Consider the following 144,179-nt stretch of genomic DNA (forward strand, 5'->3'; position numbering starts at 1 on the left):
ATCCTTCTTCTTATATGATAGAGAACAGGCATCCCAGAGCCTGGTCACTTTTCCACTTTTTCCAGAAGCACTGACAGGGTATGGAGAAAGAGAAAGACTCATTTCAAAGAAAATAATGTACTTCCCAGAGCCTGGTAAGCTGCACATCATTCTCCATAGAGACCATTGCCTCAGACAGGTATGTTAACTTGCTGTGTTCTGCTTATGTTATTATTATTATTAATCTTGAAACTTTGGTTTCATCTCTGGTAGATGATTATGTTTTGACTTCTAGTTTGACTTCTAGTTTTCTATATGATTAGGATGTTGAGCAGTTGCCAAATTTCCTACCAGAGATGTCTGAACAGTAGTGGTAGATTAAATAATCTCTACAAACCACATTTCTATACAGGCTCTTAAAGCACATTAGGATTTTTTGGCATGAAAAGCAATTGTAAACTGCAGTTATGATTGTCATCCAGCACTTAGGTGTTATTGTAACAGAATGAAGAAGAAAGAAAGGTTATATAACGATTACTGACATGATTATATGATGTGTTGACCTTTGCTAACTAGCACAGTTTCTTTTTCAAGTATGAAGGTACAGAAATAATATCTGACTCAAGATTTAGAAGATTTCATTTTCATCCTCTAGAGGTACTAGCTTGTATTACTTATTTACATTTATCATTAATAAGGACCCAGAAGCATAGCAAGTGAGAAAGTAGTATCCCACAAGATATTCTGGAATTTCAAAGAGTGCTTTTTTCCTCAATTACAATGAAAATCTCAGTTAGACTAGAAATGCTAATCTAATTTATTTTGGAATGCTAAACAATTTTACTTTAATAATACTGAAGCAGAATATTATATTGAATCAAATGTCTGAAGAACATTATGTAAAGAACATGAAACCTTGTAAATTAAAGATAATAATAACAAAATTGATAAATTAAAAAAATTATATTGAATGCTTCCAACTTTTCAAAACATAAGGTTTTAATACGACAGAATCAAAGCAAAAGGTGAAACAAGAATCAATTTTATACTTTTCTCTCAAGGGAATGAAAACTGGCCCCATCTTATTTTAATGCAGCATTTCTGAATGTGAAACAGCTTTTGACCACGTATTAATTCTTAAGAAAACAGGTACATCAGAATCAGTCTTTGCTTGGTTCCTTCAGTCTAAGTAACAGTGAATGACTGTCTGCAAAGCATTTCTGTTGGCCGGTCTTAATTGCAGTAGAAGAGACACCTCTCCATCAAATTCCTGCAGGCTGTGTGCCAGGGACAGAAGCTCTGCTTGGCTTAGATGCAGGTCTAAAGGGATGTAGCATTTAAGCTGTTTTCTTATCCTTAGGTCTTCACTTATACAGAGTTACTGCTATGCAAAACCAGAGTGTGAAATTACAATTGGTGTGGTGCTGCACAGAACTCTACACTAAGGAAGAAAAAGGAGATGTTTGTGTGGCCTTGTCTGGTCCTGTGTTTTGGAAACATGAGCACCACAGAGAGTGCTATTAGTAGAATGAGAGTATGGAATAATGAGTAAGAGTGCAGATACATTTCCTTGTCAGTAAACCCAGCCTTCAGCTGGGTACTCCAAACTACCTCCTTGTGTAGACATTTTTATGAGCAATCAGAATGGTAGCTTACTTAGAAATGTGCTTTCTAAGCTGTTTGGCTCTCAAAGCTATTTTGAAAGCTTAATGTCTTTGAAGATAGGTTGAAGTGCTTCAGTCATATTTGTGGCATTAATAAACTTCTCACAGAGAGTGATTGTAGAATGGCATGTGTACAAACCCATAATAACTTCCTAACTTGTGCAGCCCTCTTCTTAGACCTAATTCCCTCAGCTCAGGGTTGACACAGGGCCACTGGCAATGTTATCGTTTGGTTTAACATGCCATCCCTCTGCCAATCTCAAGAAAGACTAGCATCAAGCAGCTGCCACCAGCAGCTGTGGACATTCAGCACCTCTGAAAATTAGCTGCAGGGTATCTTAAGTCTGGTATTCCAAAAGCGGTGAATCATAAATTAGAAGCTGCAGTTGCAAACACAACTGTGGTTCTTGAATTTTTCATAAGAACTACTAGAATTAAAGCCTTACAGAGGACAAAAATAAGTGAGAAAAATCAAAAGACTTGCTGTACCCACTTGAAAAGGAGCATCTATATGAATGATACTCACTCTAATTGTTTCAAGCAACATCTTAAAAGCAATGTTGATAATTTTGAAATAATAAAAAAGATTAGTAAATTATCCATTAAAGTGAAGCCACACTGCAAGGTTGACAGCTAGTGTGGTACCACACTAAACAACAAAATGAACAAATTTGTTGGTTAAAACAACGAACAGTTGGTTGATAAACCTGCTGGGGACTTGGCAAGAAAAGCTGAACATCAGTAGAAGTTAAATTGGGATGGAAATACCTGAAGAAAAAAAAAGAATGCAGGAAACTAAGATTTGAAATGCCTCATTTACTATATTTCATTTTACAGTTTCTTACCTGATATCCTACATGCTTATCACATTTTACAGCAAAGATATCTGATTCTACTCAATAACATAAAACACTTCAGTTTAAACAAAGAATGAAACATAGCCCCATTTCTGAATTTATATTGGTTCTATAATGTGGTGTCAGATATCACAAAGAGTATTGCTAGAGTCATATCACCTATCACAATCTATGCCATACAAGTTGTAAAACAACATATCCAGGTCTAGGAAACCCTCTTGCCTCTAATCAAGCTTGATAAATAGGAAGTCCTTAAGCTGCTGGTGTCAGTGAGATAATACCCAGATCAGTTCATGTCACAGAGCTGTCTGAAAGATCCCTGACTCTTCTGCTAAAGATTTCATGGATGGAACCACATTTCTGGTTTACTTTGGACTGGTTTTGGATTTAATCTCCTCATTCCCTACACCCAGCAAACTTTTACGTCATGGACGAGTCTGAGAGTATTCAAAGGGGATTTCTTTTGGAGGAAACTAAACCATTACACATGCTCCAGTCATGCTTCAGATGCGATGGGCTCAGTGCATGAGGCCAGACCAGAAGTAATTTGAAGCTCTCTGAAGTGCAGTTCATGCAGATACCAGTTCCTAAGCACCAGCTGTTTGTGTCTAAAAATCTTCTTTTGCTGGCCTGCATTACTTGGTAAAGCAGACATAGCTTGTCTGTGCATCTGCATTGCTGCCTGGACACTGCCCCTGGGCCAGGCTGCCTATAATTCCTGTACTGTGGAGGTAACATCAAGACCCTTCTAAGACTTGTTTGCTTCTATGGGCTTTGCAGAGGATAAAGTGAGTTTACAACAGCCTTCCCCTGAGCAAGGAAATCTGGGGTCCAAAAAGGCAGTAGACTTGAGACTGAGAGTCTTTATCTGGCTTCACGTGGTCTTGCAGTGAGTTTTTAGGACCCACATGTCCACTGGAGTTGTAGCAAGAGAGTAACAGTGATTGCTGTTTGGCTGGTGCATAGTCCAAAAGAGGTAAAAACATAATATGATGTTAATCGCGTGTGCCTTTTACAGGATGCGCAACAACATGGACTTTGGGGTGGGAGGACTTTTTGGAGTGAATTATTTGGGTTAAAATGGACCTTCCCAGAATTATTCTCTCAGCTTCTTCCTTTTCTGTCTTTTTCTCAGAAAAAGAGTTCTCCATTGACTCGTGGAGTTCTGTTGTCCCAAAAAGGCTAGAGGTCTCTATTTTCTTTTAATGTATTTGTCAAACCTCACCAGTGCTAATAAATATCCATATGGGGTTTAAAAAAAATCCATATGGTATTCCTATAACAGAATCAGCATGTGTAATCCACAGAAAGCATCCACCCAGTGGCTTAAAAAGGCAGCCAGTTCTCAAAAAAGATAATATAATTGGCTCTATGGTCCTATGGAGGGAAATACTGGTGATTTCTCCTCTCTGGGTTCTGTCTGAAGGCACTTCTCATGCCTGACACAAGGAAGAAGGAGCTTCACACTTCACACTCCGGTGTTAGAGGTGTGCAAAGCCTCTACAGGTGCCTGGCCAGTGGAGATGATGATTGTGGCAATTGTGTGCAGAGTCACTGCATCTGCTGAACTGCCTTGAATATGCTCTGTTCATTTTGTGATTCCTGCTAGCAAAGAGACTTCTCTAGAGGTTTTTCTTATATGCTGTTATTGCATCTTTCTGGGATCTACTCTACCTACGAACCATTGCTGACCAGTGCAGAAGTTGTGAGGGCTGGATGAGAAAAGTGCCTTTTAAGAATTGACTGTTGCACTATTTGTGTTCCTACAGCCCATACATCAGTAGTGCATATTTAAAACATGGTGGTGGTCTCTTCCTGGTGCCTGTGAATTCTGAGGAATGTGAATTACTGATCTATTTTGGTTATTTTATTTCTTTTAGAACATTAGGTCTTGTTTTCCTTGTTTTTTTCTTGGTTGCGTTAACAGATTACACCTCCTCCTTAGCAGCCCATTAATATCGATATTTTCATGTTTATTCTCATATCTCACTTACTGTCAAAAAATAGTAGTTAGCAGTACACTTCATTTAGTGCAATGTATGAAACTAATACTATCTCAGAATAAATAAATTATGCCGCTCATGCATGATATAAAATTTAGAAAGGAATCAGATGCTAGAAAGAAATGAAAGAAAGGAAAGAAAGGAAAGGAAAAAAAAAGAAAAAAGAGAAGAAAGAATTGCCATGGACACCCAGAAGCCAGATTGATGCAAATTGTTGTAAGCTTCATTGGAACAAAAGGGGAAAAAAAATCAGTTCTCATAAATAATACTCCTTCTCCTTGCATGTTGATATTGTTTAGATGAGTGTTTATATGACTATTTGACTGGATGCTGGCGTCTTTCATTGCTTTAGAAAGAGAAGTTTGTACACACGCTGAAGAAGAACAGAAGACAAAAAAAATATATATTCCTTATAGGAATATGAGGGCCTCTGCTAGTACTCTCTCTGCCCAAGGAAAATGTAACCAAATGTATGAGAAAAAATGTCCAGTGTTTGCAGGCCTTTTTTCTCCATTTCCCACAGAATTAGAGAACAGTGGGTTAGGAAGGAACTAAAAAGGTCAGACTGTGAAATTTGCAGGCAAAAATATTTGTTGGACCCTTCAAAAGGGAACTAAAAATAAGGGAATAGCTTAAAAACAAAACTACTCATGAATGATTTGGAAAAAAATTAAATATTCCTCACAGTTGTAAGTGTTCTCTGTGCTTTGCACTGGTAACTCAGGGCAGGATGCACCAAAGCCCTGACCACTGCAAATCAGTCTTACACCAGTGCTTGTCCCTTTCTTTTTTTTGCAGAGGAGGGTAGCTCAGTAAAGCAAGAAATATGTGTGGACAACATATTTCATTGTGTTTAACTAATTCAGTTATTTCCAAGACAGTACAGTGCAGTACTTACTGATACATGACAGGCAGAAATTCCTTTCACTTTCAGCCATCACAAAACTAAATATTCTTTTTTCGCTTTTTGGCATCATAACAGAAAATGACACGATACTAATATTATTCTCCTAATTTTGCATTGAGTATGCATGAACAGGTAGAGTAAGCTGTAAATCCTCTTCAACCTAAAAAGATCTTTTTCAAATTTCTTATTGGGAACTTCTACTTGTAACATTTTTTTGCTCATAAAAAATGGTAGCAAAACCATCACATCATACATATATGTTTGATATTGTTTTATTTTGGAATTCACAATAAGTGAGACTCTCAAAAGCAATCTGTGATGATCTCATTCATGTCTTACTGGCATTGCATGTCTGCAAGGACATGCCACTTTGGAAAAAATCCACCACAGAATCACTTAAGCTGTATTTCTACATGACAGTAAATCTAATTTTAAGGAGCACTGTAGAGAAACAAAACACCGCAGCCACATGAAATAAAGCACTGAAGCTGTACAATATCTCCCTGTCAGTTCAAGTTGTTAAAAAATACTAAAGGAGAACCTTTGTTTTATCAGGATTTAGGTCAGAAAGGCATCATTTGTTTGTTTATAGCTGGGATAAAGATGAAATGCAGCTCAAGATATAAGTGTTGGTGGTTCTGTATGGCAATAGGAACATGTCAGAGTCCTTGGATTTAGTCCTATGAGAATATGGGCTCATAGCTGGATGTGTATGTGTGGTAGGGGTCTGTAGGAGCAATGGAGAGCTTTACCTCTCCGCAGCAAGAACAAAGACATCCCTGTATTCAAAGGAGTGTATCAGGTTCACCTATTATTTCACCTGTCAAAAAGAGGGAACTCTCAGTAGGTTTATGGTAGCGTGACATGGGTGAAGGAGTGCCTTTTTTCTGATTTAATTTTGGGTCAAAACAGAAGAATCACACTGTGACTCCAGTGCTGTGTTACTGTCGATGCTCAGGGCATCTTTATAATTTAATCTACTTTACTGGCTGCAAAAAGATCACCTAATGCAGTAGAATCATGCCAACTATCAAAAAATAACCTGAGTAGTCAGTGAGCTGGAGTATGATCTGCTCCGTTTGTCAAATTTGTGGAGTTAGGGCACTTGCTTGCATTCCCTCTGCCTAGATCCATTGTCATAAATTTGGATTGCGTGTCAATTACTGCAATTTATGACTACCCATCTCTCCATTCTGAATATGTATGTGATTTTAATTTAAGGCTTCCTTACTGTACAATATTTATTATCAGTTCTCTATTTTAGCCAGCATGGAGATAACTGCTATTTTACACTCTTCTAATGTCTTCTCTTTTCAAGGTCATCAGTTTTGCGACATCGCTGAAAATGAACTAGGACGTATGGTTCAGTTTAATCAAATTTCATGCTCTGTTGCCTCCTTCTTATGGCCTCTGTGCTAATTGATCAAGTTTTCAATTAAAGTCCTCCATCTTTGTTTTAATTCTTTGTTAAGGTTTTTATTCCATTACATGGTTTCATGAGATCTAACTTGTTACAAGTGCAAACTGTCTCTGCTTTTCCAACTGTCTAGTTACAATAATTCAGCCATATAGTTACAATTTAGCTATATAGTTCATCTCATTTCCCCTTTCTTATTATTAAAACCCTCAGTGGACTAGCTTAATCTGTTGGATTTAGACTTAAAATCCAAAAATTTGATTCACTTGTCAAGGCGAGATTAGTTTACCTCATGAATTCTCATGGCTAAAAATCGCTCTGTATCTCAGCAGTTTCAAGCCATCTTTCTTAGCCACAATTAAGAAAATTGCTGTTCCTAAAGAAATATTGAAATGACTCTCACTAATAAATGGGGGCATGTCAGGCATGTGCAGAAAACACTCCCTTATAGAGAGGTTTTCTAAACAAGCAGTGATTCTGGTTTCATTCCTTTATTGTTTTTGTATGGATCAAGAAAATGTTGATACTGTAAATGTATATTGCTACACGAGGTTGTTTACTCATTCTTTAGTTCATAACTCTTTGTTTCAGCCTCTGAGTACTACTACATCAGATGTTTTTTGAAATCCACTAACAGGTTCATTTTTAAAAATCAAATAATCTTTTGAATCAAATGTTTTTTGAAAGGCCAAAGAAAATGTGCTTGCAGAATCCATATAAGTACAACCTTTTTTCAGGGAAACTTTGTTCAATTAGGGACAGTTCAATTTAAGTTATGGACTTCTAACTTAAGTTCTGATTCTTTCAATTCTGATGAAAATATAGACCAGATCATTCTCTGAAAAGACTATGATAACTGTCAGCAGTCTTAAAAGGTTTATGGTTTACGCTCTTTGTGGTATGAAAAAATCTCACTTTACAATAATCTTCAAATAAAGTGTGAAAGTCTATAAAACATTTTACATGCTTCTGTTTAAGATGCAAAATCAGGTTTGCTTTCAACCTCAGCTATCTGAATGTTAAAACAGAGCTAATGTGTTGATAAGACTGAGTGTAGCAGACCAATTCCAGAGTCACTGTGCTCGTACATTTTTGTATGCTGTTTTAGTATAAAGTCCTGTAGTTCTTGAACACTTCCTCTCATGTTATTTTGAAGAGATGTGTTGTGGTTTAACCCATCCAACAACCAAGTACCACACCACCCCTCACTCACTCCCCTACTCACAGGGTCAGGAGAGAACTGGAAGCGTAAAAGTGGAAAAACACATGGGTTGAGATAAAGACAGCTTCATAGGGAAAGCAAAAGCTGTTCACAAGCAAAGCAAAGCAAGGAATTCATTCACCACTTCCCATGGGCAGGCAGGTGTGCAGCCATCCCCAGGGAAGCTGGGCTCCATCAGTGTAATGGTGAGCAAACGCTATGGCTCCAAACGTCTCCCTTCCTATCTTCCCCCAGCTTTCTATGTTGATCATGATGCCATTTGGTGTGGGATATCCCTTGGGTCAGCTGGGATCTGCTGTCCTGGCTGTGTGCCTCTTGTGCAGCCCCAGCCCACTCACTGGTGAGGTGGTGTGAGCAGCAGAAGAGGCCTTCACTCTGTGCAAGCAGCAGTAACAACAACATCTGCATTATCAACAGTGTTTTCGGCACAAATCCAAAACACAGCCCCATACCAGTTATTGTGAAGCAAGTTAACCCTACCCCAGCCAAAACCAGCACAGCATGCTGCAAAGTTCTGTGGTTTGGAAATCTTCTTGTCCTTTCATGTTGACTATTCAGGCAGTCACCAAGAGAAAACCTGATGTGTCGGGAGTACTTGAGTCTTGGGAGTCAGGTAGAATTAGGTAAAACCCTGCTTCTACTGCAGGGGGTGCCAACATTTCTGCTGATTCAACATAGTCAGTATAGTCTTTCCACCCAAGAGGAAATAATTCATAGATGTTGGTATCATCTGTGGCATCAAATTCTCCTTGGGATCCACTGGGTTTCTTTGGGCAAGCCCACTGACCACAATGAATAACAGAAGTATCAATATCAGCAGAAATACTTCTGTTTGTAGAGGTTCTCCTCAGCCCTCTTCAGAGGCATTTTTTTAAAGGATGGTAAGATTCTTCTAGTGTGTAGCTGGTTTTCAACAGTAGTCAGCTATTGAATGCTTGAGGAAGACAAGGCAAGTATGCAGTGATGCCTCCCTGGCATATTGTCCTTGCTTCCAGCAATCTGTAGTTTAACAAATTCCTTGGTTATAAACATAACTTTTGGGTTTACCATCCCTGGTGGAATAATTTCCATTAATTGGCCCTGTTGCTTTTTGAACTGGTAATAATAAACATTATTTAGAACAATCTTGGGCAAGAAATTTCTCAGTTTAATTGTGCTGCTTGAAAAAGTGTCTTCTTTTGTTTGTTTTCAGCCTGTCACCTGATAATGTTATTTTTTGCCCCTATTTCTTGCACTGTGAAAAATCAAATAATCTCCTAATGATCTTCTCAATGTTATTGACATTTCCATTAATTTGTGTCACATCTACCCTTGGTTCTCTGTTTTCTCTTCAAAAGAGTCTTAATCTAGTTATTTCTACTTTGTACATTATTCTTGTCTATGTGATACCTTCATCTGAATGTTTTCTCACCCTCATACAGCCTTTCCGACCAGAAAGTCAGAACTGCGGGTAGTGTTGAGCTATGGGCACACCATGGGTTTGTAAAAAGAAATAATTACATTTGCAGCCTGATTCTCTATTTCTTTCCAAGCATCCCCAGTGTTTTTCTTGGGCCAACTGAGGTTTTTATGGAATCAGCTGCTGTAACTGGGAGTTCTCATTCTGGACACAGGGCAGACAGTTTAGAGCCTGTCCTTGAACACATCAGGTGAAATTGTGTCTCCTGGTGCATCACTGCATATTTACTGACACTGCATTTTGGCTTCCATGTTATTCTCCACTATTGTGCTTTATTTCTGTGTGTTTTTACAGCATCCTTTCCTTTCCACTCTTCTGAATAATTGAGCATTAAAAAATTTGTCCTCTCACTCTTCCCTCCTTTTCTTTTTTCAGCATTTTTGTAAATATTTTTTAAAAGCCCTTTAAGAGGAAGCTTGTTGAAAGCTTTTTGAAAGTCCTTTCACTATGTGGTGAAAAGCCTTTGAAAAGGCTTTGTACTGTCCATGCACAATTCCTACAAGTGGAATTACCTCAAATGGGCAAATGCTTTTGCCTGAATGTCTCTGCCCTTCACTTCTCCTCCTCAGAACAACAGGTCAATAATGCCCCTCTTTTGCAAGTTATTTTAGGGGTTTGGGGAGTAAAGATCATACAAGTGTTAGCCATTAGTATTTTCTAATCTAGCTATTTCAGTAATGACTTACATGCTGAATGCTTGAAGGGAGCCATAGGAAGAACACAAGCTGTTCTTTAATTGCATCTGGCAGCCATAATAACTAATAATTGTAAAGCAAACGTTGTCTACATTTGAAGTATGCAACTACTACAGCGAAAGAAGATTATAACGTCTCTTTGCTTTTAAAAATCCCTCAAAGCCGTTATGTTCTTTAATAAGCATGTTCTGGAGTGTATTTTCTTATGCAAGTGGGCAATTCAAGAACTGCAGAGATGAATACACAGAATTATACATTTAAATCAAGATTAAAATAAATTCAAAGAAAATTGAAATTATTACTAAACTTAATAAAGCAAATTCCTGTATCCTTCCCATGGTTATTCAACACTGCTTAGCTTGCAAGAAGAAGAGTAAAAAAATCCATTCCCCATCCTAACAAATAAAGATGGCAGCAATAAACCTCTTTAATTGAATGTTTGATTATTTTAAGAAAACCTGCTTGTTTTTTAAAATGTATGCTCTGCTCTCTCTTGACATGGTGAGCCACAACACGTAATAAATTTTAAACCACTCTTGTCTGCGAATGCACAGAATCAATTTAAATAGCATTTGCTTGCATTGGATTGTTTTAAGAGGACAGTAGCTCAGCAAGTAGGAAACTTTCTGAGCCTCCACTTGCTCTCTGCTGAATGCTAGGCCAAACTGAGCTGAAACTGATCTGGTTTTCTCATCCCAACCCAAGTAAAATAGGAAGTTCAGGTATTTCAGCAGGAGATTTGGAACCAGCCTGCCATGTGAGTTGTAACCTGGAGGGTGCTCCCCAGCACCCCTTATCTACCAGACAGAGTAGAGACAGTGTGGGTTGTTTTCAGACCCACCTTATTTCTTCACCCAGTCACATGTAAGCTGGAAAGTGCTCTATGAGAGCCATCCACCCTACAAATCATAAACAAGTCTCTCTTTGAGTCTTCTTTGGCAACCATTAGCATCAATATCACTTCTTCTGCAGACAGAGCTTGGACAAACTCCTATTTCCTTCTTAGTTTCACCTTTAACTCTGCTATCACTCTGCATTCTGTGTATTCTAGAACAGTAGGCACTGTTCTCTGATCATGGTAAACCCAACATGCACAGATGAATTGACCTTTTGCTAGAAAACTGGAATTTATTTATTCCTTCCCCTTTTCATTGTGCGTGCTTCTCTTACCCCCCGAGATTCCTACCTTCCTTGCAAAAGAATAACAGAGAGATAATGATTAACCTTTCAGTGCCCTGGTGGTCTTTAAGAGTTTGATTGACCATGGCCAGAGTGCAGTGCCTGCAAGTCTTAGATGACACAGAATGCAGAGTTGTAACAGCAAGTACCTTTCACACTAGTGACTTTGTATGTGGACAGGAAATCACATTGGGTTTAGGGTTAATACTCTTATTTAACCTAATAAGCACATTTGCCACAGGCTACCCTATGTTATCTATTTATGGTGACTCTTTTAAGCCAATTTGTCACTAGTAAACTAGCAGAAGAAACCATGATTCTTCTTAACAGCTGAAGAATGCACTTGTCATCTCTATTTCAGAAGCTGCTGTGGGAAACAGCCTCATAGCTGTTTCTTCTTCAATCCAGCTGGCTTCTGCTAAGCTGATGGTTGCTGTATTAAAAGACAAAAAATGCTATTCTTAAATTTAGGTTTTATTGAATTTAATAATTCTATTTTTAAAGCTGTACTTCAGTTAATGGTCCAAACAGATCAATATTTATAACCGGAGTTGTGCAAATGAAATATATTAATAAGTAAAACATATACACTTGTACTTTCACATAAAACTTAATTAATCTGATGTGATTTGTAGACATTTTAATTGGAATTATTAGCTAAGGAAAATAAAGTGTTTTCCTCTCCCTGAAAACAAGGAGAAATTCTGGTTATTTCCAAAGAACAGATACCAGATTCTGATTTAGTAGTGTTTTTTCATAAATTAATTAAGCTCAATTTCTTCAGGCAGTGCCTTCAATTTAAAGAAATGAAAGACCAGTGGCATACCTTTAGGACACAGTAGCAGTGAAGCTGGTCCTTCTGCTAAGGGTTGCAGAGAGTCAGCTGAAGGTACAGTAACTCACTTTCAAAAGCAACATCTTGTGCTGTGCCTGAGAAAATAAGCCTAACCACTCAATAGACAGAATTAGCTGACCCTTGGTTCTGGAGTTAGCTGAGTCAACACCAGCTCTGCATCCTTTGCATGGTGCTCTTCCAAGATGTGTGAAAACTAATCTAGAGCAAAATTTCCCTTGATGTGTTTGTGTAGTTACCCTCTCCATTATGTCAAGGTCTTCCATAGACTTGATAAAACTGTCAGTAGACTTTGAAGTCTAAAATAAATGCATATGTCATAGGCATTTCCTTTTTCACGTGTAAGTGGAGACTGTTCTTACTCTTTTGGTTAGGCAGACAAGAGTAGATTTCTGTCACCTTTTTATTCCTTCTTTATTTTGACTCCTGGAACAAATCTGTCTGATCTGTGGGCTGCTTTATTTAGAACAGTGATATCTGGATCCCAGATGCATTCCTTGCTGTCCCAGACTGTCAGAGTTCTCTCTGTATCTTGGGAAAGAGAATTCAGGGACACACAGTGTCAGGTCATCAACCCTGGCTTTATACAGTCAGAAAATCTCCTATCAAGTGTAAAGTGTGCCAGGGATGAGGATCTGATCCCATAAAAAGGATAGGAATAAAATATCTCTATTCTATAGAACCAGAATTGTTAGATCAAGAATGTGATAGTAGTAGCTGCCATGTTGTACCTGTCTTTATATACTAGGTGGTCAAAACAGATATTTTTCTAAATCACAAGTACAGGTGTTTTGATGGAGAGATGTAATTTCTTCCTAAACGTTTCACATGCTGTTTGGTCCGTGTTAAGTTGCTTACACACACACACAAAATAAAATTAATTCTCAACAATAGTTGTCAGCAAGACAATCCCTCCCTTTTCACCTGTGCTCAAAACTTGTTATTAAAAATGGTTGAACTGCTAATGAAGATGAAACAAACCTCTGAGACATTTTTGAGAATACATTTGTCAAGTAGAATTTTATGAATTTCGTTTCATGAAGGAGTATGCAGGGACTTGCTGCTGTAACAAAAAATGAAAAGTACCCATTCTTGTCTCATGTCCATAGATTATTAATGCCCCCTATGCAAAAAGGAATATGGACACCACTCCTTCCCCCCTTGTTTTCCTATAGCAATAAAGCAGTGAAATCTGAGTAACTAATTAAGTTTTAGATTTCCCATGCAGGAAAAATCCCTTCTCAAATTCACTCTCAACTCAAATTCATTTCTGAAAAAGCCATGTCTGGGATGCTGGTAGAAAGCTGGACACTTTAAGGCTTTTTGCAGTTTTGAATGGTGCAGCTGGTGTTGTCAATTCAGTTTAGACAGTTTTAAAATACCTGAGAATCCCTGGGGGAAGTTGTTTTGCAGTTCAGTAGGCTTGGCAGGGGTGGTAGTCCTGTCCAGGTTGCCGAATTCGTTTTGCTTACTCATGGGAAAAGTGATGCCCATGTGTTAAGAGTAGCACTTGATTTAAACTTAAAGAGAGTAGATTTAGATTAGATAATAGGAAGAAATTCTTTACTGTGAGGGTGGTGAGGCACTGGCACAGGTTGTCCAGAGAAGCTCTAGATGCCCTATCCCTGGGAATGCTCAAGGTTGGCTGGCATTTTGAGCAACCTGCTTTAGTGAAACCTGTCCCTGCTCATTGGAAGGGCATTGGAACTAAGTAGCCTTTAAAGCCCCTTTAAATCCAAATCATTCTATGATTTTTCTCATCAATGGCTAGATAAATAATAGTTACAGACCAAACTCTGCAAAGAACTTCTCCTCATGTCAAGCTTTGTCTCTAGGACCATCAGCCCTATGCATTCTGCTCTGTGATTTGTATCCATTTCTCAGTCTGAACACAGGAACCAAAATGTCTGTTCTTGAAATCTTGCAGTTTTCAAGATTTCATTTTCAGCTCTTATGTTCACTTCAGGAAAGCCTGACTCTGCTGTCTCTACTTTTAATTCTTTCTTTCCATTGTACTTAGGTCCAGAGAGAAATTGGTGGCATCTGTGGATTTTGGTGTGACTGACTCAGATGGCAAACGGGACAGAGAGGAATGGCATCTGTGTGGTTGGTCCTTCATGACTGTAACTACTTGTTCCTAGAAATGAGGAACAGGTGCAAGAAATCAAGAGGCGTCCAAGAGTCAAAGTCTCCCTGTTCAGTGCAGATTTCTGTGGGAAGTTTGCAGAGACCTGCAATGAACTGCTCTGTGCCTGGCTGTCTGTCTTCTGGGATTTTTCAGCTACCCAATGACTTGGGAATCTGACTGTGTGGCAAAATTTAGCTTCAGAAATTGAGCTTTTGTAGTTTTGCTTAAGTTTCCACCTTTTCTGGTTGCATAGTACCTGATCTTAGTGTAACCCAGTGCTGTATTATCTTTCCCAGCCTACACTCTGACAGCTTTTAAAAGAGGCGTGAATTTTCTCTGTTATCTCTGTGGGATGTGTAATGCCCTACACCTAAAATTCAGCTTACTAACTATTATGCTCCTGCTCACTTCAGCTAATGGAGACAGCTAATAAGGTTCTTTTACTGTATGTTCCCAGAATATGTTACATAGCCTGTGTTAAAGTCTTTGCATAATTGTTTGATGCATTAACAGGTCCTAGAAGAGTGGGAGTGAAAGAACAGGTTAGGAATTTCAGCTTATTTAACAAGCTGTTTTTACCTTGCCTGACAAAGGAGGTAGAAGAAGAGCCTATATCACAACTCTTTCCTGAAGATCAAGCCACCTACCTTGTTCTGGTTTGATTAGTCTGATCCAATGTTTCCATTTCTGGCTCCCAAAATTGATTTACTTATTTTCCATGTGATTTTGCAACACAATGGTGATAGAAAATAGATTGTGCTGAAATCCTGAAGTAAACACTCAATTTCTAAGTAAAATCAAGATAAGAGAAGGCAACTAATTAGAGACACTTTCTAAGAACCTTTGTTGAAGACACCACAGATGTCACTGTTGCACAGGACCTTCTCACAGAATTTAAGTCCAAAGACAGGGAGACCCCAACTACATTTCCCATATTGTAAAAACCTGCAGGTTTGTGTTGCCATATGAGACACTGGTCTTCACTTGGACACCCTCAGGTGTGGTAATAAATAATACCATGAAACTATACAATAATGAAATCATGGTTACTGCTGCCCAGGAGTGTGTGCACTCTTGTTGCTACAACCAACACAAATCACAGCAAAATTTATGCCTCTCTAATCTAGTTATACTTGGTGTTAACACTGGGAAAATCTCAGGACCCCACAGACATTTTACAAGAGGAGGAAGGCCCAGTTTTCTATTTTCATATCTGTTTTTCCTAGAGATACTCCACCCAAGAATCAATTGGGTTTTAAGTGGCATAGGTTACAATGTTACCACATAAGTTGCAGTACAGTTTTCTGAGATGTGAAGATGTGTACTTTCTTTTTATTTCGAACAGATTTCCTTTTTATGCAAGGAATTCTCAGACACCCAGACTGAGAAAAAAAGGTTGGAGTATATTATCTACACCTACCAGGAATTCGTTACTTCCAGTCAGTGTTAAGAGCTGAAAAAATAAGTCTTCAGACCTCGCCTGACTCTGCTGCAGCTGACTGGTAGCCTAAGTAAATGAAGTGATTTCACTTCAGGAGATCTTAGAAGATTTGGTTTCATCACCAATGTAAAGATTTCTGAGGGTATGTAGAACTCATATTCTTTTTACATCACCTCTGATCATAACTGCTTTCCAGGAGAATGAGATTTTGTATTTTACTGTGTTACTTAAATCATTATTTGGATGACTGAGAAGGCAAAGGATGACTTTGCTGCTGTCTTTTCTTGCTCAGAAATTCCCTTTGTAATCGGCTGCTTGCTCTCATTGACTGTAATGGAAGGAAAACAGCCCTTGACACAGAAAGGATTAATGGGAAAGGTCAGGTGAATGAATAGATCTCTGGAGCAGAAGCTGGGTTTGAGGAACAGGATAAAGCAAGCTACAAAGCCAGGAGAAGGTGAGCATCCCAAGTGGGATTTGGCATCAGCCTGGAGGCTGATGTTGCCCTGTTTCAGTGTTCCAGGCAATGCATGGTTATTTGGGCAAAGGAAAGAGACCCCACCAAATCCTGCTGTTGGTAGAGAGACCTTTTGAGTCAAAGGTCTGAGAGATGGTTCTCTATCTTAAAGGGAAGGACTCAGAGCACTGTGGCTTCATCTCATTCCTATAGTTCTTTCCAGATCCTAAAAAGCTAGTGAACATTTTCTACCCAGACTGAGCATCCTCAGGGTAGGGAACTGAGCGACTCAGCCATGTATCAACTTGCAATGTGTATATCCCTGCAATACAAGTCAAGAGGCATTTGCTTCCTGTGCCATAAAAGACCAAGGAAACATATCATTATTATTACTATTAGTTTTATTGTTTTAGGCTTGTATTGGGGCACTGTGAATTTTGTTGTTTTTTTTTTTTTTTTTAAGAAGGAACTGGCAAAGATTAAGTGATCTAATAATTTGTAATAATAGCACTGCATTTGTGGGTACTGCAGGGTGTTATATTATGGCTTTTGGGACCATGCATGCATTTTATAGGGGAATAAGTAAATAATCATTTGTGACTTCAAAAGTGTAACAGTCTGCAGCAGGGAAGGACAGAGAAATGAATGTTGATTCAGAAGGGAACTGCTGTTCCAATTTGCCATAATTTTAACAAGAAGAGATCTGTTGAGTGCTTATAGGAGAGCAATGTGTAGTTAGTACTTCAAGTTAAGTACTGGCTTGACTTTTTTCCTCTTTATTCTTGGATCCATTTATGAGCAATCTGCAGAAATAATGAGAAATTATTGAAAGTTTTCCAAATTTCAGACCTTTTTTAAGGTGATAAGAAGGAGCTGTACATTTTAATACCTTTATATCTTTCTTCACTTTTCAAATCTGTGTGAACTTCCCTATACAATTCACCTCTGAACTTACACTGTAAAATCTGATTTATTACTAAAAATTATGGCCAGCTGGATATTGATTTACTCACACCAAATGATAATATATGCTAAGAGCAGTCCCTTAGGGCATACTTGTACAGTCAAATGCAACTTAGATTTTCAAAGTCTGGACTTATAGCAATAAAATGGGTTAATTTGAAAGGCTTTCTAGAACTTAGTAATTATTCATATCCCCTATTTTTATGAAAACTAGCTTGAATTATTCCTAATGAAAATATTGTAACTTTTGTTGGATATGAGAACTTGCTATTTACTTTGGATGTTAAAAAAGATTGTAAATATTCTACCTCTCTTTCTGAGACATAATAATTCACAAGAATAGTCAGTGATACTGCTCACAAAGGGGAGCTGAAGTCTCTTCTGGCCTTTAATAATTATAGGTCATATTGTGGCCCTAGCTGTAAAACAGATCTTCTCACTTCAGGAGGTACACTGCTGACCGCTGGTGTGAAATTCAGCCTCCAGCTGGCATAGTTAGCTGTGTAAGAAGTGAGTACAGTTATAAAATTCTTCTAAGCGATTTTTGTGGCTTTTTCTAGGCATGGAAGGCCCAACCTTCCCTGTCATGCAGGGAATTTCTGGAGTTCCAGGATGAGTGCCAGTCTAGATTCTTTGGCCCCAAAATTGTTCCCAAGGCAGCCAGAAAATCACAGCTTAATCTACAAAAATTATATCATCATGTTTCTAGTTCACACTAACAAGTCCGTCACTGAAGTTAATAACACAGATTGAGTAGCAAAATCAGTACTCAGCTGTAGCAAGTTTTCTTCTCAGGAAAGAACCAAATTATATTGAGGTGTGGTAGAAAACACATTGCACCACTTCCCATTGTTACAGCCATGCTGCGTCACCTGCGGTGCAGCCGGGGGAGTTCTGCACATGGAATGTACAGCAAGACCACCCCTCAACCACATCCTACCTTTCAGGGTAAAAACACAGTCACAGAATGGTTGGGTCATCCAGTTCCAACTGGATCATCCAGTTCCAACCCCCCTACCATGGGCAGGGACACATTCCACTCTACCAGGGCTGCCTTCCACTAGACCAGGTCTCTTCCATCAGAGACCCATCCAGCCTGGCCTTGAACACTTCCAGGGATGGGGCATTCACAGCTTCTCTGGGCAACCTCGCCACCCTCACAGCAAAGAATTTCTTCTGAATACATGAGCTGGTGGAAAACCAGCACAGCAAAGATCCTCTCATGTCAAGGTAAAGACTGGGGAGGGTGAGGTGCTCTCAGAGTATGCCTGCCTTTGAGACCTAGAGAAAACTGCTGTCCTTCTGAACACTTGTAGGCTGAGTGCTCTGAAGAACATGTGCAGTCAGCCTGCCCTAGAGAGACAGGCCATCTAGAGAGGGATGTGGGCCAGTCTGCATTACTTGGCTGGGGATCCATGCACTGCTGTCTGAGGGGGTACTTTTAGCAGTGTGGGTGCAGCCTTTGGCAGTCCCCTGATGCTAGATTCCATGTGTATGGAAGGTGTGCTAGCAAAAGTTCTTATCAGCACCATGGAAAACCACTCTAGTTTGGAGAAAAACTATTAACAATTGAGCAGATACCAGGACTGTCTAGCACTGGTGGCCCTGTGTGGTTTATATTTAGTTGCTTTACTGGTGCCTCACTGTAGAGTTTATCTGCATTTTCAAGAGTACGTTGGCATTTTGTGGACAAAGATTAGTGCACTGCATGGTTGCACTTGCACATGTCCTTCCCTCTTGAGAATTCCTTGTGGGATGTTAATTTTCCACTTCTAAAATGTTATGTCACCTTTTAAGAGAGAAGTATTATACAGGAACTGGTGGATACAGCTTCCAGGTGATGCATTTATCATTTTAGAGTGTAGAGAGCGAGGGCAATATTGTTGAAAGGGCCAGATACAAGCCACTGAACAAGAAAATAGCAGTGGCACTTCCAGGGGGGTAGACATACCAGAAATAAAAAGATTTTGTGGCATCTCATACACAGAACTGAGAGTCCTAGACATTAGCTAACTCCAGAGCCCATGGCTCTATCTAGATGTCCAAAGCACAAGGGAGTCAGTGGAAATGGATATCACAAAGCAAGAGACAAATGGCCAAACTCGATGCTTCTGTATACTCTGACTCAATAATTTCACTCACAGTAGGGGAAATATTCCTGCCAGTATTATTAGTAGCAATATTTAACTCAAACTTTGGAAAGCAATGCTAGTCTTTGACACAGTAAACATTCTGTTTTCTGTTTACCTTCTTCATGTTAATGTTTTAAAGTTTATACTGTAGTAAATAATACAATAGCATATTTTTATTAGATTGAGGAGACACTTTTACATTCAGTTATTATCTGTTTAGGCATTGGTAAATGGGCTGTTCTCAGAGATGCTGATCTTTGGATATCCATTTTCTCTCCAAATGCACATTCCAAACCATGTAACAATTCCCTTCTTTGAATCTTGCTTTTTCAGCCTTTTTCACCCCTTTTTTTTTTAACAGAAGATTTTATTTGTATCCTCAGTTTTCCAGTGTGTTTTTGTTGGGCATGGTATGCATGGATATTTTATTAATGTTCAGAAGCAGCATTTTTTATGATTCCTTATGATTCTTTCTCCCTCCCCTCATAACACAGATCTGATTTAGTGGAAGGTAATATATAGGAAAATTTTTAGTGGCTTATGTGATCAGTAGAGAGCTAGCACAGAGCCTTCCAGAAACTCTTGGCAGGACCCTGAGATGATCATCACAGACGAGTGGCTGATTGCAGAGCTGAATCAATCTGTGATTACATTACAATATAAGGGCCAGTTTCTGCAACTCCTTATTCATGCAGGCAATTCTAATGGAAGCAAAGCTAAGAAGGAGAAGAAAGCTGAAATCATCAAAATCCTTTCAAGCAGAAAAAACATCCTGTGGAGTGAAGGGGTTAATGCCTTGAAGACTGCCTTTTCCCCACACTTTCCATCAGATGCATACAATGTGAAATGAAGAGAATAAATTTAATAGTTGCTAATGGCTTAAGCAAAAGAAACCTCTATAAGGCCTTGCCCCAAAAATACTGAAGGTGTTGCTGACTCATTCTGCAATTCAGGGGATGTTTCTTCAAGTAATCTATTTAACTTTGAAAGACAAGTGAAAAGTTCCTTAACCGGAAGTTGCTGGTACAGAGAGATATTTTAAGGCATATTGATCTGAAGCATTTATTTGAAAAAAATTTGTATTCTGATGTATTTTTAATGCCATAGAAAGTATAACTGCAATTAACACATTTATATCATTACCTCTAGCGCAGCTTAAAACTATGGAAATGTGACATGATGGGTATAAAAGGCGGAGGAATACATGATTAAAATGTAGTCACAAGAAAACACAGTGGGTTGGGTAACATGCCTCCAACATTGCTTATTTTGTTTTTGAGAAAAACATTTAAAAATCCACACTTAAACTGTGTTTTTAATAAAGCCTGTCCCTATGTAAATCATTTAAGCTTATGCATATCTTGAAAGCTCTGGTCAAGTCACACTGATATAAATAGAAAAGGTGTATCCAAACCCATCAGAAAGAAAACAAATATGGACTGATGTAAAGTCCACTGATACCTGGAGGGGTGTATTTAGAGCATTTGCTAAAATGGGATCATTCATTTGTTCATTCCACAGCTCTCTAATGTATTCCTAAACAAGGGCAGGGCAGTATTCAGGTGAGAAAAAAAATACAGGGGATGCAGTCTATGCCCTACCTGATATTTCACAGGGATTGGAAAAAGTTTTTGAAGTACCTTCCAGCAGGAGAAGTATCTGTCATTTTCCCCCAGTTTCTTGGTCCTATATTTTGGACAGTCTTATTTCCCTCCAGGATGTCTACATTTCTGGAGACTGTCTCCAGGCGCCTCTAACTGCTACCACCAGCCAGCTCCACACGGGGGTTTAAAGGAGAAATTTCAGGATCGTCTTTAGGACCCATGACAAGTACTGAATAATCATGAGATGGAAGGAGGGTGTAGGAAGAGCAAGTTAGTTTTAAATTTCTACTTTTTTTTTTTTTATGTATAGAATCTGCATATACAAGTGTGGAAACGTTAAATTTCAGCTGTTAATGATGTTTTTTCACTTATCCAGCACATTGCAGAGTTGCCCTGAGTGCGCTGAAGAGTGTGGCTCTCAGTCTTTCCAATGACCTTTCATTTGAGAAGCAGGTAAGAATTCCCACTGGACACTGGTCCAAGGGTGCAGAAGGGATGTGTGTATTCAGGGATTTGTGCAATAAACATACCTAAGCCTGCATGTGTTCTCAGTATTGGTCCTGCGAACTCTTATTGAAAACAATATGAACCTTCCAGTCTGCTTTTAGAAGAGGCTTTAAAGCAGACTTTTGAACATGCACGTACTGAAGGAGCACAACAACAGGAAATTCAAGGGTTCAGAGCTACGGTATAGATAACAGGTTTTTTGGACCAGAGTACAAGGAGTTAAACAGCAGTGGCACACTTCAAGTAGTTTCACACTGGAATGTTGCAAGTCCTGTTGTTTGTCTCAAGGTCTTGCATACAGAGAAGTTATGAGCTGCAGTCTGATTCAAAGCTATACAAGTTAGCTATGGTTTGGCAGCCTCAGGACTATGTTTACACACTATTTTGCATTTCTGTTCAAATAAGTTCTCCTGAAGTTTTAGGCTTTCCTGCAAAGCTACAGCAAAAGTGTTGATATATTTTCCATAGGCTTCATCACTCTATGGGAGAACCAGCTATGCAACCTGTCTAGTGTGAAGGGAATTCTGTCATGAATTGGAAAGGAAGAACAGAAAAATGTCACAGAAACAGTCTGTCCTTTGGGCTAGTAGAATTTTATGTCACTGGCCAGAAATAGGGGGATATTCAAGCTAAGATGACTTAGTGCTGTGCTTGATAAAATGTAATAATCCTGACTGAGGAAACTCACACAAATATTAATAAAAATGGAAAACTCTGAAATCAAGGCATTTGCAGGTGAGTGGGGAGGCTTCATTTTCCTTCCCACAATTTTACCGTCCTTCATTGCTGAGGCCCAAATGACCACAGATGGATACATGGATATGTGGATAAATGACTATTATCACAGCAATTGGCTTTATCTGTCCTGTGCAAATGGTAGGAGGAAAATTAATACAGAAACAACAACTGGGTGAAAGCCACTTTAACAACAGCCATTCTTCATGACGTGCTGCATCCTAAGCTGCTTTTTACTAAATGTTTACACTTGTGTATCACTTGTGTATCACTGAGAGACATTCATGTCTACTGTATGATTTAGTCAACTCCTGCAGCTGAAGCACCACAAAGCACCCTGAACTCTGCCATGCAAAAGCTGATGGATTCTCAGTGCAGGTTCATTGCTCAAGACCCCTTCCATTCTCCAAAAGACACCCACCCTGAAGCCCCTCAGAGCACCTGGAGCTCCTGATGTTTCTTGATTTCACCTTTGGGGAAAAAACAAAAAGGATGTACAGTTGAATACTGCACTGGAAAGAGAGAGTTGTGTGAGAAAAGTATGCTCCTAAATGTTTGGAAAGACAGAAATTACCTCCTTTTTTTTTGTGAGCTCTGTGCAACAAATTCAGTCCAGGAATTAGTTACCTGAATCACCTCTTCCTTCTAACTAACGTAAAAAACACTGTCACACTTAACTAATGTTTCATTTTTGTTTGTAAATGTCATATTGGATACTTAATTAGGCCAATAATTATCCACACATTAGTGTGAACTTTTTGAAGTATAATGGTAACTTGTTAAATGTATAATTATTACTGCTGATAATTAGTAACCTTTTTTTAATGTGCATCAGTAGTCCTGCAGAAAATATGTTTGCAGTGCTGAATGGTGAAATTCAGGGGAATTTACATCTCACAAAACCTTGACCTTCCTCAGTTAGAATTTTCCATGTCTTGGATATACAGTTATACTCTACACTTCTAAGAAGCTGCAATTTTGAATTTCCTGCTAACTCAATACCTTTCTGTTGTTTTTGAAACAGGAAAATTGCATCCTTTGTGTCATTATTATGAAATAATTTAACTCTCTTTTGATGCAACTAGTTCTGTGTGAAATCCTTGCTTTTTTTTCCTTTGGAAGTTCAAATAGCAGGCATTTGATTCCACAGCTGAAATTCTCTGTGAGGATGTTTATTTTTAAGGATCTGAGCTTGATGCATATTTTCCATTTCGCTCTAGAACTTTGAATGGCAAAATACTAAAGAAAACTTGAAGATTAAATATTAATTCCTGCTGAACACTTTAGAAGCACTTCCCTAGCCTGACCTATTCATTTTATTACTGTACAAGACTGTGTTGCACATAAATTTTTATGTGTGTGTGTGTCCATATATATAGGAGGGTATCCATCTACATATGCTCTCTATATATACAATTTATATGCCCATTAAGTACAGAACCATATGTTTTACAATACTATGGCTTCACTAGTATTCAGTAGAAGTTAAATGTTTCAGAAGCTGAGGTACATCATGCAATTGTAACTGCGGTCCTTCACCTATTGCAGTCTTTAACAGGGTGATCATGCATTACTTCTCAAATAATGCATCCACGTGTTTTAAACCTAGAAAATTTTCCAGTCTCTCTGTGAGGAGCTTATCTTACATGATTCGAAGTCAGTGAAAGCATTCTTACCAACAGGATGCAGAACTCCACTCCTTAAGCCAGTCCATCCTCTGCGCAAAGACAACTTTAAGGCAGTACTTCAAACCCCAAATAGACAAACTTTCCCTTCATTACTTCACAGGAATAGTAGTATTTACCTGAGTTTTATTTTGAACCATTTATTCTTTTTTTAATAAAAATTATTTATGAAATCTTTTCCTCAGACTCCTGCTAAATTCCTTTCTGATGATACAGAAGACTCCTATATCTACTCATCTTTAGTCATACTAGGGGGTCATAGTAAAAAAAATTACTATCCAATTTATAGAGGAAACTAAGTTTTTTTGATTTTTTTTTTGACAAACTTTCTAAGGACAGTTTTGATTTTAATTTTTCAAAAAGCACAACTGCAAGTTTTTCTAAATAGAAATATTTTATTGGGTTGACTTACCTTAGTCCTTAGTAGAAGTTATAATTGAACCCTTTTACATACATAATTCTCTTTTCTGGGATTATCTTCACAGATGTAATCTTACTCATATTGTATTTTCGTATTGTCTTCCATTTCACCTAAGGACAACATCTAGCGTGCCAAAACCTGAGTATCCAGCTAGAGAGGTCCCAAAACTTGAAGTTACCTAGATTCAAGAAATAGTTTGGACCCTTAGAAAATTATAAACACCGATTATAAATTTTGGATAAAGCTTCAAATTTGGATTGCTTATTTGAATGAAATATAAAGGACCTTAGAGGTGGCATCTAGATACAGTTGTTCCCTAACCAAGTTGCAAAGCAGATGAAAGGAAATAAAACCAAAAGAGAATGATTAAGAAGAGCAATGAAAAGCTAAATAGTTCCCTGCTGTATTAGAGTGGCAATAACTTTTGTCACTTTGATTTGCAGCTTTGTAAATTGGGAATATCATGGCTGTTTCTGATGTTTACACACACTGAAAAGATAATTAAAATTGTCTACATGCTAAGTATTTCAGCTATACGTGGTATTTTAATGGCAATATCTATGCATATCAAAGCAGCGTAAAAACACAACTTTTTCATACTTCATCTGGGCAAAGAAAGGATGTTTTCTTCAGTCTTCCATAACCCATTCTCTTTCCTCTGCTTTGAGTGTATGAACTTGGAAGAGCTGTACCTGGAGCCATGATGGAATAATAAATACTCTATGCAACCTTTGGGCTGTATTTCCCTCCTGGTTTTTTTGCTTTTCATAAGGGTGTCATGGTTTGACACTGGCCGAACTCCAGGCACCCATGAAAGCTGCTCACTCACCCTCCCCTGCCACAGCTGGGCAGAGGAGAGAAAAAGGAATGAAAGCTTCATGAGTTGAGATAAGGACTGGGAGAAAACATGCCAAGGGCAAAACAGGCTCAGCTTAAAGGTACAAACTGAATTTATTACTAACAGAATAATGAGAAGTAAAATAAGCCCTTAAAACACCTTCTTCCTCCCAGCCTCTCCCTCCTTCCCACCAACAGCTCAGGGAGACAGGACATGGGGGCTTGGGCAGTTCATCACCGAGATTTCCTTCCACTGCTCCGGGAGAGGAGTCTTCCCGTGTGAGGCCGTGGGGTCCCTCCCAGGGGAGGCAGCTCTCTGTGAACTTCCCCTGCATGGGTCCACTCTCAGGAGCAGCAGTCTTCCCAAAACTGCTCGAACGTGGCTTCTCCCCAGAGGCACACAGCCCTCCCAAAACTGCTGCGCTGTGGCTCTCTTTCCACGGGGTGCAGTCCTCCAAGGACAGGCTGCTCCAGCCTGGAAGCAGGGGCCCCCTCTCTCCAGCGGGTGTTCCACTGGATCACAGCCTCCTCCAGGCATCCACCCGCTCCGGCACGGGCACCTCCCCCACGGGCTGTGGGTGGATCTCTGCATCCCCCGTGGATCCCCATGGGCTGCAGGAGCACAGCTGCTTCACCATGGTCATTACCACGGCCTGCAGAGGAATCTCGGCTCTGGCGCCTGGAGCACCTGCTGCCTCTCCTTCTCCACTGACCTTGGTGTCGCCATGTTGTTTCCCATATATATTCTCACCTCCTCCTCTTCTCTGGCTAGGAAAAAACTGTGCCCACTTTGTTTTGATTTTTTTCTTCAATCTGTCATCACAGAGGCATTACCAACCTCTCTCATTGGCCCAGCTTTGGCCAGTGGCATGTCCATCTTCAGAGCCATCAAGGATTGGCTCTGCTGGACATGGTGGAAGCTTCTGCCAGCTTCTCACAGAAGGCACCCCTGTGCCCCCACCACTACAAAAAACCAGGCCATGCAAAACCAGCACAAAGGGTGATACATAAGGAAAGTGATAGTAGAACTTCTTTTTAAGTCTTTCAGCCTTGCCTGTTCTTCGGCTGGCTGGCTCCTCTGGAAGGTATTGTGCTTTAGGAGATTACTGCTTATGCAAACTTGGCTGGAAGCAGAGCGCTCTATCACCATGCTGAGCTCAAGTAATATGCTGCCTCTTAGTAAACCTTGCTAATTTGAGTTCAGCACTGTGCTAACTTTAATTAAATGGCTTCTAATTCAGAGCTGGTTCATGCTTTGGCTTCTATCCCCATTCATGGGAAGAGTCAAATTTGTCTGCCCATAGTGATATGACAAATCCCCGCAGTTATTACTGAGTTCTTTACTGAGTTGGTTCAACTTGGCACTGTGACTGTAGTGGCCTGCTTGCTAGGATCAGTGTGAATGTTTATTTTCCATCAGATGTTCAGGGAGTCAGGGAGTCAGGAGTACATTAAAATAGCTCATCCTTTATTCAGAAACATAAAGGGAAATATTTTATCTGTTCCACTTTCTACCTCCAGAAGTTACCAAAACAGCAAGACAAACTTTCTGATTAAATAATATAAACATAGGAGAAGAACAGCCAACAGTGTCATAAAGTTAATATGAATATATTTTTATTTGGGCTGGAAATGAAATAATTTTCCTTTTTTTTCCCTTCAATTATAATTTCTGCTTTGAAAAAATGATGAGAGCAATCGACATCTGCCAAAAGCAAATGATGTGTCAGTTTACCATAAATTCCTTGTCAATTCTGGGCAAGTGTAAAAATGCTAAATGTAACATTAATTGATCATTTTAACATACCAGAATTGCTAAATTGCTCCATACAATGAAAATTCTCATTTTTGCCATGTTTGAGTATCCTTTTCTAGTGCAACTACTTTACCACTGTTCAATGACCATGCAAGGAAATTAATTTCATATTCTTTCTCCATTACTGCAAATTATTTTAATTATTTCTGCAAAAGGTAACTGACACAATCATCAGAGGTTAGCAGATAATTTGGGAATGTTTATTTTGCCAATTTATCCATTCTTGAAACATCAATATTAAATTATTTTATTTTTTGTTACAAGTACATATAGAACAGCTGTAGTGAATGTGAGTGTTTTCTAGGAGAACCTGTGACCTCAGGGTTCATGAGTTAATACATTTGTTCTGGCTACCAAAGCTTAACTGAATATTAGTGCAACCTTTCAAATACTATAATCTGAAGGCTTTTGTAAAAACAATATTTTTGTATTGTACCACAGAACTGCATTTATGTAATGAGAAAGCATAATGTGCTCAAAATATTGAAGTTCTTGGCCTCCTGCTGAGCATTTGATATTGAAATATACTTAGTTATAGACTTTGAAATTGATGCCCCTTTTCATTCTGGGTTGAATTTGCACCTTTACTACAGTATTTTCACTTTGCATCTCTGCACATAATTATTGTGAGACTGATTCAACAGGGGAAAAATAAAGAGAGACAGAGTTCTGCCTGAACATCAGATAGTGTTACTTTAATAAAACTTGAAAGTTTGAAGGACTAAAACAATAAACACTGCAAAATGCCCAAACCAGGAATTCAGGCAGTCATTTTTTGGATCCTTTATTACCCTTGCAGTATTTGGAGCAGAATTTCTGTAAAGTGAGGTGTAAGTGTAAAAGACAGCAAACTTTTGGCCTCTGTGATCTGTCCTGCAGCAGAGTAAGGAATCCTGTACTAAGCATCCATCACCTGTAGCCTCCAAGCACTTAAGTGCTGACATGGACACTTGAATAAGGAAATGCAGCAAGGGTGTAAGAAAGACTTATATCTTCCTAATCCTAAACTCAGTATCAATTTCTCCCTATGTATTCACTCTGCTGAGGACTCTTAATTAGCTCCCAAGGCAAATGGACTCAGGAAGGTGACTGTCTCTTTTCATTCTGTGCTGAATCATCACTGTCATAAGCAGCTACAATCTTTTTGCTCTGTGAATGTGAGTATATTTTTAATGCTCATGTCAGTGCTGAAGTGCCCTCAAAACATTATTATATTGCTTTGGCATAATGAGCATCTCAAGGAGACATTCACAAGCTGAGCAGATCCTTAGTCCATTGGAAAGTGTTGCAGTATAAGCATGTTGAGGACATAGCATTTTAGCAACACTGAAATTTGAGAGGGTGGAGGTGGTGGTCTCCCAGGAGGTATTTCACTTTTGGCTTTCTCAGAGAACAGTTTGCATAGACTGTGCCCACAGGACAGTCAGACCCCAGGCATAGTCCTGCTGAGAGATTCATTGGCATGAGGCAAGTTCTTTCAATCAAGTTAAGAGCCATGCATTTCTCATTCAAGAAATTTTGGCCCCTTTGAAGCCAATAGGTGTTCTGCTGTCATCTTGCAGTGTGAAAGGTGTTTAAGCTCTGAATCTGCAATAACCTAAGTGGTTGAATCAGAAAGAAGCCTGTCAAGTTACCATTCACAGCAATTGGTGGTCATATGGGATTAGTCTGGGTTTTTTTGGGAGGGAGATTTTCTCAAGATATTTAGGAAGTTACCCCCATTTCAGTTCAATCTAGCTACAGATTTTCTTCTTTGTATAAGGGCAGATCTCTCCCAATGTCCTTATAATGGTTCCTTTAAAACAAGAACAAGGAAAGTGTACACAGAGGTCCAGCTACTTGGGCACTGTCAATCCATTGACTTCAAGATCTGCTGAGAAATCAAACCCAAAAGCATGCACAGAGGGGTCTTCAAACTTGATGTTTAATTAACATTAAAAATTTTTTAAAAAGCCTGTGCCAGTTCAAATCCTCATGCTGCAAATTGACATCAGTAAACTTACATGCCAGCACTGATGTTGCCAGACTTTCAGCAGTCACCAACCTGATTACCTCATGCATTTGCCCACTGATCCCAGAGATATAAAATGAAATTCCAGACAGTGGAGTTTTCAGTCTCGTGAAACCAGAGCCTTTCCAATTCTCATCAGATAATTTCTTAGGACACATCACCTTCTAAAATTTAACTTTGATTTTATAACTTGGCTCAATGAGGGAGCAGAGCGGCCAGTGTGATGATGATGGATTTTTATACGAAGTCACTACCACTTAGGGTTACCATTAACTCTCTCTCTCTCCCATCACTTTAGACATTCAGGTTTCCTACAAACATTTCTCTGTGATATAGCTTCTTTACATGTTAACACTCCCAATGATCTTTCAAAAAAAATGTTTCCAATTTCTTTTTCCTTAGCTTCAGAAATGTCATAATCAACTTTCTATGGAAAAATGTTACTGGCCACATTTATTTCAGGTACATCCCAGCAACAACAGGGGTGACATGTTGTGAAGGAGAGAATGGGTTGTTCCACTCACAGCTTGTTGGCCTTTGTTTGGCCCTCTGACTCATAAGGAGCTTTAGATATGGTTGTTTTCAAATTGTAGTCCTCTTCTTTCCCTTCTTTTCCCAATGCAATTTCTGTACATTTGCCTATTGATTTGCTTCTCTTCAATACTTTCCTTCTGCATGAATATAAGGGTTTTTATTCCTGTTGTATTTTCCCTGACTTTTCATTGCTGTCTCCACTGCCCTTCACTTTGTTGAACCCATTTACATCTCTGTAAGGAGTGAGAGAGAAATAGCACCCTTCAGTTCCCCATTTGCTCATCTCATTGCACAGGTGTAAAAGACAAGATATGAGATTTTCAGGAATTAGGTCTGGCTCAAGCTATTCAGGCATTGAATTATGCCTGCAATTTGAGGTTTAGAAAACACTGGAAACCGTCAATTTTCATGTTATGCAATTGTGCAATGGAATGGAATAGCACAAAATCTTACTTTGATCCACAGTCACTACTTATTTCTGTGCTATAGCAAACTCTGAGCAAACGTGAATTTAAATGCAAGTTTGTAACCCCTGAATTGGGCAGTATATGGTCTTTGAGATACCAGGTTTTGCTGCAAACAATTCATGCTACTCTGTAAATATTCTTTTGCTTGTAAACAATTCAGTCTTCTGTAGGTTCCCAGGCATAGGTTAGTACTGTTGGTATGAAAAAGTTTTCAGCTCAGCTGGCCATTCTTCCCTCATTAACAGGGCATTCATTTGCTCCCCTACCAATCTCTGAGCTATGCAAATCACAGCCTGATAGAAAAGTGGGAGCCTGTTACTGTGATGGTTTAGAAACGGAGGTCACCCAGCAACTGCTTTGATAGCTCCTGAGGTTTGTGTGGATGGACATGGAGGATTGGGACCTGAGAGAGAAGATGGACAGCTGAGAAAGGCAATCACCCTGACTCTTTGCTGGTAACCCATCTTGCCTGTGCTTACGTGTGTGTATATTTTGAGATCATTAGTTATTTTGAGTTCATAAGTTATTCTGTCCATTTATCCAAGCTTCTATTCCCAAATCCAGTGCATCTCAAAGTTTTGGTTTGATACTGGTTTACTAGTAAAGTTATTACACTGAATCACTTAAAAAGCTTGAGAACTTTGCTCTCAGACTGAGCTTGTACAGTTACCTGAATGACATGCAATGTTTTGTCCTGGTTTTAAATTTATCTGCATTGTCTTTGGAGACACACTCAGACCTGGGTCCTGTGGAGTTCATGGCATCACATAATGGTTGTGGTTGGAAAGGGCCCTGGAGCTCCTCAACTTCAACCTCCCTGCTCAAGCAGGGCAGTCCAGAGGCTGCTGCCCAGGGCTATTGTTTCCCTTCCAAGGAGGGAGACTCCACCCCGCCTCTGGGTGACCTGTGCCAGTGCTCAGTCACTCTTACAGGAAAAAAGTATTTCCTGACGTTCATAGAGAATCTTGAGTGTTTCCATTTGTGCCCATCACCTCTTGTCCTGTCTCTGGGAACCACAGAGAATATTCTGGCTCTGTCCTCTTTGCACCTTCCCTTCAGGTATTTGTAGACATTGATGAGATTCCCCTGAACCTTCTTTTTTCAGGGCTAGACAGTCCTGGTTCTCTCAACCTTTCCTCATAGCAGAGGTGCTCCAGTCCTTTAACCCTCTTTATGGCACTTCACTGGATTGTCTCCAGTAGCTCCAAATTCACAGTCACCTACACATTTTTAGGGTAAAATTTAGCCCTGTGCCTATTTTTTTTCTTTTTTCTTTTTTTTTTTTTTTTAATAATTCTGGCTATTTCAGGAACACTTAAAGTGGAAAAGTAATGAGAAAATAAGAATATCTAATTTACTTTCAATTTCTTTTTTCCTGCTAGAGCTGCTTAAGAGGCTGTGGTCTTGTTCTAAGTCATTTAAGAAATGAACAGAGGAACAACTTATATGGGAGATTAATGAGTGTGAGGGACTTTGGTAATATGGAGGTAAGTACAATAGAAATGTTATAAATACCTGAAAAATCAGCACAAAGGAGTATGGGCAAAACTCCAAATGGTTGTCACTGCTGTAAGATGGAAAATAAAACCCTTAATGGGCAAAACCTCTGCCTGTTATTGGTAAGAAGCGCTAAAAGTAGCCATTTGTAGGAGCACTTGTGGTTGACTAGCACTTGTTATGCTACAGGATAGGAGTAGTAGTCCTGAGGAAGAGGTTTTTCTTTGTCATATCAGCAGCTTTAAGTAGAGCACAGATGCTTTATGCTTCTAGGCTTGGTTACGTTAGAAGATGCACTGAGCACAGTGCAGAGGACTTTTTTATTTTTAAGTAAGAGATGTGCTGGGAATGAATAGTGTGACTAGTGAAATTCTGCTTCTTTCATTTGTAAAAAAATACTGCCACTTTTCACTTTTGCATGTGTTTCCAGTCGAGATAGGTGCAAAGTCAGATATTCTCCCAGAAGTCAAACAGGCCAGAGTGTACAATAGCAATTAAGTATTGAAGTGTCCATATGACTAATTAATTAGTGCCATAGGGAAACATGTGTTTTGGCTTCTTCCTGGAGCCAATTACCACATGCCTGTGTTCTAAGGCAGAATGAGAAGCAGCCCCATGCTGAAATAGGACTGTGTTGCAAAACAACATAACAAAGAAGGAAGGAAGGATGTGCTGACCAAGCCAATGGGTACAGATACAACAAAGGAAAAAAGTATCTAGGAAACTCCCGCGCTGAAAAAAAAGCTCAAGCTGCTTTCAAGGGACAGCTTCAAATCATAGGTGCATAACTTTTTTAAAATTAATGTGCAATGCTTAAACATATTCAGCCCATGGTGGGAAAAAGCATATAACTTACTTTTAATAACCCCATCAAAGTGGGAATGCAGATAAGTTTTGATACTTCCATTTTTGCTTTGAGTTCATATTCCTATATTTATAGTTTCTCTTTAATTCACTCCATGTTCAGTCCTGAACTGTGGTTTACATGGTTGCCTTTGCAGCCTCAAAACACCCATTCCTCCTGAGATGGAATCTCAGCAAAACTGAGCAAATATTTTATTCAGTATCAGTATTAAGACGGGCTTTTGGCCAGGATGCTTTCAAAGAGTCAGTAAGGATGCAAATCTAGGCTCATCAGCTGACCCAGGGGCTGGGGTTTACTCCCTTCTGCACTTCCAGAGACAGCAGAGACTTCCCAATTCTTCCTCACTTTTAGAGGATGCAGAGACAGTCCCTTCGCCAGTCTTTATTCTGCTGGTGTTTCATCATCCTTGGAATCTTGTCTCCTTGAAAGATGCTTCTTAAAAAAGAAGCTCAGTTGCAGGAGTCAGGTACAGTTATATGTCTTGGTTACATCTGCCATGTAAATTATTGTTCAAGCAGCATTAAAAGTAGCATTCTCTCAGTCACTGAGAATGTGGACAGAGTTCAGCTGAAGCTTGGTGAATGAATGTTGGCAGAAACTTTGGCCACATTCATTGAATATTTGCACAAACTGGGATTATGTCAGTAACAATAGCACAAATTTGTAAGTTAAATACAGGAATGCCTCCTAGCAAATGACAGTGACTGATAATGCCTTCTGACTCTGTGATTTGCTTCAAACTTAGGTATTATCTTACCCAACTCCTGACATGAAGAAATGTCAAGCGCAAGTATGTTTAAAATGAATAAATCTCTTCAGAATTCTTTATGCTTCCATTTCCACCTTGCATGAATACACCTCACCAAATACATTGCTACTCTATAATACTTTTTTCAGACCTAACTGAACAGGATTTAAAAAACTTTAGCACGGCTTTATGGCAAGAATATTCATGAATACAAATCTATAGTTTGCTCACACTTAGCATAATCCAGGTACACACTTTTCCTGTGCATTCATTCATGGGAAACGTAACACAGATGAAAATCCCATAGAGAATCAAGGTTTTTATATTTGACCATCTGTGCTTCTTGCTGCCAAGAAAATGTCCTTTGCCTTTGCTCCTATCATTTTATTGACTCTCTTGGCAGGTGGGGCTTTTATGACCATTTTATTATTTTACCTACTTTTAGTCCTTGTCTCCCCTCTTTAGGCCCTCTTAAATGGAAGTATTTAAAGAATATGCCCCCCTATTTCCTGCTGCTTTCTTGAAACAGAGTATTCTGTTCACTCATTTTGTTTCTCAGCACGACAGGCGCCATCCCCTCTGGCTTTTCTGCTTCCACCTTGAGGCTTGGTAAGATTGATGCTTTAAACATGAGCACTCCTCATTTCTCCCCCACCTCCTGTGCATTAACTTTGGGGATCTGTTTATCCAGCAGCTGGCTTGCTGAAGCCGTGGATCTCCAGGTATCACCCCGTTGCATTAGCAGACATCTTCATGTCTGCACATAGCAACTGTGTTGGTTTCAGCCAGAATGGGGCTCTTCCCCATCTCCCTGCTAAAAAGGGCGGCAACTTAGTCACAGCTGAAAGACCCAGCGCAAAGAAGGAAAGAAGGACTGGCCATTAGTGTCTAGAATTGACCCCTTGCTTCTGTTTCTGGGTTTGTGGAGGGTCTTTCTGTGGTTTTGTGAGCACAACCTACCTGGATAACCCAGAGGAAACCCAGCTCAGGCAGTGACCAGTCCTTCCCAGCAAAGACACTCATCATCTTCCTGGTGGGAACCTCCTCTCCTCTCCTCTCCTCTCCTCTCCTCTCCTCTCCTCTCCTCTCCTCTCCTCTCCTCTCCTCTCCTCTCCTCTCCTCTCCTCTCCTCTCCTCTCCTCTCTCCTCTCCTCTCCTCTCCTCTCCTCTCCTCTCCTCTCCTCTCCTCTCCTCTCCTCTCCTCTCCTCTCCTCTCCTCTCCTCTCCTCTCCTCTCCTCTCCTCTCCTCTCCTCTCCTCTCCTCTCCTCTCCTCTCCTCTCCTCTCCTCTCCTCTCCTCTCCTCTCCTCTCCTCTCCTCTCCTCTCCTCTCCTCTCCTCTCCTCTCCTCTCCTCTCCTCTCCTCTCCTCTCCTCTCCTCTCCTCTCCTCTCCTCTCCTCTCCTCTCCTCTCCTCTCCTCTCCTCTCCTCTCCTCTCCTCTCCTCTCCTCTCGTCTCTGGATGTGTCCTGAGCAGCATGTCACTGTCTAATTCCCACATTGCCCTTCCAAGGACAGACAAGGATGCCTGATGGCTTCTGAGGGCTGCCTTTGCTGCTGCTCTGCCAGGGCTCAGCTGTTGGGGTCCCTCCCCCGCCGTGTAGCCCTGGGAGAGGGGCCCTGAGGGCACAGACACGGGGTTTCCCTGTCCCTGCTCAGCCTCGTTCCCATTGGTTGGTTTGTGTTCCCTGCGCGGGCAGAAGGACCCTTGGTCCCGTGACTGGAACAGTTCCTGGGCAGAGCTCCGGCCATGCGGCTGGAGAAATAAACATCTCTCTGAAACAGCTATCAAGAATCTGTCTGTCCGTATATATTTCTTTTCCACGGGACTCCTGGTTTGATATATGCGTGTTGCAGGATCCCCACTGCAACAAATGGTGGAGATTTGTGAGCAGAACGATCCCCGATCCCTAAGCGACTGATTTGTGTGAGTAAACCCTGGAAACTTTGGATTCCTCTTCTTGGTTTTGCTTTGCTATTCCGTATCTAAACTATGGAGGAACCATGGGAAGACTCTTGGCTCTCAGAGCCGCATATGGACATTTATCTTAAATGATTCTTGAACAACGATTTGTAAATTTTAGCTTGATTCAAGCTCAAAAAGAACTGAAACACTTCCTGGCATGGTTGTTTAAGAACTTTTTCTATGTTTCTTGGGATTTAATTCTTACGAAGGGCTTTTGGAAAACTGTTTGGACACAGTTAATATTGGAGTCAAAATATATGCCGATGGAAGAATATTTTCGTGAATATTATTTAGTTACCGAGACTGTTGAGCAATGTCAGCTGTGTCCTGGCAAAGGGAAGCCTGGCGCAGGGACCGTGCGGCCCAGGCCACGTGCGCCGAGCGCTCTGCGAGCAGCAGCGAGGCAGTTCCCGCGCGCGGGCGGAGCCACGCGAGCCGCAGTGTCGGTGGCGGAGCGAGGAGCGGCGGGACCCCGGCGGTGCCCGAATGGCCCCGTGCAGCGCGTGGTGGAGCGAGCCCCGTGAACGCCCGGCCGAGAGGGGCGGCGCGCGGGCGGCGGCTGGCGGCGATGGCGGTGGAGCGGAGCCGCGCCCAGCCGAGACGCGCGCTGGAGCGGGGCGCGGGGGAGTCCTCGCTCGGGGGCCCGGCCGAGATGTGGGTGCAGCGCCCGACATCGGCAGCGAAGCTGTGACCAGGGGAGACGACGCACGGAGAACTGAGCGGCGCGGCCCGGCCCGGCCCGCGCAGCCCCGAACGCGACCCCGGGAAGAGCGCGCAGGCACCAGCAGCCCCGACAATTCCAACACGGGAGCGACCGAAAGAGACAGCAAAGACGCAGCGAGACAGAAAACAGCAGCCACTCGGAAAAAGGAAAAGATCATAGCAACTAAGACCTTAGGGATAGTAAAATGGTATAATGTTAAGCAAAATTATGGTTTTATAACAAGGTGTGACAACCAGCAAGACATATTCGTGCATAGAACTGCTATTAAAAAGAATAACCCTGAAAAATGCATCCCAAGCTTGGGAGATGGAGAGGTGGTGGAATTTAATATTGTACTAAAGAGAAAAGGGTTACAAGCATCGCAGGTCACTGGGCCTGATGGTGTTCCTGTAAAAGGCAGTATATATGCAAAAAATCGTAGTCATGTTAGACAGTATCTCCATTGTAAGCCCCCCCTACAGTCTCCCTTTCCTAATCCCACCTTTCCCTTTTACCCTATGTCCTATTACCCCCAGTGTATTCCCAATCCGTTTTTTCATCCATGGTTTCCCTCACAAAACCATGCTTTTGCCAATTGTTTCCCCAAAAATCCCTTTCCAATGCCGAGTGGGGGATGAAAAGGGGGAGGGAAGAAGTTAAACCCTCTCCTGCCTCAGTTTCCCCACAAAGCATGCTCAGAGTTCTGTCTCCCTTCTGTCAGCCCTAAGATGTTCCACAGAATCTGTTTGGACATTTAAAGACTCAGGAGGGTGGCTTGTTTTGTTTTGAAACTGTTCTTGTTATGTTTATCCAGTTGTTTTCATTCTCCTTTTATTAAAATAAAACGGGTGAGGTGTTGGGGTCCCTCCCCCGCCGTGTAGCCCTGGGAGAGGGGCCCTGAGGGCACAGACACGGGGCTTCCCTGCCCCTGCTCAGCCTCGTTCCCATTGGTTGGTTTGTGTTCCCTGCGCGGGCAGAAGGACCCTTGGTCCCGTGACTGGAACAGTTCCTGGGCAGAGCTCCGGCCATGCGGCTGGAGAAATAAACATCTCTCTGAAACAGCTATCAAGAATCTGTCTGTCCGTATATATTTCTTTTCCACGGGACTCCTGGTTTGATATATGCGTGTTGCAGGATCCCCACTGCAACACTCAGCCTCGGTGTGGTGCTGGGCAGAGATGAGTCTGACCAAGCTGCACTGGGTAGGGCCAGTGCCCACGTGGAAATCTGGTCCTTAAGGTCAAGCTCTGAGCCACCCCCACCTCTTGGCTTTTCACGTGCAAAGTGCTGCTAATTGTGCTCTTCAGCTTTCATTTCTGCTTCCAAACTCTGCTGGCAGGGCACTGCCTTGTGCATTTTAAGATGAGCCTCAAGAAGGTATTAATAATACTACATGAAGGTGCTGGACATAATCAGGACAGGCCTTGGCTTTCTTTCAAAGAATTAAAATTCGGTTTTGATCCAAACCCACAGCTGGTACTTACAAAATCATCATGAATAAAGCTGCCCAAACTCTGATCCATATACATTCCTGTACTGTTTCTTGGTACATCTGTAATCAGAGGGATGTAACAAATGGGTAAACAATTTGTTACATCTTTAATAAACTGGACAAAGGAAAAATCAAGATCATGTTCCAAACCCATTTAAGAAAAACTCATCAAATTATTTAGTGTAATTGTGGTCCCCTGGATTTTGATTTGTTGCCAGACTATATTATTTAATGCACTCAGAAATGAAGAATTGGTATTCCAGTGGCACAATGTATCAGAGTAACATCAAAGATATTTATAGTTTGTGTGACTGAGTTGCACATGAGTTTTAGGAAAATATTCTGTTTAAACACACTTAGTTGTGGGGGTTTTTTATATTGAGCATTATCAGAGATAACAATATTTCGTTGGAGGCAGATGACTATCCAGAAACATAATTAATCATGATTATTTATGCCATACCTAATTATCAGGAAATAGCCCCAGGGATACACTTCAGTTATATTTCAGAACCTTCAGAGTATAATTACTTTGCTTTGTATTAAATATTCTTTCCATACTCGTGAAGAAGTTTAAAATGTATTTTTTTTTAAAAATAAGGTCACAAGGATAGAAATAAATAATGTGCAAGCAAATAATGAAAATATGTGCATTTGGGGGAGTTCTGAGTTATTATGAGGAAGTGCAATAATTTAATTGTCTTCATAATTAGGTAAAAGAAATAGCTTTCTACTGTATTTTTTAATATGTAAGCACACTAGTATAACAGCAAGGACTTTAAACCATAAACCTTTTAAAATTCTGTTAATGTAGTACAGCATGGATTAAAAGTTGGAAAAAAATACAGTGCTACCTAAGGGTTTGAATTCTCAAAGACTTTTCATTTGTAAATTTTGAAAGCTATTTTTCAGTGAGGACCTTTCATATTATAAGGAGTTTTATAGCTCCTGGTGTTCCTGGAAAAATATTTAGATGTATTTCTGTCTTATTATTTATAACCCATTGTGTGTAATTAAAGCATTTAATAGGAGTTGTAAAATTAGGTAGGCAATGTACATGAGTACATGTCTGTAATTTACATTCCTGGTTGTTAACAATATTGAATACCTTTAAAATGAAGAAAGGATAAAACTCAGTATAAGACCTCAAAACATGCACACACTTGTGGACCTAAGCTATAATTTTATTGAAGGGCATACCACACAACAAAGTCATTCCTGTATAAATGAAAACCTGGAAATTTATTTTTACAAAAATAAGGCTTTTTCCCCTTGGTTTTTTTTTTTTTTTTGATAAAAAGGACAACAACATATTTTCAGCACCGCTATAACCAGAGGCTGTTTTTGGGAACATGGTTCTTGCGTAACAGATTTGCAGAACTATGCTGGAATGCATGTCATTATACTGTCTGGGTAAGGAGGCTGGGGGAGCGGGTTGGCTTTGGGGATTTTATTTTTTTGCTTGGGTCATGCTTAGGAAAGTTATGTATGTCCAGGCAGTATATTTAGTTATTTTATTAGCTGGCAGAAGATGAGCTTGGAGGTACTCATTCAGTACAGCCTCTTAGTGCGTGTGCTTAATGTTGAAGTTGGAGCTCCTGCCCTCAGTTCAGGGGGTTACGCTGGTGTCTGTAGCCAAACGTGGCCTCAGCTCTTGCTGCACAGACTCACCCTACCTTCAGTGAGCTGCCCGGGAGCTGTCATGGAGCAAGTGCTGACCTCTGGGGTCTGGCAGGAGTGCTGTAGGATCTCTGTAGTTTCACTCCTCAGGCCTAATCTTACCCGGGTCCCATCGACGCTGGGATCGCGTTTCAGTAACGCTCCTGCCGTGTCTGTGATTTGGTTAACCAGAGGTGAGGTGCCTTGGCAGCTGCATCATTGCTGTGCTTAATGCCCATACCCTGGTTTTAATGTCCATGTGGTTTGTGGCACAGTTTTGAAACCTCTGCAGGGTTTGTCTTTACAAAACCCTCATTACAGTGAATTTAAAGGATTATTCTCTTCGTTAAATTATTCAACCTGCTTAAATATTAAGAAGAAAAATAAAAGTGGGTATTATTTTAAAATGCTAAGAAGGAATGCCACACGTTAAAGTTCAAAGACAGGAATCTCCTTTTAACACTTGGCAGACAAATACAGAGATTTGCTAGAATTTAAAGTAGAGACAGCCCTCAGATAAATTCCATTATGGTTTAATGACAGCACAATGTTTATCTAAGACAGTGATGAAAAACAATGTGTACACTTGAACTACCACCGTATGCCTTCTTTGAATAATCATATGTGAAATTAAATGTTACCTGGTGAAGTATTTCCTCAACAAATGTCTGATTTTTCCCTATCTCCTATCCCAAATTTTTATTCTCTGCTTTCTTCCTAGCCTCCAATGGACTATCTGTTTTTGTTTTTTTGTTATCTATTATTTGAAACAGCATTAGCATAGAAGGCAAAGTGTTTTGGTAATTGAACATTCAGATAATTAAACCAACTAACACTGAATGCCAGTGTTATGAACTGACCACTTTCCCTTGGCATTTTCTTCTTGTAAATGTAGTCACTTCCCTGAGATTTCTGAGCATTACTGTCTAAGTTTGCTCTGCTTCTTGATGCTGATGGACAGAAGAAACCTTCCTTTAATAAGGCACTAAGGTGGAAACAGTAATCTAGTGACTTTTTAGAGAATATTAAATGTTTCATTTTAATTTTTTCCTCCCAATATACCAGGCCCCAAAGGCAAACCCTAAGATGCAGCGAAACTTACTTATCTGATGTTGATTCAGTTTACACTGAGGTGAGCTCTGGTACTTCCCTGAGCAAATTCTCTGAAGTGGTGAATGGTTGAGGTAAGAAGCTATCCATCTCCAAAAGGCTTAGTGGAGTTCAACTGCCAGCAGAATGTGGGAAATGAAAGGAGAAAAAAAAAAAGGAAGACAATTCTAGGAAAGAGAAAGTGATCTAATCTTAACATCCTACTTTTTCCAGAAGGAGCCATCTTGTGTTTGAGTCTAAACACCTTCCCTACCGCCCCATGGCTGGTTTCATCCAGAGCTTCTGCATAAATTTCTGGGCCAGGCCAGACACCTCAGCTTTTCACCACATCTACTTTCTCCAGGTTGAAAGATATTCCTTTCCTAAGCAGCCTCCTCTGATTTGAAATGTGTGCCGTAGCCACCAGAAAGCCTCAGCTCAGTTCTGGCTAGAGAGGAATTGTGGGCAGGACAGCTGTGAGGGAGAGAAGTCTGCCAAGCTGGAAAAAAGTGGAAATTGGAGATCTGAATTTTCTGAAGTTTTGATCTGGCATGCTGAGAAAAATGGGAGAGGTCAGGGCTGCTTTTCCCAAGGACACAATGGAAGAAGGGGGATTATTATTTTAGGCATGGTGCACATGAAACAATCCACAATAGATGTTTTTGATGAGGTAGACATAGAATGCTCTAGATAAATCTTTTCCTCAAAGAGAAATTCTCAGTCTTCTTGTAGCGTTGCTGGTAGGAGCCTATGGCACATCCTCTAGTGTAAACAAATACACACTGCCTTCCACTGAAGGTTTTGGAAGAAATTAGGCATTTTTTCCCCCTAGAAACCCTGTTTGCCTTTATGTGGAATTGTGAAGGCAGCTTCTGCACTGTTAAAAGAAATTATACCTTGATCATTTATTTTTCTCTCCTTGTATTTACTGTTTTACACCTTCTCTATCTCCCAAGGTTTTTTCGGCAGGAGGAGAGATTTGGCTTATGGCATCCATCATGTGTAATTGATCTCTGTGGTTGTAGACCCTGGAGTGTGACTTCAATGAGAAATCCACTCCAAACATAAGCTGGAAAAATAATCTCCTTTCTTTCAAAAAACTGCAAGCACAGTAGGAAAAGAATGACAAAGTTCTGGCAAATACTCTGCTGTTTGTATACATATTGTTTCCTGGTGTTTTAGTTCAAATTTTTCCAGAGTGGAAACCCATCTTTTATCAGACAGTTCTCTCCTCCATTCTTGCCAAGCCACAGCAGAATAGAGGAACTATTTTTAAATTACTGTCTATTCAAATTGTTTGAAACCCTATTAAAACACTACATATACAATTTGGAGATAATTTTAAATTCTTTCTGGAACCTATTTGCAATTGCTGAGGCTCAGAAACAATCCAAGGGAAAAATACTTTTATATGGTACCAAGCTGAATATTTTTTACAGCCATATTAACCACTATAGATAATCTCATATTTGAATATTCAGTGCTCAGTAGAGACATCTGTACAGGTATTCATTGTACATCCATCCCAAAGAAAAGAAATAGGGAAGCTTATAGAAATGAGTACCTTTGTACCATTGTTCTCTTTTTCTGCCTTGTCTTAAATTCAATAATGACCTTGGTTTATTTGCACCCTTGCATGGCAGTAACGACCTTGACCTGCAGAGTCATCCCAGTTACCTCAGGTCATTTGGAACATTTTTCTGATTTATGTAGGAGGAATAACAGTCTTTTATAAAGTTCTCAAATTGGAATTTAAAAATCCTGGTTTGGGTAAAATGAAACATTATATTAAGTGATTTCTTTTCTTTTTGAACTGTTTGATTCTCTGCAAATTGTCATCAAAATGTCAAGAACAGTAGCAGCAAGAATGTCAAAGACAAGCAGCTAGAAGAGTTATCTGCCAAAAGCTGTTTAGACAGGAAAGTGTCTTTATTTCTATGGTGTCTAGACTAGGTTTTCAGTCTCCTTTTTCTTACCTTTTATGCACTCTTTTAACAGTTGTGTATTTTGCTAAAGAACTTTAAATGCTGGTTTTTCTTTTTATTATTTGTTTGCATTGTTAAATGCAAAACAAAACCAATCAATAATTCTGTCTGCTGTTAAATAGATCTAGACTCTGGGTGCTCTTAACAGTAGACAAAATGAACAATACAGGATTACAAGTATTTTGGTCACATTGCTTGTTAAATTCAGCTAAAGTACGATAGCATTTTGTAGATTTAAACAGGAATCTTTTTTTTAAGAAAAATAAACATCAAAGAGCTAGTTTTTGCTTTCGGCTTCTGTCTTTTTAATTTCATATCTTTGCAAGTGTCACACTCTTTATTTTCACAAAGCCACTGCATTCATCCATTTTCTGTATTTATTCAGCATTAGATACAGGGAGTACTCAGGTAGTCAGTGCAATAATTTTGAAGAGCCTCACCAAAACCTGATGTCAAGAGAACATCCTGCACTGACCTCAGCAAACATGTTGTTTAAAAAGAAGTTAGAGATGTCAATTGAGCATTTCGATGAAGTCTTTCAAGTGTAAATTCAGTAGCTTCGTGTCCCTTTCTCTTCATGTCACTTCATTACGTCTCATTACAAAAGGTCCAAGCAATAGCAAGTGATACATTTCCTTTTATTAGGGAGCAGTGGCAAGGAGCTGTTGCTTATGTCTGTTTTGTCCTGACTGTTACTCTCAAAGTCACTAAAATACAGCATGGAAATTAAAATATCAAAAAGAAAATAAAGTAATTGTGAGTGGCTGTTCTTACCTACTGAATAGTGAAATATTCCTAGAGACTCTGTTCCCTGGGGCTGGTGACAAGCTCTGGCTGAACATTAGAAATGTCTTTTTTTTTTTTTTTTCACTGTGAATCTTTATATCTGAGTAATTATGAAACCTCCAGAGCAGGGAACTCTTCCAATCAAATATATGCATCAGAGAAAAATATTAATCCCACAAACATAACATGAGATAGCACATCAATCCGTTAGTAACCGGCTCCTTTATAACTCTGCAATAGTCTTTTCCTGACTCATAAATGTCACCCAAGAACACAAAGTATTTTCCACTTCCTAAAACATAGAAATTTTACGTCCCTATATCTGAAAGATTTAATTTTTTATAATTCTATTACAAGCTGCAGTAAAGAGAAGAAATTCAAAATCCCCAGTGAAAAGGGGCACTTACACAAAGTTTATTGTTAAGCTAAGCATGACACTACTCTTTTTTCTAAAACTGAAGCGCTGTGCAGGAATTTGGACCCTTTTACTTTATCTCATGTTACACTTTTATAGCATATGGGGTTATGTAAAATATTTTGAAATATGAACTTATTTCGAAACCGAGCCTCAAAGCATTTATTTCTGGAAAAAATTAAACCCTCTAATTTTACTGTGCAAAAAATGATTTTTTTTTCCAAACTCAAAGCTCTTCTTCAGAACAAGTTTGTGTTCCCCCAGGTTACTTTCTAGTAGGTCTAGTATTTTGACTGCAAAAGTCTTGCACAGAAGTTGCCTCTACCCTGATCTGGATTTTAGATGCTGCCAGAGTGTAAATAAGGAATAGTAAAAAAGAATAACCACAAGCAGGAAAAGAAACAAGGAAAGTATGGGTTTGCTTTAGTGTAGGCAGCAGCATGCCTCCACACTTTCAATTCCCCTGTGGCCAGGTTCCATTTAGCACTTAGACTGCTTTCATACATATATATGTTTTTCCTGAGCTAACAAATATTTCTTCTTCTCCTTAAGGATTAATTTTAGGCATAAATGAACGTGAAGATAGGGCACGTGAAAGGTCTGACTTTGGGGATTGCTGAGCCCTTCAAAACATTCTGAGAAGTAGCTTAGGTAAGTAGAGGTGAAAAAGCTGGAACAGTAATGTGACACTGGCAGCAGAGAAGGCTTTGAGGGCCTCATCTCAAAAGGAAGAGTCAGATAAAATTCCCTATTGAACTAGTGGGGAAAGAATGCTAACGAGAAAGAACCAACGAATCCTGCCTGGTTTGCCAGTGTCCTGATTTATGTACTGCATCAGGACTTTCTTTTTGTTTCCCCTCATCTTTCCAGATCTATTGCTGTAGATGAAGAAGATTTCTATAGAGGAAGTGAGTGGCCAGAATTAACCTTGTGCCCATGAATTAAGCAAAAAAAAAAAAAAAAGAAAAAAAAAAGATAAAAGAGAGAGACAGAATGCAAGAAAGACAAATGAAGCAACATACTAAGTCAGCTGGTTGACTCAGGCCCTTATTAGCCAGAAACCATGGTGATCACTTAGCTGTTGGTATTTGAAGTGAAACAAACTAGTCTTCTGCAGAGCAAAGCACCAAGGAGAGAAAAGCAGCAAGGAAAGCAAATGTTGGTATTATCTAGGCAGTTAAAATGCCTGCCTTATCTGAACATCTACCCCAAACTTGAAACTAGCAACATTACAAAAGTGGGAATAGGATTATTTTCACATTTAAAATAGACATAGGTCTTTCTGATTGCATGTGACTGTTCCTGCAGCCAGCTGGCAGGGAGCAGCCACCACCCAAAAATGTAGTGTGAGACCTCAGTGTGACCATGTGGTGCACCCAGGCACCGCACCTCACATGGTTGTTGGGGTCCCTCCCCTGCCGTGTAGCCCTGGGAGAGGGGCCCTGAGGGCACAGACACGGGGCTTCCCTGCCCCTGCTCAGCCTTGTTCCCATTGGTTGGTTTGTGTTCCCTGCGCGGGCAGAAGGACCCTTGGTCCCGTGACTGGAACAGTTCCTGGGCAGAGCCCCGGCCATGCGGCTGGAGAAATAAACATCTCTGAAACAGCTAGCAAGAATCTGTCTGTCCATATATATTTCCTTTCCACGGGACTCCTGGTTTGATATATGCGTGTTGCAGGATCCCCACTGCAACAAATGGTGGAGAATTGTGAGCAGAACGATCCCCGATCCCTAAGCGACTGATTTGTGTGAGTAAACCCTGGAAACTTTGGATTCCTCTTCTTGGTTTTGCTTTGCTATTCCATATCTAAACTATGGAGGAACCGTGGGAAGACTCTTGGCTCTCAGAGCCGCATATGGATATTTATCTTAAACTTAAAATGATTCTTGAACAACGATTTGTAAATTTTAGCTTGATTCAAGCTCAAAAAGAACTGAAACACTTCCTGGCATGGTTGTTTAAGAACTTTTTCTATGTTTCTTGGGATTTAATTCTTACGAAGGGCTTTTGGAAAACCGTTTGGACACAGTTAATACTGGAGTCAAAATATATGCCGATGGAAGAATATTTTCGTGAATATTATTTAGTTACCGAGACTGTTGAGCAATGTCAGCTGTGTCCTGGCAAAGGGAAGCCTGGCGCAGGGACCGTGCGGCCCAGGCCACGTGCGCCGAGCGCTCTGCGAGCAGCAGCGAGGCAGTTCCCGCGCGCGGGCGGAGCCACGCGAGCCGCAGTGTCGGCGGCGGAGCGAGGAGCGGCGGGACCCGGCGGTGCCCGAATGGCCCCGTGCAGCGCGTGGTGGAGCGAGCCCCGTGAACGCCCGGCCGAGAGGGGCGGCGCGCGGGCGGCGGCGGGCGGCGATGGCGGTGGAACGGAGCCGCGCCCAGCCGAGACGCGCGCTGGAGCGGGGCGCGGGGGGGTCATCGCTCGGGGGCCCGGCCGAGACGTGGGTGCAGCGCCCGGCATCGGCAGCGAAGCTGCGACCAGAGGAGGCGACGCACGGAGAACTGAGCAGTGCGGCCCGGCCCGGCCCACGCAGCCCCGAACGCGACCCCGGGAAGAGCGCGCAGGCACCAGCAGCCCCGACAATTCCAACACGGGAGCGACCGAAAGAGAGAACAAAGACGCAGTGAGACAGAAAACAGCAGCCACTCGGAAAAAGGAAAAAATCATAGTAACTAAGACCTTAGGGATAGTAAAATGGTATAATGTTAAGCAAAATTATGGTTTTATAACAAGGTGTGACAACCAGCAAGACATATTCGTGCATAGAACTGCTATTAAAAAGAATAACCCTGAAAAATGGATCCCAAGCTTGGGAGATGGAGAGGTGGTGGAATTTAATATTGTACTAGGGAGAAAAGGGTTACAAGCATCGCAGGTCACTGGGCCTGATGGTGTTCCTGTAAAAGGCAGTATATATGCAAAAAATCGTAGTCACGGTAGACAATATCTCCATTGTAAGCCCCCCCTACAGTCTCCCTTTCCTAATCCCACCTTTCCCTTTTACCCTATGTCCTATTACCCCCAGTGTATTCCCAATCCGTTTTTTCATCCATGGTTTCCCTCACAAAACCATGCTTTTGCCAATTGTTTCCCCAAAAATCCCTTTCCAATGCCGAGTGGGGGATGAAAAGGGGGAGGGAAGAAGTTAAACCCTCTCCTGCCTCAGTTTCCCCACAAAGCATGCTCAGAGTTCTGTCTCCCTTCTGTCAGCCCTAAGATGTTCCACAGAATCTGTTTGGACATTTAAAGGCTCAGGAGGGTGGCTTGTTTTGTTTTGAAACTGTTCTTGTTATGTTTATCCAGTTGTTTTCATTCTCCTTTTATTAAAATAAAACGGGTGAGGTGTTGGGGTCCCTCCCCCGCCGTGTAGCCCTGGGAGAGGGGCCCTGAGGGCACAGACACGGGGTTTCCCTGTCCCTGCTCAGCCTCGTTCCCATTGGTTGGTTTGTGTTCCCTGCGCGGGCAGAAGGACCCTTGGTCCCGTGACTGGAACAGTTCCTGGGCAGAGCTCCGGCCATGCGGCTGGAGAAATAAACATCTCTGAAACAGCTAGCAAGAATCTGTCTGTCCATATATATTTCCTTTCCACGGGACTCCTGGTTTGATATATGCGTGTTGCAGGATCCCCACTGCAACACATGGTTCCATGATGCTTGTCGTCGTCCCAACTCCATGAGTATTTCTGAACTCTAAATTGATTTAAAAACACTCATAATGACCTGCTTGCATCAAATCAATCAAAATTCATTACCGAGGTAATAAAGGTGTGTTAGAAACTGTCATAGATTTTCTTAATCACTCCCTTGTATTTTCAGGTCTTTGGTATTCAGACACATTTCCAGCAGCTGGGCATTTCCCAATATCTGCGTAAAGTAAGTGAGTGGAGGTGGGTCATGAAAAAACACAAAAATATTGCACACTGACTGTTCAAAAGGCTGCTTCTAGGTTACAAAACAGCTGGCTGAAAACGGACTCCATGGTGCTGTGCTACATATTAATGTATATTTAAGTGGTGTAGAAAGCCATGCTTAAAAGAACATGTATACAGGTCCCTCTGAGAGCATGCTGGTGCCAGGGAGTGCTGACCTGACTTCAGCACATGGTGCCTGCCCACGTAGCATTTACTAATATTGACACAGGGATGCTCCTATCTTCCTTGTATTTCTCCTGCACCAGGTGATATTGCTGCTTTCAGCCCTACCCAAGTCAGCAGGAAAAAAACAAACCCCCTTCACATTCATGACTCTGTTCCACTTCTTCCTTTGAATCCAGTCTGGTCACCTTTCCTCGTTAGTGGCAATTGCCAGCAAGCTGCCCAATTTTACTGAGGTGACAATGCTCACAGGATTAGGAGAAGCTATGGTTTTCTTTTTGGCCCGACACTGAACTTCCTTTGCTAGGCAGAGCTGTTTCTAGATGCTAGAGTTAGTACAAGAAACCTGGAGGTGCAAAAAGGAGTCTAGAAATGGTGAGTGAGTTTGGGATGGCACTCAAAAATGTGGAGGAATATGAATACAGAAAAGGACAAGAGGTAGGGAAGAGTTACTGTGAGAAAGGGGTGTACAGGAACAAGCAAAGAAGTCAGTGTGTGTTTGAGGAGTGTAGAGCTACATGTCTTTCTGAGAAAAGCAGGAAACTGATTACATGTGTTCAAAGGTCAGGAGTGCATGGTGAGAGCTGGGGAAGGCTTGCATGGCCTAGGATGGGAGGCTGAGAAAAGATAGCAGGGCAAAGCAGCAGAGAGAAACTGAGTTCCTGGCTCTCTTACAGGCTCTGTATAGACCAATACACATTGTTTAGTCTTCTCATTACTTTCCCACTTCTGATGTCCCTATTTTGTGAAATTGTTGGGCCAAGAAATATTCATCAAAAATCATGAGGCCTTCAAAGGGCTTGGATGGTAAGACTCATACACACAGCATCATAGGTAAGACCTGTCTATCCACAGCTCCTGTGGCATCAGGTCAGTATCTGTCTCTGAGAAGGAGCCAGAGGTCCATGGCCCTCCTGTCCTGGCCAACAGATCTGGAGCTTGTAGCCCAGGCAGCAGATGCTAAGATGATCGGAATGAAAATCTTCAATTCTGAGGACCTAACCTGGCTCTGGAATTCTGGAATTAAAATAGTAGAAGATAGGGCATTTAATACCTTTTTCTATCTCTAGACAGCAGCAAAAAGTACATGATTCTGAGCATGAGTGAATTTGGTGGAAAGGGACCTTGCAATTGTGAGTAGGTTCTGGGACAAAGCAGTAATGCCTTGGAGAGAGTTTTACATGTTTAGAGAAGAAAAGACTGCAAAGAAAGGAGAATGTGTCTGAGCGGAGGCAGTAATCATAATTTCTGTGGCTATGGAAAGGGATTATGTGAGAGTTTTGGTAATAAAGGAGATAGGGTGAAAAAGAGAGTGTAGTGGGGTAGAGAGGGAGTGAGCACAGGGAGCCACAAAATGGGAACATGAAAGCAGAAAAAGAGCTCTCTAAAAGGAGGGCAAACTGTTGAAAAACACTGGGGAAAAAAGAGAAAGGAAAAAGGTAAGATAGGAAAAGAAAAAGGGAACAAATGGCAATTACTTCTGCATTGGGTAGGAAAAAAAAATGACCTTAAGGAAAAAATTAATTAGAAGGTATCTGCAAAGATAAAAGATGATGAAAAAAAAAGAAACAGAACAGAAAATGAAGTTGCAAAGAGAAAGAGGGAGACAAAGTACATGTAAACGAAGTTTTTAATTAGCACAAAGGATAAAGATATCTAGAGAAAAAAGGCATTCGGATGAAATATCAGGCACTCATTTATGTAGGTCCCTTCAGAGTCAGATTTTTATGCCTCTTTTTCACTACTGACATTTTAAAGTTGAACCCAATTCTCCCCTCTTGGTCGTTCTGACCATTTTATTCCCCTTGTGACTACACCATTACTTCAGTAACACAGAATGATGTAATTCACATTTTCCACATTTGTGTTTATGTTTTTGCTCCTTTTTTATCATTGTTTTCTACTGACACTGATTTCCTCATTAAAGCAATTTTTTTCATCTATACTGACTCTGTGTTTCTGGATGACAACTTCTCTTTTATCTGGGGAATATATTTTGATAGAGCTGTTGGTACCCAGTCACTCTGCATTTGCACTGCAACTCTCAGCATCACTTACCACATGTACCTCTCAAGGAATGATACATGTTTCCAAGCAAACAGCAGTGGTGAAAACTTATTCAGGCTACATTTGCCATGAGTTTCTTAATGGACAATGTGTTTTATGAATACTATTGCAGTTATTTTTCCACACAGATGACTCCTATGAATTAGCTTTTGTCAGACACAGAGTCATAAGTTCCCATTCCAGTCCCTGACACTAGCAGAGTCTGTGAATTTGAACTCTTCATTAAAGAAATTGGATTATAAAATACATCTGTCTCAGAAAGAGGTTTAGTTAATGATGGTAAAATATAATGAAAATCTGAAAGCCCTGGTAACTTTTTTTCTGTTTTGAAAAGCTTGACAGGCTGTTTTGTATTTCAGCTTCCTTTGATTCCCTGCTCTTGCTAGGGAAGCTAGTGTAATGAGGGAGGCAGAAGGCTGGATAATAATCCTGCCTTTAGCATCTGGATGGCAGAGTAGATTTAAACACAGTTTTAAAAGGCTACCACAAGTTTGCTGTGTGGTTGGTTGTTATGCTTTTTCAGGCTCTGAATGAATTTTATATGCACTATGAAAAATTTCTAAAGTAAACTTTGCATGGAAGGGGTATAATGAAGGGACCATTTGTCCCATCTCATTAAACCAAATGGGAAACCTGGGATCATAATTCTGTGAATTTTATATGTTGTAACTTAAGGAATGACCCCAGAATGGACAGATGCACTTGCACAGACTTTGGTCTAGCTGGCACAGGAGGAAATGCAGTGGAGATGGGATAGTCCAGACGTCAGCATTAAATGGGTCCTGGAAACTTTTTCCAGCTCGTAGCAAAGCTTGTGCCACCTTGTCTTCACTGCTTGGGTCCTGCAGGTAACTACACATGGAGGAGAAGCTGTAACTAGCCATGAATAGAAAAGAGGATTTCCAAATGGCCAGGCCATTCCCACTGTTCTTTTCCCCCCATGCTCAGAGGCAGTGAATGATGCTATCCTGAAGTGCATGTCATGCAGAGCAGGCTCTGCTTCTGCCCAGGCAGGTTTTAACAAAAACAAGGCACCTTAGATTTCAGCTGTGAAAAGTGCTGAGCATGCATGCTCATGCAATTCCATGCTTTTTACTTGGGGCAGAAGGTTCTGCTCCCTTGGCAGGGTCACCCAAGATCATGGAAAGACCTTGGCTGTAAAACCTTCTGCCGCCAGCAGCAACCTTCTTATGTGATGTTCCTGGAGTTTTCTTCCATACATGTTCAATATCTAAACTATGCCCTCCAAACCAAGGGGAAGGAGACCCAGGACTTCAGTGAACTTGGACAAAGCTCACAAGGAGTTTTCTATTCTGAATAAGAGGACCATGGAGTGGAGAGTAGATGGGAAGGAAAGTGAAAGCTCCAACCAGCCAGCTCATGTTTCAGGTTTTGAAGCATTTTCATCCGAAAGAAAAGCCTGGGGATACAATCTTCCATCAAAGATCTCCCACAACAACATGGTTTCAGGCCTCCTTGCCAAACCACAGTAGATGGTTGGCATGTTTGAAAGTGTATAATTTCTTTCTCCACTTGTAGGCTTGCTCTGTGTGGGACTGGTGAGAGGGGCAAATATATTAGAGGGCTAAAATGAGTGTTCAGCCCTGAAGGAGATGGATGTTCCTTCTGTCTAGGGTTTAACTACTGACAGTAGTAAATACTGTTAGACTTGCAAAGAAATATAGACTTGCTTATCATCACCACAGATAAGATGACACATGAAAGCTATTTGAAGACTGAAGTAGGTCTGGAGAAGTAGTTCTGCATGTCACACAGACAACAGCCTTATACATACACATATAATACATTCCATTAAGCTAAAGGAAAGAAATTACTGTTTTCCCATTTCCACTCTTCTGTGTAATTATATTTCTGTATAAAGTGAACAGCAGGTAGAGTGAAAAATAAGCGTAGTTTGTTTTATGTGTGCGCACACATATATACTCTGTGTATGTGTATACATACAAAGGGTTTTTCTACAATAGAGCCAGTCTGGCAAAACTGTTTGTCTTCTCTGGGAGATTTTGTATTAAAGCTTGTGTTCTTACCAGCCTCACAATGCTCTCAGATAAGGAAACTGCACCTTTGTGAACAGAACAGAAGAAAATCTATTGCTCCGATGTTTATCTATTTGCATATTTGGAAAGAAGCATGACCTCATTCTTCATTCATTGCCCCATTTTATTCTTCAGTTTATCTCTGAATATATTTTCTTTGACCATCTCTCTGATGCCGATTACTTAATCTTAATGAGTGGAAACTCACTAGTTATTATTAAAACTGTTTAAACAATGTAAGGTTTCATTTTCTTGTGTAAGCTCTTCTTATTCTTAATTGTAGTGATCTCATTCCCTAAAGTGTCTGTGCTTCCATTATTAACTCCTATTAATAAATTGTATTAATAATATACCATACAAGCTCCAGTCTGAGCTGAAACACTGCAACACAAACCCAGAGAGGGAGGAAACAGTCCTCATGTTTTGTTTAAAAAGGAAGCAGAAATATTTAATTTAAAAGTGAAGCCAAAGACAATATTGCACCGGATTCTCCATTTTGCTGACATCTTACTCTTCTGGTCCTACCAAAAAGCTCTAATCTTTTTGCCCCAAATTAACACCAGAGAGACTCTGCTTTGAAAGGCTGACACACTTGTGGCATGAATTGAGTTAAGGTCAGACTGCCCTTGTGCAGTGCAATTCCAAACCTGGAATCTTGACTGTGGGATCTTCAGTTGAAAAAAATTAAGTCTGACCCAAATTTCTTAAAGTTCACTACAGAGGAGCACAGACTCATAGAGTTGCAAAACATAAACAGCAATTCCATTGTAAGGGTCTGAATCAAGCTGTCACTGCCACGCTGTTGTAGACAAGCAGTGCTGCAGCAAGAGGCATCACCGAGCTGGCATCACCTCGCTGCAGCTGATGCAAAAGTATTACTGCGTACAGGAACCACACTGTGGAGCTGCTTGTGGAGTCCTCATGCCTGGTGAGGAAAAGAGAGGAGGGGAAAGGGGAAAGCAGCCTGGAAGCAGCTACAAGCTCACTGCCATCCAGCCATGCCTTAAGCCTCCATCCAGATGTAGATGACTGGACACAGAGGCAGGCAGAGCTTGCACCATGGGCAAGGAAAGGAGTTCTGGGCTTTGTTCTGTAGCCCCTTGGGCTCTCCAGCCCCTCTAGGGCAGCCTGGCTGGGGGTGCAGACTGTGGCAGGAAAGAGGCACTGAAGTGTCCAAGTGACACAGTAGCAGAAGGAAAGCTGTGCATGAATCCTCATGAAGTGTGGACTAAGTCTTTTGATTCACTAGGACATAAATAATTCTGCAAATAATTGTTCCTAAAATTAATGTTTCAGGGTTTTTTCCTATCTTAGCTTTCCAGTTCTAAATATGTCCATTGACGACTTCAGCATGCTGTCTTTTGTATAGGGCATTTGGTAGTGCCTATTTGTCCCATGCTTCTTGTGAGGACATGAACCTGCATTTCAGTTTTAAGCTGCATTTTCTCAACATCTGACCCTTTCAGCATTGCTGTGGGTGATGCTGGGCAGAAAGAAGCAGGGACTGATCCCATGCAGAGTTACTGTGGGGCAGCTGAGAGAGCCCTTGTTGAGCTCAAAGCTAAGCTGATGCCTCTTGCCAGGGAAGGGCCTCCCTGCCATATGTCGGGGAGCCTGGCTGGACATGTCCTGCAGGATGTGTTATCAGCACAGTGTCTGCTTCCACTTCTGGCAGAGCTCAGCGAGGACAGGGATGAGCAAAATGCCAGAATCTGTGCCTGGTGCAGAGATGATCCTCTTGGCTCTCCTACTAAATATTTCATTTGAACCAAGTTCAGGGCTCAGCCAGACAGGCTCCAGAGCCCTTGAATATAGCCTGCATGAGTGAGATGACAAGGTCAGCTTAGCTTAGTTTGGCTCAGCTCATGCTTTCCAGATCAGGCCAGCTCAGCTCAGCTCATGCCTCCAGGACAGCATTTGGCACCCCAGCTCATTGGGAGTGAGGAATATGCAAGAAAGGGACTGCTTGCTAGCTTTAGTGGTGTCCCTAATAAGGCATTTCCTTCTTTTGTGTCAGCTGTTGCTTCTCCCAGTAGGTCTTTTTCCCCTCCGCTACAGCTTTTCTAGTTTGCTTCCTCCTGAGGCTTTAATAAGAAATGAGGTTGAGGGAGGCAGAAGCAAGAACAATTGCACAGAAAGGATACCAGGTATCTGAATTCCTCCTGATAAGTATTTCTTAGCAAATATGGTCAAAAACGTTTGGTGGAAGCAGCTTTATGTTAGATAGTATCAGCTTGTTATAACTGGTACATTTTGCAGGAAATATTGATTATAATGATATTTCACTTTGAACAAAATGGATAGTAATGAAGCCACCTTCTCACTTTCTGTAAGGCAATGTTTTGAAATGACAAGCTGATCAGACTGGAACCCCTTGGCTCCATTTTGGAGTGGTTTTCACTGCAAATTTTCATTTGAAATGAAAAATTATAACTGACAAATGTCAAAACAGAAAGTAGCATTTTAATTGAAAACATTTGTAGGGAAAATTCTGAAAATAAACATTCTGTTCTGATCTAATATGGAGAGATTCAAAATCCTGGACTGTCTCTGAGACAGAAATTCTGGCTCCTGCATAGCTCTGATAATATCCAGAGCTCAAGCAAAGCATTGATCCTGGATTCCTTGACCAGTAAAACTGCTTTTGTCTGTGTGTGTGTGTTTTCTGCAGATGGCTTCCATCCCTCTTTATTGTAGCAGTTCCTAATATCAGCCAAAAAATATCTGCACAAAAGCCTCTGTTATGTCTCTGGGCTTGAATTCTGGCCAATGTTACATATATGGAGAATAGAAACCCAGTATCTTGAATGGCTATCTTTTGCATTATACTGACAGAGCCAAAGCTGGATAAAATGCAGTGTGCAAACTGAAATTGAATGAGCCATAAAGACTGAAATTACTCATTTGGGAAGTATGTTCTGAGTGTCACCGACACCTTAGAGATCAGGGAAAAATAAATAAAAGCATTTTCTCTTTTGTTATTAGTTTGTATCTTTGCTTACTGAACTGTGTGCTGGGAAGCCAGAAAGGTCCTGCAAGGGGCAGAGAACGTAAAATTTCCATTATGCTGTTGCACTGTGGCAGCATTTGGTATAGGTGAAGTGCCTTCTAAAAGCAGCTTCTGCACAGGGCATGCAAAAAATGAAGCAGCTCACAAATTACATGGCTTTGCCTCTCATTACTGCAGAAATAAAACTTCCTTTTAGATATTGCCACAAAAGCAGGGGTTCCAGATGCAGTTTTGTGTTACAGACTGGCAACAACAAAGATATGTATTTTCTAGAAGTGCCATTTTCCATTCCAATAACCCTATTAAATTCTATAGCTATATGTGTTCCTTATTTTAGGATTAATATATCTGATAAGAGGACTGTTTGTCTGAATCCTCTACAGTGCAAGGGGAGAAAGGGTGCAGGTTTTTAGAGTCAGATGTCAATTGAAGTACTTAGGCTTTTCTAAGCTATATGCATTTTTAAAAACTTCCACCCAGTAGTCACCGATTACTTTCCACTGCCTGTAGTTCATAGGGCAGGAGAATATACAGCTTGAGAAAACAAAGCTGAAACCATATATTCATTATTCTACAGATTTTTGCTGCCTTTCCTTACAACACAAAGAGGTTTCCCATGGCATATATCTCAATAACCTCTGCTAAGCCATGCAGGACTGTTCCTGGCTGGTGGGCTGCTCTCAGCAATAGTGCAGCCTGGTCAGCACACAGCTTCCCCAAATGGCTGGGTCCCCCAGCACCACAGGATGTGGCTATTTATTGGTGGTCCCCAGACCTCAAAGGCTGTCCCTGTAGTGCAAACAGGTGCTTCTTGCTGCAGCTCAGGCAGTGGGATGTGGCTGAAGGGTTGTCAGGGCTCAGGCATTGCATTGGTGTGATAGTGATGGTTACAAATTACAGCAAACCCTGCGTGGTATTTGGAGCATGTGCAAGCTCCAGTTGGGAGATTCTCATCCCTTTTGTTCAGCTAAGCCCAGGGGATCCTGGATCACGCAAAGGACTGCAGAGTTTAAAGTATTTTCATATCTCTGGATTATGTTTGGAAGAGAATGGTCTCATGCTGAAAGCTTCAAACCAGCACTGAGGAGGGTGGTTTGGGCCAGGCAGCAGGAGGAGATTTGGCCTTAGAAACACATTCACAAGCCCTAGAGAGAGCCCCGTTCTCTGTCCAAATTGCAGTGCTGCCCTAGTGGGAGCCCACCTCCCCCCATCTGGGAGAGGCTGCAGGAAGGGATGGCACAAGACAGGTTCTCAGACATAACGTTTCCAGCACACTGTAGTGACAGGGAATTTTTCTCTGTCATAGGACCATTCGAGCAGCCCCTGTTCCACCCACCTTTATCATTACCAAAACAATGGATGGCATATCTTGCCTGCTATTGTCTGGGTGGTAAATACACTTCAGGACGGGAACGAAAGGTGGGTGTGAAAAAGCTTGACTGCTATAATTGTCTCCTATTAGCTTAAACATTTCTCCTTTTCTGCACGTTGATGCAGACTAAAGACAAGGGAATGAGTAAAGATGTTATCTTGGGTTGGTTCACTTCCTTGTTTTGTGTCTTGTTTGTTGTTTAAATTTCTATTTTTAATTTGGAAATGAATATTTATACTATCCAGTATCAATTGTACTTTTAATGAAAGAAAATCCTTCAATGCTTTTATCCTTGTTTTAATTTCTACCAGTCCCTAGGAAGCTCCCCTCAACAGGCTAAGTGGTTAGATTTAAATGACATTTCCTTGTTCACAAAAGCAATGATTTCTTATGTGATTCGTGTCACTGGGAAAAGTGACATAATTCTTGGGAGGGATGGGATCTTGTAGGTTAGGTTATATTAGTCTTGAGTTATCACATGAATCTTATTATTCTGTGTAGGTTCCTCATGGTTTTTTTATGTTTTCATCATATTCCACTGAAAACTTTGATGTACATTCAGAAGCAGATTGAACTGCAGTGGCAGGCAGTTTCCCTCTCTAGCTGCTGCCTTCCCCTTTTCTAGGAAATGTCTGCCCCCATAATATGGAGTGGGGCTTCTCCTAAATCCATGCAGTTAGCTGCCAGGCTAATTAAAGGAGATTTTAATCTGTTTTAATTCATGGCAACATGCTGCCCTGCAAAATGTTATGGTGAAGAGGTAGCTCAAAAGCCACCCAGCCACCTCAGCTACAGAAACAGCAGCTTTCAAGAGGTGACAGAGTGGACAATGAGAGAGTAGAGATCACTCCAGCAGCAGGACTTCAATCTGACAGGAAATGTGTGGCAAGATCCTTAAAGCCTCCCAGGGACGAAAAGTTACAGCAAAATACTAATATACTTGTTCCCCCATCAATGTAATGTTTCTTTCCCCTATGTGCCTGCACAAGTTCTTGGTCTGATGACAAGGCTGGTGTTGAAAGCTTAAACCATCTTCAGCACTTTCTTGAATTTTCCAATAACATTCCAGTATAAAATCCAAAGGAGGGATAGCAGCATTGTCTGTCATATTTAGCTGCTGTGAAATTGTGTGACACTAAAGCACAGGAAGGAAAACAAAATCTTGAAAGCTGATAATCCCTGCACTTTGTTGGTTGCAGAAAAGCCAGGTTAATCCCAAAAAATTGCTGCTGTTTCTGGTGCTGACATACCATCTGCTCTCCTTCATGCTGGATTTGACCGGGTATGAACTTTAAAGCCCTTCTTGTAGATGACACTTATTTGTGTCTTCAGACATTTTACCTTCATGTAAACATACTTTTGCTTTCCCTTGTAAAAACCCATTTGCTTTAATGATGTGGTAATTACCAGCAGCAGCAGCAGCAGGAGACTCCAGGGGTTGGTTTTTGAATTCTTTCTGGAAGGGTTTTGGTGGAGCCTGATGCTAGTTCTCAGGTGCAGCAGTGTGCTCTCCTGCTGGTTTGGCAGTGTGTTTGCCTTGTTCCCAAGTGGTAGACAGAACAAAGACTACTTAATTTTGGCAGCTATGAATAGGAATGGGTAAAAAGTCTTGCTGCAAACTGTCTAAAGTGCTTAGAGAAGCTGCCCCAAGAACTGATGTGTAAATCCCCCACAGTGGGTTTTCTTTTAACAGAAAGTTGTATGAGGATAGCACAGTGTCATTTCAAACAAAAGATAATATTAAGCCTAGCCAGACTGCAAGTAGCCCAAAAATTACTCTATTTCTATAGTAGGACACGTTTTGAATGCAGGTGCCTGATCAAACTGGAATGGAATTTTTAAAAAATTCTTTGGGCTTAAAGGAAGTAAAATTACTTTCTGAGATCAGTACTGCACCTTGCTTTAGAAAGCATCTTAGTTTTGAAATTTTCTATAGCAATAAAGCAATTTATTTAAACTCCTTCTAGCAACCCACAACCCAATTTTCCTTTCTCGTTACAAGTGTTTATGACAAACACATTACCCAGGATTTGACTGTGTATGCAGACATGAATATAGCGTCCCCAAGTAATGGAATTGCCTGTTTTATGCCAGATACACATTTAACACATACATTTATAATGCAATTATTGATGCAATGGATTAAATATGGAAACTACTAAACCCCAGAAGAAACTAATTTTCAGTCACTGATAGGTTAGAAGGATTCATGTACACCAGGAGGAACTAGTGCAACAAATAGAAAATGTAAACTGTGACAGTATTCCTTGATTTATCAAAATTATGGGAGTAAGTCTGTATGACAAAAATAGACTGGTTTGAATCTGTATTAAACCACAATATTTTAAATAAACATAAATACAAGTGTGTGCAGAAATTATGTTAAAAGAACAGTTTTAAGTTTTCAGAGTCACTTTACTAAAAAATCAGGAAAAGTCAGAATTACAGTGATTATCAGAGAGCTTACAGAGATTCCAGAGATAAATGTCCACTCCACCATGTCTATGTATCATGACACAGTTTTTAATGACACAGTTGCATATAGGTTTTTTCCAAAGGACCATACCTCATTCATCATGCAGGATAGATGTTGCTCACTTAACCAGCAGTTATTCTGTCTCTTGTTTACTCCGTATTACATAGATGAGAGGACTCAAGCCTTGTTTGCTGCACACTATTCAAACCCTTCTCTAAAGACAGAATTTTCAGTTGCCTCCTGGGCTTTTCTACTGAGCTCATCCCTGTGGTATCTGAGCACTTTGCAATGAATGCATTTATTTATACAAGACCCTTGTGAGAATAAGAGATATTATTAGCCCTATTTTACAGATTCACAGACAAAATTCTGGTTTTCCAGTCTAAGGCACCTATGGCCAGATTTTTCCAGTGTGCTCAACTTTATCTGTTTAAAGCAGAGTTCAGGTCCTGTTGAGCTCAGTTGCAGCTGGAATACTCAGCATTTCAGGAAATCAGGCTCCAGAGTATGAAGTCAGATACCCAGAATATAAAACACAGAGAATTTCTTTCTGCTCAGAGGAAGTTTGCTTTTTGCTGTTCCTGATTTCATGACCGATCCACTCCTTCTCCCTGACCCCTTCCCCTATCCCTGACTGCTGCCCTGTCTCCTCTCAGGCACAATGAGGGGAAACAGGGTCAGGCACAGCCATTAGATAACTGGACAATGCAAAAGGCAGAATTCACAGGGTGGACAGCAAGAAGGGGTTCAAAGGAGGGATTAAGAAACTTTGTCTGGGAGGATAGGCATGGTGCTAGAAAAGCCAGTGCTCAGCTGGAGTTGATACTTGTGAGGGATATCAAGGAAAACAATAGAAGCTTCTGTGCTACTTAGCAGTAAAAGGATGAACAAGAAAAATGTGGACCCATTGGTGAATGGGGCAGGTGATTTAGTGAAAGGAGACAGAAATCAGCCTGGATATAAGAAAAAGTATTTCCCAGTGAGAACAGTCAGGCTGTGGAGCTGGTTGCTGAGAGAGGCTGAGCAGGCTCCATCTTTGGAAGTTTTGAAGGAGGTTAAATGGATACAGCCCTGATAAGCTTGATCTGACTTCTTGACTGACATTGCTTTCAGGAGGAGTTTGGACTAAGGAAATTCCTAGTGTCTTTCCCAGAGAATTACACTGCAGTTTCTTATCCACTCTATTTTACAAGCATGTTTTTCCCAAAAAACAACAACTCACCTAAGATTTTACTGTGGTCTTTTTAACATTTGAACTATAGTACTTTTTCAGAGACTTAACTGGAAGAATCATACTTTAGTCCTGGGCTGACTCATGTCCAGTGGGGCAGACATTTAGCATTGACTTAAATTTTCCCTGCACATATGAACTGAGAGATTCTCTTTTTCTCTTGCAATGGGCTACAATGAGGTGAAATTTGGGAATTTTATTTGTGGGAAGAGGAAAATTACATTTCTGACATGAAGACCACAGTTTCTTTAAAATAGGAGGATGCAGGTATTTTTCAAATTGAGGTTGGGAGAAGGTGCCAAAAAAAAAGTGAAAAAAGTGTTTTCCCCTAACCTCAGATAAAGAGTAATCATATGTACCACAAATAGAGAAAACCACTAACCACCACCACCATAAGGAACACTTCCACTAAATAGCTGTAGTCTCACAAAGCTGTAAGCAATCCAGCTTACAATACTCCCTGGTGTTGAGAAAAGTCTTAAAATACATCATGATCTCCAAGTCACCTAGGACAACGGGTTCTGTAGGAATCTTTCTTCACATTACTTTCCCATGATAAAGATACAGCATGCAGGAAACACACTGCCAGAAAAGAATGACAAATCCAAACCAGCCTCAGCTGTGGTTCTCTTGGGTGCACAGCTTGAAGTATCTCCTTGTTCTCCCAGAAACATTTCTGCATATTCTCCTTTTGTGTACAGTACTGTGGATCAAATGAAAATAAGAAAGGTCCTTAAGAATTTTTCCATCTATAAATGGATTCCAGAAATTTCAAAGTGCATTGCCAATAAAGATGCAGTTTAAAGGTTTGAAAATACAAAATATTGCATAAATGTAAAGCTGTACCTTATCAATTCCTTGCTCATTTTATTTCAGCCAACAGAATGGTTTTAAGCTTCTGTGAGGGCAGAGAATATGTTATTTCTGTATGAGTGCAATTTACTTTAGTTATGTATACATAAACATACACACACACAAACACATATGAAGAAGCAGTTACACTAAACTAAGAGAAGGCACATTTAGCTGAGGAACACATTAGTGCAGACGTTTCTATCATTAACTAAGTCAGTTTTAAACCCATGAAGGTTTTTCACCCTTCATTAGATGCAGTGACTAAATATTATTTCCTTATTTCCTTACGCTTATTGAGGTCCATGCTGAAATCCATACTAGGCAGTTACCTCGCTTCCAGAATGGAGGTCTCTGCAGAACCAGTATCAGAGCTGGGAAGCTGAAATCCTCCTGTAGTGTCAAGAACCTGTACAACCTCTCTCCACCCCTCTCTCAACATTAACAATTTTCAACACGAGCAGTTGGGGGGCAAGGATCCTGAAGTGGATGCACATGTGAGTCCAGTGAGATTGTTGGGATCTAGATGGGGCTGCTAAACCTCAGTTGCTCATCAAACAACAAAAGCATTCAAGTTGTGGGCAATATAATCTTCACCAACATCCTCAGGTTTTAACATTTACAGCTCTGGTCACCATGAGCAGTGATGGTGCCCTTTCTATCCCCATGCTAGGGAAATAAGTTGGGAGACCACTTTGTCCCTTTCTCAGAGGGGTTCACAATTTCATGCTGAGCCTTGCCCTGCAAAACGACTGAAGTTCAGCCAGGAGATGAATGAATGAATGCCAAGATGTCACAGCAGGCTTAATCCTTGTAACTTTAATTTCCTTTACCTTTATAGACTGGCAAAAGGAAGATGTAACTTCTTAATTTTTTTTAAGGGAATGAATCCTGTGGCTGTAGGGGATGGCCTTCATTGAAGCAACTTTCTATTTACTATCAAAAAAAAGAAAGCTTTAGGTTTATTGGAATCATTCAGTGAAAAAGCACAGAAAAACCAGGTCATCCTTCTATCTCTCATTTCCTCTGCTTCTTTTTTGCCCCCTCATACGGTTTGAAGGGGACTTTTTGACATCCGCTCTTCAATTTGGGGCTGGTTTCAGCACTAATTTTTAGTTTCACTGGGAGCATTTGAACTCCTGAATAGCACTTCTCTTATCTTCACCACACCAACTAGTTACTGCTACAAAAGGGGTGAGAGATAGAGAGAGGTACCTGGTACTTCCCAACTGAGGCAACTGCTGCTACTAACCTGCTTTTTGTACTGAGCACTGAGTCATGCATTAGGGTCACAACAAGATTTATTCATCTGAGTTAGAAGAAATAAGTAAAAATTGAGAACAAGCAGACAGTAGTCATTGACAGTCAGTTGGTACCTCGTGAATTATATTCTTGAGTTAGCAGGGATTCACATGTTCACTGAGTAACTTTTTTCCCAAGTACAGTTGCTCTTGGAGACATCTGTGATGGTACTAATTCTATGATTATAACCCTCTCTATCTCTTAAGCCTCTTCACTTCCTGCTTGATAATTGTGCATCTTTAGAGAAGTCCAAGAAAAAGATCTCTTTTTCACAAGAAGGAAGCATCATGCGCATTGTGAGAGTCTCACTGACATGTGGCTCTTTAAACCTGTGGCCTCATAGTTTATGATTTTGGGGGGGATATGCTTATAGTTTGTCAGACCTTGCTGGTGACTTGGTATGGACATTTTTCAGGATTTTTGGTTGCCAAAATGCAATAAAAAAATGAAAGCATTTAATTATGTGAACAATTATCTGTTATGATGCTGCTTGCTGTTTGTGGCTCCACTTGGCCCAAGGCCGTCAAACCAGGGACAGGGCTGGTGTGGGATGTCGCTGCAAAGATGAAGGTGCTGGAAAGTCATGTGGCTCTGTGCTCCCACAGAGCTGAAGTTGGGGAAGAGAAAGGAAAATAGCCAGGCTAGGAAGGTTTCTTTAAATGGGAGGTAAAAAGCTGAGGAAAGTTTATAGGTGGAGGCTGTGCAGTGAAGGGAAGAAAAATTCACAGTAGTTTTCAGTGGTAATCTTGTTCTTCGTTTTTTTTAACAAACTTCTTTGTTCAGTTCAGAAGAAAAGATGAATAAGTAGGGGCAGCATGGTAGTATAGAAAGCAGTGAGTGCTAGAGAAAAGGTAAATCACTTATGCCTGCTTACTGTAGTACAAACATACAAGATAATAGGATATTGGAAACGTGTCTGTCAAAGCAAAGAAGCCAGGGAGAAAGGCCAAATACAAGTGAGGTACAATACATGGTGAAATACAATACTATTTTCTGAGTTCAATATCCATAACAGGCATTCATGAACAAGCCTAGACTGTTACTTATAAGGTCTGCAATACAGTTATTGCACATCACATTGATGCCAGGGCAGAGGTGACTGGGATTTGTAAAGGGACGGAAGTGCACCAACTTAAGGTGACAACTCAATTGTCTAGATCCATTCAAACGGGCTACAAAGGCAAAGGAGATATGAGTGACATCTTTGTAATGTGGTAATCCAAGGCCCCTCTACCAGCTCTTGCAAGTAGTGGGAGGCCCTTGGGTCTTGGCTTTGTGAGAAGTGTGTGCTTCAAGGAGGGGCTGCTGTGGAAGCTGGAAACCGCCCTGTGCAGTCAGCAATCCCACAGGTCCCCAGGAAAGGCTGTTCTTGGGCAGAGAAGAAAAAAGGTCCTAACCGTGCGACAGGGAGGGAAGAAAGCTTGCTTAGGCTTGGGCTCTATCTCCATTCTGCCTCATGCATCAATACAGCTCTTATGGGATGCATCCTGCAGCTTCCCCAAAGTCCTTGTCCAGTTTGGCAACAGCAGCTGACAAAGTGCAGAGGGATGTTGGGGAGTTATAACTTCTGCAGACCCTTGATCCGAAGGGAAGTGAGTGAGATGCTGCCCAGAGGGCCTAAAAGGGTGTACAAGTTTATAGAGATGACATTTCACTTTATGGGAAGCAAAAGGAAGGACATGATGTAATCACTTCTGGATATTATCTTAAAGGCTCCTGGACTCCAGTGGAATGTAGAAAAACATAGACTGTCAGAAGCGAGGTAGTGGCATTGAAAGTATATCACTGCTGAATCTGCCTGGGGAGCAGACCAGTACAGGCACTATTTTCTGAAAACCTTCATCCAAGCTTTAGGATATTCTTGAAATGGACACTCAGAGAAATAAAGAGCTCAGAAATTATGTTACTTGGGAGCTTTGATTGGAATAAATTACAATCAGAAACATCTTTCGTAAAACAAGCTCTTTTTGGTTTAAACCCCTTCTGCTGCGTGTGAAGCATCAGAAGGCAGTAGAATTACTTTGGTGTAAAGTTATTTATTTCCAGACTTCTGGTAGGCTCCAGTGAATTATAGTTACTGAACCAGCTTTTATCTAAGGTTCCTGCAACTGAGCAATTAACTTTCTGACTTTTACACTAAAGCAATTCATGTAAACAGATTGTGGTTATGAAGCAAAATGTTTAGCAAGTCATAAATTGTGAATCAGTTGTTGATTTGTCCCTTCTTTTTTTCTTTTATTTTCTGAACAAACATAAATTTTCTGTCTGTAGTGGGATTTTTTTTTTTCTAATCTACTGAAATGTAAATATCTTTGGGATGTAGAAGAACTCCCAGAAAGAGTCTCAGCCCCTGGCAGTTTACTATGAGGGGTGAGAGGATTCCTCTAAGGAACAGGCATTTGGGGAATCATTACAAACAAGATTCCATTGGTTATGATGTAATATAAATTTATAAGCAGGAAAAGATTACCTTGCATTTACCACAAATAAGAAAATGTGGCTATGCAGTTAATGTAAGGTAGGTCAGGCTATATAAATTAATCTCCTTTCTTATCCTTCCTACTTCAGTGAGTAGCCAAGCCTACAGGATAAGTAATGTATCTCCTTTGCATGATGATACTTCCAATCCTTTGTCCTTGCTTTGCAGAGCTCAACAGTATTGCCACATAAAGTATCATCAATATCACAGAAGCTTGCCCCTTTTGAATAGATGGGACACCTTCAGAGCCCCTGCAGATACAGGCCTTGTTTAATTTAGACTTTGGCTCACAGCTGCAAGAGCTACCTCGATGGTAACTTCTAGAGAATAGTAATATGCCTATTGACTTCCTCTAAGACTAGTCCTTGCACCTTCCCCAGAAGATATTGCACTCTGTAGATTATGGAGCAGAACATGATAAAAAGGACTTCTCTGACTCCTTTGACTGCTTAATAACTAACTATATGACCTCTGTTTAGAAGAAAAGCCAAGCTAATTAAAGCACACTTCAACAGATTGTATTGCCTATTATATGACTACAATGTATAATGTAAATGTAGGAAATATGAAGATTGAGTGTGGATAAAATGTTCCACTGTACACCATCATAAGGATTATAAGAGCACTTTGCAAATGTCTTCACTGATTCATTTTATGGCAGTTTGCATCACCATGTAATCATGCATAATTGCTTGAAAAAACACTTAGACTTCTGGTCCCTTGGGGTGCAACTTGGAGTCAGAGAGAGACAAAAAAGGGTCAGTGTTTGAGTAAGGACTGAAATGTTCTGTAGTAGTACAGCATGTTCCCTGGAACTGGAAGTATTTCCGCAATAGCTCCCTCAGGAAGGCTCATCTCAGTGATCTACATCCTACATACTTTTATTCCAAATTATGTAGTTTTAATCCAAACCTGAAACCTTTTCTGCCACCTATTGCTTTTTCATCATTGTTGTCCTGTTACCCAAAAAACAGTGCTTGTGATCAATTAAAACTCAGAAATGTCTTCTAGCAAGATCCTGAAAGTAATTTTTAAAAAAAATCACAATGTTGAAGGGAGCAAAACAAATGCTGTTATCTGCATTTTCAAGATAGAAATGTGGAGGAAAAAATGGAATTAGTTTTCTCTGGGTGCAGGGTTGTTACAGGACTGAGGATGGTCTGGTGTTGTTGGATCCTACTTTGGCTTAGAACAACAGCCATGCTCTTAAACTCTCTCGTGAGTTTAGACATTGTCTTCATGGCAGGTTGGGCTTCTTTTGCTTTAAGTACTCCTACACGCCCAGAATTGACTTTCTGTGATGGTCAGCTGGAGCCTTTTGGTAATTAACTGAAAGTTTAGTGGAGGAAAAGAAGATAGAGTCCTTTTTCTTTACGAATCTTTTCACAGGTGTGGGCTATCTCATTAGTTAACTCTGTTATTTGACAGTTTTGAAAAGCGTCATGAGGTCTGAATGACTGCGATTATTACTCACCTTGTTCTCTGTGCCTTGACTCAAATGCCTTTAGGTAATTTGCAAAATCCCGAGATAAAGGCTGATATGCAAACACCATTCCCGAGATAAATGGCAACAAATGTTCTGTATGACATGCTTTATTTGTGAGATAACACAATGATTGGTGTCTGGTTAGACAGATGGGGTTTTATTATTTTTTTCTGATCCTTTAAAGTTGGATCCTCTATTTTGAAAACTGATTTGACACCTGGTCAGATTGCTCATACCAGAGGCTTGAGAGAGGTTGTACTGTTTCAGTGTTACAAAGGCAGGCAAAATGCACAAGAGTGGTGAGGGCTAACTTGCACTTGCCTGGAGGAGTGAGAAATGGTATACAAAGCCTAAACCATACAAAGTCTAGGCTCAATATGTCCTGTGTGGGTGAGTGAGTAGTTAGAGGTGTCTGTCTCTCGGCTGCAGGTCCCACCAGGCAGTGGTGATCAGAGCTCGGTGTCAGATTTGGGCTACTGGCTTTTGCCTTCATCAGGAGCCTCTGTGTCTGCATCCCTGCAATGCTACAGTGCTGACCACGACCCTGAGACTGTGCACAGGAGCCACACTGGTGACTGCAGACAAGGAAGAGCAAATCAACACCCACACTGTTCAGCCTGACATCTGGCCAAGCTGTGCATCTGCAGTCCCAAATCAGAGCATTCCATGCAAATATGAAAATTGTTTCAAGGTCAAATCTCACAATTGCTCACAATCATATCATTCAAGACAGAGGAGTGGTGAGAATTAGCTGGATCTCAGATGTAACTTTGTCTTCCTTCTTCATCCAGCTTTGGAAGACATTTCTCAAGTAGTGTTCCTGTTGTGAATTTGGATTCACCTTTGGAGTGACATCCCAAAATGAGGAAACCACCTCTTATTCCTGGTTAATGCTTGGTTTTCTCTCTAGATTAAAAATAACCCCATATTTATCCTACTTTTTCCTTTCCCTGTTCCCACAGAAGAAGAGTCTCTAACTTTGTAGTTGCAAATCCAAATCTGAAATCTATGACAAGATCCTTTCCCCACCAGACAGTGGTTGGCCCTGTAGTGAAGTTCCATGCTGCATGATTTGAACAAGAAAATATTCTTTCATCCACAAGTTTCAATGGCCTGAAGATATCCATGGTAGGCCAACAGTGATCAAAATGTTGGAGCCATCATCTGGTTTAGTTTTGGTAAAACATTCAGTCGTGTCAACCAAGACGTGGGTGGGAAAAAAAAAAGTTTGGAATGTTGAATTTACAATAGAATACTAGGACTATGCTATAAGTACGTTCTTTCTTTCTTTCTTTCTTTCTTTCTTTCTTTCTTTCTTTCTTTCTCTCTTTCTTTCTTTCTTTCTTCTTTCTTTCTTTCTCTCTTTCTTTCTTTCTCTCTTTCTTTCTCTTTCTCTTTCTTTCTTTCTTTCTTTCTTTCTTTTTTCTTTCTCTCTTTCTTTCTTTCTTTCTTTTTCTTTCTCTCTTTCTTTCTTTCTCTTTCTTTCTTTCTTTCTTTCTTTCTTTCTTTCTTTCTTTCTTTCTTTCTTTCTTTCTTTTTTCTTTCTCTCTTTCTCTTTCTTTCTTTCTTTCTTTCTTTCTTTTTCTTTCTCTCTTTCTCTTTCTTTCTTTCTTTCTTTCTTTTTCTTTTGTGTCAAAAAAAGAAGAGTTGAACAGAGATACTTTTTCAATTTCAGAGACAGCTCCCCCCCTTTTTTTTTTCTATTAGCCTACAATAATTAATTTAAGCAAAGTGACACGGTTTTAGAGGTCACACCATTGAATTTCAGACAGCTGAGACATGTCTAATTTAGCTGCCCTGTCTACATAGGCCTGCTGAACAATCAGTGGAATCAGAGATGCTTTTGCAGAGGCACCTAAAATTTGAGTCACCTCCTGGAGGAGTTGTCTTTCTGGGTTAGTTATGTTGAGGCTTATGAACACTCAGTGCTGGCGAACACCCTAATTTCACCTGAACGTGAAAATGCTTCTATGTTTTTCATGCCAGTTATTTACCCTTTTCTCATCCTTTTCTAACATTTTGATCAAATGAAAAAGCAAACTCTGATAGCTTAGAAACATTGATATGCAATATTTCCATTTCGCTTCATTTCCCTCCATGTTTCCAGCTAAAATTATTTACTGTATCTGATAAAATTTGTGAAGGGCTTTTTGTTGCCTTGGAACACTGTTTTCCAGCAACGTTACCGGTCTGCTGTCAAAATATTCAAGGTTAAAGCCAGCTTTAGAATAGAGCAGATAGCTTCTGTTTTTCCCATAGTCTTTGGATAAACACAAATTCCAGTTTCTCAGGCTGTTGACTTGGCTTCTTTTACCAGAGAGGAATTCAGAGAGCATATGAATAAAATGTCAGATAAACAGAGGAGTATCTTCTCCCTTTTAAGATGCCAACCACACCTTCGTCAATCTCCTGTGAGGGAAAAGAGTTGAGTACACTAATGACAAAATGGCAAATGTGCAAACTCCCTCAAGCAGCACTTAAAAAGCTGCTTCATCACAGCAGTGTGACAGGGACATGAATAGAGGATTGTTCTCTTACTTCAGATTCCAAGCAGCCATCAACTTTACTGCACATTTTCACCTATGTGAATTACAAATTAGTGACAAATACATTTGAAAGCTAGTCATTACCTCAATCAGTCAATTCTTCAAAAGATGTATCAGTGAGATTAGTTGCTCTCAGTTAATTACAGGAACAATAATTAGCTAATAAAGGAGTATCATCATTCATATAATATTGATTTTCATTGTTTTGGAGGTACTAATTTTAAAAGTCCTTTGAATCTATATATTGAGAAAACACCCCAAATTACTTTTAAAATAACTTTTTTTCAAGTTATAGGCAGTGTTTTACTCTCTTCTAGTTCTTTCAGACAAACTTATGCTTCTGCCATCTTCTCAGCACTGGGTTCTGTTGAAAAATAATGAAATGATCTTCAAATGCAGCCTCAGTAGTGAATTGCCTTAAGAAAGTTAAGTGAAGGATGATTAGACCAGTTGCTGCTTTTAATCACTTCACTCCTGTCCAAATCTAAACTGATGACAAAAACTGGCAAAGATGGGTATGTCAAAGACATTGTATCTTATCCCTATAAAAACAAAATTTTCTCTGAAATTACAGATGCAATACTGTAGGATATCATACTTCTCCTCCCTAAAATTAGTACCTGAGGGAGAATGCATGGTGAAGGCATTTTTAAAACAAGATTGTGCCAGTTGGTTCCTTATATTTTTTATACCTTGTACTTTCTTCTCAGGACCTTCAGCCCAACTTGTTAAATCTTTATAGTTCAGTCACATTCCCAAGTCTGAAAAACTATGAGAAGAGATGCAGATCCTCATGGGTAAGAAATAGCCATCGTGACACCCCAAGAGGCATTTGCAAGTCCAGCCCAGTGTGTCTGGCTTCCCCCTGCAGAGTCAAGCTAAGGACAATAATCCAGCATTGGATGATGGACACACTAGAAATGTTCTTTTAGAAGACCTTCCCCTTCTCCCCAACTCTCCTGATATTTTAAAAACTATATGATTATCTAAGGGTTTGGGTTTTAATATTTTAATTTTCATTTCACCTCTATTTTTACTCTGAAAGCCTCTCTTGATTCCTGCTCCAGTTCTAGCTGCCCTGGGCAACAATTCCATTAACATATCACTAACACCCTCCAGTATTTATTTAAAAAAAATTGATAAAGCCCAGTTAGATCTCAGTAGGCTATGATCATCTTTAACTTAGCATAGTCTAGTGGTTAAAGCAATATAATAGAAGGCAGGAATATCTGCATCTGACAAAAATTGTCTCAGAAAATCATATAACTCTGTATCACAGCTTCTTTACATATAATGTAAGATTTATACCTGACAAGGTGGTGTGAGACATCCATATATGGTATGCATTATTTTGCCCCTCTTCATTTCCTTATTATGGCTGCTGAGTACTAATTACATTACTTGAACTCATGGTTTTGGGGAGTTCCCTTGGATGATTTCCGAACAAAATCAACCTTCATTAACTGTTTTTCTTTCTCCGTTGTATCTGATAAATAAGAAATGTTAGAGAACACAGAACTCCTGCTGTATTGAACTAGTGGTACCTAGTCCCATTAATGCTTTAATCATCAAAACCATAGTGGATATAGAGTTTTCAGACTGATTTTAAACAGCTCTTCTCCAAATAATGAGGGGAGTAAGAACCCTTGTACATTCAAACTGATGTTCTTCAGTGCATAGATCAAACCACAGCATTGCTCTGGATTCTTTACAAAAATGTGTAAAGGTCTTCAAGTTTCATCTGCATAAAACACTGTATAAAAGTGAAAATTGTAGGACTGATTTGAGCATTTCTGATCATTTTGTCTGGGTGTATGTGACATGTCGCAGCATCCACATGTGACACTCTAGCAAAATTGCACCACCGCTGATTTCACATTACTGCTGTTGTTTCTTTGTTCTTCCTCTATTTTTTTCTTTTTTTCATTTCATGAGGCAGGTATGGAAGGACTCTGATGGGAGGCATTACTGCTGTGGAGAAGGTGAAATATGTGTCACTGCTGAAGAGAGGGACTGATAGATGTGAGTGGATACATCACCATCTCTGATACTTGGTAGATGGAGGGTTGAAGAATAAGATGATAAACTGTTGTAGACACAACAACTACATCATTCCTCTCATATATCAATTCAAGGGAAAAGGACTAAATTAATTCTTCTGGAAGATGATGTACTAGGGATATGGACAAATTGGGGTAGTCACAACCAAATGACACCCCTACTGCCATTCCCTTTATACAGCACTTCAGGAATCACTACACTAATGAGACTCAACATCTTCCTCGTGTCTTTACAAAAGCCACTTTTCAGGCCATATTTATTATCTCCTCACACTTCTTCCTGTTGGCACACTCCTGAGGCAGAAGTAGATCACTGAGTAAACACTAAGCTCAGTCAGTGCCCTTGCTGCAAATGCTCATATTTGTCATGACAGTGATTCAGTTGGATTTGGAATGATGGCATACTCTGAGCTCCCTGAGCATTTCTCTTTCACAAGTTCTGTGGCCTGACTGAGGCCAGTCTTACTCACTAATCTTACTGCTCTTTGCCCAGAGGGTTTTACACCTGTATGACTAAATGAAATATTCATTTCTTTTTCTGGAAATGCATACTTTCTTATGCTGGAAAACAGAAGCAATGCAAAAGTGATTGGATCAATTTGTCTCAATTACTTTGTGTAATATTGAATTTAATGTCATTTAGAGAAACTTAAATGGAATTCTGAATTATTTTTCCTTTTCCTTATTTTTCCTTTTTCTTTCTTCCTATGCTCAGTTTTGACACTGGGAAGCACTAATTTTGTCCCTTTCTCCAAACAACCATAGCAAAAATACTTAACCTGTTTTAAATGCACTTGCATTTTATCAGAAGTTACTCTTCTTCCCCATGCATTCACAAATACATACAAAACTCCATCCATTCAGTATGGATTAGACAAATACTCAGAACATAATCTTCATGTATAAAAGATTCCTATAAATCAAATCCTTCTTGGATATTAGAACAGGCACTCCAATGAAGAGAAAAGAAAATTAAGAGAGTGTGTGACATAAGAACCTGAATAAACAGAAACTCTGTGATGCTAAAATACAGAGGATTGAGGAGAAAGCAAGTCAAAGACCTCTCTCTTGAAATCTCTCCTAATTGGCAAATCACTTTTATATCACCATGGTACTGCAGTACCATGAGGAGACAGATGCTCCCTAAAGCAGTCAGCCTCCAAACAATTCAGTGTATTTCAGGCCAAAGCAAATAACCTGGCTTCTGCTAGAAAACTACCCAAACCCCAGAACATTTCATGGTAAGCATGTCATCTGCTTTCTCTTCAAAGCCAGGCAGGAAAAATAGAGAATTTTTACCTTTTTATCAGGGAAAGACTGTATAAAATGTATAAGATAACCATAGAATCTTTTAGATTAAAAAAGACCTTTAAAATCATCAAGTACAACCATTAACCTGACACTGCCAAGTCCACCACTAAACCATGCCTCTGAGCACCACTTCTGCACATCTTTTAAGTATCTATAGGGATGGTGACTCCACCACTTCCCTGGGCAGCCTGTTCCAGTGCTTGGAAACCCTTTCTGCAAAGGAATTTTTCTGAATATCCAATCTAAATCTCCCCTGGTGCAACCTGAGGCTGTTTTCTCTTATGCTGTCCCTTGTTACCTGGGAGAAAAGACGGACCTCCACTCGACTACAACCTCCTTTCAGGGAGTTGCAGATAACAAGGTCTTCCCCAAGCCTCCTTTTCTCCAGGTTAAAGAGCCCGCTGCTTCTCATCAGATTTGTGCTCCAGACCCTTCACCAGCTCCATCATCCTGGTCCTGCTGACCACATTATTTTTTATACAGGGTAGGATGCCACCTGAGCCCATGCTGGCTAGTGTTCAGCTGCTGTTGACCAGCACCCCCAGGTCCTTTTCCTGTAGCACTGCCTGGGGCTGCTGTGACCCAAGTGTAGAACACAGCACTTGGCCTTGTTGCACCAACTGGCCTCAGCCCATGGATCCAGCCTGCCCAGATCCTTCTGCAGAGCCTTCCCGCCCTCCAGCACATGAACATTCCCACCCAGCTTGGTGTAATCTGCAAACTGACTGAGGGTGCACTCAATCCCATAGTCCAGATAATTGATAAAGATATTAAACAAGACTGGCCCCAACACTGATTGCTGGGGGACACTGCTTGTGACTATCTGCCAGCTGAAGGCAGCACCATTCTCCCCCCTCTCTGAGCCCAGACAGTTTTTTACCCAGAGAAGAGCACACCCATCCAAGCCCAGAGCAGCCAGCTTCCCAGGGGAATGCGGTGTGAAATGGTGTCAAAGGCTTTGCTGAAACTCAGGTACACAACATCTACAGCCTTTCCCTTATCCATTAGGTGGGTCACCCTGTCATAAAAGGAGATCAGGTCAGTCAAGCAGCACCTGCCTTTCATAAACCTGTGCTGGCTGGGCCTGATCCCCTGGTTGTCCTGTACATGTATGTGGTGGCACTCAAGGCGATCTCCATGATATTGCCTAGCACCAAGGTCAGACTGACAGCTCTGTCATTCCCCAGATCTTCCTTCCAGCCCTTCTTGTAGATGATATCACATTTACTAACTTCTGGTGAACTGGGACCTCCCCAGTTAGCCAGGACTGCTGGTAAATGATAGGAAGTGGCTCTTCAACCAGCACCCTCAGTACTCTTGGGGTGGATGACACCTGTTCCCATAGATTTGTGCATGCCTAAGTGGCATATGAAGTTGCTAACCATTTCCTCTTGGATTAGGGAGTCTTCAGTTGGCTCTCTGTCCCTCTCTTCCAGCTTGGGGGGCTGGGTACCTGAAGAACAACTGATCTGTAATAGTAAGACTGAAGCAAAGAAGCCATGAAGCACCCCGGCCTTTTCCTCAGCTTTTATCACTACGTTTCCCCTGCAGCCAATAAAGGATGGAGATTATCCTTAATCCTCCTTTTTTTGTTAATGTATTTATAGAAACTTTAAAAATTGTCTTCTACAACACTAGCCAGATTGAGTTCTACCTGGGGTTTGATCCTTCTAATTTTCTCATAACATCCTTGTAGTCTTCCCATGTTCCCTGTCCCTTCTTTTAAAGTGCGTGAGTCCCTTCTTTTAAAGTTCATTTGTTTCCTGAGTTCCAGCCAAAACTTTCTGTTTAGCCAGGCTGGTCTTCCTTGCTTGCCATTTGGGAGTTGGGGACAGCCTGCTCCTGTGCCCTTAAGATTTCCATCTCGAAGAGTGTCCCACCTTCCTGGACTCCTTCCCCCTTCAGGACTGCTTCCCAAACTACAGACTAGTTTTCTAGAGAGGCCAAAGGCTGCCCTTCAGAAATCCAAGGCAGTTTATAACTCCTCTCCTTACTTCTCCAAGAATCAAAATCGTGATTACTATGACCCAAGCACCAGCCCTTCCCCATTCACAAACACAAGTTCCAGTGGGATGCCTTTCATGGTTGGCTCATTCACTGGGTGTGTCAGCTGCATATAGAACATTTTGTGTGCCTCTTCATCCTGGTTAGATGGTCTATAACAGGCTCCCTCCTTGATTTTGCCTTCTTGGCCTTCTCTCTGACTCCTGCTCATAAACATTCAGCCCTATGGTCACCATGACTCATCTCTAACCAGTCAAAACACAGGGATACCCCACCACCTCTCTTTCTTTGCCTGTCACAGAATCACAGATTGGTTAAGGCTGGAAGGGATCACTGAATGTCATCTAGTCCAACCTCCCTGCTCAAGCAGGGTCCCCTAGAGCACCCTACTCAGAAATGTGTCCAGACAACTTCTGAGTACCTCCAGTGAGGGAGACTCCACAGCCTCTATGGGCAACCTGTTCCAATGCTTGGTCACCTGCACAGTGAAGCAACTCATCCTCCTGTTCAGGTGGCACCTCCTGTGCATCAGGTTCCACCCGTTGCCTCTTGTCCCATTTCTCAACACTACCAGGCAGAGACTGGATCCATCCTTTTGACATCCTCCCTTCAGATATGCATAGACATCAATGAGGCCCTGTCTCAGTCTTCTCCAGGGCAAACAACTGTCCCTCCTGAAGAGTTTACAGCCATTCATTGCAGCACTCCAGGCCTGGTCTCAAAGAAAATTCTCATTTGACTGAGAGAGCAGAGCATGCTGTAAGGGCTCTTGATTCCTGCTGACTGTGACCTACCAGATAGCAGAGGAGGAGAGCTCCTCCACATCATCATGGTGAGCACTTGCACAGCAAAGGACAGCATGGGTCCCTCAGCTGAGGGACTGGCATAACTCTAAGTTTGGTAAAACAAATGTGTATTTTTCAAACACAGGACATTTCCTGTGTTGAAGCTGGTCTAGAAGAATTTCAGCAAACTCTGTGAGTGTGAGACACCTTTAGAGACCATTCAGTAGCACTCACATATCTCTTCAAGCTCTTTAATTTACTGCTTTCATCTAAATGCTTTAGCAAACCTGGAAATATTTCTCTATGTTGATAAATTTTGGCAGCTGTAATAATTAATGCCTGCAGAATAAAAGGTGTGTCTATAAAGTGCTGTATATTTTTGTGTAGGTAGCTGCACATAAATGCAACCACAGGCATTCGATAATCATAAAAAAAGTATGAATGCTGAGTTCAGATCCAATGTGCCTATTGATTAAAATGCCAATAACAGCTATGTATTGTAAAAATTAGGGACAGATTGCAAGACTATACATGGAGAACACAGGGAAAGGACTTGTTTAGATTATGTTATTATCCCTAGTGAAAGTAGTCCACATAATTGTTCTGTCAAGTAAGATTTTTACACTGCAAGTTAGAAAAGTGTGGGGGAACCTGTTAACCCCACTTGTCTGACCTGTTCCTGTCAGAACTACCTTTAGTTGGAGCTTCAGAACAAACAAACCACATAAAGTCTATACCCCCTTTCTAACATTATTATCCCCCCTGCTGGTTTAATTTATGTGTTTAATTTTGGTTTGCTGGGTGCAATATGGCTAATTGCTTGAGAGCTGTGCAACCTTACAAGTGAAATTTTGCTTTTATAATTTGTAGCACATCAAGTGTAATAATGTTCATTTAATTTCTGAAAAAGATAATTATGCTAATAGAATTATTTGAATAAAAATTCACACTCTATGCAGGATAATGTCCTCTACCTCTTAATTTATACTAATGTAGGTCTGTAAGGAATTTTTAATAATGTACTTCAACCCAGGGCTAGGAAGCGCTATACAGAAGCAAAGGACTGAGAGGTCTTAAATGGGACAAAAAGGCTTCAGAGGTCTTTGTAGCAAAAGCTGTCAGAAGTGATGCAGGTATTGAATTTGGATGGATGCTACAAGATGCAGTAAGCAGCCCTGGTCACGTGGGGGGATGTGGTCTTGCTATGTTTAGCTAACAAGTTAAAGTAAGGGAGGAAAAAAAGACACTGCAGGTCAGCATTTGCATTACACACAAGCAGGGCTTGCAAGGTGTAACCCTTTGTGCAGATAACCCATTGCCTCCCCAAAATGCCTGGCACCTAGGAAGGGCCAGCACTGTGTGAGACTGACCATGCAGAAGCTGGCACCCAAAATGACATGGCACTCAGCTTCATCCATCACCCTGGAGAGACAGCTGGATGGAAAACACAGTGGCCGGAGAGGAACAGCACCTCCCTTAGTCCCAGGGAAATGCAATCTATTTTTAGAGCCATCCATTAGGCACCAGTTAGGCATGATGGCTTGGAACTGGCTCATAAGGCACCACACATACCGCTCTCTGATGCCCAGACATCCTCCATGCTGGACAAACTCTGTTTCGGCATTTGGGCGGTGACCTCAAGAGCACTGTTGACCAATAAGGAAGCTTTTAGGGCTGAGAAGGGTCATTCTGAGGCGGGGTTACCCGGGGGGCTGCTAATCTGTAGCCCAGCACAAGCCAACATCTCATCTGACCATCAGCCTGAGAGATGCACATTCAGGCCATTCCATGCCCCCAAGCCACAGCTGAAGCATCCTGAGAGATGCCTTAGGGCCTTTGCTGTTCCAGGATGGACATCAATTTAATTTTCCTGGAGTCATTAGGATTGTTGCTGCATTGGGTGACTCTGCTTCCAGTGGGGAAGTCATGCCTTCAGCTAAGCTCTCTTTGCATACAGCCTTTAGGATCCCCATGCAAATGAGGTGTTAATGCAGCATAGTTTGCTGTATTTTATTTTGGATGAGATCAATTATCAGTGTGGCCAGGCTTAAAAACATGTGATCCCCATCTCTTCCTGGAGTAAACTTCCATCCCCTGGCTCTTGCATGTGTTGCTCAGTGAAAGGCTGGCCACTGGTGTCTGTCAACATTAAACCACACTAAAATCTCGTGCAGCAGTATGCAGTTCTTGCTTTTAAAATGATGCTATTGGGGGTTTCCAATGTTGATTATTGCATTTGTAACAATTTCCTAGACTTGGAATGAGGAAACTATTGCAAATCCTCTGTGAATGGCTTAAACAGGGAAGCATGATAAATGAAAGTTTCTAAAGGTGGTGACTTTCATACTAGAGTAATATAAAATACTGTGATTAATGCCCAGACTGTCAGTTCATGTTTTCTCCCTGAATTATTTCAGGAGGGTTTTTTTACATGCCATTAGTATATTTACAGGTGATAAAAGAGAGGGTTTGGCAGTGTAAGGGTTTAAAAAAACCTATTTATCTGTGGAAAGGGTGTCATTACAAGTGGCAAGTTTTGCACAACTCCTCTATGTTTCTTCCTCCAGCATTCTTGTCCTCCTTCTGCACCAAGTTAATCATTCACAGAAATGGTGATTTCAAGGTCACAAATAAGGAGGCACTTTTTGCAGCTTCTCCTTTTTGCTGGAAAAGAGGGGGGACTGAGGTCAAGACTATTCATTTCACAAATGCTGGCTGACATTAATATCTGAATGCATTCTTGATTTCCTCTGTTGGGTACGGGAAATAGCTTTAATATCTTGTATACCACAATGTGGTAGCTATTGCCTTTTAATGTTGATCCCTATAGACCATCAATCCCTAACTAGTGTGGCTACTTACTGAAACTGAGATGGTTTCACACTGATTTATAGGTAAAAGATTCCATGTCTCATGACTAATTCCTCAAGTTTTGTGGTTCCACTTAATTTTTTTAATTCCTTTGGCCATCAACCACCACTGATTTTTAGGTAGAACTCTTCACTGATTTGAATGTGGAGTACTTAAGAACACCACTGGATTTTATGGCATCATGTTTTTATGGAGCTGAGTTACTTAATGATGTCAGAACATTTGTTTTTGAGATTTTCTCTTTTTTTGGTTTTGTTTTCTTCTGATAGCTTTAAATATGAAGTGCCTTATAACTTGGGAAGAACAAGTTTGTATGAAATAAAAACGGCTATGGATCTTCACTGAAAATACATAGTGAGGCTATTTTTACTTTCATTGCTCAGTTTTGCAGAATAAACAGATTACAATAAACAGAATATAGAGAGATGATAACATTATTATTATTATTTATACAGCACCATAAATGTGCATTCTGCTTAACATACAAATAAAAGATATCTCAGGAGATCACTTCAAGTTCAACTCCAGCATAAAGCACAACTTTCTCCTGAACATTTCCTTTTTTTCACAGTTGTTAAGAACAAATGTTTCAGACTGGAGTGCATTAAAGTGAGGAACTGAAATCCTTACCTAGGCTCAAAAAGAAAGTGATTTGATCATACTGCTTAAATGTATAGGCCAAAACTCACCCTGTTATAAAAGTCCTCTTGACTGCAGGGAAGGCCAGAGCTGACCCTACATTCCCACCAAAGCTGCTGGAGTCCAAGAGTGCTCTGAACTTTTGAAAATCAAGATTTTTTATGTTTTTAAAGGTGGTGACTCACTGTAGGTCATAACACGTCACAAAAATTATTGCAGCATATCAAACTGCATATTAATCACAGTGCTCACTTTCAACCAAAACCTTAGTCATTTAAAAAAATTTATTCTCTTATTTTTTAAAGGGAATAAACACTGAAGTGATTCAGGCCTAGAGACGCTCTATGAGGAAGGAAATCTTGGAGACTGAAGAGATTGAGAAACCCCAGTTGGAGCACTGATCCAGGTGATGAAAGAGGTGTTGTATAAGCTCACCTCCCAAGGTGTTGAGAGCATGTACATGCACTGTTGTTATCCATAGATATGAGCTGGGAGCCACAGGGGTGAAGAGAAAAGCTCACTCCAGAGAAACAAAATATTCCAAATGAACAGTTTTAAAGGAAAGTCACTGAAAATACTAACCAAGTAGCACAACAAATTAATTGAAAATACAGCATTAAAAATACTAATTAAAATAAGTGCCTATATAGTATAGTGTTTACAGATTTCAGAGGGAGGAAAGAATGTTTGCTGGAAAACTCTGTAATTTTGCAAGGCAATAAGAGACACTGGCAGGTGCCAAGTCCCCTAGGGATAACTTGTGGCCAAGCTTCAGAAGTCAGGAAGGAACATGGATTTCAGTGTATCTGCAACTAGGATCTTTGGCAGGATGCAACGCTTTGTGTGCCAAAGGGACACCTCTTCAGAACAAATTCTTTCTTTTAGAACTTAATTGTTAATGTAAAACCCCATTAATACAATTGTGGCAAGAAGATTTATCTAACTTTAATGCCTTGACAAACTGGGTAGTACTTCTAAATAGCCTTTTTTAACACCTGTGAAAATTCACCCAGTCAAAAAAAAAACCAAACAACTTCCATCCCTTTGAGCAAATGAATTGTGCTGCTGTTGGGGCACTGAACATTTAAGCAATGAGAAATAGTGTCCCAGTAAGAATACCACTCTAATCATGCAGCTTTTCATCATGACACAAAGATAAACTCAATTCAAAACATTTCCCCCAAATACAAATATTCAGAGCAGTTTCCCAGAGCCATCTTCATCTGTTGTCCCTGTTTTCTCACACAGATCTCACAGGAATGCTGAGGTTGGAATTTTGTAGCTCCCCTAAACATGAGATAATGCTATTCTTTCTAATCATCACTGTCAATTAGCTAAAAATTCCTGAAGTGCCAGCTAAGCAGTGACGCAGAATAGACTTCAATATATTCTAAATCTGTACCAGAGAACAGGAGTACTACATTTTTCTCTGTGCAAGAGTTTGTTTTGAGCATGTGCACCCTCCATGTCCTGAACTCTTCATAAACTGCAGAAGTAAACAGAGAGTGCTGCATTACAGTGTTGGAAACGTCCTCCAGACACTGTGCTTGTCTTTAAGTCATGGACAAAATTGATTTGTGAAGTCTGTATTGAATACTTTATTTTCAGTAAGAACTTGTGGAAGCCTATTTTTTAAGAAATGGAAGGAATAAAAGCAAAGTCCTTGCTTCCAACCAAGTAAGACCTGACACAATTTCAAGTAAATATGAATGGTAAAAAGATGTTCTAGCACTGCGTTATTGCCTCAAGTTGCAAAAGTTAGTAGAGTGGAAATGTGCATCATTCCAAATCTGAATGGATGAAAGGCCTTTGGTTCTCAAGGGTTTATCCATAACAATTCAGACCATGTTAGAGTTTGGGAATTTGTACTTTTCTATTAGTTTGACCCAGGGGTTAGGAAATAACTCTACTGGAAAAAATTCTGGACTCCTGTGAATTTAGTAGAACTTTTGTAGTCAGCCATGTCTGGAGTGGGATTTTCCTGATTGTCCAAAACAACTGGAAGCAAATAGCACAGTGTGAAAGAAAGTTTTGTAAAACCAGGGAGAAAATTTCTCTTCCAAGGATCAGAAAACACAGAAGCCAATTCTGTTGAATTGAAGCCCATCTTTACAGTCCTTCCCAGTGTGATAATTGATTTCAAATACCTTTTGAAACAAGGGATGGCATCCAAACAGAGGCTATCTGGTGTACCTGGATGACATTTATTATTACAATCCAGTTTCTGAGGAAATGTTTTTGGACACAGTCCTTTTTCTGACCTGAAAAATAAGATCAGGAAGATTATAAAGCAATTCCAATGAGGAAATAAATATTTACCTGTATATTTTATTTTAAAAGTCTCAATCAATAAATAGCCTCTAAACAAACAAACAGCCCCTAAAGCTGTTAAAAGCCTAATACAAAATTTCTGTTTAAGATCTAAAGGAAATTCTCTCTTGTCTATGGAAAGGGGTTCGGCTAGTGTCTCAAGGTCTGTTCCAGATGTTTTTAAATCTGCATGTTTTAAATCTGCTTTACCTTGATAATCCTTCCCAAGACTATCCAAGAAGAGGTCCATCTGGGTGCTCTGAGAATTCAGAAATAAAAAAACTCTCCAAAGTGATCTTAGTGCTATCTTCAGCTACCTCTGGCCCTCATCCAGCAGAGCACTTAAATCTGTTCTTCTCTTTGAAATTGGCTTGGCGATGTCAACAGGGCTTCTCATATATTTGCAGTTAAATACCAGCATAAATGATTATTTAGATCTAACCCCTCTCTATCAAGGCTTGAAACACCCACAGTAGTCACTGTAAGGGAAGGCTTTGTTTCATATTTCTGTTGATGATGTTAACATGTTACTTTTCTCTTTCTACAGATTTGCTGGACTTGCCACACACTGCTCTGGTTCAGGCTCCAAAGCTGCTTTGGCCCAAATTTATCCCTCTCAATCTAAACATCCCCACTCAACCCCTTCCATCACCTTCTCGGTACCCACACGTATTTACTGCAGTGGCCTGTGTCCATTGCTGGGGAGTGCTGACCTTCAGTAAAGCCAGCAATGGCTTTTACTAATTAAAGAGCAACTCACCCTCTCTGGCTTTGCCCTTCAATTTCTCCTAGAAATCCTTTTCTCCTTAATAGAAAAACATCTAGATGATGGAACAAAGCACGGTCGTCTGGTGACCCTTGATTGCCTAGAAATCTAATGGCTGTCTTGCAAGCTGGGGATCCACCTTTCCTTTTTTTTCCCCTTAGAACTTTGTAAAAGCTAATTGGAAAGCAATCACAGCCCAACACTTAATAGACTTTCACATTTCAATAGCAAATATTTTTTTCTGTGTTCAAGAGGCACACTGCGCAATTTGCTCCCTTTCTTAGAAGGTAGATAGTTTGATCTTGGCTAGGGAAGAAGGCTACAGTATATCACTTTTATTACCTTCTTTATATGAGAATAAATGTTTTATAAAAGTTCTGAAAATAATTTCTTATGTCAGGGAGGGAGAAACTTAGTTCTAGTACTCAAAATGCTTTAATTAGTTTTCCCTGAGTCCGTTTTCTTTGTTATCTCCCTACAGCTGAATCAGTTTTATTACCCTGAAGAAATAATTTGCTCTTATTAAGACCAAGTACTCTGTTCAATAATTTAATATGTTACATTCATCTTTAACGTTAAAAGGCCTGAGACAAAGTTCACTGAAATCAATGGAAAGTCTGCTAGGGACTCCAAAGGTCTTCGGATCCTTTTAAGGGAGTTTCAGTCTGAAGAAGCATCCATATTGTGGTTATTATGTGCAGCATATCTAGCTTGGATTATCAGAGGTGTAATTATGGTAGTTGAGGGCTCTGTGGGGCCAAATGGCAAGTATTTATGCAAGTCCTTGAGCAGGTGGAGCCTTTTTTAGTCTGAGTTCTTTGCTGCCATGGTTACACTACTACAAATACCTGCCCTTGTTAGCTTTAATTTAGCTTACTTATGGTTACAGAAGTTAAAGGCACTCCAGTATAGCCAAATTTACTCTCCCTAGAGGTTTCTTGTGTTATACTGATTTCATCCCTTAAATCAGAGGTATATCGCTGTCTGGTTTTCCTTCATCACTGGGTGGATCTCACTACTGCTTGTCAGCAGTCACCCATAACAGACAGTCTTCTCTAGCAGTATTGTCATTTTCACTTACAATCTATTTTCTCCTTTCGTTACTTGAAAAGGTTTTGATACTCCTCCTTTTCTGATAGGTAATTTTTGTTCCCAGCCACCTGTGTTTCCCTTGTGAATCTGTTAATGGCAATAAATTAATCCCTAGATGCGTTATAGCATGGTTGAGCACCATTGTATTGACAACTGAGCCAGAAAAGCCCTTCTAGCGCAGTTCCTTAGAGACTGAATATAAAAAGCCATTCTAGAACATCCTACACTCATATTAGGCAGTATAAAAATCATGTTGTGTGCTGGAAATATTATTCTCCTCCAAAGGACTGTGAAGCCTAATGTTTAACAACTGTATTTTGGAAGTGTCCAGTATGCTTGCTTATCAGTCTGAGAATCATGAGCATCTATTTTAATTTCAGGAGAAAAATGAAAATGTCACAATAAGCATCTTAAACATTTATTTAACAAGAGAGAAAGTCCCTTACCATTGTCATTGATATTCAAGAAGGTAAAATCTGATGTCTGTAAGTAATCCTACGTACTCAACTATAGTCTGCTTTTGTTATGGTCCTGTATGTCCAGTTGAAATTCCTTCACCATAACCTACTGGTACATTATGGACCAGATCCAAAGCTGGGTCAGATCAAGATTAATGGCTGAACTTGATCTTAGAAGCCTTTTCTATCCTAAATGATCCTATGATTCTAAGAAGGGGCAGCTTGATACATACAGTCTCTTTTGCCTTGTACACTATTTCAAAATCCAATAAAAGTTCCTTAAGACAGGAAATTTTGTGTCCTTATTTTCCATTGCTTTAACTTTTATTTCTTTTTTTTTGAAGCTTGTGAGAACTTAGGGTAGACATAAATAATTTCGTCTAAGTTTTTTCACAAGTGTGAAAACCTTAAATTTTTAAGGTATGTCCTGAATCACGTGAGGGAGGCATAGAATACTCTGGCTACAAGTACTGGTATCTTGAACCCTGTAATTAATTTTCAAGTCATGGTGCTGGAACCCGTCCACCATCTGTGTCCTCGATGCATGGACTTCATGAGAAGTATTGCTACAACCTCTAAATGGGAGGAAAAATGAGGGAACAAATTGAACAGTTATTAAGAATGGAGCTATTTTCCTGATGAAACATGACTCATGCTGACAATGGATATTCAAAGTACTCTGCAGATTTAGTAAGTAATGTTTCACTGGTGATAAGTGATGTTTGAGAATGATAAATTTTGAAGGGAAAGAAATTTTGCCCGAGTTTGTTCAGACACTTGTGTATCGTTTTTCTTGGGTACCTTTACCATGACATCTATCAGGAACCAATGCCTAGGCTTTGGGGACAGCTGAGCTTAATTTCTAAGCCTAATGTATGTATGCCCACATACACTGGAGTTTTGTTCCATACTCCTTGTACTTTCTTTTTTACTTCAGAACAAAAAGAATATATTGATATGCCTGAACTGATTAAGTGAATGACCCTGATACAACCAATTAATAATGTATATTCTCACTTATCTTGAAGGGGTTAAGGAAGACAACTCTTGGCAGGCAGATTTATCACACTCAAAATACCTGGTACAAAGACATGAGCTCAGAAGCCAAAGGAGGCACAGGCAGACTTTATGTCTTATTGCCTATTCTTCTTTGGGTGGTTCTGAAATATGATTCAAAAAAGCTCTTATCATGAGTGTATGTAGGTGGAGACAGGACTTACTATGCATTAATTATAATCTACCACAAGCCTATCAGAATGCTATTGCTGGACCAAAGAAAAATACCTCTTTAATGTAAACTTGATGGTGTACAAATCTATATCATAGTTCCTGATATATATGTAAGAACAAGTGTATTACAGTATAACTGTATTAAAGTAGCTTTTGAAAAACTTCTCAGCTTTTCTAGAGAGTTTTAAAAGCTAATATCAGTGCTAATATAATATAAAAGAAAGATTTCATTCTTACTCTTTTTAAATGTGAAGTGCATGTTTGATATTCTTCATACAATACTGGTTTTTAATGAGGTAAAATCAGTACAAGGTGTCTGTTTCTTGACTGATAGAAAATCAGAAGAAGAAATTAGTATTGTGAGAGAATATTATTTGCTTCTCTTGGCACTATCTTTTTGTCTTCATAGCTGAACCCTTTATTATTTTCATCCTTGCTCTATTGAAATCTAGGGGCAGGGAATACTTGTGTAGCAGGATATACCTCCAAGCACACACAGGTGTACTGAAAAGCCTTATGTGTGAGCTCCTGCAGTGATTTTTTAAATCCTTAAGCTAATCTATTGTCCATCTCCTCTATACCCAATGCTCTGTTCTTCTTTTTCTCTGTTTTCAAGTTGGACAATTCTATTTTCCGCTTCACCGAAATGAGAGTCAAAAGCCTTTGATTTATACCCTCAGTTCTCTCATTTACAGATAGTACCATTACAGAGATTTTTCACTATCCATTCTGCTTTCAGGTAAGGTTAGAAGTGCTCTGGATCTTGACAACTATGCAGCAGCAATAGGCTCAGGAGAGCTGCAAGAATGAGTCATGTGTTCTCCAGTGGCAAGTGGGGGGGAAATTTGTATTCTCGAGCTGTAAGAGGTGGTTTTCTTCTTTTTTATTTCAAAACAAGACTTATTCCCAGGTGTTCTAGCCAACTAAATTGATCAGCAAAGCCACCAGTTTTAGGTGAAGAAGAAAAGAAATATGTTTTGAAACTCAAACATATTTATCACCTACTTTCCAATACAAAGACAGCCACATTTCTCTCAGTGTTTCTCATAAGTTTCTTCTCTTCCCTTCACTCCCATGGCCTGCTAGAAGAAGGTGCTGTTACCTGGGGTTCCCAGAATAAAGTGGGTGCACCCCTTCACTCATGTACTCCTGTCCAGCCAACCTCTTTCAATATATGGTCCCTGGAGGTGTAGAGTGCAAGCTGTCCTCTGACAGCTGTACTTCCACTATAAATATAATTGTACAGGCTTCTTATCCAAAGCCAAGAGCCCTTGGTGAACCAGCCTTTACTAGCAGTGGGCTGCAGAGTGTTTGCAGAAAGGGACAAGTGTCAGGTCACACATATGTGGAGAAAATTTCAGAGAGGTACCCAAATCCTACTGAAAGTTGATAGGAACTAAGCACTTAACAGACCCTTTCTGCTCCAGCATGCCTTGTCCTGAGATAGAGATGTATTACTCATGCAGGACTCAGTGCTTCTAAGGTGTGTTTTTTTCCTGTTAAAAATGAGAAAAAAGAAAGGAAGAACTCAATGACATTGCTTTCCACTGAGTCTAATCAGGTTCCTAGGCTATATTTTTTCCTAGCTAGAATTTTAAATGTATTTACTTAGAATATAAACTACAACAGAGAAGATCAAGAGGTTTTATTTCAATACTCTGACAACTCCTGATTTAAATTCATTGCACTAGTACATTTAAAAAATTAATTTTCCTGTATTTAAAAGGGTTAAAAAAACCTAGTAAAAGCGGCTTGGCTTTACAGATAATGATAGCATTTAGCAGCTCCATGTGAGTGCCAGCATTAATGCTATGCTGAGGTATATGGTGAGAAGGAAAACAAAGTTTTTACTGCTTTTCTTAGATGTTTTTTACAACCAACACTCAGCCAAACTGGGAATAGGATGGCAATGCTGCAGTCCTTTATGTCCTTCTTGCTGTATGACACCTCTGGTTAATGCAGCCTACCTCCAGCACACTGAATATATCAGCCTCTTTTAGACACAGCTGCCAGAACTAATGTCAGGAAGGCAAGCAGAAGACCAGTCATAGGCGTATCTTTAGGCTGGCAGTCAGAGAAAAGACTCTTTCTGGACTTTTTTTTTTGAGGACAATTTATTTTGTAGCATCACTATAGGGCAACAGGAAGGGTCAGAAGTTAAATGAGCAAGCAATTTGTTGACAACATGGGGAAAATGCTGCTAGTGGACTTTGAAGTGGGAAATGTTTCTTAAAAGCAGACACCAGATGGGAGTTGATCATTTTGATGCTAGCAGGACACAGAATAGACATATTGTCAATTACCTAAAAGACTGCACAATTTGTCAAATATGAGTTGGACAAGAAGAGAAAGAGAAGTTATCCATGTAGCGGAGTTCAATGAACAAGTTAGCCCAGCTGAATGAAAATCTCTAGCAAGAGATCTTACTTTAAAGCATATTTTTGATCCCAGATAAAAGATTACACGTAGCAGTGATGTTTTTTCTTAGTCTTGTTTTTAAGCTGGATTTCCCAATGAAACGTTGTTTAAACACTCAGATTGTCTACTTATTTTTTGGTATCATGCCTTGCCTTTTAAATCAACTGGCAGTTTTTGACAAAGGGACAGACGTCTCAGATCTGCTCGCTTCCTTCACAATTACTGCATACAGACAGTTTGATAGAGAGTCCCCTGCTAATGTCTTGTTGCAGTATGAGCACAAACCTTATCAGGCACCAGTGAGTCTGTACTGATGCAGTGTGCCCTGAGAAACAAAGCCAGAGAAAGGCAGGTTTCATTCTTTGTGCTTCTTATGAAGTTTTATTTTTCCACAATCTGCTAAATTCAGTAGTCAGTTTATGCAAAAACACTATCATATTTATAAGAGGGCATACATTACAACTAATTCATTTTTATTATTATTATTAAAAATATTTGAAAACTTGTTATGGTACAGACTTCCATAGGCATCTAGGCAGCCAGGGAAGAAATGGTCTGGTTCATTTTCTACTTAAGTCAAACCCAGCATTTTGTTTGCCTAAAATACTGTACCACATCAGGCCATTTTAAATGATAATATATGAGAAGTACATGACAAGTGAGCTTGTAATATTGGCCATGAGCTATCAAAAAACTTGAGTCTATGTGGTTTTGACCAAAAAAAATCAAGGCAAATATCTCAGAAAAGCCTAACAGAAAAGAAATAAAGAGAGGAATCCTTAAACATTCGTGTATTCAGACGTGGAAGTGGGAAGAAATACGTACGAGGGAAAAAGGGGGATCATTTTGTTGTGTCTGACAGCCACACAATTAGAGATGCATAAACCAGCAAGCTGAGATATTAGTCAAAGATGTCAAACAGAACATCGATCTGACCTAGAGACAGTACAAACAAACTAGTTTAGATAGCAGTAATGCTCAGCAAACAGAGCTCTGTGTCTGTGTGTGTGTCTGTGTGTGAGTGTGATACACTCAAGAAGTGCCAGATTGGGGTTAAACTGCAGGCCAGTTGTTTATAGTTTAGGAAATACTTAGCATAAGACCAACAAGAAGCCTGTGGGATTATCCATACAAGCACAATCCTTGAGGCATCACAAACATCTTTGCATAAAGCAAGACCAGCTGTCAGAAAGGAAGAATAATTTTCTTTAATATTTGAATTTATTAGCCATAAAGAAAGGCTGACAAGAAATGTGAGGCATGACCATGTACAACAGGAGGCAGAGGTCAAACAAATGCTGCATATTCTGAATTCCACAGAAAACACCCCTCCAGAGGACAGCAGTCACAAGCTTCAGGGACTGTACTGATTAAAATGAAAGAAGAAAATACAGAGACAGAAGCAGAAGCAGAGCAGAGAAACCCAACATATTCTGAGCTGGCTGCTATCAATCAAGTCAGTACATTGTCCCTTATCATCTGGAAATTCAGTTTTCCCTCAGCAGAGCTGACTACATGTACTTTCCCAGTCTACTGCGATGGAAAGTTCTATCATCTCCAGAAAGCAATTTGCAATCCCAAACAAATTATATAATTAAGAAATCACTTTCAGAGCACTGTTCTAAGTTGTTTGAGACACAGCCCTATTGAAATCTGTCTCTAGGCATCCTTCGGCTCTCAGTGAGGTTTTAAGGGGTTATTTAAAAATACAGATATTAGAGACAATGTGAATATGGCAAATATTCCACAATGTGTGTCCTAAGGCTACAAACCACCATGCTATTCTATCTACCAGAAAATAGTAAAAGAGCCATTAAACTCAGACCTCGCTGAAGTCAAATGAAAGAGAGGGAAAACTCAAACCCTCCAAATGTTGATGTGTTCAATGATGTGTTTCAATGAGTGAAATGACTGAATTTTGTACACTGTATATTTATGCACTAAAACACACATCTAAAAAGAGAGGGAGGGAAAGAAGGAGAAAAGAACAGACTTGAGGTACAAAAAAAACCAGCTTACTCTGAGGATCTCAAAAGATGCAGTGACAAGATCCCGATATGCAGAGCTGAAGGAGCTCTTCAAAATCAGTGTGAGAAAACCACTTTCTACTCAAGACTATACTGCCCACAATTCTATGATGCATTTTCTCACACGCATAGCCCAGACCCTGCAAACTGAGTTGGATATAGGGGGTGTGGGGCAGGGGCAGACTGACAGCCTGAGCACACCAGTGACTAGCAGGAGTTCACCCACCTGCCACTGGCAATATCCTCTGCCCAGGAGGCACTTCACATGAAAGCAAATGAGGTGTTAGCTGACTCAAGCAGTGCAGAGGTCACTGCTGATGAAAGGCTAGTGAGCAGGGATTCAAAGGAGCAGCTTGACAGGAATGCGATGGCATGACAGGAGCCAAAGGAGTTGAGCACGCTGCCTGCATCTGTTCCTGAAAAACAGAACAGAGGAAGGTGAAGAGGCTCAGCTGCTTTGCATATAACCTAAGGAAAGAGGACTCGGTGAAGGAGGACTGAAGATATCAAAGGAAGATTGTCCAAAAGTGATGACAGTGGCAATGTGCTTTCTGCTGAGCTTTGTCCCACCAGTTGCTGAGGTCATGCAGTCCAAGGGCTGTGCCCTGCAGCTGTGGGCCCACATAGCACCTCGAGTGCTGGCACAGGGGGCTCCAAGTATGTGCAACCACAACATCACATTATTGTGGGAAGGGAAACCACTGCTTGAACACACATGCTTTCTTGAAAGCAGGGTAAGCTGGTAGGTGAGAAAGAAGGGTAAGAACAAACTTTTGGGCACCCTTTAAAACAAGGCAGGGCTTAGGTCTGTTCAAAACTTTTCTGTCACTTTACTGACAGAAAACAGGATTTTCAGCTAGTTTATATATTCATGAAAAGAGCTGATTTCTGTAAAAAAGCTTCGTATTTTTAGGACGGGGATTAGGAGAAGATGAAATTTTTCATGCAACTGAAAAGACTACAAACACTTCCTGATTGCACTTAATGTTGTCTCAGTGTAAAGAGCTGCCAAAATTTTCCCTATCACCTCCATGACTGAGTACAGAAATGAACCACAAGCCAATGAAATCTATTTTAAACAAAGCTTTGTAGTCAGCAGTGCCAAAATACATCTTTATCTTTAAAATAATAAATAACATTGACAAAATTTGCAAAAATAGGAAAGATCTTTCTGTTATGGCCCAGTCCCGGGAAAATATGTGTCAAAATACCTGAATGACCTTTTGAAAATATTTTGTGCAAAAAAAATACGAAGCATGAAATTGAAATCATATCCTGATCCTTAGTTAGTGTCACTGAGTACAAATAAGAAACAAACTACTTGTTCTTAGGTCTGGAAAAGAATGAAGGCAATAAATATCAGATCCATTATTTCTCCTTTAACAAGCAGTGCAATATTTCAGCCAAAAAATCTCCAGCCACCCTCAATTGTTGCTAGCAGCCAAATCTAATCTAACGACTGGGGACATGGATGAAAGTGGGATACAATTTCTGTCTTATCCTGAAGTCTATACCAAGAATAGCTTTCACTTGATCCAGAAGAACAGTTTATGGCTCCAGGACTTGAATACCTTCCCTGTTGCTCACTTACATGCTTTGCTTGCAGGAAATCAGGTTCCCGCTGCCAATTATGTTCATCGTCATCACTCATCCACAGAGTCTTACTAATCTGACAGACTTTTATTACTCTGAGTGTCTGTTGCTACCCTGAGCTGGTGTTTAACCTCTTCTCTGCCAGGTCATGGCATGTGGTCAAAGACCATACACATCTCTAAGAATATGGAGGGGCAGAACACTGATGGGAGAATGGGCCAGCTGGAGATGCTTCTTCCCTTTTCCACCACGCTTTATGTCACGCCTGTCACAGTCGGTTCTGTATGTCCAGGTCTTTTTTCTTGAATAGCACCTTTAATTCCCTAAAGGGTATCTAAAAATACCTAAATACAGGATTGGTATAAACAGTCCAGTTTTGAAATGAAAAGGTCTGTTCATTACTTTGTTTCTCAGTTAGAGACAAAGCAGTAGAGTATAACTGCTGTTGCTGTGCTAGGTAGCTCTCATACTGCCCAGCTCACACCTCTGTGCTAGAATAATGTTTTCTGAGTGTCCTGGGTTACAGTGTATTCTATGACCATCCTTGAGCTGTTGAAACCAGGTGGGGCAGTGTTTCTGTGCCTCCTCCCTCCGGACCACCTTCTCTTAATGAGCCCATTAATGCCTTGCCTCACGGCTCATCATCCTATTGTGAGATGCTCCGCCCAGAAGCATTCCATCCTGGATATAATCTGAGATTCCGAATACCACAGACACCCTTTCCACTGGATTCCCAGAGGACAGGAGCTACACAGCCACCACTGGACCTTCTGAGGAAGAGCAGACCCTTTCTACAGGATCACCGCTCCAAAAGAACCACATCCACCACTTCAGGAGGACTGCAGCCACCATCTTATTGGACTGCTACCGCCACCCTGACTAACAGGGCATCAGGTTGTATCCTGACTGTCAGTTTGAACCAGTGTTTTCTGGCTTTAGTTTTTGATTTCCCTATTAAATTGTCATTCTGACTTGGTGCCTCCCACTGGTTTGTTTTCGAACTAGTACACTGAGGGGTCAAAAATAGCAGGCTTCTATAGGAAGACACTGCATTATGTATGGTTGGAGGCCGGCACTTGAGTCTTGGAGTTTGGCTCCTTTGAACTCCACTGTTGGCATCTCTTTTACTTTTAGACTTCCGTTTCTGATGGAAATGTCAAACATCTTAAATCAAGGTTGTATTTCGTCCTTTGCTGAAAGAAATAAAGTGGGGTTAGGAGGGAAGGCATTGTCCTTCCTTGTTTTGAATCACAGTGGAATAATGCTTCCAAGCAGCTGTTGCTTACTGGGCCTCCCAAATAACACTGTCAGCAGGACAAGGGGGCCCCAGGAAATAAGACACAAATATTCTCAGGTGCATGAAATAATTCTTTCATCTTTCTCAGCAGGTCTCAGAGGTGCTCTCTGTAGAAGACAAATATTGATTTCTAAGTAGATGGATATCTGTGTAGACAGGTATCTGTGTAGGCACCCAAACCTTGCAGACAACTTTCATGAGGTATGAAATGTCTGTAATGTGTAAGCCTCTTTCAGTTACTTCCCTTTTCCTATTCAGATTTTCCTAAAGATTTTTAGTTGGTTGATAATTTTTTAATTTGCCTGCCCTTGTGCTTAGATTTGCTAACCCCTTCTCAGGCCTGGCTAAGGTGGCTTTGGTTGTATTGCCATTGAGCATTAACATTCATAAGATTATTCAGATAAAAATTGTCTTCAGAGAAAGAGGCTGTTGCCATCTGATGGCTGTGACAATTTACAGGGAGGGAGCTCTTGCATGGGAGACAATTCCTTAAAAGAAAAGAAAAACACAGGAAAAGGGCATTGTAGTAACACAATGAGCAGAGCTGGTCCTTGTTCAGGAAAAAGAGTTAAACCAAAACTCTGTTAAGAATGAAGTTTGGTAGCTTTATTTTGGTATCTCTTCAGCTTTTGCTGCATGCTGGCATTCCTTGCAAAGAGAGAAATTTAAGTGAAAAGTCCTATTTTATCCTTTTCTGTTTGCAAAGGTCCAGGTATTGCCCTGTCCCCACAAAATGATATGAAAAGGGATCCAGCTCTGAGGCTTCCTATGCACAATGAATCCATTTAGCTGCCAGAATACAATGTTCGGAGTCCAGGCCCCAATTTCTATCTCTGAAATTTCCAGTTACTGAATTAAAGTGACAAGGTGTGTCTGGGTGATGATGCTTAGCTCATTATCTTAGGATCGTGAGACATCACATACACCCTTTTTTCCCCTTTAAGGCCTTCTGAAATTTTGATTCTCTTTCTTTCAAGTGCTTTGGATTTATTATCTAGAAAGTTAGCTTTTTTGGAAAAAAAAGTCACACTTTTTTGCAGGGGTAGAAGATATATTTTCCTATGGCTATTTCCAGTGTGAAAACTGACAGTGGTTAATGGGGTAGCACCTTGATGGGTCTCATGTTTTGTCCCCCTCACTTTTTGCTGTTACTCTACCTTCAGGATTTCATTTGCATTGCACCCACTGGTCACAAGTCTATGGTCAATCCTGTGGAAGCCAGGGAAAAATAGCCCTTAAAAATCCACTCTTGGATTCTTCCCACAGACTGTCCAGCTGTTCCTATCTGGATTTCTGTTCTCTATGTTGTTTTTCTGTACTTTTCATTTAGGGGTTAATATTTGCTTCTGTTTTGCTCTGATTTGCAGCAGATACCTGGATCTGTTCACTTACATTTGAATGAGAGAATCCTTTCTATCTAGAGTTATTCCCATTGCTGAGTGAACTGGAATCTACTCCCTGGGTACTTTCCTTTGCTTTGGTCATATAACAGTTAGTCACTGTATTTTACTCTGGCTGCCTCATTTCTGGGAGCTTGCTTCAGACTCCATTGAGTTTATTGCCTACACTGTGTCAAACTACAGTCCATTATTGTCGTCATTTTATTAAAATAGTCTCTAAGTGCACCAGATTCTGAACGCTTGACTGCAATATTCCACGGAGATCTGCTTTATTTTTATATTGGTCAAAGCCAACAGTAAAGCTGCCATTAACAGCCAAGCTAATGCCTATGTGGAGTGCTTCCATGCTTTTCCAGTGCCTGGCATTTAGTTGTTGGCTCTTAAATGCTATATCTTGGCCCTGGGTACATATTGCTTTTGCATACCAGAGGTAAAACACACTTCTATTGCACAGGAAGCAGCATTAAACTAGCTGAAATCTAGTTCTATATTTAGAGCTTCATGCATTCTTTATAAGTTTTGTGTTATCTCTTCTGATCTGAAAAGGAAAGCAATGCATTTGGCCTTTATGCCATATATTAAACTCTAGAGTGTTAAATAGAAAGGGGAAATGTGTATGAGTCGATAAGTGATCTTTAATATGTAAAACACGCTGCTTACCTTCTTCAGATCTATGGGAGAGATACTGTCTGGTTTGTGTGTAGCACAACAATTCAAAAGTGCGTGTATTTTAATGCCAAGCTCATAGGGATGCGATAATGAAATGCAGACTCCTTAGAACTTTACAGCAAAGTAGGAGAAAGTCAAAGAGAAACAACATTTGTGAAGTGGAGGCAAAGTACAGAGCATTCTGTTAGCATTTTAGCATTTGTGTTCTGTTGATATTTTATTGTGTCATACAGACTGAGTAATAAAACTGTGGAGCATTTGAGACCCTGTCATGCTTTTAAGTTGAGCTTTTCCAGGGCAAGTGGGAAAACATGTGTACAGAAATGTTTATCTTGTGTGTGAATAACTGTTCATGAAGTATAGTCATACTGAGAATCTCATTTTAGTGCAAGTGAAGCTCTTTAGATAATAATGTCCGGATATTTTTAATAGCTCTTGGTAATATCTTATCCCCTTCCACTCTAAGTGCCTTTGAAACCCCTCCAAGTGCTCCAGGAAAATGCTTCAGAGCAGAGCTATATGTGTAACAACCTCAGGTATTATCAAGAAAAACTTAGATAAGAAAAGATGTTCAAACCTTGTACTTTCCAGTCTTCTACAATTAAACCCACTGGTTTAACTGCAAAACATATATGGAGGACTAAAAATATGCAACCTCCTTACCAAACCCACTATAAAGGAACTAATTTCCATTACATTTTTGAGACAAAGTACAACAGCTTAATCACTGGGTAGGGCTGGTGAGCTGAGTGTGAGGAAACAAAATCATGACCTCAATCATGCTAGCACTATCCAAGTGAAAAAACTGGCAAAATCTAGTGTTTGAGGCCCTGGCTTAAACAAACACAATCAAACTCCTAATGTAAACAGAAAAAAGTTAAATTTCTTAATAGGTCAGCAATGAGTTTAATCAAAGAACCTTGTAAGCATAATTTTGCTTCCATATCTTGTAAAAAAATTACAGTCATAATAATAGATTCCTTTCCCTGAGACAGATTTTACAGCAACTCTGAGTAATTACATACATCTGGTGATAACTTTAAAAACTGCAGTTATAAAAGGAGCTAAACTAAAGAATACAGATTCCATGAGCTATAATAGATCAGGTTTTGGAGCCATATCCATTGTGACACCCTTTAAAGGACAAATGCTGCTGCAAATTTGGAAAGACTCAACTTTAAACTTATTTATAACATTGTTATTATTAACACCTGTATGACAGAGATCTTAATTTCCAAAATGGTGGAAAAGCAGCACAAAAGATTTTGCTGCACATCTCTAATTAAGTTCAACCCAAGTGCAACCAGTGTTGTATGGTAGAAATTTCACATCACAGTGAACTTGACTGGACTAGTAGTTGACCATCACAGATTAATATTTACAGAGGTTTTCAAAAGCCCCCTCCCCATATATATTTGTATAAAAAGCTAATCTGAAAAATGTGTAAAGTACACATTTTTCATCATACAGTTCAGAAATCTGTCAAACACTCTTAGCTGGCTCATCAAACCCTGACCAATAATCCATCTTCCCTGCTCGACTCAAACATCCCAGACATCTTGGTAGTGTCATACAGCTGTCACTATTCAAGCTATCCACCAAAGAAGAGCTTCCTTCCTTTCCCAAAACTTTCCCTTCCCATCCCCTCTCTCTCTACCCCCCCTAAACTTCAAGACAGTGTTTGGTACTGGATTAGTGTTTGATAAAGAAATGGGGACTTCGGGAGCTGTGTGCTTCCACCATATGATGAGGGTTTGGCAGTGCTTGTGTTAATTCCTAGTTATTTATCTTGCCATTGTGCTCTTATCTGAATACCTCACAATCTTTTGGGTACTCAGAACAACTCTGTGAGATAAAGGACAATTCCTCTGTCACTCCTTTAGCAACTAGAGCCAAAATTTGGAAGGCATTTAGTACATTTTATCCAGGGTCAGAGGTGACCAGGGAGAAATGGAAGGAGGAGGGACGTTACCGATTTTGAGTTCTCTAACAGATCAAATGCAACTCTAGGTCTGACCTCATTATATTATCAAGTCACAGGACTTGTAGAATCATAATAGATTCATTAAGGCTGGAAAAGACCTCTAAGATTGAGTTCAACTGTTAACCTGGCACTGCCAGGTCCACTCCTAACAGTGGATGCTGCTTAATCTATATACCAGGCAGGGAGAGGGAAGGAGTTATCAGAGGCTCCCAAGGGAGCCATCATTGGTTTGCCCAGGCACTCAGTGCCCCAGGCTTGAATTATTTCCATCCTCTGTTGGAAAGGTGGGATACAACATCAGTGTACTGCTGGACCTCCTCCTCTCTTGGCTCACCCAAGTGTGTTGTACATGTCTTGTGCCTCTCAGCTGTAGGAAATGTGTGTGGAGCTGTAAGAGCTGACATCTCATGGCTAATTAGTCAGTTCCCTCACCCAGGAGAGATGAAATCTAGGGTGAGAACCAAGGGCTCCCAGATGAATATTTCTGTTGTGCTTCAGTTTCTTGTACAACGTAGTCCTTTGCTGTCAATGCCCACGGTATTAGACTTCCCGTGCCACACCCTGCATGTTTAGGAAAAGGAGAGGAGGATGGCAGGGGAAGACAGCACCACAGAGCTTAATTTCAGCCCTTGGTACTATTGAGGTATAGGTAGCTTCGTGCAAAGCCACATTTGGGATCTCCAGCAGCAGAAGAGCAAGCTGTCCCTCAGAAGTATCATCTGCAGCTGTTGGGAAGAATGGAAGTTCATCATGATGATTTTGGGGAAAAATGACTATGCATGCTTTGTTTGGGGAAAATACTTCCTGTGGCTCATAGGTGTAGGGTCACACAAAAATATAATACCATAGAAGAGTGCCTGGGAGCCCAGGCTAGACAGGCCTCCATTTTCTGGGCTTATTTATATTTTTCTCCCTTGAGTACAGAGGTGACTGGTTATTTTATATAACTACTTACAAGGTAATTTTTTGTATTTCCAAAAGGCGCCAGAAATCATTTGAGGAGGGAAACAGAAGGAAAATCTATATGCCTTTGGGTCTGTCCACTGAATTTGATGGGAAGCACTGGGTTTTGCATGTAGAGACAGATTAGCTGGGCAGAATATCTGCCTTAAGATGCACATACACATGCATACGGTATGTGCAGTATAGAAAATAAACTTGTTTATGTTTCTCTGTTTGTGTATGTTTGGTGATCTGGCATTCAAAAGATCAGCATAAAAATTCTGTCTTTGCCTTTCACCTGACAAGTAATAAACCCATTGTCAAGTCAGGACAAAATTCTTTTGCCATACAGTCAACCCCTGCTTCATGGGGTCATGGCGGTGGGTAATAAAACAGAATATAATTAAAGACACATTCTAAAATTATTGTTAGGATTTTTCTTTTAAAGTACCTTCCTGAAAAGCTAGACACCTTACTAACATCAGTCCAATTACAGGAGCCAGAGGGAAGGGAAATTATAAGTAATAATTTTAGAAATAGCCCCAGGATGCACTTTGTGTGCCTCTGAGCCAGGAAAACTCCAAAGGGCATAAGTCTGGAACATAATAGCTGGCTCGTGCCCAGGCAGATCTGAAGTCTTACTGAAAGCCTGACAGACACACTGCAATGCATATATCACAAAAGCATCACCAGTAGCACTTAGCCATTCACATCTGGTTCTCAAAAATAATTTGAGTCCAGGTGAGAAAAACTGGCAGATATTTTTGGGGATAAATACTAAGTGTCATTGAGGCTCTGGTTCCATGTCCCACTGGAATGATTTCTTTGTTGTTATTGTTCAATATAATGACCTTAACCCTGTTCCTTCAATGGCCTAAAGAGAAATGTAAGTTCATAGAATGAGTAGTCCTGCACACAACCAGACTTGCAGAGGCCACAAGACCACAACTACACACATTTTTGCAGCTGTGACCCCAGGAACAGCACGCATTAGTAAGGACTGTAGTGACTTTCATCATGAAAGGGGATATTGTTTAGTGAATGTTTTTTCTGATGCTACCAGGCAGGGCAAATCATGCTTGTCTGCTTATGCTTATGCTTTCAGCTCTATTTGACAAATCAATGCTGGAAGAGTTTTCTTCCTCCATTTTAGTTCTTAACTTTCCTTGCTCCAGTGTGAAGTAGGATGGAGAAGAGAGAAAGAGGCACTTAGTATTTGAGTTTTGGAACCAGCTCTAGTAAATCTCAGCAGCCAGCAGCAGCTGACATCTCCTAATGAGAATGATCCTTTTCTGCAAACAGCCAAGTTCCTTCTTCTGGGTTCTGCCACTGCCAGCATTCTGCTACAGAAAGACTCTCAGCGGCAAAAAATATGTTAGAAAATAGTAGCGGGAAGGGAAATAGTATTGGCTGCAAACCTGTCGACCCAAATCAGATGTTAACTTCCCTCCTTGCTTCCAATTTAGTGGAAATAAGCTAAGGATTTGAAAATGCGACTTTTTATCAAATATGATCCTATTTTTCACTCCCTGTGTTAAAATGTGCCATTTTATTAGTGCTGTCTTGCTTTTAAGTTTCTAAAGTAAAAGGAAAATATATTATTTTTAATAGACTGGAAATGTAACAGCATGGGAGTCATTTGCACCTGAAACTTCCTTCCTCTCACTTCCCTTGACACACCCCATTCAAATCCACAAAGGCCTTTTTAACATTTAGCACATGAGAGCTTTTTGTGTGGTCAAATTGTTTTTTCCATGGCACTAATAATGCTGTAAACCTTTCAACATACAAAAGTAGGATATATTCTTTATATGCTTTTTTTCTTGGTTTTTTTTTTTTTTTTTTTTTTGGTTGGTTGGGTTTTTCTTAATTTTAGATTAAAGAACAAAAGTCAGAGCTCCACAAGAGACAAGGAGAGAAGTTGTCTGTATAGATACGTGCCTCTTGCTTCTTCCATGAAATCCTCTGTATTTGGCTTCCCTGCAGACCTGGAAGCACGCAGCATGACTTCCAGACTTTCCATGAGGTTTGGAGTTCTCCTTAGGCTTCAGCTGTAGGAAGCAGGCATCTTTCCTTGGAAATTCAGCTCACTTCCCTTTTTCCTCAAAGCAAGTTACAAGTTCTGCAGGTCTCTGAGAGCAGCTTCTGACATGGGTGCACATCTCTCGGCTGGAGACTGAAGGCTGATAGAAAGTATAATTTATAAACCCTTGTGATCTTTAACCTAATATCTTGGTTGTCTTTATGGGGAGTGTGTGAACAAAAAAGAGACCACAAATTATATTTAAGTGCTTGGGTTTGGCAGTCCTGAGCAGACAGGTAGGCAGACATCTGATGTTTAAAAGAGATGATACACAAGAGACAGCCTCAGCTCTGTACACACAGCATAGAGGGGGAAGCTGGCTGGAGGCCCTGCATTCTCTCTATAAATTGCCAAAGGGAATGAAATTCAGAGTAAATGCTCAGTCTTTGTGATTACATCAGTCCATTGCCACTACCCAACGCATCTTGTGTTCTCTTTTATTGTAGCATGATACCCAGCAGTAGCTGGTACCATAAATGATCTCTATAATCTTCTGGAACTCTAGGTGAAGTAAAGATAGGCTGGCCTCATTATCTTCGAATTTTCCTACTTTTTTTTTACTTCAATCAGGCCTTTAACATCTTCTTATATGTCTTTTATTTTCTATTTGTTGTATGAGAAGGTACAGGAACTCATTCTGGAGATGCTTATATATTTGTGAGTGATGTAGGTGTAGAGTCAAGCTGAAGTGGATGCCTTGTTAAAATGAAATTGCGGTACAGGGAGCCTACCTGTGACAGAAGAAATAGCAAAGAGTAGAGAGCAAGATTCCTATGTACTTCTACTCTTCTGTGCCCTTTTTTCTAGTCATCAATCTTCCTGCCAGGGAACAGGCCATTGTTTAATTTAGTGATGCAGTCTACTAGGCCTGTTGTCAGGACCTGTGGACAACATTATAAATTAATATCTCCATTTGGGGAAATGGTACAACAGGCCATGGGGTTGCTTCAGGCTCTTCAGGCACAGAAGGAAAATTGAGAAACTAAGTGATACTCAGTCTTTCCCCCTATCAAAAGAACATAGAAATGTTCATAAAATTGCCCTTGTAAGTTTTTCACATTGCTTTAATTCAGTAAAAAACCAGTAATAAATCCTATATATATGTGGCCTGTAAGATAGCACATACAGGCACACAGAGCTGCCCAAGTCATCACTCCACTTCTTTGGAGGTCTCTGGAGTTGCACAGCCTTTCCATTTTCCTGACCCCCAAAGCATCAGTGAAAAATGCTTCATAAAGTTATAAGCTCATTTAGGTTGGAGGCAGACGGTTATCCTGGCCTAGTGCCCATCACAAAAGTAAATGAGAAACACTGCAGAAAATTTCTGGCCGTAAAATACACACACACACACACACACACACACACACGCACACACTTGGAAGAGACAGATAGACCTTTCAGCCTGTCTTTTTAAGTTCAGTAGTTCTAAAGAAAATCAGGCAAGACTCAGCATCAATAGATGAATGCCCAACTCTGAGACCTTGTGTTGCAATTGCACTGGGTACTGTTTGTGGATGGTATGCTGGGCAAAAAATATCTGCATGCGTATCAGATGCCCACAGCCCGGCCTTTCCTGGAGGCACTTCCTCAATGTCCAGCCAGTCACAGTGGTACACAAATTCCACTGCTAATTATCAACAGTTAAGATTTGCATCAAACCAGCTGCAAATTCTTCCCTTCCTCTTAAGGTGGGCTTGGTTTTGCCAAGAGGAGCACTGTGCCATGGCTGCCCAGCTGGGGCACAGCTCCCAGCTGAGCACATCTGGATGTGGCTGTGAGCACAGCTCCTTGAGGAGAAGTTCAGGGTAGCTGCAATGGGACAGCTCAGGCCAGCATTACCTAAAGTGACAGCCAAATGGGATTGTGGCAGCAGTGTAGACCAAATCCTAAACAACGTTTACAAAAACTAAATAACATGGTTGGGCCCAAAGGCAATGTGTAAGACAGCATTTGGCAATTGCTCTTTTTAAAGCGGTATATTTTTAATGGTATTTTTATATCATGCAGATATTGCAAATATGAATTGCTCACCAGTGAACACTCATCTTGCAAAGATTCCAGCACTAAGTGGATCTTACTTTCTCACATAAAAGGAATATATCACAGAAAAAATAAGACCATCTCCTACATGGTCAGGTTTCAGCAGAAATTAAAATCTTAAATATCTCCCATTTATTGCTCTGTTAACTGGTGAAGTTAGAAAGCCTGGAAATATGCCAGTTAGCAACTGGTGTGCAGGAGAGTCAATGTCTTTTCTAGCTGGTTTTAAAGACAGATCTCTTTAGCTAGGTAACTATGCTCATGCAGGATTATCTTGAACAGGACAGAAAAAAAAGACATTATGTCTTTATCGTATTATCACTTAAAATTTGTGAATGTTTTGGGGTCTCAGCCAGACTGTAGCTCTATTGCATAAGGCCTGGTGCAGACAGGGAGTCTATGAGCAGTCACAGGCTTTGCACTTTTAGTCTGAACATTTTTTTCTGAAAACTATAGCTGCTGCACAGAGATTACTGCCTGAAAATCTCACTTTATTTTTAAAGGAGTATGTTTCTCACCCACAGTGCCTGGAAATGAAAGTTCTAAATGCTCCAGCACCAGAACACACATAAAAAGACTGTAAAATGAAATTGTCTGCTTTCTTGGTGTTAAGTCAGTCCTGTGATTGATTGAGAAAGGAGAGGGTGTCAGGAAGGGAAGGTGTCATTCAAGGTTTCTGAATGCTGGAGTTGGACAGAATGGCAGGTTGTTGTGCTTCCTCCTCATTATAAAACTTAGCAGTTTTAAGCAGACACCATTTTAATCAGACCATCTGCGGCCAAAGTACTGGCCAGTTCTCCAACACCAGCATCTGTGGTCTGCTCTGTCACGACATAACAGAACACTGGAACCCAAGGATGTTCAGGGATGTTCAGGGATGTTCCATATGCTAAAAAATGCAATTCACATACCCACATAATTGTGCATTTCTGCTTCTGGGCTTTGGGAGGGCTCTTTCTTCAATGTCCATCCTATTTTACTTTGGCTTTTGATGCAGTTTTGAGTTGCCATCCTCTCAGAACTCACAATAGATCCAGGCAAAACTATTGCAGTTCACCATGAGGAACACTAACCCCTATTTCTATCATAATCGAGACAAATTAGCTTTCATTCACCCATATTCACCTTCATTTCAGCAGCTTGGTCTTCTGAGTGTAGACACCAGCCTGATACCAATGAATCACAAAGTTCGTGATGCTTATTGTCTGTATAATTGCTACCACAGCATTTCTTGGGCATGATGAGACACTATTCCTTTCCTGCTTTGAAGATGAGCCATATTACTGTTTGCTGGACCTCTTCAATATTCAGGCCCCACAGTTCAGAGAAAAACAGCTTCCATATGTTTTGCTTTCTGACAGACTCCTTTGGCCACTGCTCAGAAACATGTGAGTTATAGCCAGGCACCAAGCCAGGATGGCCTTCAGGTCAGCTGGTATGGACTCTCTGTGACTAAGTCAGAGCTGGAGGAGGGTCTGGAGGTTGAAAAGTTATTTTGCACATAAATCCCCTCGTGAGGCTTATCTTGGAGTTAAAATTTGCTATCTGAGCAACAAGGTTAATCCAGTAAATTGGGCTTGAAAAGACAAGACTTAGGTAAATGAAAGGACATAGAAAGCTACAGCTAACAAATGACATGAAAAAACAGAGAAAACTCATGATGTGTTCGACTGGAATTTATGGGTAAATTTTTGGAAGGAGAGAAGTTTTTGAAAGACTTTAAGATTTTGCTTAGTTTTTCTTTCAAAGAAAACAGAATCATAGTTTATATCTATAACAAGATCACTTTTGGAGCCTTTCAGATTTCAGACACCTTCTTCTGTTCTTTTTTTGTTTGCTTCCTTGTTTGTTTGTTGTGTGGGTGGTTTGTTTGGGTTTTTTTCCCCTCTTTATGTCTTTGTGCTGTATTTATCTGATTTTTCATTCATCTTTCTACATTTCCTTCTGGGCTAGAAAGCTAGCACTGCCTGTTGACATTGTCAGCCAATTTCTCAAAAGTTGGCCTCAGACTCTGTTTTTCAGGGTTCTTTTCGGGTTCTTCATGGGACCAAGACACTGCAAAGAGCATGAGGCAATTGTGGAGCTGGAGGTGAGAACTCTTCTGTTTGCATATCAGGATTAAAACTGGGAACACCCAACATCTGCAGAGACAAAGATGGACTGGAAAATTTTCTATTTATGTCCATTTGTCCTAAGTTTCTGTTTGTTCTTCACCTTTACATTAGCCATATTTTTCCTTATTGTCTTTTTGGATCAGCAAACCACATTAAACATTGATCAGTGGACCTGATTTTTCACTGTCTCCACTCTGGTAGAACCACAGTGGCCAAGACTACCTATAATTCTGTCACCTGATTCATGTAGTTTGGATTAATGAGTTATAGGAATGGCATACTAGATCCTGCCTTGCATCATATTGCTGATGTGAGATCAGTTTAATGAAAACCCATGAGAGGTGGGGCACAACAGAGCATTCCTTCCTCTGGTATTCACTTCTCTTTCCTGTCATTGAGCAGTTTAAGAACTTCCTGGCATGGAGACTGTGGTCAGTTTAATAGCCACTGATGAAAGGAGGCTAGATCAGTGCTGGGATCTAAGCAGAAGCCCCCTGGGTTTCAGCACACTTAGGTGCATGCTTAGCTCACACCAAGGGCGGAACCTGCTCTGCTTGTTTGTGAAACGACCTAGGGATCTACAAAGGACTGCTCTCTCAAATCCATCACCTGGTGTCAAAGTGGGATTACATCCCCTCTGCCACAGCAGACCCAGGCCAGCTGGTGAGTCATTCCTGTTTGCTCTCACATGGCTGTGGGCTGCTTGAACAGCCTTTTCCCCTTTCATGGGGCAAGGAGCGGCTGTTTGGTTTCTTAGCAGCATGGTTGGGTAAAAAGGGGTGCTGCTTGCAAAGAAAGGCACTTATTGTAGCTCGTGTTTGCACTGAAAATTTGGAAAGCAATGCAAACAGGGACATCAAATATGAGCGATATCTCAAATATGGTCTCAAGTCTGACAAGTGTGAGAGAGAGATGACCTCTACCTTGCTGGACGTTCGTGTTGCTAACGGGACTAACATAAGATCTGCAGTTGTGCACAGACATCATGAGGGATGGTAAATTTCCCAGTCACAAAGTTCTTTTTTGTTTTTCCATTTTAAAACACTGCGTCATTTAATCCCTGATTATACCCAGTGTTTGTCCACAGCATGCCAAACTGTGCATCATGGATGCTTTTTCTTTTTCCTAAAGAAACCATAAAAGACATGAGAAGCAAGCAAGAATTTTATAAATAATCCAAAATTTAGAAGGCAAAGTCCTTCACTCTGAAGATATGCCTGGTAAATATTAGAAATAGGCTGTGTAGCTATGTACCATGTAACTTCCACAGAAGCAGAACAACACAAAGGCTGAATCATAGCGAAGCTAGAGTGGGACAGGACAAATAATCAAGAAAAGTCAGCAGGAAAATTAATCTCTGTAAAACTCCAGGTGTAAACTAAGAATCAAAGAAAATATCAGGAGACAGACCATCTGTAAAAGATTTAAGAAATGAAAAATAACATAATCTCAAAGGGATGGTGGTCTAAGTTTCCGTGATTTGTACTTAGTTGCTTTAGTGACTGTAACACTGGACACAGGTCTCTTCAGTCATGTAGTGGGAGTAAACAGGTGCTTTCAAGCACACAGGAAATATACATGAAGACCTGCTGTTGTGCTTGTCCTAAATAAGTGAAAGACTTGAGGAAGCAGGCTTTGGCTAAGTTTGCTCTGTCCCTTATATGTCTCTGCCGAGCAAAGCCTCTGGTTCCTTGTGTCAGGACCCTTAAAGGATGCTGCTCATTCCTTTAGCAGGAATTAGGTGCTGAGCATCCCCTGGCACTGTTTTCCTCAGAGGACTAAGATCCTACAAATTTTACATCTAATGATTTTGAAGAAGGAGCATCTGAAATGAGTGATTAGCTGGGTATGGGTCTCAGACCTCTTCACTCACAACACCATGTTCTATGTCAGCAAAGTAATTAAGTTTAAAAAGAGAGTGAGCTAACTAGTAAGAGGACTAAAAGCAATAAAGAGAATCTGTTAGATTGAAGATAAACAGATCCAAGACAAGGGTCCTTTTTGAACTAGAGAGACTTTTGAAAAGAATATAGATACTCAATTCTTCTGATATTTCTGAAATTCTTGTTGTAGAACTGTTCTGCTTCAGACAACACTGAAATGCCACAAACATCCCTTTTTGCACTTGGTGCAAATCTTTATTTTGCAACTTCTGTGTTTAGGTGACCAGATGTAAAGAGGAATGAAGAGCAGCATCCTTTGAAAGTTTCTCAGTTTTACCTAAGATAAACAGATACAGCTGTGTCTGAGTTTTCAGTATAATTTGTACTTTTCTCTACTTACTACAGGAAATTCCTTGAATATTATAAACACTGAAGTTATCTAACTGCAAAGAGCAACTCTCATTGGCTACTGGCAGGATTTTAAGAGCCTGTGCTGTTTGTTTCCAAACCTCAACCAGACCACCTCTCATTCAAATCATGGTCAATGGGCAAGGTCAGTTCTTTAAAGCAGACAAGTGAAGGTTTCTCATCCTAGTCTTCCTTTACCTCTTGAGAGGACCCTTGGTCAGCTGTTCCTGAGTCACAAGAAATTTGCCTCGGCAAATTGGACATGCTGTCACAGACTATTAGGAAATTCTGACATATGCAGGCTGCCATTTAAATGCAGAAGAAAGCTGCATCATTGCTGACATCGCATGGAAAAGCTGAGGGTAAATCTGCAAGCCACCATTCTCTTTTGGGAAGTTCTGGGAGCACTCCCACATATCTCAAAATGCAGAGATAAGCACAGCAGCCATAGGGGCTGCTCACAACCTGCAAGCAATGCACCTCCGCCAGGCACACACAGGACTGCAGCAAATGCAGCAGATGTACCTGCTGTTTGTTGATTGTTTCAGCCAAGTCCTGTGGGGTCAAAGAAGGGGTTGACAAACTGCAGAGACATTTAAATCTCTTTTGGGCCTTGTGTTTGTGTTTTACTTGGGCATGCTCAGAGAGTTCTCCCCTCTTTCTGCATGAAGGGCCTCGATTTATAACAACATGGAAAGGCAATCATCTAGACCTGCCCCAGTTGGATTACACACTATGGAAAATGTGTTTAATTATGAAAAACTAAAGACAAGGAGGATGTGTTTAGACTAAGAATGTAGACAGTTTCTTGGCTAGAAGCAAAGCTGACAAAAAGGGTAAGAATTCTAGAACAATTGTGAAGGATTTATTTACATTTTTTAAAAATCTACACATGTTTTCACTTAAAGCTCTTGGGAGGGTCATTTCAAAGACTAGGACTCCTGGCTGTTTGCCTTCATCTCTGCCTCTATTCCCCCTGCTTGCAACTTGAACATTAATATAGAGACCGAGGCAAAAGAAAATGCTTGTCAGGTGTGACATATCAAGTGACACAAAAGTTCAGTCACAAGAAACAAATTTTAAATTGATCAAGTACTGTGAGGCCTTTTAGTAACCCTTTTTGGTGTATTTTGCACAGTTCAGGCTACAGGCATCTTCCAGATGGTTTCCAGCCTTGCTGCCAATGAGAAGTAAAATGTATAATCATAAGATGTATCCTTTCTAAGCATTCTTGAACTACAAAATGAAAAGAAATAATCCAACCTTTTTTTCACAATAATTTTTCTTTAAGGTTTTTGGTTTTGTTTGTTTGGTGGGTTTTTTTTTTTGTTTTATTTTTTTGGTTTTTTTTTTTTCTCTTTTGCTTCTGCTTTCTTTACTATACCTTCTATGTGGGTTACACTTAATCTCCTCTGCAAAGCCTCAATAATCCTTACCCTACCTTCCTAGAACACCAAAACCCAGCAATATAGTTGATCTGCAGGGCCATTAGAGCCATTCATCACAAACGACTCAGCACAGTTTAAACAAGGAGAGAGTGCACCTATACGTGCCATCCTCAGTCAAATTAAATGCCAGCTGCCCTAACGTTCTGTCGCAGTAATGTAGGCCCCATGACCAATTTTCATGGTAACACGGAAAAAAAATTGGCAGAGATGAAAAGCAAGCGAAGGGGATGCTCTGGATTTCTTCAACCAGATCTTCCTCCTTTAGGAGGGGTGATGCTCATGTCACAGATCTCTCTCTCAGGCTGCAGCTTACCCGTGGAGCAGAGGCAGGGATCACCCTACCTATAGCTTACCTTCCCTAAAGAGCTGTTATTACTGCAGAGACACCTTAGGTTCTGAATATAAAGGTCAGAGCTCTTATCCATAGCTGGGAGTCTGGACAGCAGGTCAAGGTAGCTGGAAGCTGATGACTGACTGAGAGCTCGGCGACAGACAGAGGAAGAATGACCAGGGGGAGGGGGAAGGGGGTGGAGCTCTGCCTAGTACGTGATTTTGGAACTGTGAACTTCAGAAAAAAAAGGGCAGAACACTCAAGAAGGGCTTTAAACTTCTTTTGTTTTGAAATTTCTGGGCTAGGATAGTGCTGTATGTCAAAAGTAAATTCCAGCTTTCCTGAGGACCCCTTGCTGCTTGGCATATGATGTGTGCAGACTCAAGACGGCCAAAGAGAATTTCACTTGAATTTCAAATACAGGAGCAGGATTCTCAAAGACATGGTAAAAACAGACAGCCTGAGCTTGTAGTCATTATGAGATCTCAGAAGATTTGGGGCATCTTTTTAAGTAGCAGACCTTCACCTCCATGCTTATGCACCTGTAGTATGGGCAGGAAACAGTAGGGAGCAGAGCAGTGGCTTTTCTGATGATCATACTGGATACAGGATATCTTTGATAACTAAATTCCACACTTCAGGCCCCATGGAGTCAGGTAGCTCAGCCACCCTCAGCTCCAGGATGACTTTTACCATGAGTGGATTTAGTACTGCAACTGTACCAGTTAGTGCTGTTGGAGTTTTCCCTTTAAGAATACAGGGAGGGTCACACCTTTAATTGCTAAGGAGAAATAATGGCAGCATGAAGTACCATCACAGTGTTGCTTTTGTCAGCCACCTAGATAATCCCAGCCTGTGAACTTTCTGTCCCAGCTCCAGGAATGTATGACTCTGAGACAGAAAACAGGCAAGCAATGAATGCCAAAACAGGCAGGTAATCGCTTGGCAGGGACTTCTTTGGCTTAAGCTTTGAGCCAGAAAATGGACATTTTCATGATAGTGGCATAGAGACAGAGGACTCCTTGAGGGAAATAAAACTTGTTCTCAATCTCTTCACAGGTGACAACCCCATCTGCTTTTTGCTTTGTGCACCACATGCTTATGTCAGTTGTATCTTCAGAAACTAAAAATTTAATGTAAAAAGGGTTTCCTAGATATGACTGGAGGAAAAAGCAATAAGTCCACCATTAAATAATGAATAAACTGATTATAAACTGCATCACAGCAAACATTAACACTCATGATATGATGCCGCACCGAAAATGGAAATATAAAGAACATATTTAATTTTGGGAACTGAAGAAAAGAAGCAGGAATGATTCCACTGGAAAAATGTAGTATTATTGTTTTCATCCTTGCTTGCTTTGTGCTAGACAGGAATCCATTAACATCAAGTAAGGCCTATTTCTAATCCCCTTGCTAAGCCTCAACCCTCGACCCAGGAGAATTTGTATTGAAGCAGAAACATGTCAATCATTTTGGCCAATTAAGCACAATAATAAACATGAAGCAAGGAAAAAAATGTGGGTGGTATTGCCAGGATAAGGAGAGCAGTGTCTACACATTTTGAAAGCTTGTCTAGATTATGAGGTTAGTACAACGAAAAATCATCTACAGCTTGTCTCCTAGGTCCAGGGGATATTCCTGACCTATAGCTTATTCATTTCCTGTGCTGATGACACATGCGTTCAGTATGTGGCAAACGGTAACAGGATTACATTTCACACATATTTCCCTGAGTTTTTGTTTCCTGAGTACTCCCCATGCTTCTGTAGCATGCTTCAGGCTAACAGCAATTCAAATGATCACTGGGTTTATCCGGGAGCTTGTGAAATAAATCAAGTGCTATTTGCATGCAGCAAGCTTACTAGATATGCTGGTAACAGCGGTCTTGGTGATGCTCTCAGCTGACAAGGAGGTAGCTAAGAAATTTCTGTTTGATTTTTAGCTGTTCTCTAAGCTTATCTTGTAAATGGTAACACATTTTTGTTTGACATCTAAAAGAACAATGTCACTGATTTGCAGAGGGCATCAAAAGTTCTACTGAATTTTTATTGTTTTTATTGATGGCCTACTTTTCCTGCCTCTGCCTGCTCAGTGACCCTTCCACATTAATTGAGTGGACCTGCAGCAGGGATTTATACTGAGCTCTACAGGTAAAGCAAATGACAGGAAACAGAAGCTGTGCAAATCGCCTCTGAAGGCGATGTACATAACCCCCTGAAATGTACGGGCTTATGTTGGCATGCAATTAGGAAAGGAAAGGTGAATTCTGAATAAATTTATTGGCCATAAAATGTAAAACCATCAGCTGAAGACCTGGGCTCTCTCTAGCCCAGCTCTGAGATGACCAGAATTCTGGGCTGAAAGGCCCATGTGCAGTATATACACATCCATGGTGTCTCTCAGGGGTCAGAAAGAAAGAAGGAGATAATGGGGGAAGTCTGGCTTGCTGCCAGCTCACATTTTCCTTTTGAACAAATGTGTGTAAAGAGTGTAGATAGAATCCCTGAAGACAGTGTTTATCTGCTCAACTTCAAAGAAGGCCGCCACAGGAGGACTGTGATGAAATCTGGTGCAATGATCCCTTTCAAAAACAAACAAACAAAAAGTATATATATGTATATATGTATATATATAATTTTTCCTGCTGGAAAAGACTGACAGTAGGTGAGTATGGGCCTGAACACTCTTTTTATTGAGGCATAATAAGGCATTTATCATCTCCATTTAGGGGAACTCTGATCTCTCCTTTGCTTTCTAACCATGATTGGTAGGTGGAGGAGCCATTTTGTTTGAGAAGTTGATCTGCACTTCCCCAGCCACAGGTCCTGACGTATGCTTGTGCAGGCTGGTTGTAGACTACCTCTCATCCATGAATTATGCTTTTGTTTTCCTTTTATCATTCCCTTTGGTTGAAACAGTGTCTGTAAATATCATATCACCCAAACACTGAGATGGTGGAAAACAGGTTAGGAAAACTATGCAGACAAATCCCTCCCGCTCTCTCCCTGTCTGCTCAGAAAAATAGCCCATTTCTGGTTATTCATCCTAAAGTTACCAATGTTTAAGCTAGTGGCTGGCAAGTACTAAATAATCAGAGGAATGCAAAAGACTTTTGGGGATACCAAGTCCCTCCTGCAGGCTGAAAAGTACTGTTGTGCTTTGTGATGGTCGCAAGCATGTCCAAGGTTTTTTGAGCTCTCCAAAAGGCAATCTTCATAGCTCACACCATACCCAAATGAAATAGACTATACTCAGAAAGGATTTATTTATTTTTAACCTTTCTAGTTTAACCTTTTTGTACCACAAATGATGCTGACATTATGCCATTAACTTACTCTTCACATTTTAATATTGACTATATATGCATCCTTTGCATAGCTGTTCAATCTAATCTACATTTCCTTCTAGCCTTTTTCCCCCCTCTATCTTGATCTAGCTGGCAAATCAATGAGACTGCTCTTTAGATTCAGAGTCTTTGGAGATTTGCATGACTGAAGAAAAGATTGTATTAAAAGGGAGGGGAGAACTTTTACAGTGAAGTACTGCCAAGGAGCGAGCACAAATAATACAGGAAACTTTGGGATTTGCCTACACTGCAACTGGCAGTAATACTGACTTTTGAGTAATATTGACTTTTGAGCAGGTTTAACCTGATAATGCTGAAGGTTTTGCACCAGGCACTTAACCTGGGTTGCACAAGCTAAGCAAGGATGCTAAGGATGTTCACACCAGCTGAGGTAACCATCAGGAAGGCCAGTTTGAGTTACTTGGCATGCACCAGCACAGAGAGTTCCCATAGGCAGACAGGGGTACAGCCAGCACTTACTTGCTGAAGAAAAACAGCACAACCCCCCCACAAGGCTGCATACATTTCAGCCTGGGGAGAGGAGTTGTGCTCTGCAGCCAGACTCTCCAGAGCCAGAGTTAAAATCTACCAGCACTGCCTGAGGAAGCAAAGTCTTTCCTTTCGATTCAGACACAAGCAAGAGCTTCAGCTTTCCAAGTTATGAGCCCCTTAACCTTTGGCTGTACAAATGTGTACTTAACACGCATGTGTTAACGTAAAATTCACTCAGGGCCTTAAACAAAGGCCACTGTAATCAACGTAAAGAATAGGAGAAAAGTGAGCAGGTCTTCATCTTCTAAGGATTTTTCAGTGGAAGTTGGGTTCCTGTTTATTTAAGGTTAACATGAACTATGTTTTACTTAAGTTGGACCAACTCCTCTAGCTAGGAAATAACAAAGTTGTCATCAAAACCAGTCAATTTTGACTCACCACCTAAAATGATCAGTCATCTGCCTAGAGCCTTGTCAACTGGATGAAGCTGCCTTTTGGCTGAGGCTACAGATGGCCTTAAAAAGATGTCTAATCTTGGAGTCAAAATTCTTAATTAGATATCTACCTTCTAGTGGTACAGCCACAGAAGAGTCCTGATACACACACAGCATCCATGTGGGAAAGGTTTCCTCATGTATCAGGAAAATGCCTAGCACGACGACCACTGATGCTGACTGAGGCCTCACCCCTGAGCTCTCACTCAGTGCTGGTGGATGCATCCTGGTGCAGATCCGCAGAATTACAGTGAATGGGAGCGGACATGTGGAAGTACAGTCCCTGCACCCTTAGGAGACACGACTCTGCCTGACAGTCAAGGTTGGTGAGCTTGGGAGCACTATCAGTCTGTCTTCACTGGGCATCCAGATTTGGAAACGTGTGCATCATGGCTTTCCGACTGCCTGCTGACCAAAGCTCCCCTCCACAGGAAACCAGAAGTTGCGAGCTATATGACACACACCAATCTGACATCCAAACACCTGCAGGCAGCATATGCAAAGATGCATGATATTGGTAGGAAGTGAGGAGATCTTCATGTCCCTCAGCCTTGACACATGCATGAAGTCTGGCTGGGACCACCAAGCCCCAAAAAGTAGGGAAATTTAACTCTGCTTCTGATGCTTTATACCTTTTTTTTAATTCCAAACTTTCATCATGAGTAAAGATCCTTTTGCCTGCTCATTCTATAGCTCTTCTCTTATGCTGCGCTGTTGGACAGAGTTTGGTGGTATGAGCTACAAAGAGTTTCAATGGCAAAGGGAAGAAAATGGTTACCTCACTGTGATGCAGCAGCTCAGAAGCAGGGATGCTTTCTTGTGTTGCACTGGCAAGAACTTCTTTTATACAACTGTCCACGATTTTGCTTTTGAGAGATGTGCCCTGAACATTTATGGACTAAAAAGCTAGTGAAAATGGCTCTGAAATTAGATAATGCAAGCTTTGGGGAAAAGGTGTAGAGGATAATTAACTGAGGATGTATTCTTAGCATTATCTCTCATAATTTAAACAAGATAAAAATGCCTGTGATAGATGTTTTGTTTTATACACTGATGCCATCCACTGTCACCCAGTACCATTATCTGAGTATCCAAGATACTGTCACCCAGTATCCATGTCCTCTCCAGGGGCTAGATTTATGAAAGCATGGTAAAATGGTTCTTATCTGAGAACAGGATACCAGTTATGCTCCTGCTGATATACAGCATTTTTCTGGAGGCTGTACTCATTAGATTGACAAATTTGAGTTTTTCTGTCTTAGCTCCCCGATATTTTGCCTACAGCACCAGATTCACCCATCCTATTCTCATTTTGTTGTAGAGTGGAGCAGAGGGGATCTAGAGAAACTGAAGCTGGGAATGCCTAGTTCTGGCATTCACAGCTCAACATTTAGTGCCGCTCTTGATGGCTCTGGGCCACCTGTATTCCACTAAACACAGCATAAACAACCATAAACACAGACTGGATTCCTTAAAGGATAATCCTTTTTTGAATAGAACATCATGAACTGGTACTTGTTGACACAAGCTCTCCTAGCTTCCCAGACCATACCACTAAGTCATGCCCATTTCCCACTGCACAGGGCCCAACCTTTTCCCCTCCTCCAATACTCTCACCTTCCTCCTGTACAGTAAAATTAAGATGTCCCAATCACCAGAATATAGCCATGTTTTTGTTGATGCACTACCTCTCTCTGTTACTCCATCATGAGCCAGAAGAGCAGCCACTTAGTCATCCAGTGTAACTTTTCAGCATTCCTGAGCTCAAGAAGAGCCAGCTGCCTTCTTCCACCCCATTACAGGAGTCTCAAATACAAGCAATAATTACCCTCTGGAAGCACCCACATTTTTTGCCTTGATAAGACCTGGCTATGTGACATGTTTCTGGATTCCTGAAGCTTGAGGAAGTAGACCTCATCATTTTATATTATGATTTAAAGATTAAATGTAAGGGCTGACTATTGTTAGTCTGTGAAAATGTCCAAGAAACCTGCAGTTTGTTTTTAAGGTACCTTTTCACATCTGAAAGCTCAATGTTATTTTGCTCTTTTATATCCAGTTATGCATAAATCAATGTCATTGGTGCCTTAGCACATAACTTTTCCCTAGTAGATGAACATGGGTTTCTTTTAATCATTGAAAAATATTTAATTTAATGAGTACTTCATTTGCAGTGATAACTTCCTTTATCTATTCTGTAAGTGATCCAAACAAGCTCTTTTGTTATAGGGCTATTTTTTTAAAAATAAGATTCATATGAATTTTGATTTGTGCCCCATATGCCTCTGGAAGTAATCCACAGACAGATATTTATATTTGGAAACTATCTTGAGCTGTCTAGTGAATATTTCATGGTACCCACAAGACGACAGCTTCTGAAAGTCATTGGCATTGGTAGGCACCGGCTGTATGATTTTTTTTGGTGAGATACAGATGAGTAAATGGTTCTTGAGAGAGCTCAGAGAAACTTAAAAACAAAACCTGGAAGAAAATTAGTTTCTAGAAGGATCAATCTGGGACAGTATTAATGGATATATTATCTTGGCAGAACGTTTTTTATCATATATTCCAGCTGGGGGTCCTCTAATATTTTTGAAGTAATTTTTTTTTTTTCTAAGAATGTCATACTTCAGAGGAATGAGCAAATGCTACAGCTGAGGGTGTGTCTTTCAAAAAAACACTTGCAGAACAGGACATGCTGACAGTGCATGGAAACCATGGCTGGACGTCAACCAATTAAAGGGACAACTCTTTCCTACACCTCTAGAAATGAAGTGCAAGCTAAATAGACCTTGTCCAGACACATGATACTGATAATGCTCTTCTAGCAGCATTCAGATAAATTTGTACAGAGCAAGAAACTCATTGAGCTTCTTCCAGTTGACACCCATGTTCCACCAGAATCACTGTTCCACGTAATATCCACATTAAGTGTGACTGATATTTGCCTTTTCAGCAACGAAAAATAAATATTTTTAAATGGGCATTTGTTAGACCTTTCAGCCATGCAGGTAGGAACATACAAAATACTGAATGATTCTACAAAGATCATAAGCTCCCTTTTTTTGTCTTTATCTTGTAATAGAAGAACTAGGAGGAAATAAAAAAGGTAATAACTGCCAGACTGATAAAAGGGAAAATTCCTATATTTGCTGACCTCAGCAAAACTGAGGCAAAAAAAAAAAAAAAAAAGAAAAAAAAGAAAAAAAAAGAAAAAAAAAGGCTACAGAAAGGATTTAGTCATATCTAAGAATAATAAAAAGATCCACTGTCATATAACTCATGGGGTGACTTCCTAAAGACAATCCTTGTTCCTGTATTAGGCCCTAAGCAACTTCCAGCTTGCCTGGGTTGCAGACAAACTTCCCTCAAAGCCAAGTTGTGTATTTATTTATAAGTGTTGTAACTTTCAGTGAACACTCTCATGCTGGCTGCTATTGAGCACCCCAAAAGGATACTGATTGCTTTGGAACAAATATGAAAATATTTGGAGTGGAGTCTTTGCCATGCTTACTCTGTAGACCTTTATGTCTGAGGCAGATCTGTAATCATCCTTGACAAAATGTTCACTGGAAAAAAAAGTGCCTGATTTGCTGCATGTTTATTGAACACATTTACATGTGACCAGGCACCCATTCTGGATTCTGCAGTAGATGGGATATTGGTAGGTGATAATTGTAGGTGTTAATAAGCCAACATGCAAGAAACATTTTCTTCAGCTCTTTGGATCCAGAATCATAATTGCCACTACTGTCAGAAATGGTAGGAAAGGGCCTTGATGGGCTAACAGGATTTTCAGCTCCATGTCTTTTTAGTTTTTTACAGCTGGTGAAGACAGCCTGAAAGAAAAATCCGGGGGAGGTTTATTTTGTCACTGACTGTGTTGTGTCTATTCCTTCCAAAAAATGGAAAACTTCAGTCTGCAGCATCTTTTGCTAGAAGTAAGTTCATGCCAGAGTTTAAACAACATGGAAACACTTTACTGGGATCCTTATTCATATTCTTATCTATGACTCTCGGCTTGCAGTTTCTAGCTACATGGATACTTGCATTTTTCATGTATTACTCAGACTTCATACCTTATGAATATGAACAAGAAATTGGCAAAACCTCACATCTCCTAAGACAAAATTCAAGTGCTCCCTTAAAGAAAAAAACCCCCGCATTCCAACTTTTAAGTCTAAAATTTCTTTGTGTACTTCCAATGAACTATTTATTTTACTGTCATATGGATAACAAGTGAAGCAGAAAAGATCCCTCAGCTAGGAAATGATGACAAAATTTTGAAGGTATTAAAGTATACCAAAACACACATTATTGTGGTAAGACTGAAAAACTAGTCTATGCCTTCAATCCCAGAGCAGTACAGGCTTGTAGAGGCTCATGCTACACACAAGGATATATAGTATTAATGCCACAATGAATGCTTTGTGTTGGGAAACTTGGAAAAGCAGCACCCATGTCGTTAATCACATCCAGACACCTCCAGTCCCCTCCAGAGCCTACAGGTTCTGTGGTGTCCAAACTAGGGACCTTGTACATGCACAGGGAGAATTCTACACCTCAGAATAGGGTCTGAGATGCACAGAAGATTGAGCAGGAAACGTTTTAAGAAAGATAACAAGGGAAAGCTAAGGTGCATCTTAAATCCTGGTGCTTCCTAAGATTTATGTGTGGTTTCATTCATGATTTACAGCTCTTAACTCTCAGCCGTGGAGATCATAATTTTTCTCTCTTGTAGTCAAGGAGGATAGACGGGATGGCCTGTAGCAAAGGACTTATCATGCTGGGAGTTTAAAGAGAGGTTCCCACATTACAGACTGGCAGGAGGGTTAAACAGAGGAACATCTCACATGTATATCTACCAGGGCACAGCTGTAGGGTAGGTGACAAACTCTGCCGCACTGTCAGAAGAGGTGTACTTGTACCTGTGGCCAGAGGCAAAACTCAGTGCCATGTTAGCATCAGGTTATTCTGGGGCTTTATTGTAGAGAAGGCCCTCAGTCTCTCAACTGATCCCACCCTTCACACAAATGGTTCTGGCAGAAAGACCCTTGACTTATTGAAAGAAGCCTTAAAGCTGTCAGCTGAGAGAAATACCCTACTGCCTTACTGAAAATTCAAGGGTCTTGCTTTTGCTAATGGTTATTCAGAGGTTAGGTAATAGAGAGCTACAAGGTCAAAGGCGGGGGGAAAGTTCCTTAGAAATCAGACACCAACAGTGCTGAGCATGGACTCTGCTCCACATTGTGCTGACCCCCATGCACAGACCCATGCAGGAATGCAATCACAGCTATGCACTCACTGTTTCTGGGCTTCTCAGGTAGGCTAGGCAAAGTGTACAAATCAAGCTGTAGGCAGAATATGTCTATTAAAATCTTCCACATGGAAGAATCATAATTGGCTTTTACACACATGAGCAGGGGCTTGGAGAGATGGGTGCTTTCTCTCAAGGCTTTCAGTTTAACAAAGGATGTTTCTGGAGGATAGTGAGTGAATGATAAAAACTGAGAAGGGAGAAACATGCACTCCTTGGCTGGGAAGTTATCAAACTTGTAGAGCCTAGGGGCTCTCTTCAGATGCATGAGCAGCTCCTGCTGAAGACAAGGGAAATGGTGTGTCAGTGTCTATGAACAGAAGTTGATCCTGGCCCCAGGTACTTTAGAAAGAAGTGTTTTCTTGCCTCTCTCTAAAGAGAAGGTACTTCATTCCTCTTTCAAAAGCAAACGTAAACATCATCAAACATGTTATTACAGACAGCCTTGGTGCAGTCTCCCCATCCTCTAGCTTTCCTCTCCCTATCTCCTGGTTATTTAAAGAGAAAGTTAGATGTAGTACACAACTTTAAAGAAACCTTATATGGCAATTTTGCAGCAACAGTAAAAAGTGATCAGTTTCTTTGTCAGACAGCCAAACAACACTTCTGAAGTACTTTTTGCGCTGACTTCCAATCTTACAAACATTTGCTCAAAAAGCATGTTTCTGTTACAGTTCCCTTCTCAGCTATGATGTCTGCAGTTTACAACACTCTTTTTGAGTGAAAAACAGACAAAAGCCATCCCAGATTAAAAAGGAACAATGAGAAAATCCCGGGCAAGGAATTCAAGCCAATCTCTGCAGCATGTCAAGGCTAATTCAGGTCCTGCAGATTCGAAGTAGGCAATGTGTGCTCTACATGCTTACTGCAGAAGCAAGGTGAGTGAGAATAAACTGGCTAGGCCCAAAATGCTCACAAAGGTTCCACTGACACCATCGTGTACTCAGGCATAGAAATGTGGCCTTCTTCCATTGCCTTGGCTCTGGCATGATGCCATGATGGGAGAAGGAAGGCAGTGACACCACTCTGTAGAAGGAAAGGAACCCAGTGCACACTGAAGCACTATACAGGATACCAGTCCATTGAAGGACCCTTACATAAGGGAAAAAGTTAATTTTTTTAACTCAGATGCTTCTCGCCTTTATGAAAAGAACACCTGAGCCACAAAACCTTCCTGCCAAGCAGTTGCAGGCATTCCCTCTGTGCATGCACCAGAGAAATGAGAGATAGCAGAACTATACCACAGACCTTGGTGTGCAGCCCTACCCAGCCAGATTTTATTCATGGACTTCATTTTCATCCTGAAGAAAGGTTACATGTCAATTACTGTATACAGTGCACTTCATTGAGAGATTACTGAACACTATGAATGAGTCTATAATAGAAGTCTGCCCTGAAACAGGAAAATCCAGCAGTTTGACTTGGCTGATGGATGCGTCATCCGTTCCCAATATCCTGACTGCTATTAGAAATGAAAATGTCTCTTCCTTTAACTGCTTTGGACATCTCATCTGTTCTTCTGGGTGAATGTACCATTAAATGTCAGTCTATAGATGTATCATTTTGGGGACGGTGAGTAATAAGCTAAATTCTTCCTATCTCAATGAGATACACAAATCCGAACACAGGGACGTCAATAAATGGCTCAGCAGTCATAAAGACCAAGCAGCTGCAATGCCTCTTGACATTGCAGGGTGCAGCACTTCCAAAATCTCTGAGGGGGTTAACTGTTCAGGGACGGAGCACACCTTGGTATGGGATTGTAGGCAGAAGGATTGAAAATGGCCCTGATTTTCTGAACTAAGTGTTGGTAAACAGAGGTTGCTTTACTGTGTTTCACAATATGCCTTCCTGGACTCTTATACCTTTGAATCCCTGAAAACTTCAGGTGGTTTAGGGAGTTTTTCTGGCAGGGGGTACTGTCAGGACAGGAAGAAGAAATGAATTAATGGCACAGAGACTTCTTGTCTGACTGCTGTGCACAAGGTGGTTGGAGTGGGAAGAAATGCAATATTTTTCTCCTTAAACAAGCAATGCAAATGTGAGGAGGGCACATCAGGATTCCTGGGGCATTTTTAATGATACCAGAAGAGATTGTTTAACCTCAAGAGGTTAACATTTAATAACTAGGTTAGAACCTGCTGTTATAAGACTTGTCAGTCTTCTACCACTGAAGAAATATTAAACATCTGTAGAGGCCACAAAGTGGGGGAGAAAAAAGTCATGCCTGAAACATTGGCTAAAAAAGAAGTATAAGGAAAACATTTTCAGAAGTATCCTGGGATCATTTAAAACTGAAGGGTTTATAAATAAAGGTTGATACCTGAAAATGAATTCCCAGTGGGATTAAAAATACCTACTGGAACTTTCATAGGTTATGTGAGGTATGGGCTTAAAAAACTCTTTCTCAGTCTAAAATTATTTACACATCTTGAAGATTTTTGGCCTTAAGCAGCTAACTCCTTTTTCTCATCTAAATTAACTCAAGTCCCTGGGCATCTAAGGGAGGCTTGCTTAGTCTTCTATATAACTAAGGTGCCTTCAAAAATTTGCAGGAGTTGTTTTTGCTCTGACGTGGTTTGAAAGTAAATGGAAATTCACTATACACTGATGTTAAACTAACAGAAAGGAAAGCAGCAACGTCCAGGGAAAGGGTGTTGTAAGTGTTTGCAAAAGTCTTCAGTGTATGTGCAGAACAGTCACTGGTAGACTAAGGGTTAAAACAGAAACTGGTGTATAAAAATCACAGAGCCAGATGAGGAAGCATTTGAAAAATAGGCACAAAAATAAAGCTTGCACCAGAGCTCAGACTGAATTAAAGCAGACTCACAGAACATCTGGTCTGGAGATGGTGTGCTAGCAGCTGAGTGGCAGCATGTCTCACAGCCTGACAGGCAGTCAGGAGCAGATATGTTTCAGGCTGGCTTGGAGGCTCTCCTGCTCAGCCTGGCTAGCTGGGGATACCTGCTCTGCCTGCAGCCTGCAGTGGGGCCGTGCTGCATGCCCAGGATCTCAGACAAGGCTGCCCACAAACAGGAGGCAGGAGAGGCTGTGACAAAGGCTGCAGGGAGGTAGGGAGTAAGGTCTGTAGCAGCAGAGCACACAAAGGTGTAGGGTAGGGGACATGGGGCAGGGAGCAGCAGAGAAGGAGGTGGGTAACACAGGAAACACAGGAGGTGTGCAAAGGAGCAGAAAAGTGAGGTCCGAAGCTGGTATGCAAAGTTTCTCCTGCCACTGAGCTGGGCAGCCACAAGTAAACCAGAGCATTGTCCTAATTGCTTACACACCTCCAGGCCAAAAAAGGAAGATATGCCCACCCTTCACACTCAGGACAAGCTGCACCACATCTCAAGAGAGGACAGCAGCTGTTTGGAGAAAATGGTCAACAGAACGGATTGATGAACAAGAGCACAGCCAGGGCCTGTGGCAAGGTTAATGGGGTGGTGAACTGCACAATGTGTTTGCCAGGGAGGATTAGATCCCCCCAAATGATGGAGTCACAGTCAGCCATGCAGACCTGATTCTTCAGTGCTGAAGGCAGCAGTAACTTCACCACTGAGGCAGGGACAGTCCCGGCACCCAGCTCCACTTTCCTCAAGCCCAAGGAGCTGAGACAGCCAGCCACCCTTTCTCAAACTTACCCCGGATCAACAGGAAGCAAATTACTATTATTTACTTGTTTTCCTTTTTTCAACTACCAAGATTGCTGAAAAGACTTCCCTTTTGAAATGTCACAAATGTATAAGAAAGAAAAATGCATTTATTTCTTCTTTTTTTTTTTTTTTCTTCTCTGTTGCAGAGATCTGACTGTCCTGAATGTCAGTTCCAAAATCCTCAGTGGCTTATGAGAAATTGAGCTTGCTCTTCTCTGAGTGCCTTATAATGCTGAAAGGGGACAAGCTTACTTTGGACCATGGAAAAAAGGGAAAATAAACAGCAACATAAGTACAGACTGCATGAACTAATTTGTCAAATCACTTTATCCAATGTCCCAGCTTTATGCTGGACTTCTTCCATGTGGTCTTGCATTATTTCCCTTTCTTCTCACCTTGTAAAGGTTCCAGTCCTGCACAGATCTCCACGTATTTCTGTGAAATATGCAGCAACTGCTTTGGTCTGTCAATGTGATTTAAGTTGTAGTCTTCTTATGTTGGAGTTCTGCTGTTGCTAACGCTCCCATGCTTAACTACCTCACACTGCAGAGTTTAGCACATGTGCAAGAGTTGGCAAGACCAACTATTTGCTTGAGACACATTATATGAGAGCTATAAATATTTGAAACATGGCCAAGAACAAGTTTTGAAACTATAAAAGTAACATTGGGGGTGAAATGACAACTTTCATTGTCAAAAGGGAAGTGTTTTATTACAATTTACTGGATTTTTATTTCCTCCCTAAAAATTAGTGAAATATTGAAAGCAAAATATTGCAGAAAGTTTTCTTTAACATAGCTTCTACATTTTCCTGGAAACAATCATTTTCTTCTTTGTGTCAGACACTGAAAGAACCAAGATACAGCAGAACACTCAGAGAGTCTTAGCTATGCTTGAACATAATCTGGAAGTATTATGCTCGTGGATTAAAAGAGCATTATTTTTAAATGCTTCTGTTTCAGCCAGTGTACAAAAATATCAGGAAAATCAGAATGATCCTGGCAAATCAGCTTTGTGATGCCTTCTCCATTAAGGTTACTGTCTCGGTTTTTGAGACAAAACTTCAGGAGGAAACACTCTGGAATGAGTGTTCCTCCCCTTTTCCTCCATCAATGAGACAAAGGGGCCACAAGGAGTGAAAATGGGAAAAAGAAGCCAAACTATTTATTAACTCACAAACAAAACAGGGTAGAATAGGATATAAAACCCCCTCAAAATACAACAAATTCCCGGAGAGGGAACAGACACATGGGCTTGGACCAGCCGGGGCCACCCTGTGGGCCCACCCCCGCAGGCTCCCCAGATGAGTGAGGAGGGAAGGGAGGCAGTGAGGCAAGGGCAAGGGAAGGGAAAAAGAGCAAGAAAAACCACCAGAACCTTTTTCCCGCTAGCTGGAACACAAAGGAAACCCCAAAAAGCAGCAGAGCGCTCCCGGTGCAGTCCCTCCCGAGCCCAGCCGAGCCCCAGAGCCCCCGAGCCGTTGGGCTGAGCCGTTCAACCGCCCCGCACTCGGTCCTGTGGCTCCGGCCCCACCCCCGGGTCCATCTTAAACTAACAGTGTCCTTGGGCATTGAGCGGATGATTAAGGAATAAAACAGCTTCATAACATCAGCCCAGGACAGTTACTTATCCAAAATCATGCAAAAATTGATGCAACACAGAACATTCTCCAACTCATCCAACATCCCTGCTTGTCTAGATGCAGCAAATCACAGCTTCTGACAGAAAGGACATAATGGAACTCACAAAAGAGATTGTAGGAAGGAGTGATTCACAGAAAACATCATATGCAAATGACAGTAGAAGAGCAAACAAAGCGTCTAACACTATAGAAAGGGGAGGAAGGAAAATTATTGAAAGAAAGAAGCCCACAACTTAGCTGTAAATGCATGAAAGAAAACAAGAAGATGAGCCAGCAGCCAGTGAGGATTTGCTAGGGAGAAACCATACCAAACAACTCATTCATTTCAGGAAGACGATAGCATATTTTTCCTTTGTGTTTAGGGAAAAGTATACACATCATATAATTTAATTATAACACATTTTTTTGTGGGGTATCACAGGAAGACCACATGAACAAGCTAGGGGAGTGCAGAATGGATGAATGTATCACAGGAGAGTAATAAAGCTGGTAGGAAAGCTGTATTTGGAGAGAAAACATGAGTGTTTTTTGGACAAGTTACGCTGCGATTCTGGAGTTTTTCAAATATTTGTCTCTGATGCAGTGATACTTAATATTTTCATCAATGACTACTAGGATGGAAAAAAAGAGGATGATTATTAAAAACTGGAGATGATAAAATCCAAACTAAGTGGGCCTGCAAGTGTGTCAGAAGACAGGATAAATCTGGAATGCCCTAGATGGGTGATGGAACTGGAGTTATAAAAAGAGACTGTAATTCAGTAGGGACAAGCAGAAAGTACATGGACAAGAATCATCACCATGAATAAACTCAGGCTCAAAAATAACGCTGTAGGTAGCATTTCTACCGAACAGGTCTGGGGATCTTAGTGCTCAACAAAAGTCAGTATTTTCATGCTATTTTGTAAAACTATCAGAAGGTATAAATAGGAATAAGTGAAATAGACTTTGACCTCTATTCAGAATTCCATAAAGCTTCAGCTGAATATTAAAACATCTGTCCAGTTTTGGGCAGAACACCTCAAGAAACGCAGGGATCAATAAAAAGGAATGCAGTGGAGTTCATGAAAAAAATACAGAAAAGCACAGTCGCTGGCAGCAGATTGAATGAGTTCTGATCGTAGCAGAGAGCAAAGGCATGGCTGACTCTTCAAAGCCCCCAGCAAGGCAGAAAAGCAGCAACAGGCTTACATTATGACCAGAAATATTCAGGTTAGCTGTAATTTAGAAAACTTTTTAAAATTGAGAGTACTAAAATGACAGAATAGATTTCCTGGAGATGAGTTTTGTTGGAGGTCTTCAGGGACACATTAAAAAATACCTGTGATGAAGGAAAAAAAATACCACTGGTCTTTCATTCAGGACAAGAAGCGGAATTCTTAAGGGGATATAGAGGCAATGATATTAATTCATTCTCTAAAGTGCCTTTATAAAGCTTATATAAAGAATTGAGTTTGAAATTGTTACTGGTGTTTTACTCCTGGAAGAGTGTTCCAAATGTCCATTCAGGAACTGGATCCTCATTCTAACTGGGACAGTGAAGTGAAATATTCCCTCGTGTATCAGAAACTCCAGACAAAGTCATAGAGTCTGGATGAGCTTGCAAGATCAGGTCACAACTGGCTCTGCTAATACTTACCAGAAACTGCTGTCTTTGTAAGAGCTTTTGTTGGAATTGCATATAAACAGATCTGTTACCTTGCTCAGTCCAAAATTATGACCTTGGCTGAAGTGATGTTTGCTTGAATCCATTACTGGAAAAGTACATTACAAGAAAAATTGCATGCTGCAACGGCTTGAAAGCAGAGAAGGAGCCAATATCAGGATCACTTTCCTATTCTGGAAATTCTGCCCCAAAAATGAGAGCTTTCAATCATGCGGCTAAAGTACTGAAACCCAAGAAAGACTGAGACAAGATCAGCAGAGCTGTATCAGGAAGGGCTTATTATGGAACAAATTCAGTACCAGACTTAATGTATTATGATTTAGTGACATGCCCTCTATACTGAGCTGCGGCCAGGAGTGACTGTCCTGAAGGAGGAACCCAAACACAGCACAGTCAGCATTTCAATGGTGTGGGCCCAGAAGCTGGGCTAACCTCAAATAATCTAACTTGCAGAGGAGAGTGTGGATGGCAAGAGGTGGATCTGACTCTAGGCACTCTTCCCAGAGACTTGGTATAACTCTTCACGACCAAAGGAGTGCTGTGACAGATAACTGGCATGCAGATAGGCCATTTATGTGTAGGAGACATGAAGCCATTTGCTGAATAATGTGTGAAATCATTGTAACTATTGGCTGAGTGGCACGTGATAGTGCAAAAAAGAAAATGTCTGAAAAAGCAAAAGAAAAGGATAATTGCAACAGCAGAAAGGATGAACTGAGGTGCTGAGTCACTGAAATAAGAAAGAGAAAACATTATTAAATCTCTCTCGCTGATTTTGTAGGGCTTTTCCCTCATGGTACAGCCCCCAGTGTATTGCCAAAGCTTGTTTAAAATAATTCAGTAGCTTCTCATGGGATGCAATTCTGCTAACTAATCATTTGTATTTCTTTATTTCTTTCTGATTCTTCTACCCAAGACTTTACATCCTACTACCTTAGCCCTTGGATGACCTGCATACAAATTCCTTTCCATAAATGAAACCTGCACCTTTCAAAAACCCCATGTGTTGTTGTCACATCAGCCTCCCATTTCATTCCGGGTTGGTCAAAGCTTCAATATAATGTTCATTTTTATTTCTGGCAATTTCCTTCCATAAATCAGTCCCTCCAGTGCCTTAAACACATCTGTTACTTTTCTCTGAACATCTTCCAACCTATCAATATCTTTCTGGAATAGAAGGACCTGGGATTATATCCAGTATTTTAGAATTGTTACTTCAGAAGGATTTTGCATTAAGTCCTGTAAGTAATTGCAAAAAATTTTAAAAAGCTACATTCCAGTAAGCCTGAGCCATAAGATGTTGGTGGTCTCTTCTCTATGGCATACGTAACAACACTGTGTGCCTCACATGGGACATAGCTAGGGAAAAAAACCCTGATGCTCAAAGCAAACTGGACCTGCTTCATGGTCATCTGCAGCCTTTTTGACCTGTGAAAATTATAAACACTTCATTGATATTTTCTAGTCCAGTTTTTAAACCAGGTACTGAATAGATATGATGGTGAGATTCACTTCTGTGCAGATAATCTGCATAATGCTTAAATTTCATTTTGAGATCTATTTTGAGGTGGAAGATGTTATGAGAATGAATTGCATGCTTTACACTGACAGTATGTTTACCCCTAATAGTTACAAAAGTTAGTCACCTCTGTGTGAGCAGACCACAGCATATATTAAAGTTGATGTTTTAAGTTCAATTTTATGGTTCTTTTCTTTCCTACTTTGTAGCATGTTTCCTTTGGGATATGGTTTACATCAGGCACCAGGAAGGAGCAAGACAGGATGTTGTAATGGGAAGAGTATAACACAAGCATCGCTCAAGGCCCCTTCTTTTCTATATCACCTTGAACTCATCCTGACCTGATTCTGGGACCTGTGTTTGGCAGAGCACTTCTGTTTAGATGCTTCCTTTGGTTAGTCAGTTTCATCTGCCAGTGATTCTGCCTGAGTTTCTTATTGAACATAGGCAGATACAGAGCATCAGCATACAGAAGTTCTGCTTTTGGGTGCACAGACCATGCCATGACTTCAGCTAACACTGTTCCCTCCTTTCTCAACCTGACCAAGGATGAAGCAGTGCCCTACTCTGCACCCAATTCTAAAAGTAAGTGGCTGATACTCCAGGAACACTGCCAAGGGTGTTATCTCCTTGTAGGATTTTACTTTCAAGGAAGCTGTGATCAAGCTACTTTTATACAGCTGCTTTGCATGTTGCTATTCCTTCCCGAAAGTCAAATTTTGAATTCCTGGAGAGAGGGAACTCCACGTACCACCACATGAACATACACTACCAAATAAATGGTAATTTTAAATGTGCCCATTCCCCTCTCTTGATGTTCTTTGTTCTTAGCATGCTGCTTGTAGTTTTTCCCTTTCTTCCTAGGAAAAAGAATTAGGGTAAGGCACAAGCCTAATAACTCTTTTATGATAAATGGCCGAGTCAAAACCAATGACAAAGCCTGAGGATGTGGAGAACTCTTGTATGGAACTGTAAGCACAGACCTTCTGCTGCCTAAGAATCTGCAAAGCAGATTTAGTTGCTTTAAGAAGACAGCTGGACTCTTATCACCTGCTGTGCTTGCGTTCTTCCCATCACTGTTGATATAACTTAGATTGGAATCTGAGTCTCTAATAAAATATTTGAGTGTTTTATTTTGCATTTTGTTTTGCTGTGTTTTTTTAATGCACATCAAAGTCATTCATAATTCCCAGAATTTTCTACACTGGACTGTTTGGTTAAGCAAAGACTCTAGTGATGGTGTGAATTATTTATTTATACTGTCTACTTTTAAGTTAGGGCCAACATTAATTTGGCTGGGTCACTGGCATTGTGGATTTAATTGCCATGTAAATATCTATGGAGTCTATGTCTTTAATTAGTGTGCTAAATTCTACACAATTTATGAATAAAATATACTCATTTTGACATTTTAAAACAGTTATTTTATTAATGAAGAATTTATCAGTGTTATGCCAATTCCCTTGCCTTTTGTTAATTATATGCCTCTCTTGCATTTTCTGGTACGTTAATTTTGTTTGGTATAAATATTTGTCCTCATTAAGATGAATACATTGTCAATGTTGACTCACTCTTTTCCTCCCAACAGATAACTTAAATGGGACTTCATTTTTTTCATCTTGTTACTCTTACTGATTTGTAAGAATCATCTAGCTTTGTTCCATAAAATCCTCTTCACCCAAGGAGTGGCCTAGCTTTCTCTATGTATTATGTATTCCATGTTGAAAAGGATATTGGATAGGATTTAGCTAGCTATGTTTCTTACACGAGGGAATACGGAGAGAAGTTTTGTTAAGATACACTGTCCCTTCTGTGAACCTCTGCTGCTAGATTGATAATTCACACATGACGCGTGCTGAAAGGCTTGAAGTATGCAGATGTGGAACAAGGGACATGAACAGGAGAAGGCTGTGGTGCCAGAGTGCTTCTAGAGCAATGGCAAAGCCATAAACTATACAGGAATAGCTATGTCCCTCTGAAAAGCAAGTGCTATTTTAACCTCACATTCCTGGCTACAGTAATTCTGACTCCCTTTCCCTGTTAAAGAATAGGAAAGCAAACAACAAAATAAAATTGACATACAGCCATGAGTCTCTTCTGTCACACAGCTTGCTTATTTTTACTTGCCCATGAACTGATATTATGCCAAGACCACCAGGGAGATACAAGGGATGTACTGATGGGGGAAGGAGAGAGCAGGGGCGGCAGGTGTGAAATGTTCAGAGAAGGCAACAGCAAGTCTGCCTCTGAAAAACGGGAGGGGTGGGAATGGCACCTACAAAGAGTTGTTTTAAGAACCAGTTTCACTTTAAAAACATTAAGTCCCCTGGTTTTATCAGGCATCTACAGAGCTGTTTGAGATGAAAGCTGATAATGGAGGCTGGGCTGAATGCTAAAGATAAATGCTTGTTGATGAGAAGGAGACAAAACATTGACCCCTGGCATGATTTGGGATAAAAGTTCAAGAAAATAGACAGGGCATCATAGAATAGAATCATAGAATCATTAAGGTTTGAAAAGACCTCCAAGATCATTGAATCCAGCTTTTGATTGAACACTGTGTTGTCAACAAAACTGTAGCACTTTTTGCTCTTTTTCAGTCATTTCTCGAATGCTTCCATGGATGCTGACTCCATCACTTCTCTAGACAGTCTGTTTCAATGCTTGCCTTTCAGTGAAGAAATTCTTCCTGAAAGAAAGAAGCAAAGTACTTTTGAAAGCAAATTTAAAAGAAATAATAACTATGTAATGATTTGCTCAATTAATGTAGCAAAAAGATGAAAAAGAACCATGCACTTGCATAATTTTTACAGACAACAGAAAACCCTGAAATTGTGTGACTTTTAAGATGCTCAGAAACACCGACAGTTGGGTGAGCACTTATAAAAAAATATTGCTTAAGTTCCAAATACTACATTGCAAAAGAGTCAGGCTCTTGTTTTATCAGGGGGTAGAAAAGCTGGCATGTGCATCAGCTCAATGCTGAACAAACAACAACTTAGAGGAGAACCTTTTTTCTATGAGCAAGTAACATATAAAACCCACATTAATAGTGACAATAAAAAGCAGATGTTCTGAGTTTATTACACTGCTTTGAATAGACTCTATCAAATATTAAGCCAAATTCAGCTGAGGTTACATGATCTTGTACCTCTTGGCCTCGTATAGCTGTTATGAAGGATTCAGTACTTCCACCACTCCTTGTCAGTACACGTAAGGTTTCTGTTTAATTATGCCTTTCCTGTTACAGCTTCTAACCTATGCTAGGTCACAGAAAAATGTCAGGAGAAGACAAATCAAAAGAAGCAGTCACAGCTGAGGGCCAGAACACGATAGCCACACTGCTAAGCATGCAAACAAGTCTGTGGATGCAAAACTTGACATGGTTCCAGGGACACCTATGAGAAAAGCCACTGGTGATTAGATCTACTGGGAGTTACAGGCAAACAGCATCAGGGTCAGGAAATCCCCTGAGGCAAACATATTTGGAGGCCTGTACAATGCTCAGGGAGTATTATGCTTACTTGTCCAGAAGCAGGGAAGGGAGGAAGGAGTGGCCTGAGTCTGGCTCATGGAGGCTCTGCTCAGGCCAGAAGTGGTGTGCAGGACATGTACCACAGGAGCTACCAAGCCAACAGCCCAGCAGTTGTCCTGTGGGCTTCATGGCTCATGCACCACAGCACTTGCAGCAACTCTGTCACTTGGGTAAGTCAAGATAATGCACCCAGAAAATAGTAGCATCTCCCTGGAAGAGGGTGAGCCTCATCCTGAGGAAATGGTGTGGTGAAATGGAAATACATTGTGTTGGAAGAGAGGTATCACTTCTTGGAATGAGCTGTAAACTGTAAGGTACATCTGCCTGTGAGCAGTGTGGATGACGGTGTGGTTCAGATGGGAATGGCCCCCGGGCTGGAATGAGAGGCATCCCATAACATGGACTGGGCCTCCCATGTGTGATCACTGCCTATCCACAGCAGCAGCTCAACTTGGCAGGCTGGATGTGCATTCATTCCAGAAATGAGGAGCTCTTAATCCACAGTTGCACTGAAAGTCTGGAGACTGTGTAGCCATGGATATGTGTGCGTATGCATTCGCTTCGTGCTTCACTGATACAGTGGCCATTTTGACCTGGGGAAGTGCACATAAATATCACATCTTGGATCACCCTTTAAATCTGAAATTCAACATCCTCACAGACTCTGTACTACTGTCCAGATTATGTGAAAATATTTTTCAGCTCCTACATTTTTTTCCTCCCACGGATATGCTGTAAGTAAATAAAAATGGTCAGTTTTGCCTATCCACTGAGATGAGATGATATATCAAAAGACAGATGGAGAATCTGGGCCTGTACATGGATGTAGATTTTGACTGCTGTAAGTCACCTAGAAACATAAAGAACCTCTTCTGACTCTTGAAGTCTTTAGCACATGGATTACTTTCCACTGCAGACAAATTTCATGTCGTCAGTTGCTTATTTCAGTTGCAGTAAAAATGAGGATTTGAAAATAGATTTAAAAGTAATCTGAGAATAATCCACTGAGCTCCTTGTTGAGCCATTTCCACCTGTTCATACTATTTGAATTTTGCCATTTTTGGACTGTGACTATTTGACTGTTCACATTTTCCTTTCCACTTTCATTGTATATTTTTATATTATGCTGCTAATTTAGCATGTTTTGTGGTGCTTGCAGGCTTCCTCTGAAATTATTTGATCACATACATTCGTGGAGTGCTTTAATGTCATCTGCTACTTACTTTTGTAGCATGCATTTTAGACAACACCGTGATTTGTTTGAACATTAATTTCTTTTGTGGATGGAAGCCAGCATACTGTTTTCACATAACAGATCTGCACTCAATTGTGTAACATTTGGATCAGGAACATTTAGGATTAAATATGTTTTCTAAATGTCTTGAGAAAGCTTAACTCAACATAAGCTCTGCCGCAGCATTCACACTTTTCAGATAACTGATCTCAATGCTCTGAACAGCAGGACTTTGAAGACTTCAGGTGACATGATTAGTTAATCTTCCTTCTTTTCTGTCTTCCTTTTCATCTACTCTATTTTATTACATTTGAAAATTAAAACAAATTCTGCCAAGAGCAAGTTTGTTTGCGTGTTGCCCTGTGTTTGCACTGACATTTATATATTTGCATATGATTGCCGTTCCTTCTTATGCTGAAATCCACTCTGCTTTATTGTGACACTACAGTTTAAGTAAGGGATATCCTACTGTGACTTCGGCACAATAAAGACTGATTTGAAGTGTCAACGATTTCAGCTGTGTTTTGTACTGCAGAGTTATACATGCTTTACTCCATTTAAGCAAAACAATCCCTAGAAACAGAGATGACAGGATAAAGGTCAATAGCCAACAATGTGAGCTCTTTAGTGAAGTTTATTGCAATAGAAAAAAGTTACTGATTATATTTCTGTGCGTCTCTTTCATTTGTTTATTTTTTTAAATGAAGTGAATGATATCCTGGTACAAAGAAATTTCTTTAAAACATTGTATTCTGTTTCCCAAATGTTTCTGCAGTTGGTCATGAGACTTGATTTATGAGGACAGAGATGAACCACACACAGGTATACGGAGAAGGATGCTCTAGGAAATTATAAAAACCCACATTATAGGAAGTCCATTAGCTTTCACTTCCTAAATAATTAAACAGTACACTCATTCACCTTACCTCAAGAAGTGAAAATGGATCTTTTGCAAAGGGCATCCCCTTTTGCTGGACAAAATATGTTGTTTCTCCACACAAAAACAGAATACAGTTTGAAATGTGCAGCAGAAATTCTAAAGAAGCTGTAGAAATCAATCAAATATCATTACAAATGCAGATTAATAACTAGAATTTTTCATTACACTGACAGTCAATATTTATGCAAGTCAACACAAAGTGATATCTCTATAGTTATTTATGGATCAACATCACTCATTAGACTTTATCAGATATTTTTCAATACAACATGTTTCCTTTAAAGAATAAAACGTCACTTGAAAGTAAAATGTTTGCAGAAATAGCTCAGATTCCCTGAGCTGATGAGTGATTAGAAAGCCAGTTATCTCAGGCCTATGCCAAATCACACCAAGCAACACCATTGCAAAGAAATGTCTTTGTACCAGGACATTTTACTTAGCTTAAAAAATAAATAAATGAAAGAGAAGCACAGAAATATAATCAGTAATTTTTCCAGTTGCAGTAAATTTCACTAAAGAGCTCACATCTTTGACCATTGACCTTTATCCTGTCATCTCAGTTTCTTGGGACTGTTTTCCTAAAATGGAACACAGCGTGTGTAACTTTGTAATACAAAACACAGCTGAAATCGTTGACACTTCAATCAGTCTTTACTCAGAAAGCTTTCAGGAACTCTGATTTTTTGACTTTGTGCAAGGAATTTGGGAAGCCTGAAAAACTGCAGTCATGTCTCAGATTTCCAGATCACTTTTCCACTTCACTTCCACTAAATTGTGGTGCTTTTCAGGCTGTTTTTTACTCTTTCAGCATGGCCAAGGTTACAACACAAGTAAAGAAGAGCTGATTATTCGTTTTCATAATTAACAATTCTGAGATGAGATATTTTGTGTTAGCTCTTCATTTAGCAGTTATAAATATTTTGATTTTCATTCCAAAATAAGAACAAACCTTTCACTCTTTCAGAACTTCCTACAGCATTGGTTCAGAATTTTGAGCTGCTATAATCACAGTACTTTAGAGTTTCTAAGTCTCTAATATTTTTCTGGAAATGTTTGTAAAACATTTTAAATGTGCATAATTATGCTGATTAGCCTGAAAATTTAGACCAAACCCACAAAGTTTTATATATTTTTAGGTGTCCAATAAGGACGCAAAAAGAGTAGGATGTGATTTTGATGCCTGTACTGTGTAAAAAAATATTAGCAAGTAGTGAGTAATCAAAATCAGATTGCACAGAATGATACTTCTTTGCATAAATTATTTTTAAATATGTATTATACTGGTGGAGTAAGAGATATAAATTACAAGATATTGGGTCATTTCCTGCCTGGGTAACTGATAGAGACTACTAATCTGACCAGCTCTAGGAAAATCGATCAGCTACAAATTCTCATCTTTATGCATAGGACTACACATTCTGAGCATTTAAAGACACAAGGCAACTCAGCTTCAGAAAGGTCCACCCCAAGCCGTAAAAGCACAGTACTGAGTCAGCCTGAGTCAGGATACTTAATGGGTTTGTGTCCCTTTCTCAAGTATGAATGACTGCCAGAGGATGTGTACAAGACTGAAGGGGCAATCACTTCCTCAGTCATTGCTAGAAAAAGGTTGATGGGAAGGGTATACAGCAAACAACATTGGTAATGTTTAGTTATAAGCAATTGTACAAACATTGGCTCTATTGGGTGTTCCTGACCACCTTTTGCTGACAACTGAGATCAGCAGAGTCCTCCTGCAGCACCATCTCAGCTGTTCAACACAAAGAATGAATTACAAAGCTCAGTACCAAACAATTCAATGTACCAAACAGTTCTCTCCCAAGAGTCAAGGTCTCCCTATCCTACCTGCTAACCTGCTTCACCACCACATCACTATTTTTGGTTGTTTTGCTTTCTTTTTCACTGCTCTCCTTGTGATTTAGCAGCTGCAAACAAAACCTGAGTACTCAATGCCTACTAAACTTAGGACTGAAAAAAAGAGCTTCATGAAAGCATGGTGTCTCTTTTTGATCATTCCTGGTACATTTGTAAATGACAATTTCTTTATTCAAGTGGTTTAATCCAGACAAAAACTGTCTTAAACGTTCTAGGACCAGGAAAATTTTAAGATGGCAAGGAAGTCTCTGAAGATAAATATAGCAGTAAATTGTTCTGTCTATAGGCGTCTCTCATCTGTTTCAATTTGTGGCTCTAGCTATAGTGGAAAAAGCCCTGATGCTTCACAGCGTCCATTTGGAGACTCCCTAAAATCCCTACTGATGGAGCTCCAGTTTTGGAAAGCGTTAAGAAGCTACCAGCTGTCTGAAAATCAGTCTGCTCACAGATATCATTAGACTGACAAAACCTGTGTGACACAAACACATGACAAAACCAAAGCCACTTATCAGCTATCCATATTAATGGTGGCCTACAATCTTCAGACTGTTCCAATTGCAAATCATTGTGTTGCAAAGACTGAACAAATAGAGAAATCAGTTTATACTGTTACAGCTTTGTTTCTGCACTGAGATGTAGAGGGTGAAGAAACTGTCTATGCATTTACCAATCTGTGACCATGAAACATTATCAATCCCCTTTAAAAATACATCTCAATACTATAATAATTTAGTTTTTGTTGTTGTTGTTGTTTTTCTTAAATGGATGGTGGGGTTTTTTTGTTGTTTGTTTTTTTTTGTTAACAGGGAAAGAAAAGTTTGATAATTAGCAGTCAGAATTTCACAGGTCAGATTTCACAGATTTCTGGGCCAGATTCTGTAATGAAATTCATCTCAATGCTTCATTTAAAGAATTCTGTACTTCCACTGAACTCAGTAAGACTGCTCATGTGCATAAAATCAAGCATGTCCTGAAAATGAGCTGGGACAAGGTTTCACTATCTTACTAGATTTTGTTCAAAATAGACACCCAGAGAGATTTGCAATGTGCACAAGCAGGGTTTGGTGATAATTTTTATAAACCTGTCTCTTATTGAATTCTGGAGGGGAAAAAAAAAGCGAGTAATGTACTCCAGATGAACATTGTGTGACACTAATACGCCTAGGTGTCATTAATACGCCTTGTTTCCCCTGGAGCACAGAGGGAGAAGCACAGGACCTCTGGCATGGGTAGGCAGCCCTTACGACGTCTGGAAGTCAGGTGTTCCATTCTGCCACTTCTTGTAGGGCTGAACAAAACCCAGACCCCATCTCTGATGACAGCTGAAGGTGCCACTTTCTAAGCTGCTGCATCTGCAGCTGCCTGTTGCATCTCAGACTACACAGGCACTTTCCTTTATTACATTTTTATTGCACTTTCTCCACCAGAGAAAAAAAAACCCCTGTGATAGGCTGAGAAAGTTGAGGGTGTTCAGCCTGGCAAGGAGAAGGTTGCATGGAGACCTTGTAGCAACCTTTCAGTGTTTGAAGGGGGCCTACAAGGAAGATGGAGAGGGACTCTTCATCAAGAACTGTAGTGATAGGACAAGAAGTAATGTGTTCAAGCTAAAAGAGGGGAAATTTAGGTTTATACGGAAGAAATTCTTTACAGTGAGAGTGGTAAGGCACTGGAAGTAGTTGCCCAAAAAAAGTTGTGGATGTCCCATCCTTGGATGTTCAAGGCCAGATTGGATGGGGCTCTGAGCAACCTGGGGTAGTGAAAGGTGTCCCAGCCCATGGCAGGATGTTGGAATTGATTTTTTAAGGTCCTTTCCAAATCAAACCATTCTATGATCCCATGACTCTATGAAACTAAAAAATGCTGCCTTTTTTACCTGGATCCCAGACCAGAACACTTCCAGGACAAAGTCAGCTAGATATCTTCAAACATAAGCCACTGTGACCTTTTTTGTGGCCTCTCAGGGAAGCTGGTATGTAGAAAAGCTTTAGAGAGCAATTGTAGGAGGCCTATGAAGAACCACATACAATATGTGTAATTTTTTCCTTGTAAATGAGTGGGGCAGAGCCTTTTCAAGGACCACACCTTTCAATTTCTGCATCATTTCAAAGAAGAATGTTAGAGAACAAATTCTGAACAAGATTTGCAGACTCCCCTTTTTTAATACCAAAATTTCCTATAAAAGCTTTCTCTAGATAATACATCCAAAGGAAGACCTGAAAATCCCCTGCTACAGGAGTATATCAATAAGAACCAAAAACATGCCAGTTAAAAGCCAGCCTCACAGTGGGAAAGCAATTCAAATACCTGTGCTTTTAAGTAATAATTACAAGACTCTATTTCTAGTAATAGGGTTATGTAGGCAAGACAAGTACTGATTGATGGTGCCAGCAGATCACTTTCATAACAAAGAGCAGAATGAAAATGCTGTGTGGAAAACAGTAATTGTTTCAGTACCCAGTTGGTCATGTGCATATTGATATCTAGGTTGCCTGAGTAACCTTAAGGCTAAGTACAACACAGAAGGTAATTCATTATCACAACTTCTTCAAATACATTGCCTCATTCACATATGTATTTTGAGACTCGACACTGAACTGTGATATCCAAAATATCTATCAGGTCCTGAAACAAGCAGCAGACTGGAGGCTCTAGGAGAGTCTGAGAGCTTAGCAGAGTGGGAACGTGTGTAGCATGCCTCCCTCCACTGCTCTCCCCTTCGTTTCAGTTCTCTTGGGACCTGGTGGCACGAGGGAGCTCCAGCATTATCTGAGGAGAGGCATCCGTTCTGACAGATGCAAGGACACACTGCATGGTGGGAAGCAATTTGTATGCAGTTGTATTTACTGACTACAGCTCTCAGGTTTGAGGTGGTGGCTGCTTTTTTGCTGGATTGTTTTCATGAGAAAGCTGTGGGTTAACTGAGAGCAACACAATGATGCCTCCTTGGAGATCAGTGAGGAAGTTGAGCCTAAGCCCTTGAAGCTGTGAGCTTCTGGAGAAAAGGCTGAGATCGGAACCTCGTGCCTGCTTGGCAGGCAGTTGTTTCCCTGTATTCTGCCCTCATCCCATTAAATTCCAAAAGACCCACACCAAAAGCCTGAAGTGATTTTGCAAGCCAAGTTCAGCTTGAGGTATATGATATATAATCTTCATAGCTCAAGATTACCCCTGATTTTTACCACATTTGTCCTGAAGAGAAAATGCAATTCCCAAGGCCTTCATTGTACAAAGCAGAAAGATGCTTACTCCAGTTTCAGGGTATAAATTGATTAGGAATCTCTTAAAATCAAGTGCTTGACCTGAAACAGCCAAACCTTCTTTATACTGTGCTCTCAAAAGCATTCTCCCATCTAATGCCTTCCACTGTAGCATTGCTGTTCACAGCAATCAGTATTCTGGGGCACAGACTCATTCCTTTCTTAATGCAAAACCTTACTTACACTTCATTTAGTAGGCTGCATGCTAATGAGAACTGTTTGCAACCTTCACTGTCAGTGAGAAGTCCCAGGATAACTCTCCCTAATTCCTGGCTGGTTGGGTGCACTGCACATGGCACTCTTTAATTGGGGAAAAAACCCAAATGATGCTTTCCCGATGTGCAGTTAAACTGAGCTAAATTAACACAATGGGCGTTTCATTTTTCACATGAAGTTGGCATTCCTCAGGGATCTTTTCTGCTGGTTTTTAAAAAAGATTCAATGTAGTCATCAACTCTGCTGTACTTCAGAATCTGGAGGTTGAAAAGCTGAAGCAGCACATACATGGGTACACAGCGCCCAGAGTTATACACGGCAGCAGTTTGATGTGTAGCAGTGCCATATGGCTCAACATGGTCTTTTAATTAAGAGATGTGGCTGCTGTTACTTAGATTATAGCATCACTGTGGTGTGACAGGGGAGATCAGAGTGCCCCTGAATTAGTCACAGTTTCTCCAAGGATTTAACCTCTGAGGAGATCAAAATGTCCAGTGCCCTCTGCAAAGTGACACAGAATGGCAAGAAAGAGTCGGGAACAGAAACTAACTATTTTCAGGAACCTGTCTGATATGACCAAAGGAGTATACTCTGGTTTGTACATGATGCTCTGAGCATTTATACACAGCTGAGTACACATTCTTTGACAAAACTTGGTCAGGAAATAGTTAATATTTTCAAAGAATATTATGGAAATAAGTTAGTGTTCTTCCAGAACTTCACCTGTACATACATTTCCTCCTGAGAAATGCTGAAGCTTCAGGCTATGTGGATGTGAAACATAACTTAGTATGCACTAGGGAGAGAAATCCTGCATTAGGTTCAGCTCCTGTCTCAACTACATCTGATTATGTTCCCCAGTTTAAGGCTTGTTACTTGATTTGAAAGCCTGTTATGTCTCAGGAAACTTATACATATAACTTGTAGCAGCTTTCATAGTTTAAAAGCTGTCATTTCACCTTCTTTACAAAGAAATGCTTTTCCTGTCTATGTCAAAGCGATCCACACAGCTCTCCCACGGAGTTTTGAAAGCGTCTTCTGGTACAGCAACACAGCTTTTATTCTGTGAGAGCAATTTGCTCTGCCATTATATTGTCTGCAGGTATGTAGCTGTATTGTTTTACCTTGTTGATCTTGGAAGGAGCTGGAAAGCTCATAAACTGGAAAGCAATTGGTTTCCAGCTGAGGCTTTACTTCTTCCAAGCCCACTGTGCTCTCCAGGTGAATCCTTGTGGGATTTTGTTAAAGAGGAGAAGGAAAATGCAGTTGTGTCCAGACGGGGGAAAGTCCAATATCACTCCAAATAAAGGGTTACATCCTTCTCTGTTTCTTACTTGTTCCTTCTTACTGGCTCACATGGTTTATAAGCACACCTCATCCTCTGTCCACATCAGCTGCCCACAACTCCCACCACCACATTTCTCTCGATTACCTGTGTTCCCAGAGATACTTCAAAGGCAAACATTGGCTACCCTTGAAACACGCATGATGAACACGTGCTGGACAGAAAAAACACCACCTGCAGAAGGCAGAGAGTCACATAAGTGATGCCAACTCACAGCTCCAACATCTGAAGCACTTCCTCTTAGAGGTACCACCATTGGTAATGTCACCTCAGTCTATACTCAAGGCTTCCCAGTAACATCCATAAATGGGAAGGAGCACAGGAGACCGAGGCCACAGGCTCCAAGAGAAAGGTGAGGGGAAAACTCCTTGCCCAAGACATGGTGCAGAGCTGCCCAGCAAACAGAGTTGGCACATCTGCGAGCTGCTCATAGCTTGCAAACACTGAATGAAATGTGTGGAGTTCTGAGGGAATTTCTATGGAGTTCCATGCAGTTACAGAGGCATTCCTCCTTAAATCTAAGGGAGTTAATCAGAATAATATATGTGCCACTTCAGCATGATGTCTGATGATCATGCTGTGGAGAAAAGAAAGCTTGCGTGAGAGAAAATGCCATTATCTACCCAAAGCAAATACAAATGTGAACTTGGTGTATACTTTTTCAGAGATGCTACAATCATCAGTCACAAAGAGTGCGGATCTGATCCACAATACAGTGCACACAGGCAGCTGTTCAGCATGTTGCTCAGTTGCTAATTATGAAGTCAGAAAATAAGTAGGCAGGTCAGTTCCCCCCTTATTAACACAGTGGGAGGGGGAAAGTCTGAAAAATAAGATTGTAAAAACAGCCATGAAAGCTTGTTGGAAGCTAAACAATACCCAAGACCCAGCTATGAGTCCCTTCTTATTTCTTTTTGTCTCTTTCAATGGCTTTATTTTCAGTTGTTCCTAACTGCTGGTGATTTCTACTTCTCCTAACCTTTAAGAATCCCAAAGCACAGAAACAATTTTCTCATTTACTTGAGCTACAGGAGCTTTTTTTTTCATCCTCTTATGGAAAAGTAGGAATTATCTCAGGGTGACTACCTTTTGTATCACTGGAAAAACTTACCTGTGTGAAAGTGGGTGTGCTGAGGATTCAGGTGGGGCGGGAGGATGCAGTTGGAGCACTGCCAGCACTCAACCAAAGCTATTTTACTTTTATCACGCTGCAGAGATTTTCACCCTAGCAGCCACCATGTCTCTTGGGATTGATGTCTTAGGAGACATTCTTCAAGGATTTTCATAAAACCACCATCCTTCAGCCCCAATGAAGTGTGACTAAATGGGGTTATGTTAAGGTGGGGGTTTTTGTTGTTTTCTTTGCCTTTCTCTAATGCATTAATTTTTTTTAAACCTTCAGTAACAAAAGCTTTAAACAGAAGGCTAAATATGTGAAAGGAAGGGTAGTCAAAATGTTTGATAAAAGAGAGAAAAAAGAAAATGGCAATGAAAAATGAAAAAAGTCTCTGTTTCATTCAGAACTTGAGCAGAATTATTGTCTCCTAGAGATTCATCTATAGCTGGTTTTTGTTGTTGGGTTGGGGACAGAATTTAGTATGTGTTGCTTACATTTTTTTACTTTTCTAATTCAAAAGCAAAAGAAAAGGATTCTGGTCCTCCCTTATGCTCACACCATGACTTCTAAATGAAAAGTACTGTGTTGGAAGTCAAAGGCTTTTCAGGAGGACACCCCATTCACACTGCAAACCTTACATAACCTGCTATGCCATGGTTAACAATTGTACAACAACAAATGAGACAGCAGGTATAAGGTTGCTTGCCGGGGGATGCATCAAAAAACACACACTGCAAAGGTCTTGCAAAAAATCCACTTGTAAAATCCAGGTTCAACCATGGAAGGTGGGCCTGGGTTAGAAGACAGAGGTAGCCTGGTCTCACTCAAGTAGTCCCTTAAAATCTATGGAAACCTTCCTGAAGGGATGCTGACTGGTCTGACAGGCCTGCTTGATATGGCTTGAGCAGGTTTCCTTCCACCTGTTTCCAAATGAACCTTCTGAAATGACATATTTCAACTTCTCAATAGTATTTCAACTTGAAGTAAAGTTTTGCTCAGACAAAACACAATTTATATTTTTTGAGGGCACCGCCTATACAGCCACCTTTGTGCCACATGGCGTTGGCAAGGGGCTGGGGGCCAGTAAAGGACTGCAAGGGCAGAAGGGGTCTGTATGTCAGAGTATGAAAAAAGACAGACACGATTAGGTGTCACTCCACTGATCTTAAAAGGAAGGACAGGCTTTTAATTTATTAACAGAATTATGTTGATAGCTGAAAGAATTTAGTATTTGGGCTTGGAAGCTGTGGTGCATACATCTCCAGGAAATTAAATGCCAGTAAAGACATCTAAACATCTCTACAGGCAGAGTACTCTAAACAGTTCTGCCATGTTTCCCACAAAGACCTAGAGGGTTTCTTACAAATCACCCTGAAGATAAAAGAGCAGCTGTGTCTTCCTTGTACGTGCCTGGAAGGCTCAGCTGCACCGCCACCCATCAAGGAGCCGGTTCTGCTGATACTGCTTTTTGTGTGCACAAGGGAGGGACCTTGACACCCACCCAAAGACAAACTGCTCTACCCAGCCCCAGGGTCCTGCCCCACTTGTGCCCAGCCTGGCCATTCATTCCCTCCCTCTGGGGCAATGCTGGCAGCTGGATTCGCTGCCCTCCTTGCCCATGTCTGTGTGGGACCTTCACTTCGCCGCAGCGCGATGGCAGCCCACCACAAGGCTTGCAGCATGCGGCGAGGTAAAAATAGCTTTCCAGGAGGTGAACACAGCAAAGCCTCAGCCTTCCTGTGCTGTAGCCTCTTTTGATTATTCACCTTCCTCTCCTGTAGAACTATATTATATATAGTTATAATGACAGCCTGTCACACGCCTTTTTTTTTGTTTGGTTTTGGCAGGGAGAGGTTTAAAGAAAGGTTTTTCACTGTAGTTTCAGGTGAGAAAAAATGCCATTTTTTCTCAATACTTTAACCACAACAAGCAGAACGATTCTGTAATAATTTCAAATCCCACTGTGATTAAAACAGTGATAAAATGGTACAAATGATGCTTTTTGCTTTTATTATTTTAAAACATGAGACTGTTCTTTACAAAGGAAGATGGAAACAGCACCAAAAATTTCCTAAGAAAGGATATTCCCCTCCTTTAAACAGTGTTTATTTGCACCTGGTAGTGTAAAACTCATTTCAGACAAGCACTACCCTTCAACAGATGACCCTCTGAGGGGCTGGTACAGCATAGAGTGTAACAAGGTGCTGCTTTTCAGGTAGGAACTTTAGATTCCTACCTCTTGAAAGTAACTGTTAATAAACCTACTAATACCAATTTTGGCAATTTTCCGTCACCACCCACTTTTGCACATGGTGTACTAAACACTATGGCAAATTGTGTAATCTTATAAAACCTTTATCTCCAGTAATCAGCCCCCATGTTTTTGTCAGTGGGACCTGTCCGAGGGGTCTGAAAGGCTTTCTCCTTTCACCAAGGGAAAGAATTACAGCTGTTTGTGTAAATCAGCGGTGTTTGGTTGAAAAAAAACCCCACGTGTAACTCACCTGTTTGCTGAATATGAGACATTGTTAAGCTCTGTAAATTAACAGGGGCAAATTGCCTTTGCCTAAATTAATTCTCAGCTACACTAATAGGTTAAATAATTTAACAAGGTCCTAAGTCTGCATGACAGCTTTAATTTAGTGCGTAACTTTCCCTCTGTGCTGAAGTAGTTTCGAGGTCAGTTGTATTAAACAAATGCTAGCCTAAAGACAGAGTTAAACTGTGCAAATAGTTCCCTGAACTGGGAAGCACGTAACCAGCAGATAACTCAGTTATGCTTAAACTTTTTATAGATGTTATTTCTTTCATCTTCTGGGCTTTGGAAATTATACTCCCCACTGTAGCATTCACAATGACACATGTGCAACCCCCATTAGGAGAAAATATTTTCTAAGCTGGGATCTGAGATTGAACTCGCATAAATCAAGGCTTAGACGTTTTTTATCACTGGCTAATACATGTGCAGGAACACTGCTTTTGAGATTTTTTCCCCCCCTTTTCTTCCAAATATATTATTTCTAAGGGAAAGTTGAATTAAGTTTCTTGTCTTTGACTTTTCTGTTTTCCCTTCATCTCTATAATGTCATACCTTGCCAGCTAATCTCACTTTCCTTGTGAATAGCATACTCTACCATTTAGGTAAAAATGGTTTTCAGAAAAAATATGTCCTATGAGGTGTTATGACATTTTGTGAAACAACATAATGCAATGTGACTGATGCAGATGGATATGCCCCATAAAGCTGAGAGATTTAGATATGTAGTTTCCCCCCCAAAAAATCACTTTATAAAGCATTTTTATTTAAAACATCACTTTGAAATCCTATTTAAACTCCTTCAAATAGGTAGGTAGAAAATTTATTTAAACTTTTATATGAAAGGGTTTTTACCTGAATGCTTAGAGATGTTCTACGTTCAATGCTTTTTACACTTCAGTATGAAGGGAAAAATAATACATAACATATTAGAAAGCACCTAGTTAATGTTTCCTTCTTTACTCCCATCCCTGAAGGAAGAGAAATGCTTTAGTGGGATCAATAGTTATAAATCATTACAAGTTATTTGAGGTTTTATTTCATCTACTTTTATTATAATGTCCATGCCATCTGCTGTACATATTGAGCTTATTACACTAATTCATTTTGCAAGTGCCAGCCTCTGAGTGAGAGGTGTCAGAGGGCAATTGATTAAGGGATATTTGTTCTGTTACAGCTTTTTCTTTAATTTCTCTCCGTAAGGATTTCAGTTTGAGCAAGTGAGCTGACATGATAATGGGACCTTAGGTCTGGGGATAAATGAGACGTGACTTTGTGCATTCATAAATATCAGAACATCTTTTAACCTGGTGGTGCTGGGAGGGGCAGTGAGTGTCAGCTGTGGCTTAGTACAAGGCTAAATGCATGAAGTTGTTTCTCTTCTTAAAAGCTGAAAGAGAATGGATGCTTGGCATAAAGATGATAGCTCAATCTAGGAATCTACCTCCCATGCACCTTTATTACCTCTAGTTAAATGGATTTTGTCGATGGCCTAGGACAAAGAGGAAAAGTAGAGCAAAGAAAAATTCAAAAGTTTCTGTATTACAGCATGAGATACCAGTTCTGTAGCGAGCGAGCACTCGCACTGTGTGGAGTACGTGTACCTTTTCCTCTAATTAAGTGTTGTTTGGTTCCAAACATTTTAGCCCTAAAGTGTATGTCCTCAGGTTCTTGCTTTCCACGTTTGCAATATACCAATGTTAAGATACAAGGGTTATAGGTGCTCGGAAAAAATCCATGACATTTTCTCCATCAGTTCATCTCCACAGTGTCAAGAAGAAGTGAACAGACATGTCATCAATATTAGACTTGCTTTGTTACCTCAGAGCAATTAGTCCAAGTATGAGAGTAGTCTGAATATTTAAAAACTAATGCAAAATTTACAAATGCAACTTGAACTTCATCGTATTTTGATCTATTCATAATGAACTTGTCCATCATGTCTGAGGTCCTGACACTATACATACAGCTGTGTAGCATTTATGCACTTGAGCAGTTCCACTGAACACAATGGTAAACCATGAAAAATCTTATTTGGTGGATACTGGTGCTGTACCCTTTATGTGCAGACAGCCATGCATGAATATGTCAGAGATCCTCTCTAAAGGTCAGGACAGCATTTTAGCACAAGCTTCCTCATCCTCACCAAACTGGACAACGCAATATAGCTGAGTTCAATCACTTTGAGCTGTGGCCCTGCATTTTCTGCATGTGTTTTGGAAGGCTTGGATCTCTGCCACATGCTATTAGTAGCTCTCATGTACAACTTACATCTAGCTTGTGGCCCCTTTAGGTTTCAGCTATTGCAGGCTTCAAATGCAACCCTGGTCGCTGTCAAATTGCCCTCTCTGCGTTCTCTCACATCGTTTCCTTTATGCCAGCAAAGTGCCCAGACTGACATATTTCACTGGGAGAACATTTCCATTTATTTAGGTAAAAAAGTTCTTGGACAGTCTTTGTTTTATGCAAAGATTTTTTTTAGCCAAAGACTACTTCAAACACCAATTCTGCTGATTCTCAAGCACATTACACTGAAGTCAAAAGGCACACCCTGAAAAGTCTAAGTTAAACTTACTATCAGTGGTACCTCCCAGCTTCTTACAGAATCTGAGGCTGAGACCTTTACTATTATAGTACCTCCAAATACCTTGAAGCTGCAATGAGTATATTCTGCTTTTGCTCATGAAGAAAATGCAACATGACACCACCCAGCTTGGTTGTGCATCTAGCTTCCTCAGTTCACAGGCTCCTGTTTTCCCTGTTATTAGGCACTTTACAGCTCCAGTCCTAATTGCACAAATCGATTCATTTACAGCAGCACAACAGAAAACAGGGTGACAGTGGAGACAATAAGATTGCAGTAAGGCATTGCAACTGGTGTACTGATGGATGCTGAATAGAAGTGCCAGCTGTGTCTTGTAAAGAGGTCACTGAAAAAGAAAATCCCAACAAGGACTTTGTGAGTTCAGCTACATTTTGGTGTCTGCAGGGAAGAAAACAGCTGAAAGGATTACTGAGAGCTTCCCACCTATTAGATCATGCCACCGTCCTGTGTAGAGATACGGGGTGCTGTTATTGCTACTGCAGTTTGTACAATGTGGGATTTACTACTGCATTAAGAACAAAAGACTTTCTTTCCTGTCTTCCACAGAGCCTCAGTTTGTCTTTCTGTACCCATATCTCTCCAGTGAGATTTCTCTGCAGCTTACTAAACTTGCAGCACCGAATCGGCAGCACTAAGAGAACAACTGAGTCAGGAGTCTTGACTGCTGCGTAACTCTTCTGCTGGAGAGTAAACAAACTCCTTTATAAAATGCAGTCGCAGGAGAGTTCTTCTCCCATTGGCACAAACTGTGAAACATATCCTTTTCTTGCAACACAGGGAGAAAAAGTAATACCCTTTTGCTCTAATCTCCCCTGCAGCAATATTAATATATTCTTACTGGCACAGGCAAGGCCACTGGCTACCAGTTGGATCCATGTTGAAGGTTCACAGAACTTGTGCAGAGATTATGAATGCAGGGCACATGGGAGACAAACCATTTCTACTCTGGCAGTCTCCACAAAGGAGGTCCCACAAAGAGTTTAAAGCCTTCTTCCTCTGGTTGGAGCTAGGGATGTGTGTAACTTTGTCACCACCATATTCCCTGCCACTTGTGCAGCTGCCCTCTGCA

General features: G+C 40.5%; 1 long non-coding RNA gene across 3 annotated transcripts; it reads left to right on the top strand.

Annotated features, from left to right (window-relative positions):
• The first annotated feature begins 13,137 nt into the window (after positions 1 to 13,137).
• Positions 13,138 to 90,434, top strand: LOC125321970. Of its 3 annotated transcripts, XR_007201793.1 has the most exons (5): positions 13,138 to 15,946; positions 16,097 to 16,261; positions 21,337 to 21,413; positions 78,128 to 78,228; positions 80,680 to 90,434. It is a non-coding gene; the product is annotated as an uncharacterized LOC125321970 (long non-coding RNA). The 3 variants fall into 3 exon arrangements; XR_007201792.1 differs by lacking the exon at positions 16,097 to 16,261; XR_007201794.1 differs by lacking the exons at positions 13,138 to 15,946; positions 16,097 to 16,261 and adding an exon at positions 20,784 to 21,230.
• The last annotated feature ends 53,745 nt before the right edge of the window (positions 90,435 to 144,179 follow it).

The sequence above is a fragment of the Corvus hawaiiensis genome, chromosome 2 (assembly GCF_020740725.1).
Source record: "Corvus hawaiiensis isolate bCorHaw1 chromosome 2, bCorHaw1.pri.cur, whole genome shotgun sequence".
Classification (NCBI taxonomy): domain Eukaryota; kingdom Metazoa; phylum Chordata; class Aves; order Passeriformes; family Corvidae; genus Corvus; species Corvus hawaiiensis.